Below are 144,179 nucleotides of genomic sequence, written 5' to 3'. Positions count from 1 at the left end.
TGATAATGCAGATGGGGAAGGAAGGGGAAGAGGCGATGGCCCGGCTCGGCGGCTCCAGGGTTAGGAAATTAGGGAAGGGAGTTAGGGTTAGTAAACATGTAGAAAAATATAAAGGGTTGGGGGCGGGGATGGGGCGGGGCGGGGTCGGGACGGGGATGGGCCGGGGGCGGGGCGGGGATGGGCCGGGGCGGGGATGGGCCGGGGCGGGGATGGGGGGGGCGGGGCGGGGGAACGTGCTAGTCCATCCCCGCCTCCACCCCCGGACGGGGATGGATTTTAACCTTCGTCCCCGCCTCCATCCCCGTTTCATGCCCTCCATCCCCGGTCCAAACGGGGCGAGGCGGGGCGGGGGCTCGCTTTCCCCCGGTCCACTGCCATCCCTATCCACCGGCCTTATTTGGTAACTTTTGCGATTATGGACTTCTTTCTTTTTATGATGGAGGAAAACCCTCAACGAGAACAGGTCACTTAATGAGCCTGTCCCCTTTTGAGGTAAAACTCAAGGTTGAGGACACAACTGCTCAACCCTGATGAAGCAATGACAACTCCCATGCGCCAATGGCATTTGATCCTGTGCCTTCAGCTTTGATACAGGACCCTACTAACCACATGAGTAACCACCACTGTGGTACTACAATTGACTTAGCAAAGTTTAAATTTTTTGTTTTAATTTTTATATTTGTTGCTTTTTTGCTACATCTAATATTATAAATGTGATCTACATCTTTTCTTTGGGAATTCAAAAATAGATGGTTATGAATGCATTATTTCTTTTTAACTCAAAAATGCTTTTTTTATATTAAAAAATATGATCCAAGGCTTAACTCTCACTAAATCGACCATGTTGAACACATCCATTAAGCTAAATTAAGCCAAAACTCGAAAAGTCCACCTATGTTGTACATACAATCAATTGTAGCAAATATATTTCTGCAAACACCTTTTGTTGTGAAAATTAAGCCTCTAGCTTACTTGCCCTCTTGCTTTCTGCAAATACCTTTGGTGCGACGTTGCATGTTCAAAACCCAGTGGTAGGTTGAATAATAACTTGGTGGGGTCTGCCTAACCCTAGGCAGAGCCGTACCTGTGTTTTATGGAGCCTGAGGCGGAGGGAAAAATTGAGCCCCCTATTACTAGTAAGAATTGGGGGGCAGCACCGAATTGTTTTTAAAGAATCAAAATAACAAACAAATGCGGAGCTCGGAGTTTTAGATTGAAGAAGACAAAGGAGCGCATGGGTTTTTAATGTTTAATCGGATCTGGGATGAGTAAAGGATCCAGGTCTAATCTTTTACCCGAACCTTTTCTAAACAAACGAGGAGCTCGGGCCTTACAAACAATGGGTCCCCTAAATTTTTTTTGGGCCCAGGGCTCATTGGCCTCTTTACAGGTCCGGTTCTGACCCTAGGCTTGCCTTTCAAAAAAGATGAGTCGCAATCGAGGACTCACTCTTTTTTTTTGTTTTATTTGTCACGTCATTTTCCGAAAACTATTTGTTTTAAATGACACCTTCGATTTTTTTTTTAAAATAGAGGGATAGTTTGGTCTTAACATTAAATGGTGTCAATTGAGGGCAGGCAAAGCCAAACTCTTTTCACAAAATTAGAATTCAAAAATCTGTACGTGTGAGTCGGAGGAGCCACGCGGTTTGGCTTAGATTGCAGTCCACTCGTTGCTTCCACGGTATGACAAAAAAGTCCCTTGACCAATGGAATATTACAGTCATATTCCTAAGTTGATTATTACATTTTTAATTTTTGTTTCTTAAGAGTAATTATTTCCAGTTAATCTCGGCAGTGTTTTCTAATGTTTTGAATTATATTATTTCCCGATTCACTATAAGGTTTGAACGATATACAACGTCTAAATCGGGGTTTCAAGGGTCGGATCTGGTTCGGACCAAGTGGGTTCAAACCCGGATCATGCTAAAAGTGCGAGTACCGGGTCTGGAACTAGGTCCTATCGAGTGTGCCACATGGAAAAGCACACCCAGACCCTATAAGAATTACATAAACCAGACCCGGTTCATACCTTGTAAAATAATATGTTTTTTTTTTTTTACATTGAAAAATGATGGATCTTAATCGATCGGGCCTGAGTCTGGTATGAAATTTCCCAAACTTTTGGCTTAGCAAATGTAACTAAACCTAATTGAATTCTATTGGACATCGGATAAGATCCGATGGATTGACATGCCTAATTGGAGGTTCGAGGTTTTTAGTGAATGGCTAAAGTACCCCTATTTGCCTGCAATGCAATTGTCATGTATTATGAAAAAGCCAAGGGCGTTCTTGTAATTGTATCACTAACTATTACCTAGTGTGTGGAAATAAAAAAAAAGGACTGATTTTAGAACATGACCATAATGGCGTTTGACCTTTTAATGACATAGATAATGCTCTTTGATTTCAAAGGGCAAATTTGTACTTTACGAAATACTATAAGGTACTAGAACTCTAGAAACAAAGCTTTTTTCGTCTCCAATTTTCGATGGTCATGGTCAGCAGGATCCGTGTCATCATAGCATGACACGCTTTATTTATCGATGATACTTATTGAGATAAACACACAAGTGACAACGAACGACCTAAACCAAATCCTATTGGTTATAGTGATAAATAATAAGACTCGGGTTCAGACCCGAAAGTCCAATTAATACATGAACCCAGGTATAGTTTGTGAAATTTTATTTCAGACCTGCACCTGACCCAAGTTCCGATTAAGACCCGCAAATTTTCAATGTAAAATTGATAAAAAAAAATATGGTTTTACCAGGTATGATCCGGGTCTCATTCATGTAGTTCTTATTGGGTCCGGGTCTGATTTTTCTTATAATGGACCAGATTTTTGGGTATGGTATCGGGTCCAGACCTGGGTCTAATCAGGTCTACTATAAGAAAAAACATATCCGGATCTGATAAAAACTACATAAACCAGACCTGGACCATACTCGGTAAAATAATATTTTTTTTCATTTTTACATTGAAAAATTACAAGTCTTAATCGGAACTCGGGTTGGGTCTGTGTCTGGTATAAAAATTCACAAACTATACCCCAGTCCATGTATTAATCCGACATTCGGGTCTGAACCTGGGTCTTAATCCGGTCTTCTTATTTGTCACCATACCCAGACCCTATAGGGTTTGGTCCAGGTAAACCAGACCTGTTGACGACACCCCTAGTTGTGAGTCATTCTCCAAGTTGGTTTAGTCTACATAGTAAAATCGTTGACCCATCTAACAAAGTTGACCAAAAGCACCACTAGGACTCGATGAATAAGGCATCTACATGACTCAGATGGGTCACATTACACATACATTACTATGGGTTCTTAGAAGAGAAGCCACAAGGTTAAACCAAGTGGGTCTGGTCCGAGACGAGAAGGTGACAAATGTGGTTGATGCGACTGGGTTTGGCTAGAGAGCAACACCAGGGTTTGAATGACTTGACTAGTGCCACTGAGTAGACCAGGTGACCCGGTCAGCCCAGTATTCATGTAGCCTGTTGACTTGGTTATGGACTCTGAAGATTAAAATTTGTTGGGAGCCAACCGCGTGAAAAGAAGAGGGACCCAAGACCCAAGTGCTTAACGTAAAGAAAGGGTCCTTCAAATTCAATGTGGTGACTTGTAGCATCAAGCCTTTAGATTTTTCTGCACACGTGTTTGGTATTGTACCCATTCCAGAGAAATTGTGCGTGTATGTGTGTGTGCAAACGGATCGGATACAGGCTGGATCATACCATATCTGAATCCGAAATTAAAATAATAGTAAGACTAAATCAAAGATCTAAAGAATGTCCGATGAGGTAGGGTTGAATCTGGATCCACAATATACAGTAATATTGGAACCGGTGGAAAAGGAGTACACACAAGTAGGGCTGGTAACTGTTCGGGCTTGAATCCTTGTGGGTTCACCCTACACCTCTGCACGGGCTTAGCTCGTGAGCTTGTCATATAGATATAATATAAGACATATAAAACACATAAATTGCATGTTTTTATGTATAATATATGCATAAAATATATAATATATAAATATATAACATGTATAGCAAGCTTATACGAGTCCAGCATGAGCTTACCATGTTGGTCCTCAGTTCACTTACCTAAACGACTGACTCGTAGCTCGGCTCACCGAGCTGAGCTTCTCACAAGCCGATCCGAGCTAAATGGCAAGCTGCTTGTCTCATATACTAGCCCTGGATCCGTGTTATGAGGTGTTACCCAATCTAGATGATCCAAGCCTAGGACCCGACCCAACTCCAGTTACTTGTATAGTTTGAAACTATTAAAGGGACCTTTTTTGCTAGTCATTTGTAAGTACAAATGCATTCTTTTATTTTTTTATTCTTTTTATGAAACTAACTTTACAGGTTATATAGGGAGATTTTTATGTTTGGTTGAAGTATTAGGATGTGGATTCGTAGAGTATTAGATTGGTATTTGTTTGTTGGAAAGCTTAACTATAGGTTGTTTTGGTTGTCCTTTTTTTTCCCTCCCCATTGTTCTGTATCACTAACTAAACTATATGCATCAAGAGATTTTTCAATGAAATACCTTCTCATTGTCTTGGATGCTTGTTTGGAAATATTTGGTCATATCATGTTATGTACTTGAAGAACTGTAAGGTTAGTTTATATACGTGCATAAAATGGTAGTTTTTAAAGCATGAGTCGCTTGTACATGGAAGCATTTAAACTGTCTTATGAAAACTTATATTGGAAAACTTTAGGTCATGACACTGTATTTACATGATGTGAGAACATAATATAAACATCATGAAACACATAAATGAAATATATTAATCCATTTGGGTAAGAAGCAGTGTTATTAAAAACGTGTCTCAAGGCGCAAAAAGCATGCCTCGTCTTAAGACGAGGAGCTTTATGCATTAAGCGCATATATAAAACGCAAAAGCTTATGAAAACTTATAATGTAAAACTTTAGGTCATGACACTGTATTTACATGATGTGAGAACATAATATAAACATCATGAAACATATAAATGAAATATATTAATCCATTTGTTTAAGAAGCAGTGTTATTAAAAACGTGCCTCAAAGCGCAAAAAGTGTGCCTCGCCTCAAGGCGAGGGGCTTTATGCCTTAAGCGCATATATAAAACACAAAAGCCCCGAGGCGTGCACCTCATAGACCTTGAGGTGCATGCCTCGAGGCGAGACACACCTCAAGATGAGACGGATACACTTCGTTGCTTTTGGTCAAATGAGGATCAAAACCGTCATTTGACCAAAATTTAAGGCTTAAACAAAGGGCCCCTGACCCTAATTAGGGTCGGGGCCCTTTTATTTTCTTTCTCTCTATTTTTTTTCCTCACGTAGCCTCTCTCTCTCTCTCGTCTCTCACAACAATGTCTCTCTCGTGGTTGAGCCCGAAAACAGGTACTCTCTCTCTCTTGTCTCATTTTTTTCTCACACGTAGTCTCTTTCTCTCTTGTTTTTTTCTCACACAGTCTCTCTCTCTCTCTCTCATTTTTTTCTCAAAAGTAAAAATAACTTATGAGTACCATTTATGTTTCTACCCTGCATTTTCATAATTTATCTTCTAAAAAATACATTATGTTGATTATCCATTCATGTGAAAAGTTGTATTGCTTTATTTCTTGGATCATATTTTTCAAAATTTTCACTCAATACTATTAGTTGCATATGGAATCTGAACTTAGAGACATCCAAAAACCAATCTTTTGTAGAATTACCTGTGATTATTACTTTTGTGATTATCTCATAATTAGTTGGTCTATGAAATAGCAAAGGCTGAGCAAAATGTGTTTCAAATTTGTTAAATGAATTTTATTTTCATGTACCTCCATTTCTTTTTACATATTTTTGATCAAAGATTAGACTGCCCCTTATGTTTTATTTTTCATTTGATCATTCACAGACAACTAATTATGTGTGTTTTTCGGTTTCATGAATTACTCAGTGTCAAAGGTTTGCCAAAAGCAAAGATGAGTTTAATTTGAACATATTGATAAAAAAATATAACCAGAACCAGATAGACTATTACTTTTATAAAAAATATTACTTTTTTAGCCTATGTATAATTTGTTCTCCAAGTTATATTGTCATGTAGATTTTTGAGTGGCTTAACAATAGATTTTCCAGTGCTTATTAACATTGATTGATCTGCACTCTTGCTATCTTTTATTGATTTGCTACTATCAATTTCTCTGAAGTGGTAATTATTGAAAACTTGATTATCTGTTCTTAAATGGGTAGACTCTCTTAGTCCTCTTGGATATTGCATTATTGTTGGGTCTTAAGAATCATTAACCCGATTAAATCCATAAGTTACCTTTACTTTTTATTGTGAATCTTTTGCTTTTCATTTCTTTAACTTCTTCGTCTTTTTGTCAATCTGAACAAAGTAAAAAGTAAAACTCAAATATTTTTAACTAAGACATTATTTAGATTGATGCACAGAAGACATACAAAAAAACACTCATATGGGCCAATTTATAGAACCTGAAATTTTTCTATGTTATATAAACATGTTTAATCAAGTTATATATGTTAATTTTACATGTTAATCTCATATTTTTTCAGTATTTATTTGAAATTTTTTATTTCTTGTTGGTTGTTGCTTCATCAATCCAGTATTTTTTATTTATTTATAATTTTAAATATTTTTTATATTTTTTTTAATTTTTCAAAAAAAAAATTACGCCCCGCCTCATATTTTGGTGGAGCGTCTGACTGCACCTCAATGCTTTTCACAACACTGGTAAGAAGAAATAGGTATAACATATAATGACCAATATGGGACAAAATCTTTGCAAACACAAAAAATCAAATTGACCTAAATTATGTTTGTATTGTTAGGTTACGTAAATCAATTTGTTCTTTCTGTATCCCTTTAGTAAATATTTTTTGAAATATTTTAAAAAATATATGATGAGGTATTTATGCAGTTAATTTTGTTTCCAGTCCCATGATGTGGGAGGAATGATTAAATTCTCTGTTTCCTATGAAAGATTCTTGCAGTCATGGGCATCTTGGAATTGTGGACTCATCTGAGCAAGATTAAGGTGAGCGTTGATTATGTGGGTACTTTATGATTTGTCCTCTCTTGCTCCTGCCAACTCCTATTCTTGGAATTTGGTGAATGTTAGATGAGGTTGCAGCAAACCATTAAAGCAGCTGTCCAATTTCAGCCTCACGCTGTGGTCACAGTTGATGCCAAGGGTTTCTCTTTCTGCTTCCTGAAGCTGTTAAAGGGTAACGAGGAACCATTTCTGACCACTCATGCTCGTTATCTAGTCGATCTGCTGCAATGGTTGTACTTTAGGTGCATAGGCTATCATCTAAGTGAATCCATGTTGGAGTTGGGTACACTTTGCAGCTAATGTAGTTTGGAGCCATTTCAATCGCCCGTAAATATCCATTATGTTGCTCCATCATTCTGGGCATGGAAAGGAGGTGAATCTAGGCTTAAAGCACTCTCTGCGTATGTTGATCATTTGCTGTGCATTCTTCCATTTGAGGAAGATGTTTTGAGAGAAAATGGGCTGGATGCGACGTTTGTTGGTCATCCAATTCTTGAAGATGCTCTGAACTTCCATCAGGTAAGAATTTGTTGCAGTTGTTCCTTCAGTCATCTCTTTTACATTGTTTACAATGGTACAAAAATCTTTATAAAAAGAGATTTTGTGTATAAACACACACAAAGTAAACAAAGTGTGCACAAATGTACAAAGGAGAACTCTCACAAGTGCACAAAGGCACGGATACAAATGCACAATAGCATAAAAAAATATCAACTTCAATATATTGGGTCCCAAGAGAGGCTTTACAAAAGCATAAAAAGGCTAGAGGGGGATCACCCCATATTACAATATAAAAAAAATTAAAAAGAAATAAATAAATAAAAAGAGAATACAATCATATTCTCAAATGAGAATATGTGTAAAATGGGGGAAAAGACCGAAACACCCTTATCAATTTTGAATATATATTTATATATATACTTAGATAGATACATATACATGTATATATATATATGTATGTATCTTTCTCTCTCTCTCTATATATATATATATATATAAAGAACATTACATTTTAACACCCCCCCTCAAACTTAGGATGACATAATCGAAAATTTGCCAAGAAGGAAGTTAAATCTTGGAGTGCACAACGCCTTGGTGAAGAAGTCTGACAGTTGATATTCTAATGTAACATAAGGAAGGTCAATGGTTCTTCTTAAATATTCTACACGAATATAGTGGCAGTTCATCTTAATATGCTTCGTGCGCTCATGAAATGTGTGATTTTTGGCAATGTAGATTGCACTTTTATTATCACAATATAATTTTGTGGGCCCTAAAATTTGAATATTCATATCTTTCAACAAGATACGAATCCAAACAATATCCATGGTGGTAGATGCCATGGCTCTATACTCAGCTTCGATGAATGAAAGCGATACTTTTTGTTGTTTCTTGCATCTCCAAGAAATTAGCGATTCCTCTAAAAAAATACAAAAACCAGTGGTAGAGTGACGGTTATTTGGGTCACCTCCCCAATTAGAGTCAGTATAAGCAATTAAACTTAATTCAAAAGAATATGATAGAAATACTTCCTTGTTTACTGTACCCTTTATGTATCTGATGATACGAAGAATGATGCTCACATGAACTGTATTAGGTGTATGTTGAAATTGACTAGCAACATGTACTACATGAGAAATATCAGGCCTAGTAATGTTGAGATACGTTAGGGGTCCAACCAATTGCCTGTAAGGTGTGAGATCTTTTAGAAGACTCCCATCATCAAATTTCATCTTCGAACCCACTATTTCATAAGTTTCACATACCTTGTCATCTGTGATTTCTGATCTGTCAAGGATCTCACAAGCAAGTTTAGTTTGAGACTGAAAATAACCTATGTGAGAAAAAGCAACATCTATTCCTAAAAAATATGTCAAAAATCCTAAGTCTGACATTTCAAATTTTGAAGTCAAAATAGATTTAATACTTTTGATTCCTTTAGAATCATCTTCTGTTATCAACATATAACAGTAATATAACAATTCCTGTATCAGATTTCTTAACAAACAATGCAGTGTCAGTATAGCATGAAGAAAAACCATTTTCAATCATTACATTGTTAAACCTATCGTGCCAAGCTTTGGGAGCTTGTTTCAGGCCATAAAGAGCTTTATGAAGATGAAAAACTTTATTTTTAGAAATTTTCATACCAGGTGGGGCATCCATGAAGACTTTTTCATTAAGATCACCATTTAAAAATGCATTTTTGACATCCATTTGGTAAATATTTTATTTTTTAATAGAAAATATGGTGATGAAACATCTGACAGTAATCATACGAGCTACTGGAGCAAATGTCTCTTCATAGTCAATCCTGTATTTTTAACTATACCCTTTAGCTACTAGATGAGCTTTATATCTCTCAAGAGATCCATCACTCTTGGTTTTGACTTTGAACACCCATCGGCATCCTATAGTTTTCTTTTCACTGAGAAGCGTTTGAAATTCTCAAGTATTGGCTTTCCTAAATGCTTTGAATTCACTCTCCATGGCTTCTCTCCATTCAATACACGTTTGGCATTTTTAAAAAAAAAATCAGTTCAAAATATGAGTGAATGACACTTAAGCAAGCCCAATATTTAGGAGAGAAAGAATTAAAGGAAATGAATCTAGAGGGAGTTTTTCTAGTTCTTTCGGTTATTCTAGGATTTGAATCATGTGTGGAGATAGATTTGCTAGGTTCGTTATATCGCTCAATAGCACTTCTAAAGGTGCGTCTATCTCTATGAATATAAGTGATAGAGCCTCTAGATATATTTTCTTCTTGAGAGGCAGTAGGGTTAGAATTATTATTGATTTCAACCACTTCATTGTCACTGTTATATGTTGATTCGTCATCATTAGAGATATCATCATCTTTAGATATAGATAAAAAAAAAGAAATAGTCGACATTTTCTAAATGAGATTCATTCTTTTCAAAACCACTATCATTTTCCAAAAATGTTACATTCCTTGAAACATATAACTTATCATTCTTAGTATCATAACATTGAAACCCTTTTTGGGTTTCGGAATAGCCAAGAAAAGTACAATGAATGGCTTTTGGTGAGAGTTTATCATTTTTATCTGTAAGGTCAAAGCACTTACAACCAAAAACTCTTAATCTATTATAATCGGGTTCTTTTTCATATAGAGCCTTAAAAGGGAAAATTTTATCTAAATTTTTGGATGAAAGATGATTAATAAGATAAACGAAAGCAAGAGCCGCCTCGGCTCAAATTTTTTTTGAAATACTTTGGGAAATAAGAAGGGTTCTAGTGGTTTTAATGATACGCCTATGCTTCCTTTCGGCCAAACCATTTTGTTGTGGGGTCTTAGGATACGATCTTTGATGAACAACACCATAGTCTTCAAGATATTTTTTAAATTCATTAGAAAGATATTCACCTTCGGAATCGGTCTTAAATATCTTTAAATTACTATTAAATTGATTTTTGATCATCATATGATATGATTTAAAATATGAAAAAACTTTATGCTTATGTTTGAGAAAATAAATCCAACAATATCGTGAAAAATCATCCACAAAAACCACATAATAGGCAAAACCTCTCTTGGATACAACGGGTGTCGGTCCCCAAACATCCGAATGAATAATTTTAAAAAGTTAAGTGGTAAACATAGATCTTTATTCAAAAGGCATACTTTTCATTTTTCCAAGAATGCAATCATTACAAGAGAAAGTACTTTTACAAAGATTTTTAGTAAAGTCCAAATAGGACCAGTTGGTGATATTGGGATGACCAAGTCTTTTGTGCCAAACATTTATGTCTTTATGTTGGGCTACATTACAAAAGGGTTTTTTTGGAATTTGAAGAGAGTCCACATAGTATAAGTCTTCCTTCCTAGAGTCTTCTTCAATCAACCTTCTGGACCGGTGATCCTGTATTAAACATTTATTAGATGAGAATTGAATGTCACACCCAAGGTTCGAGAGTTGAGAGACGGAAAGTAAGTTCAAATTCAATTTTGGTATAAATCTAATTTTTGGAATAAAGAAGTTTTGAGTTTTAAAATTTTCAATTCCCTTAATTTCAAGAGAAGTGCCATCCACAGTTGAAACAAAAGATGGTGACGAACTTTCAAAATGTTCGGAAAGAGAGGAAATGTTTGGAGACATATGAAATGAAGCACCGAAGTCTAAAAGCCAAGAAGTTTTACCTGGAGGGGACGGAATAGACACGGCAACACCGAAAATAGTTCATTTAAGAAGATGTTGAAGAGCTTCTACAATTTGATTTAGAGATAGAGCTCCATTTGTATATTCCTCCTTTTGTGGTTGAGATGTGGTGGGCACTGCTAGTAATTTCTTCCACTTAGGACAAACCGGTTTGATATGACCCAGTTCTTTGCAAAAGCGATGCACAATTTTGCTATAGTCCCTTCTTTTGCCTTGACCACCTTGATTTTGGCTTTTAAAATGAGGAGGTTTATATGTCCTTAAGTTGTTCCCGAACCTAGCAACAACATTACCTCCATCACACTCATCTTGATTTTTGGGCATTGCAAGAACACTTGAATTTTGCTTGCTAATGCCCATATGAGTTTCCTCTTCAGTTAATTTAGTAATGACATCTTCAAGAGAGGAAGAAGTGAAGGAGGATAGGAGCGAAGATCTAATTTGCTCAAACTCGGGCCTTAGCTCATTCAAAAAGTTGAAAAAACGATCTTCTTTTAGTTGCTTATGACGAAGCTCTATGACTTCTCCACTCCACTTAGGTTTGAACATAACAAGCTCATCCCAAATGGAAGAGAGTTCGACAAAATATTCACTTATAGTCATCTCTCCTTGAAGAAGGGTTAACGCCCTTTTTTGTAGGTAATACTTCTGGGACAAGTCTCTAGAAGTGTACATCTTCTCAAGGTACTCCCATGCATGAGAAGCATTTTTAAACTTTATGATATTGGCATTGATTCTAGTCTCAACAGGTGAAAAAATCTACGATAAAATCTTGAAGTTTTTCATTTCTCATTCCTCGTGTTTTTTGCTATATTCTTCAAGAGCCTTTGTTCTTTTATCTCCCTCAAGAATTTTGATTTCTTCTCTTTCAACCAAAGTAATTTTAGGCTCCGGTTCCGGAATCTAGCCTTGAACATAACCCCAAAGACCTTTTCCTTTAATATGAGCTTCCATATTTCCGACCCACACGTGATAATTGGAGCCACTGAGCTTAAAGCCAAGAGAGAAATGAGAGTTTTTTTCACACATTAGAGAGATAAGATAAAAGAAAAGAATATGTACCACAAAGAGATTTAAACTCTTACTTGTTGTAGTAATCTTCTAAAATATTTTATGAAGAGAAATCTTCACGCCAATCACAAAAAAGTTGAAGGCATGTTTTTCGAGGCACTCGATATTGTGAAGAATCACGAGATTTTCTTTCCCAAGCAACCTGATACCATGTGAAAATCTCTATAAAAAGAGATTTTGTGTATAAACACAATGCTAGAAACACGAAGTGTGCATAAAGGAACAAATGAGAACTCTCACAAGTGCACAAAGGCACGGATACAAATGCACAATAGCATAAAAAATATCAACTTCAATATATTAGGTCCCAAGAGGGGCTTTACAAAAGCATAAAAAGGCTAGAGGGGGGATCACCCCTATATATACACAAATGAGAAGGGGGGGGGGGGGGGGGGGGGCTCCAACATATACGTTGGAGGGGGGCTCCAACGTATATGTTGTGCCCCCCCCCCCCATATTACAATATGAAAAAACAAAAAATAAAAAGTAAAAAGAAATAAATAAATAAAAAGAGAATACAATCATATTCTCAAATGAGAATATGCGTAAAATGGGGGAAAAGACCGAAACACCCTTATCGGTTTTGAATATATATATATATATATATATATATATATATATATATATATATATATATCTTTCTATATATATGAATATATATAAAAAGAACATTACATTTTAACATATGGTTCTTCAGAATCCCGATAGCTTGTTTTTAAGACTCACCATCCAATAAATACATTTAGGTTTAAAATTGACTCAAGCATACTGGAAACGATTGTATGCTATTTTTGATGTACTTATTTCCCTGTGATTTTATAAAAGAATTTTTACTCTTTTTCCACATATTCTTTTGTGGAAGTATGACTAGTATCTTTGATAGTGCTTGGCATGGTTATTCATTAGTGTATATGGTCCACAGAGGTCTTGATGTTCAAGGTCTCATTTGATAGGACTCTCAATTAAACTCAGAAGCATTTTCCAATGTATCATACAATTTCTAAATGTGAAATGCAATTGCCATATGATTTTAGAATTGAAGAAGCTTGAGCCTTGAACTAAGGTGAAGATTTTATCCTATATGCTAGAATTAAGGGAACACACTGTTGCTTGTACTGAATGCTGGATGATCAGCTTAAGGAGTTAGCTGCAATAAATGATGTGTTTCTGCATGATATGAGAACTACTAATTACGTGGTTGAATTTTTTATTGTATTTGATCTCCCAAATTTCACTTCTAGTGAGTGCCACCGGCTGATATTCATTATGTGGTCATTTTAACCTGAGATCAAGTGTAAGGCCATGCTTGTGCCTGTTCAGATGTTTATTGAAGCATGTGGTGATGTGTTGTACTTTGTGTGTGGTTGTACATATGCATGTGTATCCACATAGTTCCAGCTTTCACATGTATGTGCTGATGATCTGCATGAGCAGTTATTAACCGCTTAGGAACCTTGATCGAATAAGTGTCATAGTTATCTTCTTTGCAACTTAAGGATTATATCTTTTACAACAAGAGGTCATCTCTGTTCAACAAAGAAGACATCTGTGATCTACTCTTCTTGGTCATTATTATTGGATACAAAATCACAAAAATGAACAAAGAAATATTATGTCTGCTAGCCATACCCAGAATAACAAACCGTAGATTAAAATGTTGGGTGGTTAAATGCTTTTGTGCAAATGGGTACTTGATTGAAAGCATGAATATAGTACTGAAGTAGATGATGACCATAAAAGGCCAGGCAATCACATGTTCATGATAGATGATATTTAGAAGTACAGGAGGTGTGGGGAGGTACTCGTGCTCAATACTATTGCGTTGATTTTATATCTGCTTGTTCTTTGAAATTCTGCTTCAGTAGGTTGCATTGTAAAATATGGAAGAATTTGTTTGAACTTTGAACTTCTGTAGTAGAAAATGCATAGCTAAGAAGAATATCTTGACAAATTTTTAGTGCACAAAGAATATTTGTTTATCGTTTGTAATGAAATATATATATATATATATATATATATATATATATATATATATATATATATATATATTGTTTCTCCATGCGATATCTGCTGTTTTTGATATTCAAACATGCTTGTTCTGGCTTCTCTAATCTATATTCTATCACCTGACTATCCTGTGAAGTGTTTCCATTGCTTAGGTTTTATCTGTTCCAAATGTTCCAATGTAAACTATATCCCTGTAATTGATGAAGCTAACGTACTTTGTAACTGATCCATATGCACAGGATATACAGATAGAAGCATAATCAAGTCAACTGAAAGTATCTGGGAATGGTGCATACTTCTGACAAAAACATGGAATATCTCCAGGTACTGCTACTAAAATTTCAGAATATTGTTCTCAACTTTCTTGCACTCAATACACTCAATATATAAGTCTTTAGAAGATAATTGTCTTTTGGGATGTCAACGTCAAGGTCTGCTCATATCCTTATTATGCAATTCTCTTTGTTAATGTCTGATGGGGGCAACAGTTATTACTGTTCTTCCTGGAAGCAGAGTACAAGAGGTCACCAGCATGCTGCCTATTTATTTGAATACTCTGGAGCTATTAAAGGACTCTCTTCCTGCATTGACAGTGGTTATGCCTGTAGCTCCTAATCAGCATGTTCAAGATTACGTCTATAGAACTGTGCCATCATGCACCCTGTCCACCATTTTGATACCTGGGGAGTCCTGTGAAAAATATGATGCTTTCCATGTATGCAGAAATACTTGGATATTGATTTCTGATGGATGCTTACTAATTCTTTTGGGACTACTATACTGGAATCTTTCTTCAATATAATTGAATATCTGGCTAATCCTAATTCACTAAAGATCATACCTCTCCGTAAATCTCAATGTTAACTCGATGCTAATCACTTATATGCAGGCAAGTTCTACTGCTTTATGCACTTCAGGAACTGCAGCTTTCCAGACTACCATGTATTGTTGAATATTTAGCACATTTCTTGACTGAATGGATAATCAAAGGATGAAGCAGTGTTTTATTTCCCTACCAAACATACTCATGGATTCACCAGTTATTCCAGAAGCTCTTTTCTCTGTTTGTAAACCCATGGAACTATCTATGTTGTTAAGGTATGATCAGTCACATGACTCATATCTGCCTGCGGTTTATTTGGCATTTTCATTTTCTTCCGGACATTGGTTATGATAAATCCATTAGGTCTGGCTTGGACTTCCATTAATGTGATGTTCACTTATAGCCATATAATGCAATAGCCTCTTCTTGCATGTGGTCATTTCACTTTTGGTGGTACTTCGTCAAAATCCAAATGAGGGAAACGGGCCCTTTTCCCGTATGTTGTCATTTCTTCCTCTTCCTCCAAGATCACACAACCCCTGTTTCTCTCTTGTATATAGAACTTTTATTTGCATTATGTTGCAGTGATCAGTTCATGACAGTTTGGTAACTTATTTTGCTAAACAGAAAGATATGATATTCAATATGTTGTAATCTTTGCTAGTGAATAGCTTTAGTTTTCTATATCTTGTATCTCTGCTAGTGAATAACTTTAGTTTTCTATATCTTGTAATCTCTGCTAGTGAATAGCTTTATTATTTCTCTTTTTTTGAGAACTTTTGTATTTTTTGTTATAACTTAAACAGACAATTAAATAATACCATGCTTCAAGGTTACAGTTCATCTGTTTCCTGCAGCATTCTGCTATTGTGAGACTGCAAAATAAAATTTTATCAGAACACGTAGGTCTAGCGATTGATCACTGTTTAGATGGAACATACTGATTAAGAAGTTGAGGAAGTGGTGAAGGTTGAGGTTGATGGAAGTTACACCAGCTACCAAATGAGTTGTTCGGAGAGCATCTAATTTGAACTTGATCAATTACACAGACAATATTGGGCCTGGTTTTAGGGTATAATGAAGAGCATCTGGTTTACATTGATATTCACTTGGCTAAGCGAGAAAGAGTCAACTTTAGTGACACACTTGTGTACTTGTGCAGGTGTAATTTTGCTTCATGTGATGTAAAGATTTTAGACAAGCTCGTCTTCGCTAAGATCTGCTTTCTGTTGTCATAATAGAAGCAAGTCTTTTATCTAGAAAATTCAAAGTGGTTAGTCGATCAAAATAATAAGAGTCAACTATTGGTCAAACGTAGTATGATGATTATGATCAGCACATGCCACAAATGCGATATCTCCATGATAGCCCTGACTTGCTGAAAATGATACCAATAATCCGCTCAACTTCTCGCTACATTTATAAATGATCATGTCTAGCTTTTGGTGCTTGTTTGAGGCTGTAAATTTTGTTAACCTGCAGATGTTCTTCAAAGGAAGTCAAAGTGATAGCTTGGCAATCTTCCGTATAAACTTCTCTTTGGCTGTAAATTTTGTTAACCTGCAGATGTTCTTCAAAGGAAAATTTGATAACTAGGCAATCTTCCATATAAGCTTCTCTCAGTTAACTGTTGTAACACAAGGCAGGTTGGTCGTGGGGCCCCGCCCGGAGTTTTCCTCGCTTCGGTGAGGGTTCCTCATCATAAAAAAAAAACTGTTGTAACACATTTTAATCATCAATTGATAAAGCCAGTTGCGTATAAAAGAGAAGGATAAAAGTTTTCTTATGGGTTATTTTATGTTCTTGGTTGTATTCACTAACTAGTATCTTGTACTGCTTAATGATGCTATCTGCTTTATCCTTTGATTTAGTGGATCTACTTGTGCATTTTTTGCTTATTGCATATTCAATATTTTCTAGTGAATGATACATTGGACCTTTTTCGATAAATTTACCAAACGCAAAATTTTACAGGGAAAGTTCCTGCTTTCTTTGAACTCCAAGATTCAATTTGTAATATTTAACATGTTAGCCAAATTGTCTTCTGCTTGTTACAGTCATGGTAGCCTGCCTCACTGTTAAAACTTTTCACTTCCAGCCAAGCCATTCATGATGATGTCCTTCGCCAGCGACAGATTGTCTCTGCTGACAAAGTCTTGAAACTTCTCTGTCCTTCCAAAGTAAATCCAAACTTATCGCATTATAATCACTTCTTGACGGCATGTTCTGATTTTTGTCCAAGTACCATTGTGGCTTCTTATGTATTATGCTCTTAAGGAAGCTGATTAGATAGCAAGGCTAGTAAAGCATGAACTTGATCAGGTGGTAACTGGCCTAACCAGTCTTAAAAGTGTGATTCTTTTCATTTGCAAACATGTAAATCCAGTTGAATTGAAAAAAAAAAGAATGAATGAAAAGGAACTAGAATGCAGATCCACAGAGAAAAGGTGAGTTCTAGAATTTATTTATTTGTTCATTTTTTACTTTTTGAATAATTGGATGAAATCCAGTTTGCAAAATAGTCCATTAATGTAGCAATTTGAATGGAGGGCGGCCGCTGGGGTCAGGGGGCAGTTGCCAAGGTCTTGGAACTGCTGTACTCGCTAGAGAGAGAGAGAGAGACCCAATAAAAAGTTTGGATTTTGAGGGGTCCAACTGGCATCCCGGACATGGGTGTCTGAGGTTGCAAACTCTGCATTTGAATCGAGGATGCCCTTAGACAGGACAGTGAATCCTGTCCTGAACTGTCTGCTGACCGGACAGGATGCGCTGTCCTGCCCTGCCCAGCACCCTAAAAAAAATCATGTGTCCGGGTGTGTATGTCCTCTGCTGTTCCGTGGGGGCATGGAACAGTGTCGGACCCTGTTTTCGCGTCTGCAGGATTCACCAAGCCGGCGTCCGTGTGTCCCATGTTTGCGTGGGCCTGCTGTGGCACATCAAACGCCCCCTGAATTTACATGTGTGTGGATGGAATTGGGCCCAATGATGAGTCCAAAGCGTGCTGGTTTAGGGGCATACCTTGTCTGCTAATCAAGTACTGGTTAACCAAAACCCTAGAAAAATAGCATGGTGTGCAAGTCGAATGTGCCATGGTGGAAGTGCCAAAATTAGTCCTTCAAAGTTAAAACTCTATCTTGGTGTGAGACTGACTGAGTGTTTAATTTTATAAGAAGATTTGGTTGAGCTAATGGTACACAAATATTGCCCACAAGGGTTCTGCTCATCTGGTAAGGGCGACTTGTAAATGTCACTAAGTTGACCGAACGTTACAAGTTTGAAAACATGGGTGGCGTCCCATGCTCTCCCTGGCGGGCAGGGGAGGCCTCAAGGGTTTTACCAACTGGAGACCAGCATAAACACAGTTTTTTGGTACTTATATTTTTATTCATATATTCATATGTGTATATATGTTATACTTTTATATATACCAACATTTCCCCCAAAAAAAACCGACACTCTTAACATGATGTTTTCAAAGGTCAATATGATACCAAAGAGAGTATAATATTTTCAAAATATCACCTACTTGAAATAGCTCATTTTTTCAATATTTACACGATAAACATAGTTTTATGGTAATTTATATTGCTTTATATTTTTATTCATATATTTTATATTTTTATATATACCAACATTTTCCCCAAAAAATAATTATAATTTCATGAGATTTTCTCGAGAACGAGATATGTGACTATAGTTGAAATGATGTAAGCAATCAAAAGTGGTTACAGTTCATTTCCACCAATTTTATTCAGTTTGGTTGTTTTGATTCCAGGGTAATCCAGCTTCGGACCACCTACATTTGACTCCCTTACATCCTAAGACTTCAAGGTTTGATCTAGTCTGATTTACGTCCAATCAGTTTAACAATGAAACCATTATCAACATGATAAAATTATATATAAACTGATGTACGCATTGAGCCAAGGATGCATACAGCTGTAACACAAGTCTTAGAACTTGATCTGAATATGCTTTTTCTTTTCATAATTAAAAAAATGCCTCTGAAATTGCTTAACATTTAAGACAGTATGCAGGCTCTTATTGAAAAGCAAATACAGATGAAGACAAATTACACAAACATTGGGTAACCAAAAATACAAGTAAAACTAAGAAAAGTGACACTGAAGATTCTCTCTCCTTTTGTCATTTACGAATCAATTTCTTGTCTTCAGGTATCCCATGTGTCCAAATGTGGAACTCTTTTCATGTAAAATCCTTAGTCCTCAAATTAACAAGAAAGCAATCGTGGTAATGAGAAGCAAAAAAAAAAAAAAAAGGAAAAAGAAAAACACAGGATCGCAAAATCACATACTCAAATATGAAAAAGCCAAAAGAGAACTTCCATGGAAAACCACTTTGAAATGCTCAGCGGATCACTGCTGTGCAACACATGCAGCTGCTGAAGATAGATCTTGTCTTCTGCTTTTCTTTCTCTCTAGGTGCTGGCAAAATGGCTTTCTTTGCATTAGAACTACATGATTCACCAGTCTTGCTAGTCCCCAAGCTTTCTTCTTTGATGGGGGGAGACACCATGCATGTTTCAGTCTTGAAGAAACTCCCAAGTGGAGATCTGAGCTTACCTGAGTCACTTCCCTCAGATGCTGAAACTTTTGCAGACTCATTGCCCTGTGTCTCATCCATGCTTAAGATTGTAGTTTCGGCGGCAACTGGATCTTTGTCAGGTCTGAAGCTTGTGTCACCAACATCCTTGGTGCGATTCACTTGTTCAGTTACTGAATTATTTTCGTAACAGATTTTCTCAGTTTCGGAGTCGTTAGGCTTGTTGAATGAATCAGCTTCTGATTTCACTGATTTTTGTTCTTGTGCTTCTGAAACTTTTATTTCCAAAGCTGACTCTTTTAGTCCACTGCTGGTAATTACGTCAGCAACAACCATGGCGCAATCACCAGGTTGGGCAGTGGATTGCAGCAAGATTTCCTGAGTTTGAGAGACTGTAAACTGCGGAGGCATAACATCATCTTTGTCGATCAGTTCCGAAGCTTTGTTTTCTGACCATGATGACTCCAGGGATGCAGTTTCAGATGTGATATCACCACCAGCCTTTGTGAGGCTTTCTTGCTCAAGTGAGATGTTGGATCCAGAACAGTTTTTCTGGGTTTCAGACTCCTTGGACTGGTCAAGCATTATCGTATCCAATTGTACCAAATCTTCCTCTAGAATTGTTACTGATTCAGTTGAAGCAGTAGCATCCTTTTGTTGAATGGCCTCCGTTGCCTCAGCTTGCCCAATAGCAGCTTCATTCATTGTTTCACTGCAATAATTTACTATAACTGTTTCTTCAGCACTTGGAGTGCTTATTTCCACCCTCTCTGTCTCTTCTTCTGGTTCATTATCTTTTCTCTTCAAGAAAATCTCTGCATCGTGCTTCATTTTGGACTCATTCTCTGATTGGTCATATTCTTTCTTAGAACATGTTTCTTCATTACCATCCTTCATTTGAGGCGTCTTCTCTGAATGATCTGTTTGCTGCTCTGAAAAGAAATTTGTATTTCCCTTGTTTTCTTCTAGTAGTACATTTTCATTTTGCTTCTCAGAAATGATGGGAGTTGGTGGAACAATCTCTTGTATGTGAGGCACTTTCCCTGAATGATCTGTTTGTTTCTCTGAAGAGTAATCTGCATTTTCCTTGTTTTCTTCTAGTAGCCCATTTTCATTTTGCTTCTTAGAAATGATGGGAGTTGGAGCAATCTCTTCTGTGTGAGGCACTTTCTCTGAATGATCTGTTTGTTTCACTGAAGAGGAATCTGTATTTTCCTTGTTTTCTTCTAACTCCACTTTCTTCAGCGATGTATCTGCATTGGGCTTCATGGTGGGCTCTTGCTCTGGTTGATCATCTTGGTTCCTAGAAAATGTTTTTGTCTCATCAAACTTCATTTGAGGCACTACCTCCGATTGATCAGTTTGTTTCTCTGAAATGGCATCTATGGTTGCAATATTTCCTTCTAAGTTATCTGCTGGTCCATTTTCATTTAACATCTCATAAATAATAGGAGTTGGTGGAACTATATCTAGAGTGGGTGAACCCATTTCAACCAACTCCACTTTTGCTTCATCTACATCCATCTCAGACAAAAATTCTGGAGCCGGTGAATGGTTTATATGTGTAAATTCAGTTGTATTGCCATCTTGTGATTTTTCAGACTGGTCATTTGGTTCATCCATTTCATTTTGTATCACTGGTTCAATCATGGGTTCAACAGTTTCCTGTTTATCATCATGGACAGTAGTACTAATGACTGGAATTTCAGTTTCTAGCACATCGCCTTCTTTTATGAGTGTTTTCTGCTCCATCTCTTCCACATGTTCCTCATGAGCTAGACTTGATTTATGACTGTATTCTTTCAATTCATCTTCATGTCTATCCTCCATTAATTTTAACACCATATTTTGAATATCTTTTTCGATTTGTGTGTCATCATACTGTTGGTCAGAAGAATCACAGAACTCAACAAAATTATATTGTGCCTCACTTTCGTTATCTTTCAACTGGACTAGTGCATCATGTGAAACAATTTCATATGCATCAGATTCACCTGTAGTAGACTGAAATCTACTGTGGTCGTCGTGATTGCTACTTTTGTCGGTTTCATGGTCAGTTTTTTCTTCAGTCTGATTACTAGTACCAGTTTTTGCTCCTATCAGATTCAAGCAAATGACATCCTTAACTTCAAAATCCCCATATGGATCCGATACCATCTCTTCTTCATGACTTTCCTGCATATCGTTTCTGGTTTCACTTGTGTCAATTGTTTCCTTTTCATGGTCAGTGTTTTCTTCTATGTGCTCCTTGGTCTCACTGTTGTCTTCTGTTAAATTCAAACAGATAACATCTTTATCTTCCAAAACCATAGATGAATCCGATATCATATATGTTCCATTACTTTCTTGCATATCATTGCTGGTTTCATTTATCACAATTGGTTCAACAGGAACCATGTTAGCTTCCTGCTCAGCCTTTTGGCTTGCTGGTTCTGTTAGCACTGATCCAACAACCTCTCTTGCTTCTTTCTCTTCTGCAAGAAGGTGATGAATTACATAACAGTGTCACAGGGTTCAGTGATAGTTGTTAATGATTTATTTTATTTGTTTACATAGCTATCTCTATTTATCTTGGGCAAAATTAAAACATCAGAAATGCTCAAACTAATTAGAATCATGATCCTATATTATTTCAGATAGAACTCCTTACCTCTTACATGAGCCAATTGATTTTCAAGCTGATCACCTGTGTTTGGCTGATCCGCAGAAGTCAAAATCACCCTCTTCTCTTCGAACGTCTCTCCTTCTGAAGGTAGGATACATTCTTCAATTACTGATTGATTGTTGACTACGTCAGTGAGTGCATGATCAGAAAATTGATCCTGAGAATGTGTCTCAGGATGATCTTCCTCCACTTCATAGAAAAGAAAGAAGAAAACACAAAACTCAAGTAAGAATAATAGGACTAACCATCATGTTTCTGTTAAAGGATCTATTAATGCGTACCTTGAATACCTTGAACGCCTGATACATTTGTATTACCCATCTCATTGACCATGTCTGCTATTTGAATCCTGCAATTTTAACACAGTTACAGAACAAACTATGTGCAGGTTGAAGATAAGAATGAAGAATTGAAGGATCCTCATAGAGATGGACTAATACCCATATGTTTAATAGCAGTAAAGTTGGCTCTCTCCATCAGCAGTTTCATGAGGGTCATGTGCACCTTCAATTTGCTTAGAAACTTGAGCTGAAAGCAGAAATCCTTGAAATTGCCAGGGTGTTAAGTTTTGAAAAAATATGGACATTTCTTTAAGACAAAGCATAGCTGGTCACCCACCTGACTAATATTCAAAAAAAAAAAAGTAGATTCATTGAAAACAGAATGTTACTGGATGAGCATGTAATCTTCCTTTTATGAATTGCAAATTCAAGAAGTAACAAATTGTGTGACTATTGCTTCTGCTGCTTATTAGTGGCATCTTCACATATGCATTACCAATATGGCTAGAAGTCTATTTCACATGGATCAATATGGATTCCTGACACATAAAGGTAGGACACGAGGACATGAACCTTCTTATTGTTCGATATATGAGAATATATTTATTAATAACAAAATAAAAAGAACTATTAAAACATAAAATATACTAAATTTATCTCATAGTGTGTCATGCTGCTAGTCCATGGACCGTGTCGTGCCTCCTCAACTTGGAACACTAAACAGTGTGTCCCTGTGACATAGCTAGAAATTTTCTTACTTTTGGAGTTTTTAGTCATGAAAGTGTTCCTGAATTTTTAGATCTTTGACAGTAAGAGACCTCTGTTTTAAATGTATAGCAAAACAACTTCTAAAATTTACTTGACTAACTTTGTGGGTTTCTTAGCTCAAGTGTTGCGTGTGTGTGTGTGTGTGTGTGTGTGCATGCATGTTTGCATTGGTAATTACTGTGTCTGTACATAAAACTACGTTTTAAGTCTAGACTCTTCATGTTAATGTTATCAATTGATGGGTGCTCCAAAGAGAATCCTTTTCTGGGATTTTGTTGGAGTTAATTATTTGTTAATGGCCCTCTATTTAGGGGGGCCTTAGTAGAAAAGCTTTTACAGGTTGGAAGCCCCCTCCTGCTTGACAGAATTCTAAGTCCCCATGCTCATAATGAACATGGGTCATGGGTGCCTGCTTGCTTCTGATTGAAGTATTCATTTTAATAGTAACAATCAGCTTTCTCTTTTTAGATACTTGTTTTCTATATAAACTTTGTCATAAATATAGTTTTAGCCATCATTAGGTCCCATAATTAACAATGCCCCTCTACGCCCCTAGGACTATGAATCTAAAGCATTCCATGATTCTCTTGACGCAGTCAAGCAGTTAAACATTTAGCAATTAATGAACTCATTTTTTTTTTGGATAATCCAAGGCAAAAAATCCGATCACTGACTGCACATTGGCATCCGGTTGCTAAAACCTAGGGGTGTCAATGAGTCGGGTTTGATTCGGATCCGACCCATACCAAATCCTATAGGATCACGGTTTGGTGATAAATAAGAAGGCCCAATTAGAATCGTGGTCGAACCCGAAGGGTGTGATTAATATATGGAGCCGGGTATGGTTTGCAAAATTTCATACCAGACCCAGGCCCGATCCAAGTTCCAATTAAGAGTCGCAATTTTTCAATGTAAAAATGATAAAAAAATATTTTATTTTACCGGGTATGGTTTTTTCTTATGGTGGTTCCCATTAAACCCAGGTCTGGACCTGGTACCATCATCTCAAATAAGGTTTGGGTTTGGTTCCACCTGGGTTGGAACCAAACCTCACACATTGACAGCCTAAAACCCTTGAGGTCCCCTCACACATTGACAGCTTTTTGATCCTTCGATGTCGGCTCTTCCTATCATTGTGAAGCAGAATTCACCAAGTGTTGGATTGTTCACCCACCAATAGGGAACGTGAGCTGGGTTTAGACCGTCGTGAGACAGGTTAGTTTTACCCTACTGATGATCGCGCCGTGATAGTAATCCAACTTAGTACGAGAGGAACCGTTGGTTCACACAATTGGCAATCGCGCTTGGTTGAAAAGCCAGTGGCGCGAAGCTACCGTGTGCCGGATTATGACTGAACGCCTCTAAGTCAGAATCCAAGCTAAGAAGCGGCGCTTGTCCCTGCCGTCCGTGTGCCGACCCGCAGTAGGGGCCTCGTGCTCCCAAGGGCCCGTGTCATTGGTGATCTCCTGTGCGGCAGACGAGCCGCGCAGGCAGCCTTGAAATGTAATTCCTCTCGGTCGGCGGGCTGAATCCTTTGCAGACGACTTAAATACGCGACGGGGTATTGTAAGTGGCAGAGTGGCCTTGCTGCCACGATCCACTGAGATTCAGCCTCTTGTCGCATCGATTCGTCCCTCCCATCCTTTCTGTTCACCGCACCAAACGAACTTTTCTATGGTGCTAAGGGAGGTTTTCGAGCACCTAACGACTGCCTTCAGTTTGGGAACTCACGGCTACCTCAATGCGAAGGGAGGTTCTCGGGTAGTATGGTCCGGCCCACTTGGTGCTAGCCGGAACACTTTGCATTTCCCCGTAGCGGCGGGACAACCCATGTGCACAAGTTGCAGTGCGAAGTGATGTCCACGGTTGCGGCACATGTTGCAAGGTTGAGACACTTGCTCGGGCCTTGTGTCGGTAGGCAAGGTCATGGTTTGCGCACTAAGTATGGCACATGTTGCACGGTCGCAACACTTGCTCGTCCCTTGTGTTCTTAGGCAAGGTCATGGTTTGCGCGTCCGCGACACTTGTGATGCGGCCCTACCTAGCTCGTTCGGTGCACGCAGGCACTCGGCTGGCCTTCTGCCTTCAGCGCACGCAGCCGCGGGTTGATCGACGCACGCAGGCGCGGATCGTTGAGCGCACGCAGGCGCGCGATGTATAGCGGACGCGGGCGCAGGGATGTCTCGTCCCACGCAGGCGCAAATAATACTCAAGCGCGCGCAGGCAAGGGAGTGAGCGCACGCTGGCGCGTGCGTTAGGGAGCGCGCGCAGGCAAGGGAGTGAGCGCACGCGGGCGTTAGGGAGCGCGCGCAGGCGCTTGCTGCTCTGACGCGCACGGCTTAAGCGATCAGGCGCAGACTCGTGCCTTGTGCCGGTAGGCAAGGTCACGGTCTGCGCACCTGCGGCACTTTGTGTGCACCAAGTATGGCACATGTTGCACGGCCGCAACACTTGCTCGTCCCTTTGTGTTCGTAGGCAAGGTCATGGTTTTGCGCGTCTGCGTCTGCGACACTTGTGATGCGGCCCTGCTATGGATCGGCATGATTATGACTGAACGCCTCTAAGTGTTGCATGGTTGCAACACTTGCTCGTGCCTTGTGTCGGTAGGCAAGTTCACGGTTTGCGCACTAAGTACGGCACACGTTGCACGGTCGCAACACTTGCTCGTCCCTTGTGTTCGTAGGCAAGGTCATGGTTTTGCGCGTCTGCGTCTGCCACACTTGTGATGCGGCCCTGCTATGGATCGGCATGATTATGACTGAACGCCTCTAAGTGTTGCATGGTTGCAACACTTGCTCGTGCCTTGTGTCGGTAGGCAAGTTCACGGTTTGCGCACTAAGTACGGCACACGTTGCACGGTCGCAACACTTGCTCGTCCCTTGTGTTCGTAGGCAAGGTCATGGTTTTGCGCGTCTGCGTCTGCCACACTTGTGATGCGACCCTGCTATGGATCGGCATGATTATGACTGAACGCCTCTAAGTGTTGCATGGTTGCAACACTTGCTCGTGCCTTGTGTCGGTAGGCAAGTTCACGGTTTGCGCACTAAGTACGGCACACGTTGCACGGTCGCAACACTTGCTCGTCCCTTGTGTTCGTAGGCAAGGTCACGGTTTTGCGCTCGGCTGGAATTGGTGATTCGACCCTGCTATGGATCGGCATGATTATGACTGAACGCCTCTAAGTGTTGCATGGTTGCACCACTTGCTCGTGCCTTGTGTCGGTAGGCAAGTTCACGGTTTGCGCACTAAGTACGGCACACGTTGCACGGTCGCAACACTTGCTCGTCCCTTTGTGTTCGTAGGCAAGGTGACGGTTTGCGCTCGGCTGGAATTGGTGATTGCGCTCGGCTGGAATTGGTGATTCGACGATCTAGAGCTCGATTGAGACTCGTAGACCCGTCGGATGCTCTCCTTCAATCGGTTGAATGAGTGTCGATATTTGCAATCTTGGGGGTCAAAATTTTTTTTATGGTTGCCCGGGTGTTTTTCGTATTCGTTCCTGTCAGCGGGGGGTCAGCGCCCAAAAGGGGGAAAATTTTTTTATTGATCCTCATGGCACGCGGCACCTCATGTGCGCCACACGGTTCGCGCGGCTGCGGTACTTGTGTGTGCGGTTGCGTGCACTTGTTGCGCACAGCTGCGGCACAGTTAAGCAGTTGCTGGTGCGGCCGTTGCACATGTTGCGCACTGCGACAGCGAGATTGGGTGTTCAAAATTTTTTATGGTTGGCCAGGTGTTTTTCGGGTTCCTCCTGTCAGCGGGGGGTCAGCGCCCAAAACACCTATATAGGGGACCAAATTTTTTGATCCTCGTGGCACGCGGTGCGGTGCTGCTGCGGCACCTCATGTGCGTCACTCGGTTCGCCCGGCTTTGGTACTTGTGGGTGCGGTTGCGTGCACCTGATGCGCGCAGCTGCGGCACAGTGCGGCATTGGCTGGTGCGGCCGTTGCACATGTTGCCCACTGCGACAGCGATTGGGTGTTCAAAAATTTTTATGGTTGGCCAGGTGTTTTTCGGGTCGGCTCTTCCTATACTTGTTTTCTATATAAACTTTGTCATAAATATAGTTTTAGCCATCATTAGGTCCCATAATTAACAATGCCCCTCTACGCCCCTAGGACTATGAATCTAAAGCATTCCATGATTCTCTTGACGCAGTCAAGCAGTTAAACATTTAGCAATTAATGAACTCATTTTTTTTTGGATAATCCAAGGCAAAAAATCCGATCACTGACTGCACATTGGCATCCGGTTGCTAAAACCTAGGGGTGTCAATGAGTCGGGTTTGATTCGGATCCGACCCATACCAAATCCTATAGGATCACGGTTTGGTGATAAATAAGAAGGCCCAATTAGAATCGTGGTCGAACCCGAAGGGTGTGATTAATATATGGAGCCGGGTATGGTTTGCAAAATTTCATACCAGACCCAGGCCCGATCCAAGTTCCAATTAAGAGTCGCAATTTTTCAATGTAAAAATGATAAAAAAATATTTTATTTTACCGGGTATGGTTTTTTCTTATGGTGGTTCCCATTAAACCCAGGTCTGGACCTGGTACCATCATCTCAAATAAGGTTTGGGTTTGGTTCCACCTGGGTTGGAACCAAACCTCACACATTGACAGCCTAAAACCCTTGAGGTCCCCTCTACCTACCTGGGAGTACACTCAGCTCCGACCTTGTGGCAAGGGATGTCACCTGTGGGTTTCGAACTTGTGATGTCCCCTCAACTTGGTGACATTCACAAGTTGACCCTACCAGATGAGCATGTGCATAGATATTCATGTTAGAATGATAAATCAAGAATGGTATTGCAGGTTAATATTTCTCCATTTAGGACTATTAGCTAATCCCATTCGCTCTCTTAGCTCTCGCCTCATTGTCATTTTGGTATAATTACAACTTAGTTAATCTTGTGGAATATTATCAATTTATTAGGATATGCAAATCTACCTTTTCTCCATTTCTTTTCTTTTTTATTTTCTTAAGAGTTGCTTGTGGGTAGCTCTGTAACAAATATCATGAGATTTATGAAAATCTCACAATAATATCGTGAGAAATTGCCTGAAAGTTTAAAACGGCAATTTATCACAAAAATTTCAAAATATTGCGAAATTTATGAAAAAACATAAATACCATGATTTAAACACGATATTTATGTTTTAAACAGCTATTTATCATGAAAAAAACCATGTATTTTTATTTTTAAATAAATTTTATTAATATTTTCTTATGAAAAATATTTTTTATATTTTTAAATTAAAATTTTTTATTGCTGAGTTTTTGCCAAAAAAACATGAGATTTATGAAAAAAATTCAATTTCTCCCGAGTTTTTGACAAACGAGATTTTGCCGAAAAAAACGTTTGTCACTATGGTGGGTATCCACCCAAATACAGATTGAAAAACCAGCTGAAATAATGATGCCTAATGATGGACATTGGACTGGGCTTTGGCTGCTTTTTCATCTCGAGTCCGAAAAAAGTTGGGCCCGGCCCAGCCCGATAGGTAAATGGACCCCATCCATGTTACAGGGCGCAACAGATCCCGGCCCGTTAATTGACCAGGCTAAAGAGTCCATCTCATGTATGCTATAACCAGGCTGGGCTCTTGTCAGCCTGAGTTGTGGTCAGACCTGTTTGACCCTTGTAGGCCCATAATCGATCTGTCTGGGCCCGGCCCGATGTTCACCCCTACTTATGATGTCATTCTTACCATTTTTTCTTTTCTTGGTCAGCTTTTCTAGATGCCCTGGCTTGTAAAATAGCCAGCCTTTATGCTGAAGAGGAATGATAACATGAGCACAGGGCTCTTTTTTTTTTATATATTTATTATACAAAGAAACCATACCCAGCATGAAGACCTGGCCGCGCTGGCTCAGCCTGCCATACCAATAGTCATCCTGCCAGTAAAGTAAAACTTCGAGGCTGGGACCCTATCTGCTGGGTGTGGGCTTACGCAGAGAGGAGAAACTCATGGGAATCGACCTTGACCACCCGTCTAGTGGCCAGGGCCCCACCTCACTACGCCATCGGGCTCTTTTAGGACTCGGTAAGTTTCAATCTGTACCATTCATTCCGCTAAGCGATGTTCCAGATCTAGGTTTAGTGTGAACTTCAGAGTGATATTTATAGATAGCGATTTAAATGCGATATTTATGTTTTAAACGGCTATTTATCATGAAAAATCCTATATGTTTATTTTTAAATAATTTTTATTAATATTTTCTTGTAAAAAATAAATTTTATATTTTTTAATTAATTTTTTATTGTCGAGATTTTGCCAAAAATGCGAGATTTATGGAATTTTTTCAATTTCTCGCAAGTTTTTTAAAAAAGGAGAAATTGAAGATAAAAACTTTTGTCACTATGCTTCAGACTATCTTGTGCATTAGCTTTAGTTAGGGGTGGCAAAATCTGACATGACCCGCCAACCCACCTCTTAGCCGGGTTCTAGTTTGGCTTAGCCGGGTTCGAGTTTGGCTTAAACGGGTCGACCGGCCTAACCCGTTTATTAAACGGGTCAGGTTCGTGTTAGGGGTATGCCAACCCGCCTGACCCATTTAATAAACGGGTTAGGCGACCCGCCAACCCGTTTACCCGACCCGACCCACCAACCCATTTACCCGACCCCGACCCGCCTGCCAACCCGTTTACCTGAACCCGACCCGCCAACCCGTTTACCCGACTAGACCCTTTTATTAAACGGGTTAACCGTGTTGTGTCGGGTTACCCGTTTAATAAATGGGTCGGGTTCATGTTTGCCACAGCCGACCTGTTTAATAAACAGGTCAGGTTCGTGTTGAGGTATGCTGACCTGCCAACCCGCCGGCACGACCCGCCAACCAGACCCGATTGCCACCCCTAGCTTTAGTTGCCTTAGCCGTCAATGGGGTCAGACAATGACTAGGAGTGCAAGTGGGTGGGGAACCGAATTGAATAGACCTGACCCGATCCAACTTTAGCAGACCCATGCTTCAGGTCGGGTCTGAACGCATCTAAGAAGGCGGGTCGGTTCTTAGGTATAAAAAAATTTAAAATCCAAATACGTTTGTAGCTCACCGGTTCCTCACCAAATTCAATTACTTACTTACAATATTTACCCAAACGGATCCGAACCTGAACCCAATTCATACTCAAAACCATTTCTACTTGAACGAGTTTATATCTGTACCCACAACGGCCCTATTTCACAAGGATCCAAACAATTTATACCCAATGTGTAAAAACCCTATTAAGTCTATAATCAAACCGATTTAAAAATACATAGATAACTTATGAAGTTACCTAGTCAAAATCATCTGAATATCTTTGTTTACCAAACTTCTTAGCCCGGTTTGAACCAACCCAATTAGCAAACTACCCAGTCTGGACCCAAATTAAAGCCAGACCCAAATATTTATGGGACCAAACCAATTCTGGCCTAAGCTTTTATAGACTGACCCAATTTGCATATAAATCAAGCCTAACCTGAACTGTTAAAGTAGGAATGGCAATGGACCGGGCCGGGGGTGGGGGACAAGGTCTCCACCTCGGCCCCGTCTCAAAATTTCAATCCATGTCTCCATCCTCGCATGAGTTTTGATTTTAACCTCCATCCTCGGTTCATTCTCTGTTTCATGCTCTCTATCCCTGGTCCAAATGGGGCGAGGTGGGGAAGGACCCCGTTTCCCCAGTCCTTCTGCTATTGCCGCCTTCCACCTTCTGCAGGAGATGAGAGAAATGAAAGCTTGTGTAGCTTGTTAGTGAAATGAGAGATTTGAGAAATGATTTTGTATTAGGATTAGGAATATATATATATATATATATATATATATATATATATATATATATATATATATATATATATATATATATATGTATGTATATATATAGGATTTTATAATATGTATAAGGGTATAATAGTAATTTTCTTAACAAAGATTGTAGACGGGGCAAGGCAGAGCGGGGGCAAGAGTAAGTTCATCTCCGCCTCCATCCCCACATGGATTTTGATTTTAACCTCCATCTCGGGTCCATTCCCTATTTAATATCCTCCATCCCCAGTCCAAACGGCCCAGGTGAGGCAGGGTAGGGCCCTGTTTCCCCCGGTCCATTGCCATCCCTATGTTAAAGGATTTACCTAACATTTTCTCGACTCGTTTATACCAATTGCCATATATATGAAAACTAGAGGAATCCATATGGGTCTAGATGTATGCCCAAACTGGATGCAAACCGGATTTGTATCAGTTCAAGTTTGAGCTTAATGGTGTGTTTAAATCCCAAAAAATGACTATAATGTATGAATAATTTGACTTGATTACCTAAAAATTGCACAATTTTCGATTTTCACCTAATGTACAAAATCACAAATATCTGACATTGTTAGGACCTTTTTACCCTTCAAAACTACGATTTGAGACCTTATTAAGATAAAATTGTATCGCCCGTCGGCTAGATCCAACTCTCATTTAAATCCAGAATTGCATATTTTTTTATACGAACCTCACAAACTCACATAAATTTATTTGCAAATTTTTTATGAAACTAAAACCACCAAAATCGCAAATATCCTACACTTTCACATATCTTTCAAGAAATTACATAAATTTATGTGTGAAACTTCACTTACTACTAGATTCACAAATATCCTATTGTTTTGCATATACTTCCCGACATCGCATAAATTTATCTCTGAAACTCAACTTAAAATATCTTACTTTCGCGCATATACTTCAAAAAATCTCATAAATTTATCTAGAAACTCCACTTACCACTAAATTCATAAATATCTTACTTATTCGCATGTACGACAAGATATCACATAAAGTAATTTGTGAATCGCCTTATATTATAAATATCATACTTAAATAATTGCACAATTATGAAAAATATGTGATATTTCTTGTTTTTTGCAAAACATTTTCTTGAATCATATATAAACTTGTTGTGGTTCTCAACTTAATTATTTTCGCATAATCTAAGGAATTTTTTGTCTTTTGTCCCCAACCAATGGTCATTTCAGTATCTATTTTTTATAACTATTCATAGGAGGCACTTAATCACTATTAAACCATTGATAGCATATTTTTTTGGTAAACATAGTTTTCCTTTTGTTTAACGGTTGAATCAAACATTGTCCCTTTTTCTTTAATGGTTGAATCAAATAATGTTCTCTTTTATTTTATTTTTGAAATGAAATACTTTTTTAATATTTCCAATAAACACAATGTTCTCTTTTTTTTAAACGCAAACAGTTTGTTTATTTTTTGCAATGCTTGTTCAATATTACCTATCTTATTATTGTAAAAAATTGTGAATATATTTATTAATACAATATGTCCAATAAGAAGAAGACAATGAAAGGATACACACCCATGTCATCTTCTATTGTTGAACAACAAAAGCCAACGAAGAACTATGAATTGGGTCATCTTGGTAATTTGGAAGCATGGCTTAATGTGTAGAAGTGGGTAAAGAGAGAGTCACATTCAATGCCAAAAATGTGAGTGTCCGACATTTTTCACAAAAAATACACCCTCGATAATCAAATACAACTGCATTCAAGCAGTAAGCTGCAAAAAAAAGACCTAAATTGCCATACGAAGAACAACTACAAATTTAAGAATGGCATGTATCTAAGGCAGAATGTACAGAAAAAATTGAGCAGTTTGTAGCATGGTTTTAAAATATAGTGACTCATCACTCAGCTCATCCTTGAGTGACTCTTGACTCGATCGGGTCAACTTGGTGACTCGGTTGGATTATGTTAAGTTTGTATTTTATATAATATATATACCTAGGGATGGCAGTGGACCGGGGTGGGGGACAAGGTCTCCACCCCCGCCCCGTTTCAAAATCTGAACCTCCACCCCCGCCTCCATCCCCGTTTCATGTCCTCCATCCCCGGTCCAAACGAGGGCGAGGTAGGCCCCCGTTTCCCCTTAGTCTATAGTCATTCCTTAAAGGATTGGGGATGGGACAGGGCAGGGCGAGGCGAGACGGGGCTAGGCGGGGATTGGGATGGGTACGGGGCGAGGCAGGGAAAAGCGTAAGTCCGTCCCCGCACGGGGATAGATTTTAACCTTCATCCCCACCTCCATCCTCGTTTCATGCTCTTCATCCCCGGTCCAAATGGGGCAAGGCGGGGCGGAGCCCCATTGTCCCCTGATCCACTGCCATCCCTATATATATCATGTATATTTTATAGTATGTTACCATTATATTATATATAATATGCATTATATGATATTTTTCATAATATTTTAATTTATAATATTATTAATGCATGTATAACTATTTTTATATGTAATATACATAATATTTATATTATATTTTATATAATATATGTAGTTATATAATATATATATGCATGACTCTACTAAGTCATGGGAAAACTCAGTCAAGTCATGCTAAAACTTGGCTAACTCGGCCATAACTCGACCGAGTCAACCCTTGACTTAGTCAAGTTTTGTACTGGTTTTTGAGTTAGTACTTGAACGATTTGGGCTGAGCCGAGTCACCTGGTTGACCTGACAAGTTTTCAAACTATGGTTTGTAGGCACAATCTTGTCTTCATCTCAGAAGCATCTAAGGAGGGGGAGGGTGAGCCATTGGTTGGCAATAAGATTATTGCTAACCTCAATGCTCGAATAAATTAAGCTGAAGATGCGGCCACCTATAGTTGCAACAGTGAGAGGGTGGAGAAAGTACCTAACCAAGGGGCTGAGGTTAATGTGGACCTTCCTCAAAAAGTAAATGTAAGCTTGTAGAAAAATGATCATATCCTATGACATATGATGTTGTGCATCATATGTTGATCTTAGCCATCCAACCAAATGCATCCTAATCATCAATGTTTTCTTGTATTCCTACATTTGATCTTAGGCATTCAAATGCATTCGGTTTGGATGGCCAGAATCTACATATGATGCACATAGGGTACAATCCTTTTTCCTCGCACATGTGATGCTAAAATCTTTTTGGACCTTACTTGGCTTATGTACTTGTAATATTGACCTAACCCATGGAACTACAAGTACCATTTCTAGTATTTTCAATCTTGTAATAGTAATTTAAAAATTCATTATTAAAGGTATCTAGTTGGCATAAGTCATATATTTTAGTTGGTTTATTATATATTGATTATATATTTGTTGATGATAAGATAAAGTTTCTTCTCCATAAAATTTATTTTTTAGATAGGTATATATGGTTTGTGTTAGATCCACAATTGTAGCATTTGTTTTAAATTGTACGAAGTCGAGGGTTTTGTCTAATGCTTAAAAATATCTTTCAGCTATTCCTATTTCAGTATAGGTCATGTAATTCCATAGGTTGTTGTCATTCCAATTTGTATGTATATTTATTATGTAGTTTATACCTATTTTTTGTTGGTCTATAACTTTACTTCTATCTTTATATATATCTATGTCTAACATATATCCAATATTACTTATGGGTTTTAGACTAGCTTTTTGAGATTCAAAATTTTTATTTTATTTTTATAATTTTTTATATATTATACTATTTGTCATCTTTTTCTACAAATCTAATATTGTCATAATTATCTTTTATAGGTTATTTTTGACTTCTAGTGTTACTTCTTTGTTCTTCATTTTCTCAATTTCTTTCAACTTTTATAGAGGTTGATGATCCTCTAGGTTCTTCCATGTTTAAATTTATTATAAGTTTATGGATTTCATCATACTCTTCTTGATCCATATAGCTAAAGGATTCATTTTCTTTTATTACTAATAAGTTGCTTTTATATAGTTTGCGTTCTAAGTTTTTGGTTGTATTGTAAGTGATTCTAGATAGTCATTCTATTTCTTCAATTTTAGTTTCATTATTATTTTGTAGATTTTCAATTTTTGCTTTTACTTCTTTGATTTTGTTGTAGAAATCATTTTCTTTACTATTGAGTTGTTATACTTTGTTTTATAGGTCTTTAGTTATGTTATAATTATCTTTTTCTTTAATTTTTAGATCTTTTATAGTATCTTTCATGTTTTTATATGGTATTTTCTAGTTCATACATATCTCGTGGTTGTTTTTCATTAAGGTTTCAATTCCTCATTTTATAATATCAATGTCATCTTTTATTTGATGGAGGTTTTGTTGGATTTTGTTTAAATATGGATTTTTTTATCCTATATAGTATGTAGCTAAATTTTTACTAAGGATTTTTGTCTAAGATATAAGTTCAATTTTTGTCTTTTTTATATTTTTTATTTTACATATACTGCATTGACAACACACTTGTTGAGTTTTTTTAGTTCCATGGTTATGATCATAGTGACACATATGATAACAGGTTAGGCATACGGTCTCGTTACAAGTATAACATATAACTATGGTTTATTCTTTGGGTTGAATTGATTTCAGTTTTGTTTGATCAACAAGGTATTTTAAAATTTGTTTTGTCCATGTTTGTAGAGATAGTGGGATAGTATAGGGGATATATTTTTAATTGTTATACATATTAGTAGTTGACTTACTATTGTTTGCTATAAGCACTTCTAATACTACAACTATTTTACTAGTAATTTATTGAAAATAGTTTTTTATTTGATTTTGTAAATCTTTTAGTTTTTTAAAGATATGCTTGTCTCGTTGTTTGTTGGCTTCAACAATTTGTAAAGAGAATTCTTTTTCCTTTTCAAACGGTTCTGAGATAGCATTGGTAAAGGCTAAAATAAACTCTAACTTTCGAAATATTTTTGGATTTTCTAAATAAGGATTTTCTAACTCGGACATAAAATGTAATTAACAGGAATAAAAGAGATATGTACCTTTACAACAATTAGTGACCTTCAGCAATGTGCAGAACTATAACGCCTTAATTTCTCGAACGTTAGTTGTGTTTGTTTCATTATATACTTCCTTCAATAAAGGTAATGTATCTCAGGTTTTAACAATAGAACTATGGCAACATGCTTTGATAACAATAAATGGTTTAGGATTTAGGGTTTAGGCCTTAAAGGTTTTAATAATATAATGGTAAGAAAAATGTACAAATATAGGCACAAAGTAGGTAATACCAAGAAATCTTGAAAGAGAGCAAGAGAAAGTTTCAACACTTAAAAAGAACTTAAGAACTCATGTGAAGACTCCAAAGAACTCACCCTAAACAATTTCCATCATTTTCTGACTTTTCTCTTGAATTTCTAAAATTATGGAAAAAGTAGGCTTGTACCATTGTAATTCAATTTGCCATTTATAGAGGTAGTAATTATAATTGAGACTTTGTTGGGTCTGAGCTATGTCACAATGACACGAGTGGATACATATACATGATTTGTGTGGACGAGATACAAATTTGATTTTTTTTAGAAAATTAGGACACACACACACACACACACACACACACATATATATATATATATATATAAACCAAAAAAACATTTGTTATGTATAATCTCATAGTAATTTATGCATTTGTTAATTTTTTTTGTCTTTGTCACGTTAAAGTACAGTGAAGGAGGAGGGGTAGTTGCCTACTCCCATCCATGCCTACGGCATCCTACCAGGCTCTTGGAGGGTTTTTCTTCATGTTTTTTCTCACATGCATCTGACAATATAGATGCATTCTAGGTGCTTGATTTTGTATGAATCAACTGTCGGATCGTCCAATTTTGATGTGCATGTAGGTTTTTATACAATTTGAAAATCGATGGTCTAAATTTTTTATAAATATCCAATGCTTAAAATTTATTTTTTTTTATAAAAAAAACATGATTCAATTTTAGTTTACTAGCAAATCAACTATGTTGAATGCATCTACAAGGTTAGATTTGTGAAAAACGACCCCAAAACCCCTCATTAGCTTATAGTAGACTGCGGCAGACATAAATCGGAGTAGGCAGCTGCCCCCTACTCCACTAAATGATAATTATTTTTCCTGGCTAGTCTTGTGTGTGTGGATGTTTCAAAGCAACAAAGAATTGCAATCAATTTCAACTCTATAAGTCTATCTGAGTTCATGAACTTTTGTCGAGAGCCAAACATGCCAATGTGCTTCAGGCTATAGAACCTTTGCTGAGTTGAACCGAATTGGCTTAAACTCTAACAGGTATGTTGCATTGAACTCTTATGATAAGTCACTAAAAAGGCTAGATCATGTCTTATTGCATATAACTGATTGCCAATTATATACAATCCCCACCACACATCTCACTTGGCACGCATCTACATCAAGTGAGATGTGCCGTGGGGATTGAATATAAGCAGGGAACTGGCGTGTTGTTCACGAATCTCGAAAATCCTGTTGTTTCTTTCGCGCCAAACGGCAATATCCAGCACTGCCATACAAAGTACCTGATCCGCCCTCTATGCAAAAACATAGTTTCCAAGGACTTATTAATTTTGAAAATTACTCCTTACTATGTGAGTTCAAGTTATGCTATTGAGTTGAGTCTGCTTATAATGATCTAATCTAATATTAGCAATATTATTCTTTTTTAACATATTCCAAAAACTTCCACCAATTGCAAGCATATCTCCAGTCCAATTGCAAGTGTGAAATGGAAATTTGACTTGTTTGGCAATTTTCACTTTTTTTTTTTGGTTTTTTCATTCACTACTTATTGGTGTTTCTTAACTGCCCTTTTTTTGCATTATCAGCATATTTAAAGCAAGAGCTTCATTTTAACCATAGTTACCAGGAAATGAAATGGATACCATAATAGATGCATGAAGCAGACATGGGGAAGAGAGTGAAAAGATTCTGCAAGCATATGAAAAATGAAAAGGAACCACGTAAAAAGCAATATGAAGCACCCACACAAGCAAATAAAGAATGACGTAAACACAAATATAAATAGATGTAAATCTAATACACAAGATTTTTATAAAAAAAATACAATTTTCTAATATAAAAAACATAAGAATTGAGGAGAAAGCAAGTGGGAAGTGTCTAAGAAGCTAAAGAAAAACATTAAGAAAGCAAAAGGGAATTGATTGAGGAAATGAGGTGAAAGCGGGTTTCCCACTAAAGGAACCGAGTTTTCCATATTTCAGAAGCAGGTTTCCTAAAGCTTCCCTTCCTTTTGAGGAAGTGAAGACTCTCCCTTCCAAATAAGGATGGCAGTGGACCGGGGGACAACGGGGCTCCACCCCACCTCGCCCCGTTTGGACCGGGGATGAAGGGCATGAAACGGGGATGGACTTATGCTTTTCCACGCCCCTCCCCACCTCATCCCCGTCCCAATCTCCGCCTAGCCCTGCCCCGTCCCCAATCCTTTAAGGGATGACTATAGGCTAAGGGGAAACGGCCTCCGCCTCGCCCCTGTTTGTACCGGTGATGGAGGACATGAAACTAGGATGGAGGTGGGGGTAGAGGTTAAAATCCATCCCCGTGCGGGGATGAAGGTTCGAATTTTGAAACGGGGCAGGGGTGGAGACCTTGTCCCTCGCCCCCGCCCCGGTCCACTGCCATCCCTACTTCCAAAGTGAGCTTCAGGAGAAGGGAGTTTTCCCCAGTAACAAGAAGCTTCCGGTAACTATAATTTTAACTATGCTATTGACAATACCTGGTGGCTGTGTGAGACTCATTATTGTGTATGTGCCAATTGATGCTTCATTGCTTGCATGATCGCTAGTCTAAGAGAAATTTCAAGGCAAATAGCAAATAGTTTTTATATGTAACATCTCAGTCATTTCAAATCACAATTCAAGTTTTTATATGTTTATTTCCATGTGAAGAAAGGGAACATGAGAATCATTTTCTCACAACCATGAGAGACCAATTCTCACCTGGGGCCAACCAAACATGTGCGTGCTTTTAAAATGTTATTCTAGTATATATTTGCAATGGTGTATTTTAGGGTATTTTTTTTTAGGGGGGGGGGGGGGGGGGCAGATAGGCAGGCTTAGGGAAGTCCCTATTGGAATGGAACCCAAGACTTCCCAGTTATGATAGTGCAACCTAACCATCCACCTATCTCATTCAACCATAATTTTTTGCTTAATTATGATCTAATATTGAAATAAGCCTTGTTGAACTTGATAAAAGCTTGTGAACAAAATCTAACCAAGCTCAAACATGAATGAGTAGACAAACTAGAACTCAATCTTGGGCCTGGTATTTTTTTAACAAACCAAGCTTCAACAACTCAAAGCTCGACTCCTTGCACTATGGTTCGTCCTCATTGCAAAATGAATGCAATAATCCACAAACCCATGCATCATGTGATCTAGGGCTGGAAACGGGTCAGATTTTTATCTTGGGTCTTACCCAAATTGTTGGATTCAGATAGGATGTATCTGAATATGGGTCAGATATAGAAGAAACGCGGTCTGGGCTATTTGGATCTAGGTCAAACCTGAATAAACAATTATGGATGGATCTAGGTCAGAACCAGATTTGATCCTATCGGTTTTATCTTCTTTTTTAACATAAAAACCAACAAACTTTACCAGTTTTCAGCAATTTATATAGGACCACAAGGGTTCATATCCCAACTGGATCCAAAACTTCATTGTTAAACTGAAATGGACATGAATGCAAAATCATACCTATTATTCAAAAAATTGATCCGCCTGACAAGCCTGACTTGACCAATATCCGACCCGTTTGCAACCCTCATGCAACCTATCATTGACAATGTTGGGTGTCTAAAAGCGTCGAGGGCCCTCAGTGGCAAACTTTCTTTTAGACAACCAAAGAAAAACTGCTTTGCTCACCGAGTTCATTGGCATAAAACCTCAAGTCCTCTTAACCAACCAGAGAGTATAGCCCAATGTTGTCAGTATCGGTATCGACCCTGAATCGTTGTGTTGCCAATTCAGCTGTATCGGGCCCCGATACCGATACTCAATATAATAATTTTGTATAGGCCCAAAATAATAATAAATTATTATGTGTCAATCATAACGTGACATGTGTTAAAACCATTAAAATAATACTAAAAAAGTATTTTTGGTATTTTTAAAAATTTATTAAAAAATAGCCGATTCATGCAGATACGCACCGATACCAATAACATTGGTATAGCCTGCTTTAACCTCATGGCAATCGTATGTGCCCTCATGGGTTTTGAACTCGTGACACCCTGTCAACTTTGTGACGTTTTCGAGTGGCAAACTTAAATTTGAAACAATTAAGCAAGTGGATAAACTGGCAAAGACATGTATTCAGCCACTTGAACTTGGGCTGTGTTTGGATTCACGGAATTGAGATGAACTGAAATCCAATTCCTCCCAATTCTCTTTTTCTTTTGTTTGTTTTCACCGTTATGCATGTAGAATGGGATTTCCGTTCCACAGTATTCCTCAGAATCTAATTCTCAGTTTATACAGGGGAATTCGATTAGGGGTGTAACAGAATGGGTTTGGGTCCGGTACCCGACCGAACTGAACCCGTTTACTCGGGTTTGGTAGGAAACTTAGTAACCGATTAATAATCAGATGCAGGTTTGGTTTCCAGTTTTGCATTCAAACCCAGACCCGAATCTGACAAGACCCGAAACCTGATTAAAACAGGACATTTAAACTTAATTGGGTCGGGTTTTAAGCTAGTCGGTTCCAGGTTTGGTTTTATCTGAGAAGATTATACGAGCAGTTTTTTTTTCTTTTGGCACTCGCTCTGTTTCTGCTTTGTTATGATGTTGCTTTTTTTCAGTTTCATTCAAGCTATAAACTGGTATAGAAGGTGACTCCTGGTTGCTTTTTCTCTATTCTCACTGGTTATATTTTTTGCTGATTTTCTAAAGAAAAACATATTCTTGACAATGTTATCCTCCATTTCTCGAGTTTTTTGGTCGAATATGGTATTTGTTTTCTTTGTTTTAAGGCAATCGATTGGTCAGAGTTGGGCTGGATACAAATATCACATACCAGAACTGAATTTGGAATTCCACTTTCATAATTTCACACAAACAGAGGAAAGAGAATCATATTCCAATTTCATGAAGTAATCCAAGCAAAAGAATTGGAAACCTTGAGATTTCAATTCCAGGAGTTCGATTCCTGAAATTGGATTTCCCGAAATTCTCCGAATCCAACATCACCAAGTCTTTGATCAATTTCTCTCTCAAGCCAAGTCAAGTCCATTGAAATCAAATAGCTTACAGTGCCTACCAAATATAAATATCAATAGCTCTTATATGCAGAACTCAGCCATTGTCTAACTGATACCAGCCCAGTTTTCCCTAGGCTTGCTTGAAGTTGATCTAGACCCAGTAGGTCTAACATGAGGGCTGTCAACTGAACAGATTTGGGTCAGATATCCAATTAATAGTTGGATTCAAATTCTATAGGCAGATTTGCATTTAATCTGAATCAGATTTGGTATGAAGTATGATATGGATTTGGTATCGACTTTCTCAATCTGACTCTGAGTTTGAGTCCAAAACCGATTAAGCAAGACTCAATTAGGTCGGATTCAGTAATACAAAGTCTGACCCGTTTACATCCCTATCCAACATATATCCATCTAGTACTGAATGAAGTTCATTTTCATCCAATCCAAACTCACTAGAGTTAGGGCTGTGAACGGGTCAGGTATCTGACCATCAACACCCCCAAATAACAAGAACTTGGGTTTGGGTCATGCCAGGTCAAGAAAATAGAAAGCCAAACCGTTCCACATAATTTACAGGGTATTTAGAGTGCATTTTGTTTAAAGCACTTGGGTCAGTCCAGTCGGATTTGATATCCAACAAAAATCAATTGCCCAAACCCGACCCACATGTTACTCTGGTCGGGTTTGGGTTAGCATTTTTATGTCCACACCCAGATATCTAGGTTCGGGTCAGGTCAGGTAATTGAGATAAACCCGACCCCTTGAGTCCTTTTCCTAGTATGTGCAAGTCTCTATAACGACTAGGGGCGTAACTGGGTCAACTATACCTGACCTGACCTAATTTTAGTAGATCCATGAGTTTGGACAGAATCCAAAACATACCCATAACTAAAATGGGTCGGGTCTTGGGTATTATAAATGAAGACCCAAACCTGCTTAGTCCCGGCCCTTGTTTTATACCCGACCCAAATGGTTCTGCATAATGTAAAACCAAACTGACCCAAACCCAAACCTGTTTTATAATAGAACCGAACCCAAACCCGCTTCATATTCAAATCGACCTGAACCCGAACAGATTATGTACCCAAGCACCCGAACCAAACCCATTGAAACCCAATCCGCTATTGTTTAGAATATTTAATAAGCTTCTCATTTGTTGACATATAATATTTTTAACAAATATCTGATTCCATTAATTAATATATGTTTTGATTGGTGAGTAATTAGGTATAGACTACCCAATCATATCAAGACCCGAGTTGAAATCTGAACCCATTAAGACTCAAACCCATTAACTCATACGGATCTACATTTTTAAGCCATATATCGACACAAACCCAGACTGGAATCAAGATAGGTTAGGTTTGAGTCTAATTCTTATGCCCGATTGAAAAAGGGTCTATTGAAGACCCAACCAGATTCATACCCGAACCCATTAACCCATATGGGTTTACATTTCTAACCATGCCTAAACCTGAATTAGATTAGGTCAGGTTTGTGTCTAAGATTTAAACCCGTTTAGGAATCGGGTCTATAAGGGTCTAACAAGATCCAACATGAACCTGACCCGAACCTACCCAGTTACACCCTTATTAACGGTGTGATCACAAACGAGAAACCATTGCGTCACAAGGTAAAAGATACCGGGTAATCTCAGGGTCGGCTCCGAAGATTCCTGTACGTGGCAAAGCATCATTGGTGGAGTTGATTCTTGGGTATCTTCATTTTCAGTCTGAAATTACTCGATAACAAAGTAGGGCACCCGCACCAGCTCCTATGGTACATGCTCATGCACCACATTAATCTGCTCATTTTCGACGGGGAAGTATAAATACCTTCCTACGTATTTCGCAGTCTAATTTTTTTTTTGGTTCCTTTTTTTCGGGTTCGAGATGAGAGCGTTCGAGTGTTGGGGTTTTTGTTAGGTTTTGCTCCTTTCCAGAGAGAGAGAGAGAGAGAGACGTCGTTTTCGAAACCCTAATTTCTCGATCTGTTTCTTCCTTCATCCACACCATCTAACCCTAGTAAGTATGATCGGAGAAAACCCGACCGTTTTTCTTTGCTTATTTTGTTTTTGCTTTCTGCAAGAAAGTTGAGTTTTCGTCTCTCCCAGTCTTTTTAGAATTCCGTCTCCAAGTTCCTTCCTTTCTGATTCGGTTTTCGTCGTTCTGTTTCTTCAATTTCGGCTTTATCATGCGTTTTTTTTTTGTTATCGATGAAAGATTTGCTCCTTTTTCTTTGTGGATTTTGTGCGTGTGAGAATTAGGTTTCGGTTTTCTTGCCTTTTAAGGGTTTAGTGATCTGCATTTTGTTTCATTGTTGTTTGCGAATGAGTTTATGTGGATTAGGCTATTGCTTGGTTGTTTGGAATATCTTTTGTTGTGCGAATGAGAATTTGAAGATTGAATGGAGTTGTTCGTTGTTGGGGAGGGTTATGTATGGATGAACTATATGTTTTGGTGCTGGTGAGTTGTCTGTTTTTTTTATTTCGTTAGATGCATTTTTCTTGGTTATGAATAGTAGCATAGATGTTAAGTTTGAGCGGGAATATGGTTGGATTGCATCCGTAAAAAATTAAAGGAGAAAACTTGTTGTTTAGTTTTGTATTTTGCAGTTCCCTTTTGTCTTTGCTATGTTATGCATGATTGGAAGACTATGCCAAGCACAGGAAGAGTTGGGATTGGTAAAGAAATGGTTTTCCAGTAGCTGATTTTGTGATAACTGAGAAAATATGTTCAAGTGCACAGTGTATTTATGGTGGTTGTGTGGTGTGCTTGCGAATACGCTCTAGCTGGTCATTCAATCTCCTTTTATTCTTCATCTTTTTGTGTTATTTGCATCATGCAGCATGCTACTTTTATCTTGCATAATCTCTAACCTCTTGAAACACAGTGCTTTTCAACTGAAGTATATGGGAGAAAAAAGCTCTAGGAGTTTCAAAGAAGTGGTTTCAATCCATATAGTCAAAAGCTCTGACTAGGCACCAACTCTTCCACCTAGTCGGTGTAGGTGCAAGTAAAATGCCTAGGCTTTGCAATTCCTAGGTAGGTACCTTAAAAGGTACAAATTTTGCTGACTAGGCACACCCTAGTCGGCAACTAAGCTGACCTTGCCTAGGCACGAGGGCAGTTAAGCCATTTTTTATTATTATTACATGTATTGTGTTATTTTTTGTATATATAATTATATATATGTGCATGTGTTTTTGTGATTTGTTCTGTGAAATGATGGAAACATGCTTCATTAGATATATATATCTGTGTGTGTTTGTGTTACTTTGTTTTTGGGATTTTTTTTCTGTGAAACGATAAAACCATGCACAGTCAATTTTAATTAATTATGTTTTTTTATGTGTATGTTACTTTATTTTTGATGATTTTTTCTATTAAAGGCTCAAAGTGATATATATATATATATATGCGTGTGAGTTTCTGTGTATTTTTCTGTAAGCCTAAAAGCATGTTTAGTATTAGTGTATTACTGATTATGTAATATGTTATTTATATATGTATGTGTTACTGTGATTTTTTATGTGAAAGGCTAAATGTATGATCATTTTGTGTATATATATCTGTTTATGCTATGAATATAACATATATGTATATGTAAAAGGCTGAAAGCACATTTTTTTTATTATACTGAATATGTTATGAATAGTTGAGTGTATATATATGTGTGTGTGTGTACAGTTATATATATGTATATTCTGGTTGTATATATTTTGTGAAATCATGTGTAATTTTGTACTTGCAAGATGAAAATATCTTATTACAAATAAACATATTTTTATGTATATTTTGTATACTTTTTTATTCTTTAATTGGGGTACCGAGTCTACCGACCAGTCTTTTTAGGGGTCTACTGACTTGGCACCACCTAGCGCTTTTGACTACATAGGTTTCATTGGTAGTTGGCAGAACTGAATGCCTTCATTTTATTATTTAGAAGAAGGTTGTCTTTTATCTGCTTTGTTGAAACCATTAATTGGCAGTACCCTCCTGTTTGAGGTTTAAAAAAAAATTGTTTGACAATAAGTGGAGTGGAAAATGGCTGTTTTTAAATGCATGAGGCGTAAGAGGCATTTTTCACCAATATGAATGAGGTGTCAAGCCTCAATATTTTTTTAAGATACTAAATTAAAGCTTATAAAAAAGGTACAACCACTAAAACAGACAAATTTTTTAATTATAAAGTGTAAATAAATAACAATTGAAATTTCTTCACCACATTACATGTTGATCTTTCCTATTTTTATCACTAAAATTCTCTTTGCTTCTTTTTGTTTTTACCATGATTTCTTGAGAGGCCCATGCCTCATATAGGGGCTTAGGCCTCTTTAGGGTAGAGGTGTAAAACTCACTCCCTAGTAAGAGGCATGAGCAGTGTTGTGAAAAGCGTTGAGGCGTAGCGAGGCGCTCCACCAAAATCTTAGGCAACGCATAAAGTTTTTTTTTTAAAAAAACTTAAAAAAACTATAAAAAATATCTAAAATTATAAAAAAATAAAAAAATCTTTATTGATGAAGCAACAACCAACAGGAAATAAAAAATCTCAAATAAATACTGAAAAAATATGAGATTAACATGTAAAAGTAACATTAATGCAACAACTTGATCTATGTAATTATCTAAAAAATAAAACATGGGCATTCATTAAATTAAAAATTAACATTAACAACGAAATGCATCTTAGCATTAACAATACAATGTCATAATTAGAAAATGCATGTTAGCATTAACAACCACATGTTAATATATTTGTCCAAAACTCTTCAGAAGATGGATTCTTTACAATGAATTGTACAAAAACCACCTTAACCCATTGAACTTGAGCAACTGTTATATACACAAGCAACTCTAACCTCTGTCTTTCAAGTGTAAACTCTCTACAAAGCACGATCAAGGATATGAGGAAAACAAAAACTTTGAAAATATCACAAGAAATTAGCAGTTGAATGATCACTGCTCTAAACTTTCGTCACTAAGATAACTGTGATCAGCGAACACCATCTCCAAAGCAGAATTCTTGTCAATTTTTAAATAGAATGTAGATGGGGCAAGCTCATTTAAGGACTGTACGGTCCAAATTCAGAAATCACCAAGGATGAGTTCGGCGGCTATGATCCAACTTACCCCTGGGTCGTGTCTCCTTTTAAGCTATTAATGGAAAATTACACAAGGATGGCCGTGTCTACATGCTTTTTATTGTGTCCATGTAACATAGTTTGTGAGGCTGTGGTCTGGAAGGCCTAAATACTACTTAGGATGGTTCTAGGTTCAATGGCTTCCAATTTTGTAGAGTCAATCTCGGCTAGAGCACCAAGGGAACTTGATGGTCTGTCTGGGTAGCTTGAGCAGGGTTATAGGTGGTCTTACAAGGCTACAAGCTTAGCCGTGTTAATCGGTTGGCTGTTCAACCTGTTGTGGCTTCATTCTGCAAGGGGCCAGAGTCCAGACCTACCCACGGTCTGGCTGTCCCTTCCTTATTTTTGTATAATCCTTTCTTTATTAGCTGTTTGCAGACAAGTGCAAGAATGCAAAAATAAAATCTGGTCTGATATTTCTGTAATTTGTTATAAGTGCTTACTGATGGACTAGGTATGAGTTGATTATGTGTATATTAGTATAATAAAACAACAAATAAACCAATATCCATTTATTTTTCAAATTCTAGGCTGTGTTTTTGTGGCACTCACACAAGCAATCAACTTAATTGTCAAAAGTGCTAGGCTGAGCCTAGGTGAAAGACCTCTAAAAGGCCTAGTCGGGGACTAGGCAGTACCAAAAGAAAAAAACATTGAAAATAAGTAAAAATATTATAATAAATTGTTAAATTTAATTTGGAAATATATGATAATGAAGTACACGTGTGAACTTCAATGAAATATATTGCAAACTTCCTATAATTGCATAACATTGAACATAAACAGTACAATTATGAATAAAACAAATGTTATGAAGCAAATGTAACACAAAAAACAATTATGAATGATGCAAATATAATGTTAAAACAAACAACTAGTGATGAAGCAAATCTAACATAAAACCATTCAATTATGAATGAAGCAAATATAACATATAACCGAACAATTATGAATGAAATAAATATAATATAAATAAGATAGTTAGGAATGACACAAATATACCATAAAACCAGGCAATTGTAATGAAGCAAATATAACATAAAAACAATCAATTAAGAATAAAGTAAATATAATATAAAAAACAGACATTTAGGAATGAAGCAACTATAATATAAAAATTGACAGTTACGAATGAAGCAAAGATACTACTGCAGTGCATGTGTGTGTGTCTGTATGTGAAAAAACTGACTCATCCTTTATAGATTTATATAATTAATCTATATATATATATATAAGTAAGTATAAACTAGTGTGTGTGAAAAAAGATACAGAGAACAGATATATAATTATATATGTGTGAAAAAAGATAAAAAAGCACACACACACAAACACACACACACACACACACACATATATATATATATATATAGCTGTGAAACAAAAGAGAAGAAGAGATGGTGGAGAAAATGAAGAGGAAGAGATAAAAATGAAGAAAAGGAAAAATGTTGCGTACCTCGGGGTGACGGGGTCCATATTCTTCTCGCTCACAATGAACTGAGAGAGAGGGAGAGGCGTGTAGCCTTCCCCCTTTATATTTGCCCTAAAGGGACACAACTTTATTATGTTGACCAGGTTTGGACAGTTCAGATCTGGTCAACACAGTCAAAGAATTAAACAAAAGGGATGCAAATGTCCCTGGTGCCTAGGCGAGCAAAAAGGGCCCCACTGCCTAAATCCATAAGCCCAGGTGGTGGGGCTGCGCCTAGGTGCCACGTAGGACAACTAAGGCAAGCAATGTGGGAATAAGTGGATCAATGTAAGTGGAGCAGGCAGCTGTTTGATGGTGTTTACTGTAATAAAATGAAAATTTATATGAAATATGGATGCTCTTATAGGAGATGGGATCCTTTACACCTATGTCACATATGTAGGGTGTGGGTGCGAGGTTAGGGCACATGGGCCTCTCAGCACAATGAGGAATGACCTAACCTTGCCTGTTTTTTCCCTTTAAAATAGATGGGTGGCCCATGGCATCACCTGCCCTTTCCTTTTAACAGGATGGGTTTGTCCAACATGCTGCCTGTTGATGGTTGTTTGTCCCATCTCAAAAACAATCCAGCTGGGCTGGTCCAGCCTGTTGTACTCCATCAATTGAATCGATGGCTATTTGTATTTAATTCATTATTGAATCAATCCTTTACCAATACTTTTTTCTATTTAGTAAAAAACGATCAATTATTTACTTGTTACTAACAAAGTCTAGACTTGATTCTTCCTTAATCCCTTGTTTCTCCCTAATAGTATCATAGATTGGGGTCAGTCGAGGGGGAATTGAATGCATTCCCTATTACAAGTAAGCTAAATAAATGGAAGTGGAATTTAAAGAATGTAATATTGATATAAGTGATTGTTGTATCTGTCAAGCTATGTCAAATAGGTGCGGGTGCAGATACGGGTGCGGATGCGGCAATGCGGCACTTTAAAAAAACTTGGGTGCGGGGGTGCAGGGAGGGTATATGTATAATTTTTAACAGTTTTAACACTACGTGTGTGCATTTATGTATTTATATCTAATATAGATAAAACTGGACTTGGTTAGGGTTAACTGAATCTACTTTTGGACAGAAATGGACTTCAGTGTGGTTGACTTCACCTGACACAAAAGAATCCGTGTGTGGGTGCGGTGCCCTGTTAGAAGAGTCCGTGTTTAATAATGCTAAAATATGCAATATAGTTGAAATGCTTGACCCTTCTCTTTGTTGCATGTCATTTTGATTATTGTTGCCATTGATGTGTGTTGGTTACTAACTATTCCTTCAATTTTTTGTTTGGTTCCTGTTGTGGATCAAGTTTCATAACCCAGAAATCTATAAAACATGGCTAAGAAAAAGAATCCTCTTGTATTTCTTGATATATCTATCGGTGGAGACCCTGCTGAAAAGATGGTATTTGAGGTATGTCTACAGATGAATATGAATGTTTGGCATGTTCAACTTTTATCCTTAAATTTTCTTTTAAACTCTTTAACATTTTTGTCAATACCAATTGCAATGATTTTATTCTGCTACGTGCAGCTCTTTTCAGATGTTGTTCCAAAGACTGCAGAAAACTTTCGAGCACTTTGTACTGGTATATATCAGCATGTTAAAATTATTTTTTCGTTTGGTTTGGTTTCTTTTGTGGTCTGCTTTCTGCTTATTTCATAGCTATGGAGCTGGCACTTTTTGCTAGTACTATTTTGTTGCTATTTGCTCTTCTACAACAATAGTCCATTTCACGAGGTGGTTGAATATTCATGCTTTAACAGGTGAAAAGGGTATTGGAGCTTCCACTGGAAAAGCCTTAAATTATAAAGGATCTATTTTTCATCGCATCATTAAAGGGTTTATGGCTCAGGTGAGTCCTTGATCTTATGTGTCCTTGGATTTTGTGTAAGTTATCTATGCAATTATTATAGTTTGCATTGGTCACTCCATATTTTTGTTTTTGATTTTTTTTTGACATGTAAACTGTCATCTTTATGCAGGGTGGTGATTTCTCGAAGCGTGATGGTACGCCTTTTTTGCTGAAACAATATTATTTTATGAATTCACATGCTCTTTGTTGTTCTGCAAGTTGCCCTCTGATGTATCAGCTTTCAATTCAGACTTATCTCCGTTAGATCCTTCTATAAGCTTGTTAATTTTATCTTCTCTTACAACAAATTTTAGTAAAGGAATATTATTTTGAATGTGCCAGTTGTGGTCCCTAAGATCATGTAGTAAAGTTATAAATAATGCAGTGAGAGTATCCACAAACACAAGGTTGTTATGCCTTATGCTCGAGCATCTTTATAGGTTGCTTGAAATTATATCTTCTTAGAACTTGATCTCTAAGAGAATGACAATATTACAGTTACATTTCATCCATTGTTGGAATCTCGTTTGATCAGTGTGGAATTGGTAATTTCCTGGTGCCGTCTGTTGCAATATGTTGTCCTTGATACTTTTGTGAAGGCATATCTACATAGTTGTTTTTGTATATTTCTATCAATATTGATCCTTTTTACTTGTATGTAGAATCCTTCTTTTTATTTCATTGGTTGACTGGTTTGCTGTTATAAATCTTTAATTGTTGACTTGTTATATTTTTTATTTTTTTGTATGTGTAAATTTTACACATTGAGATAGTATGATATATCAGAATATGCTTGTTTCCTTTTCTTGTTTAATATTTTTCACTCAGTATCATGTACTGTGTAAGATAGAGGGACGTGGGTATGGGACATGATGTGCACATGCTTGGTACATAAGGATTGTGTAAAATTAGGGTATTGGACATTCTCATGTATTATTGTTATATACATACATTACATATAAACATAAATGCTATATATATAGACATGCATGTATATGTGCATGTTGTTGCAAACTCTTAATATATTAGTAATAAGGTGTGAATGCTAAGTTGAAGCTCTTGAACTACATTTAGAAGACATTATTAAGTCAAAAGGCAAACCCTGTAGTATACAACAAAGAGGATCTACCATTGAGGTGCAATCAGTTTGTCATTTTTTAAGTCAAATTTCTGTGTGTTTGCAATCAAGTCATAGCTTTAATTGGAAGAGAAAAAGATAGAGCGTGCAACTTGTGAAGTCCCATGAAGTCCCATGTAGTTGGGATAAAGCTTGGTGATGATGATGCCACTTGTGAAGTATTCATCCTGTAAACTAACGGATAACTTACCATAGAAACAAAGAAGGCTATGAAGGATAGAACAGTTTATGATGTTACGAAGGCAAAAAATCACAAACCCAATGTATAACTACTCAGCTTGAGAAGAAGAAAGGGGGAAAGAAGAAAGATTACTTCCATAAATACAGTGTTCATCACAGTTATCTCACAATTGATGGCTGCATGTAATTCATGTGAATTGGTTATGCAAATGTCTTGCTGTCCATAAGGCTAGTGTAGCTAAATATTTAATTTTAAAGCTTCTGCTGAAGGTTGTATTTGCATTCATGCGAGTTGTGCATCATCTGTCTAGGTTGATGGTTTCCTGCTATTTTATTTTATTGTTTTTCCCATTGGATAGACATTGCACTACATAATTATGACTTTTGTTGCATTCCTTGGAATGTGGCTGAAATTATTTGTTTGTGCTCATCCCTTTCTCTTTTTTCTTACTGTCAGTCTCTGATGTATTTAACTCATTGATTCATTCAGTATTTTTTACTGTATCTCTAGAATAATTGTATTAAGTTACGGGCAAAGTTAAGTTTATTTATATGTGCTGCAGGAACTGGTGGGGAGAGTATCTTTGGTGGAAAATTTGCTGGTATGTGCATCTTTTGCTTTTAATTTTTGAACACTTAATCCAGGTATTTGCATTGATCCAGTCTTTTCTGCAGATGAGAACTTCAAGCTGCATCATGATGGACCTGGTGTCTTGGCTATGGCAAATGCTGGTCGAGACACAAACGGATCTCAATTTTTTATCACCTTCAAGGCTGCACATCATCTTGATGGGTACTGTTTCTTCTCCAACCTATCTATTGGTTTATCATTCAACTTGTTTCATATGTTTTGGTAAGAATTTTTCATATTTAGCTGCTGTCTGACATGTCTTTTTCTACATCTTAGTAGAGTAATATCAAGCCTGGATGATCTCTTCCATTGATTATTATTATCTTGTTTCTAGGATTGACTTAATTTTCTGATTTCATCTGGTGTTGATTTCTTGCAGTAAACATGTTGTGTTTGGAAAGCTTTTACAAGGAATGGATGTTTTGAAGAAAATTGAACATGTAGCTACAGATCAAGGGAGGCCAACTATGCCTGTAAAGATCGTTAATTGTGGTGAATACTTGGAAAATAAGACACAAGGTGCTGCTTTAAAAGAGAAAGGTATTAATTTAACATCCTCCTCGAGCCTATGTTGCATTATCATGGTCCTGATGTGTTTATGTTTCCCGCAGATAAGAAAAAATCCAAAAAATCAAAAGCTACAAAGGATTCCTCTTCTGAAGATGATAGTAATGAAGAAAGAGGAAGGGGAAAACGTAGGAGGTCTTACAGGGACAAACGAAAGAAGAGGAGGAGGAGACACTACTCTTCTGATTCAGATAGTTCTGATGATAGTGATTCTGACTCATATTCTTCAGATACTGAATCTGATTCATACACATCTTCATCAGATATTAGCTCTTCCAGTGATGACAGGCGTAGGAGGAGAAAGAGATCTTCAAAAAAAGACAAACATAGGCGAGGGAAAAGAAAGAGGGACAGGCGCCGTGAGAAACGCCGAAGGCGGCGTGATAGAAGGTCCAAGCGCAAGTCCAAATGGTCTGTTCTATTTTGTATAGTACATGTCTTTTTTCTTTGCAACTATTTTTTCTGATACGCTTCTTGCCTGCTATGCTTCTTGATTAATGGAGATTTGTTCATCTGTAATGCTGCTTTCAGGAGTTCAGAAAGTCATAGCGACTCCGACAGTGAGAGTGCTAGTGGAAGCAGCACTGACAATGAAGCAGATGCTCGAGGTCCTGCTAGAAAAGCCAAGGCTTTATCACAGGCAGCAGATTCACCTCGTGTTGATGGTATGTTCATGTCCTATAATTTATAATTCGAACTCTTTCTATATTTGTCTGTATAGGTAGTCAACATGCTGGATTGGACAATTATCTGCTATTCTTGGTGGATGCAAGAAGCATTTAGTGTGCCTGTTTGAGTTGCAATTTTATGACCATTATCTGGAGAATCATTGCCTGGGAATTCTTTGATTCTTCAGGGTCATCTGCTTGGTGATCCTGGGCACTCAATTCTGAAGAATCTGTAAGATTTTGGGGATCACATTTTTGCATGTGGGAAGGGAAATCTTAAGGTACCTCAATTTCAAGAATCACAAACGGAGTTTCATGTCAATAAACTTTTGCATGACTTATGATGCTAATCTTTTGATAAATGCTTAGGACCCATTTGGTTTTAGGATTTTGAAGCAGGTTGTAGTTATTCTAGATTCTTTGATGGATTCTGTATTCTTGTAATCCTCTTGGAGAATTACCTTGCTCTCAGTTGACTGAGTTTTGCAACTTGCAACCATGTGCGAAATTCTAGTATAATTAATCTCAGGGTTAACCTGATGGTTTGGATCTTTCTGTTTGCCTGCCCAAATATTTGGTGGTGACACTCTAGTGCCTTCTTCCCTCGCATTTCGGATATGTCACCTGGGTATGGGTATGGAGGGTACGACACAGTAATTCCAAAAATCGTGTGTACGGGGACACAGCTATATATATATATATTAAATATTGCATAAATACAAAATAAATTCAAAATTAACTAAATATAATCTAAATATACATGTTATATCTAAAATATATATTATATACTGAAAATATAATTATAAATTAAATACAAACTTGTATTTACGGAGGGTAAAATGGCGTGTCCGGAGAGCAAAATGGAGTGTCCAGGTAACATAGGTTTTATAACTCAACTAATTGGGTTGGGTATTCAAATCGGCTAATTCTAAATATCCTTTCCACGCATGAGAAAAAAACATTCTAGTTCCAATGATTTGATTCCTAGAATTATAATTTGGTAGTTTGGATTGGTTACACATATCACTCCATATGCTTGCAATAGCCCAAACATCTATGACTGGTCCAAATTGTTATTATATCTGAATTTCATATGGCTAGCAACTAATTACTTGCGATAGAAACCCTTGATAGGTCATGACATTCTATCGTGAATAACTCAGATCGACATGACTTCTTCTTTCTGGTAGGAAAGGAGTCTCAATCACCTGTACGCAATAGAGAAACGGAGGTTGACCATCAAAAGAAAGAGGAAGCAAAGGTTACACACGAGAATGTTTCACAAGAGGAAGGAGAATTTTCCCGAGAGAATGGTGAACTACCAGATAATGGGTATGCTGCGGAAGACAAACTGGAAGTTAAATCTGACAAAGTTGTTGACAGGCGGTCTAATTCAGATGATAACTCAAGCAAATCAAGGTTTTCATCCTTCATTGGATGGTGAAATTTTTAAAAGTAGTTATTGTGCGTCTGTTTTAGACCATGACCGTGCTTGTGCATGTTTATGTGCACACATATACATGCTGTAGAATGTTGATCACCATGTTCCCTCAATACAGGAGCCTAACACCAAGTGCAAAAAGGAGCAGAAGCATGAGCCCAAAACGCATAAGCAAGAGCCCTAGTCGCAGCTTGAGTCCCCAAATAAGTCCCAGGAAGAGTCCACAGTCACGAAGTGCAAGTAGGAGTCCCGTGAAACCTGCTAGCCGGGGGAATCACAGGGGTTATTCAAGAAGTCCAGTGAGGAGCAGGAGCCCTGTGAGAAAAGCCCCTACACCTGCTTCAAACCATGGCCGGAGCTTGTCAAGAAGCGCTTCCCCAGATGGCTCTCCAAAACGCATTAGGAGAGGCCGTGGCTTTAGTGAGCGCTACTCTTATGCACGTAGGTACCGGACTCCTTCACCAGATCGTTCTCCTGTACGGTACCGTTACAGAGCTCAAGAGAGGGCGAGGGACAGGTATGCAAGCAATCAACCTCTCTGTTAGATATTTATGTCATGACATGGACAATTGATGTGGAGTTGTATGTTTACAGGTACTCTAGCTACAGGAATTATTCTGAGCGTTCACCTCCAAGACGGTACCGAAGCCCACCAAGAGGCAGAACACCTCCCAGGTCCTGTGTGTGTGTGTGTGTGTGTGGTTCTGTCGCCGACACTTTCTTCCCCAAGTATTGTTGAAATAGTAATGATAGGGTTCTCTCGGAGCACCTACTCCCACCTAATCGAAGCTTTGGATTTTCAAATTTCTTTAACTTTTTTTGTTGATCAGACCCTATAGATATATGATCTATAAGCAATATTTAGTAGAAAACAAACTTTGGATCATGTGATTATAGCATACATGTAGGTTTTTAAGACCTTTAAAAATCAATGGCTTACAATGTAGCAAAATTTCATGACTTAAAAATTTCTATTTTTATGTCAAAAAAACATGATCCTAAGCATGATTCCTATCAAATAAACTATGTTGAATACATCTATAGGGTCTGATTGAACAGATGCAACCTACAATTATGATTTCTAGTATGTGGGAATAGGTGCTCCCGGAGCACGAAGCATTACTCTTGTTGAAATTGTATGGAGTGCACTGAGGGTTCTTTCAATAGTTTTATGAATGTCATCATCCTTTAAGAATTAGGGGCAAAGAACTTGGTGAATTTACTAACATATCCCCCAAAACCCATTGACATTAATATTAGACACATGATCATGTGTGGGGTTGTGTGATGCTGGAAATTGGTGGGGTGTTGGTGTTGGTATCTACCATACAGGTTTCCAGCCTCACCATTGCTGAAAATTGTTTGATGCCTTCCCTATTATGTCTAGAGTTTTTATCTTTAATCCTCTCTGGCAGCGTTTGCATACAGAGTAGGCTAAATGTGCCTGCTACTCTTTGCAAACTAAAAATTTCAGTTATGAACACCTAAGATTAAACAGAGAATGCACACCACAGGCCTGCTCCACTTGGGGCAGATACGGCTTGCATCAACGTGACCTTTCTATGAAAGGAGGAGCACTTTGGTAGTTTCCTTTCATTGTGAGGTTGGAAGCTGTAAAAGCCGGTGCTGGCTGTCACCAATCAACCTTATTTCTGCCATCGCTGATGGGATGTCATGGTCCAATCATCTAATTGTTTTACATGAGCAACATACAACAATTTACTGCTTGCTTGCACTGATCTTTTTTAAACCACTTTTTTTTGCCATGTACTGCACTACTTGTAGCAGTATATAAGATTGTGTGCAGTGTTATCAAAAACGCGCCTTGAGGCGCAAAAGGCGCGCCGCGGCCCTCTGTGCCTCAAGGTGCAAGCTTGAGGCGCAAAAAAAAAACATTTTTTACAACAAGATTTCTGAGACATAATCAACAAAGTTTTTTAGGTTAATCTCATATATTTTCCAGTTTTTTCAGTTATGTAATAAGTTTCTTAGTATATTACTATAGTTTAACTTTTGTTTGTTAATCTCATATATTTTTCAGTTATTTTAGTCATGTAATTAGTTTCTTAATATATTTTAACTTTTGTTGGTTAATCTCATATATTTTTCAGTTATGTAATCAGTTTTTAGTTACTTTTATATGTTAATCTCACATGTTTTAGAATAATCTCATATATTTTAACTTTTGTAGGTTATTCTGATATATTTTTCAGTTATTTTAGTTATGTAATCAGTTTCTTAGTACATTTTAACTTTTTTTGGTTAATCTCATATATTTTCCAGTTATATAATCAGTTTTTTAGTTACTTTTATATGTTAATCTCTTATTTTTTAGAATAATCTCATATATTTTAACTTTTGTTGGTTAATCTCATATATTTTCCAGTTATGTAATTGGTTTCTTAGTATATTTTATCTTTTGTTGGTTAATATCATATATTTTCCAGTTATGTAATTATTTTTAGTTACTTTTATATGTTAATCTCATATTTTTTAGAATAATCGCATATATTTTAACTTTTGTTGGTTAATCTCATATATCATATATTTTTCAGTTATTTCAGTTATGTAATCAGTTTCTTAGTATATTTTAACTTTTTTTGGTTAATCTCATATATTTTTCAATTATATAATCAGTTTTTAGTTACTTTTATATGTTAATCTCATATTTTATAGTATTTATTTGAGATTTTCTATTTCTTATTGGTTGTTATTTCATCAATAAAGCTTTTCTTTATTTATTTGTATTTTTAGATATTTTTTAATAATTTTTTTAAAGTTTTCAAAAAAAAAATGAGGCTTACGCCTCGCCTCGTTTTTTGGTGGAGCGCCTCGCTACTCCTCAACGCTTTTCACAACACTGATCGTGTGGCTATTGGTTCTGATGTTTTATCTCCTGCATGTTTATTTTCCTCATGCAGATACAGGAGCAGGAGGAGCCGGAGTAGGAGCCGTAGCATTGCACGCAGTCCGGTGGGTTATCGGGGCCGTGCTAAGGACCACAGCCGAAGTCCTGTTCAGTGCCGCAGTCCAATAGATGAACGGCCTGCCATTAGTGATAAGCTGCGATCCCGTCTTGGTGCTAGAGGTGGGAGCCATCCTTCAGACAGGGTGAGATCTGTTTCAAGGAGCAGGAGCATGTCTGCATCAGGATCTTCTCCGGATGCAGGGCCACGCAGCCGTGATAGCAAAGGGAAGTCTAGGTCTCCACCATCCAGAAATAATCGATCTCCCAGCCGATCTAGATCAATCTCTCCAGCCGGAAACAAGGGCTTGGTTTCTTATGGCGATGGAAGCCCAGATAATGGGGCCAGGTAGTTTTAGTGGGTTTGAGAAGCTATTTGGTGATGATTTCAGATACCATTAGCTTTTTTTCCGGCTTTATTTTGTGAGTAGTTGGGTAGAGTAGGTACTTATATTGCCTTCCCCATTTTCTCCTCTCCTCTTCTTTCTGAACTCACTCCTTATTAGAATGTAGATAGACCTGTATGAAAATAACTTTTTGTTGTGGGTTTTCCTTTTCCAGTGATTGCTTTGGTCTTCCTCTTTTAGGGGGTGCTGTTTGACAAGTTAATGCTCCATTGTCTGTTGTCCTGACTCCTTCCCTGCAAAGGGAGACAGAAAAGTTCGCGGTGTTTGCTTAGCTTTATTATCATTATCAGTTCATTATATGTGGGTTATCATGTTTGTAATATTGTTAGCGCCAGGTATTGCCATGCGTGCACGAGCGTAAGGGCACCTCAGAAACAAGAGAAGTTTTTGGAGAGCTTTATATTTTTAGACCCATGGGATTTAATCTTTCTTTTTTCCGTTTTCATTTCAAATTTCGAATCATGTTCTGTTCTACAAGAGTTTGGATTGTTGGGGCTAGGACATCCAACATAACGACTTCAATTGAAAAGAGGTCTGTCTTAAACGTGAATGGTTGAATCATATGTTTGGCTTGTGAAAGGTAATAATTCAGAAGCAATGGTCATACGAGAATAGAAACAAAAATGATGCATGGATGTGACGAGGGTGAAATGAAACCCTCTCGAGGGATAAGATATTTCGCGAAAATATGACAAAACCTTTAGGCTCTGCCTTGGTACCTTGAATCTGAAATGTATGTGGTTTACCCCCAGCGCTCTCATGCTCAGGTTTTTTTAGTGTAGTGATGTTGCCAAAACACTGCATTTGCAATGAAGTTGGCGGCCTTGACACCATTCACATGAGAATGCTTTTGGCAACTCTGTCCATCCCTACATTTTATATTACAACTATCGGCGCCACATGTTTGGTACCAACAGTTAGTGCAAGTCACCTTGTGTTGGTTGAGACGTTTCAAGTTCAAAACCCAATGGTACGAGTTGTATAACTGGTGGGGGATCTGCCTAACCCCAGCTTGCCTTTCAAAAAAACACACACACATGGAAATGGAGTTTTCATCTCAATTCAAGGCTCCCAAACGGAGCTGGAAACCTTCTTTTGAGGGATACAAATAAACAAGTTACTAGTATAATGTATTGCATTCGTTGGAATAATGTCCTTTGATTGTCCCATCCCTCCTATCTGTCTGTGTGACATCCAATACGTTTTTACTTGATAAGCTAGGCTTGTCCTTTAGGATAGATGCTTCAACATGCGCACGCTTGTGAGTTTGTGCATTAGCGGCACATAATGCCCCAAATTTTGTAATTGGAGGAAAAACTTTTTAAGTTAAACCACTTGTGTACAATTGTTAATAAATCAACCACGCTGAACACAATCGTGGGATGAAATTGTTCAGATAAAAACAGCATGCGTGCTGACTCTGTGAAAGAGTATGGGATAGTCTTGTGTGTGTCCATATATATATATATATAGAAATAAAAAACTTTGTAGCTGCGCAATCCTTAAGTGCCTAGCTACAGTGGAATCACACTGGTCGTCTATCACAACTGTGATGGACGGCCAGCAAGGGAAAATAGCAAAAAAAACTCACAAAAAAGTTTTTTGTGAGTTTATGAATTAGCCGGTGCTTTTGAAGTGACGCTATTACCACCCAGGGGACACACATCTTTTTGAAGGCTTTTAGAGGTGGTTTTGAGTGCCGCTAAAGGTCTCAGCGAAACTGGGACCTTTAGCAGGTTTTAGAACCGCACTAAAGCCTTTTTTGCATAATTTTTTATGCTTTTCAGCAATTTTTTTTACAGAAAAAATGCTGAGCATCCATCACACTCCTGATGAACACTCAGCAAAACTCCACTGGTAGCTGCACTTCTATGGATTACGCAGCTACTGGTCACTATATATATATATATATATATATATATATATATATGAGAACGAAGATCCTGCCCGCTTTTTTGTTAGGTCACGATTAGGATCCTCCAAAAATCATAGTTTTAGGTAGAGGATCTTCGTTCTCGTGTATATATATATATATATATATATATATATATATATATATATATATATATATATATATATATATATATATATATATATATATATATATAATACAGAGAGAGAGAGAGAGGAGGGGTGGGGGTAATTGACAGGAATTATCAACTAGGTCAATAACCACCATCCTATTAAATCTAACACTGTGGATGTGTTCAGCATGGTGCAGGGATTACATCTTGCAGCATGTTCTTTTGAAATAAAATCATAAATTTTTTTGTTAATAATGATCGGTTAAATTTTATTACCTTTAACAATCCTTCGTATACGTCTTAATGGCGTAACTTAAAAATTACTAAATAAACTATGTAGATCATATCTATTCAGTTTTCTTTTATCATCCAATCATTTGATTCGTGGTGACTCCTGGGGGCAAGGGATAAGCCCACGCTACCAGGACAGCGACAGTAAATATGGTAGGCAGAGCCGCGGCTATGTCTCTGATCCTGTGGACGGTTTCTCCGTTTAAATATTAAAAAAAAAAACAATCATTTGTTAGATGGTCCAAGATAGATGCAAATGGAGGGAAGTCATTCGACAAATTATTCTTGTTGACTGCCAATATTCTAAAAAAATCTTTAGATTTGATATTCCACTAAAAAACCAAATGGTGCAACCCTAGGTTAGTTGTGTTTGGCTTGTTTACACCATTACGTTTTGCACATTTATCAGTGTCAACATATCACTGCGGAATTAGCCCACATAACTTATGCATACACCAACATCAAACAGGCAAGCTTGGTTCCAAGACCAACTTGTTAGGTTTTTGACACAAATGATAGTTCTTATCACATGCCTGATCATTAATTTTGAGTGGCGGCATCTAAGCAGGCAGTCTTCTAAGATCAAGCCAGTATCAACACCATCGAATGCTTACTACAATGCTGCAGAGCTAGATGGAAATGAGTGCGGATCAGGTCAGGGGTTAGGGTCCCTTGGTGCCAAACGGTACCAATCACCTTGCTCTAGATACTGTTCATCTAGAGCATCGACAGTTCTGAATAATTTTATGGGGTCCCATTTGAGGCATTAGGAATCTAGCAATGGTGGTTTGACACCATTCATCGCCATGGATGAAACAGTCAGGGACTCGGGTAGATCCGACGTGATCGGAACTCGATGGAAATAGCCCAGTTGATACAGATATATCTATGTAGAATGGCAATCCTATCGGCAGTAGAGCACAATCTGGGTTATATATGCCATGTCTGTTAACAAACAGGCTAATAGTTTGCCATGACAGATTTAGACTAAACAGGCTGGTTCTGTAAGGCCCATGGAGATGAATCAAACAGGAGAAGGCCTTAAGCCTGACAATCTAGGCCTCCACAGGCCAGCTAGTAGTAAATGAGGCTAGCCACTGGGTCCGCGATAGAGCAGCATTTTTGGCCTAAATCTTAGGGCCAAATTGGCCAAAAACAAACACAGCCTGCTAGGCCATGGGACCAACATGTCCATTTTGAACCCTTAACCAGCATAAAACTGAACTGGTGATTTGAAGAAAAAAAAAAACAATTGAGATACAAAATTTGACAGTGTATACATGCTTGCCAATATAGTGCCCTTTGTGTTCAACTTACAATACCACACTGTATCATTGTCAAGTTGTAAGAAAAAGTATTGCTAGATTCAATGACCAACGCCATTACAAGTATATTTGACAAGGCTATTCCTGGATTCATCATAGACATATTCAATTTGGCATATTGATATTCTTTTGAATCTTGGCAAATGTTTGCCACTAGGCATATTTGAAAATCACAGTATTGTAGGCCTATTTGATGGTCTTGTATGCATGTTATAATACCAAATAATCTTTGCATGCCACACATCTCTACAAAAATCTAAAATGATCAGAACATATCAGAAACAAAAACCAACATGTGGGGAAATTGAATAGAGGCATATTTTTCTGCAGCTTAGAGCTCAGTCCTCTTTGGCTTTTGCACTTCCCTCAACTGCTGAGAATTCTCATAGCAATGGTGAAACCCATAATGGGGGTGCCTCTCATACCAGGTGTCTTGCTGCACATGAGTGTCCCAGTGCTCGCCGCTGCTGCTCTTTCCATATTTGTGCACCCAACCAGAGCCATTGTGCTTTTCACCCCATGTGCGGTTCCAGCGTTCTCCATATGCTCCCTGCCACCATGTCTCTCCTTGCTTCACCCCATGCCAGTTCTCATCAAATGACTCATCCCACTTGTCACCCCATTTTGTCCATGCATCATCCTCTGATCTTTCAGCCCATTTGTCTGTGTATTTCATGCTGCTGCCCTTACCATCATATTTCTCTCCCCACCTGCTCAAGGATAAACAATAAGGGGAAGGAAAAAACATGCATGTCTTCAAACATCTGTAGGAAAGTATTTGTTCTTTAATCATTATAATAAATAAAGCAATTTTATACATGAACATTGGCCTATAATCATTATAACACTAAAGTGATCTTCTAAAATGACACCAGCATGCAGACACTCTTAAGCATTTTAGAATTATAACTGTTAAGAACCTTTCAGGCATTTTGCTGCCATCACAGGAGTAGGAGTTCCTTCACGTACCTACAGAGCTCAGCAATTTTGTTTCTAAATTCATGTACTCGTAAATCACAAATATCTCTTAACCCATAGTTCATCCTCTTTCACTCAGTTGACCAAATCACCCATTTTTCTTATATAACATTCTGCAAGTGTTGTAGACTGGCAAGTTACTTTTTCTTTCCTAATCTGAATGACATGAACGAGGGGCATTGAGATAGGCATCCATCTATCTTGTTTAGATGAACTAAGCAGCTTCAAAGATGGTGCAGCCCACTACTGGATGTGAGAGCGTCATTACACCCTTCTTCAGAAAACTAAGCAATAAGACAACGTTGAAATCTTTTTTTTAATTCTCTGTGTGCTTGAACATTGAGAGATTAATCATGAGGAAACATGAAAGAAATAGGGGGAAAATATAGGGAAACAAGAAATGCATGCAGAAAGGAATTGTCCCTTGAGACAGACCCACTGATCACAAATATCATACCTCTCATGCCAAACATGAGCATGACCAGCCTCCAAGGGTGTAGTTGGGTCTATGCAGCACCACTTATGAGCCCACTTCTCAGCATAACCTGAAGCATCATAGTGCTCCCACCATTTCTCTTGCCACTCTTCATTTTTGCCATTCTTACCCCATTTATCTGCACTCTTCTCAATATTCAGAAGCCCAGTTTTGAGATCCTGCCAATGTTTATGCTCACCAACATTAGAATGTAAACTTGGGATGCATCACTTATTTTCCATGGTGCTATTGTTTATTCCCATTAAAGTCTTGAGCATAGCACCAAAATAGTATTTAAGAAGACAATACCAGCATTTTGGATATGAACTGAAACTAATGGAAACCAACAGATGGGATACGAGGGTTTTGACCTCGGTGGAAGCTGCATACGACACATAGACAGGTGCATGGCGTAACATGGAGGAGGCAAGGCAACTCACTGCTTACAAACTTAGGAAAGATCAGAAGTCATCAACTTCTAATATAGTGAAACTTTGACATTGAAAAAAATGCTCATAAGCAGGCTAGATTGCAATAGTATCCAAGTTGCTTGAGGTTTTTTATGTTTTCAAAGAACAATAGACTGATACAAAATCGCTTATGTGATATGTGAACGCAACAAGAAATACACAAGAATCTCAAACATAACAAAAATTTCACAAGAATCCCACGTGTATATGTTAAAATACATGTAATTCATATATATATATATATATTTATATATATATATATGTCTAAAATACCCGATAGGGGTATTTTAGTCATTTCACAAGTACCCAATAGGGGTACTTGTTTTCCTTCTTTTATTTTCCTTTTTGTTTTTTGTATTTTATATTTTTTATTTTATGTTTTTTTTGCTCACACAAAGGGGCCTCACCATGGAGTCGATGGGCCCCCAACGGTCACATTTGTGACCGTTGGGGGCTCCCAACGACTACATGGGGAGCCCCTAGGTGGCTCTCCTTTTAAGGCCTTTTGGCCATCCCCCCTCTCCTTCTTTTGTGTATAAATAGGGGTGAACCCCTCTTGTATTTTTCACTTAAGAGAGCTCTCTCTCTCTTTTCAATAAGAGACTTTTATATTTTTATGTTGTGTTGTCTCTTGTGGGTTTGGGTGTTAGCCCTTTTGTTTGTTCATTAGTGGATGTTGTAAGTGCTTAATACACTCTTTGCTTTTCCGCATATTTCATTACATGGTATCAGAGCCTTGTTTATGCTCTTCTTCTTAATATAGCTAGTCGTGTAGCTATATTTTGTTCTTGTTGTATCTCTCTTCATTTACCCTCTTGTGAGTGTTTGAAATGGAAGGAGAACAAAAGATTGATCTCTCCTTCAAGCTCAATGGCTCCAACTACATGATTTGGGCCGTCGCCATGGAGAACAACCTCAAAGGTAAAAAACTTTGGGGATACGTTATGGGCACCATTCCGGAACCACAACTCCAACTAACTAAGATGGATGGTGATCAAGAAAAAGCTCTTGAAGGAATTGCCCGCACGAAGTCCATTGAAGATCACCAATCTAAAGTGGAAGATTGGGAAAGCAAGCATGCCAAGATTCTTGCTTGGTTCATGAACAATGTGGAGCTCAAGATTTGCGCCAACATTGCCAAGTTTCGGATGGCGAATGAAGCATGGTTCTTTATGAAAGGTATTGTTAAAATGTACCCATCAATTGTTGTAATTAGACATATTTTATATATATAAAAGATGATACATATACATATATGGTATATATGTATATGTATCCTCCTATTTATATATATAAAATATATATTTTCCTTTTGTTTAGCCGTAGGGGTATTTTAGTCTTTTCTTCTGTTTTACGCACATTCACTTTATGAATGTGATTGTAATTTATTTTCTTTTTCTTTTTCTTTTATTTTTTATTTCTTTTTTCTCAAGTACCAAAAGGTACCTTGGGGGGCCCACTCAAATAGACGTTGGCCCCCTTCCAACGGTCACATTTGTGACCGTTGGAGGGGCTCCAACGTCTATGAGTGGAGCCCCTCCAAGGCTCCTTTTTGTTGTTATAAATAGGGGCTCTCCCCTTTGTATTTCTTAATTCTTGAGGGAGCTTATGCTCCATTGTAATGGGGTTTTTACCCCTTCTCCATTATTCTTCAATGATATGCAACTTATGACTTTATGTCATATTTTTCCCTTTTTATGGGTTTTATGTGTTAGCACATTATGTGCTTATGTTGTTTCCCTTTAATGGGTATATTTGCACTCCACGTGCATAAGTATGGGTTCATTATTGAACCCAATGTATTCCAAGTCACTTTCTAACAGGTATGTTTACTCAAAAAGACCTTGCTCGTCAATTCTTTCTTCAAGAAAAAATCCGGACTATCAAGCAAGGAGAAATGAGTGTAAGGGATTACTTTAGCACTCTTGGTCCCCTATGGGATGAACTATCTTTACTAGAACCAAAATGGGTTTCTAGTGTAGATGTGGAATTAAGGAGAGAACAAATGGAAAAAGAGCACTTTTTCCAATTTTTAGATGGGCTTAGGCCCGAATATGAACAAGTTAGATCTTCCCTCCTACATAGATATAAGCCTCTTCCCTTGGAAGATGCCATAGCCGAAATATGCCAAGAAGAAACTCGTCTTGGCATAATTAAAGGAGGAGATGATGTCTTGGCCGTATCAAAACCCGACAACCATGTGAAAGCTTACAAACCTCCTTATTTTGGAAGGCAAAATAATTTTAATGGCAACTATAGAAAAGTCATTTGACATCATTGTCAAGAGCCGGGTCATATAAGACCTAATTGCCCTAAGTTGAATGAAGCACCTAAAAATAAGGTTGATTCCGTTGAAGAAGCTACTCAAAAGAAAGAGGAAACCACAAAAGGGAAGGAATATTTTTCTCTTGCTCAACTATCGGAAGCACTACAAACTCTACTCAAGATACCATCAACCTCGGGTGCCGCCATAGCTTCTTCCTCTCCTCCAGGTATGTCTTCTTGGATCCTTGACTCTGGAGCTTCCTTTCATATGACCCCACTTGAAAATGAGCTTTCCGATTTATGTAATAATTATAAAAACTCCTATGTTTCAACTGCCGATGGTACATCTTTACAAGTAAAAAGTTTTGGAACTTTAAACTTTTCAAAAGATTTCTTTGTGTCAAACGTGAGAGTTGTACCTCAACTTAATTTAAATATTCTCTCTGTTGCTCAAATATGTGATCATGGATGTGAAATCTCCTTCTCAACTAAGGATTGCTCTATACAGGATCTCTGGTCCGGGAAGCAGATTGGGCAAGGCCATAGGAGGGGAGATCTCTATTACATGAGCAACTTGAAACTACCCACTAACTCTTTTTGTAACCATGTCCAAGATAAAAATATTTAAATTTGGCATCAAAGACTTGGACATCCAAGTTTCTCAAAAATGTACTCATTTCCATTTGGAAAGAAATTTTGTAATGAGAAATATTTTGTTTGCAAGAATTGTATTTTTGGCAAAATGAAATCTACTCTTTTTCCAAACCGAACTTTTGTGTCCAAAAGACCTTTTGAGTTAGTCCATTCGGACGTTTGGGGTCCTTCCCCGGTCATGTCCAAGGGAGGGTACTCCTATTACGTTACTTTCATTGATGACTACACTAGGTATGTATGGATTTACTTTCTCAATTTAAAATCCGAAGTCTTTGACTTCTTCAAAAAATTTCATATGATAGTTAAAAATCAATTTTCAAGTAATATCTCTACTCTTAGATCCGATTCGGGTGGAGAATATTTATCAAATGAATTTCAAAACTATTTAGAAGTAAATGGAATTTGTCATCAAAGATCGTGTCCTAGGACTCCCCAACAAAACGGCTTGGCCGAAAGAAAGCATAGACACATCATGGAAACCACTAGGACACTCCTTATTTCCAAAGAAATTCCAAAGAGTTTTTGGGCCGAAGCGGCCTTAACCTCAACTTACTTTATAAATAGAATGATATCTTCATCTTTACAAAATACATCTCCATATGAAAAACTATTTGAAAGAACACCCGATTTCAATAGATTAAGAATTTTTGGATGCAAATGTTTTGTCCTTACACATAAACGGGATAAATTATCTCCTAAAGCTATTGAATGTGTTTTCTTGGGATATGGAGAAAATCAAAAGGGTTTTAGATGTTTTGACTTGAAAAATAACAAACTCTATGTATCCAAAGATGTAACCTTTTTGGAAAATGAAAATGGTTTTGTGAAAACTAAAGATATTGACGAAAGTGAATATGCTTTTTTATTTGATCTTCTATCTCAAGAAGATGAGACTCCTCAAGAAGAGGAAATCTCTAATGAGTCTTTGAATAACCTAGAGGATATTCCTCTTGACAATGTTATAGATGAAAGTGATAGACCAATCCAAACCTATGTTAGGCGTGGTCAACAAACTCAAATGAGCGCCTTAGAAAAATACTCTCAAGGATCCAACATAGAAGAAACCTCTTTAAGGAGATCCAGTCGGATTTCCAATCCTCCTAATAGGTTTGTTTCCTATGAGTCCCTAACTCCAAGATATAGAGTGTGTCTAATTGCATTGCACTCATTTCATGAACCTTCACACTATAATGAGGCCAAAAACATTCCCCAATGGGTTGAAGCCATGAACTTAGAGCTTAGTGCCCTTGAAAAGGCAAAAACTTAGGAAATAACTTCGTTACCCACTGGAAAGAAATCAATTGGATGTAGATGGGTCTTCAAAATTAAAACTAAGAGTGATGGTTCATTAGAACGTTATAAAGCACGATTAGTAGCTAAAGGATATGCTCAAGAATATGGTATAGATTATGAAGAAACCTTCGCACCTGTTGCTAGAATGACTAGTGTTAGGACTCTTATCGCCATAGCATCTGTTAAAAAATGGCCTATCTATCAACTAGATGTCAAAAATGTTTTCTTAAATGGCGAATTAACTGAAGAAGTTTATATGGATCCTCCACCAGGAGTGTGTATTGGTAAAGATAAAATTCTCAAACTTAAGAAGGCATTATATGGTTTAAAACAAGCCCCAAAGGCTTGGCATGATAGATTTAGTAATGTAATGTTAAGTTTGAATTTTCGTTCGTGTTATACTGACACTGCTTTGTTTGTGAAAAGTGCAGGGTCTTCCGTAGTTATTTTACTACTTTATGTTGATGATATGATCATCACAGGAAGTGATAAGCAAGGCATTAATGATATTAAGAAAGTTTTGAAAGAAAATTTTGACATGTCTGACCTTGGTTTCTTAAGATATTTTTTAGGAATTGAAGTGGCGTACTCTCCTCGAGGGTACATTCTCTCTCAGATGAAATTTGCTGCCGACATCTGTTCCAAATCTGGTATCTCCGATGATAAGAAGATAGAAACCCCAAAAGTCATCAATGCAAAATTAAGGTTGGAAGATAGAACACCTCTCGAGGATCCTACTCCCTACCGGCAACTTGTTGGGTCTCTAACCTACTTATCCATCACTCGGCCAGACATAGCTCATGCCGTCCACTCTGTCAGTCAGCTTCAACATGCACCTACAACCGTGCACATGAGTGCAGTCTTAAGGATCGTCAGATATATCAAAAACACCATAACTAAGGGAGTTTTTCTTTCCTCTGCCTCGTCACTTGATTTGATTGCTTATACTGATGCAGATTGGGGAGAAAATCCCAATGACCGAGTCTCAACTACGGGATTTTGTGTTTTCTTAGGTGACTATGATTTCTTGGAGATGCAAGAAGAAACACAAGGTATCCTTGTCCTCAACGGAAGCGGAATATCGTGCTATGGCTTCTACAACCATGGAACTTGTGTGGCTAAGAAGTCTCCTCAGTGATATGAGCATTGTCATCTCTACTCCTTCGAAGATGTGTTGTGACAACAAAAGCGCAATCTATATTGCAAGCAATCACACCTTCCATGAGTGTACTAAGCATATTGAGATGGACTGCCATTATGTACGTGATGAATACCTAAGAGGAACCATAGCACTACCTTACGTCACATCTGAGTACCAGTTGGCGGACTTCTTCACTAAGGCCCTTGTTGTTCCTCGTTTTTTGTTTCTCCTTAACAAGCTTTCGGTTGTATCCCCGTAAAGCTTGAGGGAGGGTGTTAAAATACATGTAATTCATATATATATATTTATATATATATATATATGTCTAAAATACCCGATAGGGGTATTTTAGTCATTTCACAAGTACCCGATAGGGGTACTTGTTTTCCTTCTTTTATTTTCCTTTTTGTTTTTTGTATTTTATATTTTGTATTTTATGTTTTTTTTGCTCACACAAAGGGGCCCCACCATGGAGTCGATGGGGCCCCCAACGGTCACATTTGTGACCGTTGGGGGCTTCCAACGACTACATGGGGAGCCCCTAGGTGGCTCTCCTTTTAAGGCCTTTTGGCCATCCCCCCTCTCCTTTTGTGTATAAATAGGGGTGAACCCCTCTTGTATTTTTCACTTAAGAGAGCTCTCTTTCTTTTCAATAAGAGACTTTTATATTTTTATGTTGTGTTGTCTCTTGTGGGTTTGGGTGTTAGCCCTTTTGTTTGTTCATTAGTGGATGTTGTAAGTGCTTAATGCACTCTTTGCTTTTCCGCATATTTCATTACAGTATATTGTTAGGAAAGTTTTAAAATTGGTGATTTCTTTCCACCAAATGTGTTTTCAAAGGTTTAGTCCCATATCTAAGAGAAAACAAATTTTCTAGTGGTTTAAATACAGACTTTGTTTTCTATTCTTTACTTTGGAAAGCCTTCAGTCTTTGGGTGGCTTGTGGACGTTGTTGTGCATCATGCAACAACGGACGCGCCATTCGCGCGCACGCGCGCGCGTGTGCGCGCAAGGGCGCTTGAGGCACAATGTGGTGTTTTGATGGCGCACTTTGCACTTCGCAAGCTCGCAGCAGTGCGAGGTGCATATGTCCATTTTGATTTTTTCAGTTTTGAGTTATCTGGCCGTTTGAAAGGCTTTAAAGTTGCATGAATATCGAGTTAATGTTGCATTGTGATTGTTGGACGGTTTTGAAGGCCTTTGATTGACAGTCAGAGGTGAGTGACCGTTCAGGTATCTTTTCGTTCTATTTTCAAACCGTCAAATTTATGGCCATTAATGTCATTTATCGCAAAACGTTTTGGCCTCTCTAAAAGTCTATAAATATCTTTTATTTCGTCTTTTGAAGAACGAGAATTTTCTTACTCTCCAATCTTCTTCTTCCTTCTTCTCGATTTGGCTAGCAGAGTACAAGTGTGGTAGAAATCATCTGTCCTTGCGAAGCAGTGACTCTCTTGAGGTTCAAACCTAGTTGTATCCTGGGAACTCAGTCGCAACAAACCCCTTTTCGCTTCTTCGGACTTCCCGGAGTGGGGCGATTGAAGTTCTAAAGATAGCGATCTTAAGAACGTGCCTCTAGGCTTGAGATCTCCTTAAATTCTTTTGTCACAAGGTTGTATAACAATTTTAGAACTTCAATATGGCCTCTGGTTCGACATCCAGCTCCATCAATCTGCTTAGCCGTGACCTTGAAAAACTTGATCGATTTGATGGATCAAACTTCAAGCGGTGGCAATCAAAGGTCGCTTTCTTGTTGTCCGAGCTGCATATCGACTATGTTCTCAAAAAGCCCAGTCCCACTGTCGCTGCTAGAGGAGTTGAGACAGAAGAACAGAAGAAAGAGCGAGAGAAGTGGCATACTGACAACTACCGATGCAAAGGGCATATCCTGAACACTTTAGCCGATTCTCTCTTTGACTCGTATTCACCATTGAAGTCGGCTAGAGAGTTGTAGAATGCTCTCGAGATCAAGTACAATGCATAAGATGCTGGTAAGAAAAGGTTTATCGTAAATCAGTATGTTAATTTTTCTATTGTTGATGATAAGCCTATACTTGCTTAAATTCCTGAGATGCAAATACTGGCCTATAAGATCAAAAGAGAAGGTATGTATCTTGATGATGACTTCCAAGTTGCAGTCATCATTGGAAAACTACCGGATTCCTGGAAAGAATATAGGAATCACCTAAAACATAAAAATGAGAAAATCACTTTAGATGGTCTTCTTAAGGACATCCGAATTGAGAAGGAGACTCGTCTTCGTGATAAAAAGAATTCGAGTCCTAAAGAAAGTTATCCTTAAGTGAATTTTGTCAGTAACAAGGGTGGCAAAATCATGAAAACCCAGAAAATCAAAAAGAATTTTGTGAAAGGGAAAAAGCCAACTGATAAAAAGAAAATTAATTCTTATGTTTGTAGCAAGTTTGGCCATTTTGCTAGAGAATGCAGAGAACAGAAGATGATTGATCCTAAGCCAAATTAGTCAGAAGAGAGGCTTGTTATTGTAATCTTTGAAACCTTTATGGTGGCTGCAAATAAGGACTGGTACCTAGATACTGGAAGCACTGTTCATGTGGCAAACAACAGAAACTTGTTCAAGTCGTATGAAGTAGTGGGGGAGGGATGCAATCTCTTTATGGGAAACTCTTCCTCAACTAAAGTGCTGAGAAAATGGAGTGTGCAAATTAAGTTCACCTTTGGGAAAGTCATAACACTTGAGAATGTCCACTATGCTCCAGAAGTTCGAAAAAATTTAATCTTTGCAGATATCCTGTCACGAAATGGATTTAAGATTGTTATTGAGTTTGGGATTGTAACTATGACCAAAGGAAAAATCTTTGTAGGAAAAGGGTTTGCCAATGGTGGTATGTTCAAAATGAGCATTAATGAAGCTACTACTTCTGTTTATATGGTTGACTCCTATTTTCTTTGGCATTCACGATTAGGACATATAAATTCTCGTTGCATTCATAATATAAATAACTTTGGTCTTCTTCCTTGTCATGTTAGAATAAAACATAAACATAAGTGTGAGACATGCATTCAAACTAAACTAACTAGACTCTCGTTTCCTAGTGTAAAAAAGAATTATAAATTGCTTGAATTAGTGGATTCTGATGTATGTACGATAGATAATGTTTTGAGTTGTGGTGGCAATAGGTAATTTATTACCTTTATAGATGATTACTCGAAATTCTGTTATGTTTATTTGTTGAAACATAAATCTAAAGCATTTTCCAAATTTCTTCTTTATCAAGGCTGAAGTACAAAATAGGTTTAAAACAAAGATTGTATATTTAAGAACAGATAGAGGAGGTGAATACTTAGGTGGAGAATTTGATAAATTCTGTGAAGATAATGGTATTATCCATCAAACGTCAGCTCCTAGAACTCCTAAACAGAAAAAAACAGAACACTTGTAGAAATGATGAATGCTATGCTTCTTAATACAGGTTTACTCCAACTTATGGGGAGAGACTATACTTTCTGCTTGTTATATTCTTAACCGAGTTCCTTATTCCAAATCTAAAAAATCACCTTATGAATTGTGTTTTGGTAAGAAACCTAATCTTAGTTATTTTCGTGTTTGGGGTTGTTTAGCATATGTTAAAATTCTAGAAAATAAAAGGAAAAAGGTTGGACCTAAAGCATTTAAATGTGCTTTTGTTGGGTATGCTGAACATAGTAAAGCATATAGATTTCTGGACATTGTTAATGATATTATTATAGAATCTAGAGATGCATCTTTCATAGAACATAAAAATGCATTTGATTCTCTTCTTGATGGCAATCGCATTACAGTAGATGAATATTCTAATGATTGTGCTGATGAACCAGAAACTGAAGTTAGACACAGTAAACGCATTAGAAAACCAACTAATTTTGGTTCTGACTTTTATACATTTCTAATTGAGAATGATCCTTTATCTTTTCAAGAGGCAATGTCTTCTCAAGATGCGGCCCTTTGGAGAGAATCTTTTAATGATGAAATAGAATCAATTATATCTAACAATGTTTTAAAATTAGTGGATTTACCTGTTGGTTGCAAAATTATTGGCAGCAAATGGATTTTTAAAAAGAAATTAAAAACTGATGGTACAATTGATAAATTCAAAGCTCGTTTGGTTGCAAAAGGTTTTAAACAAAAAGAAGGTATTGATTATTTTGATACTTTTGCCCCTATAACCAGAATATCTACTATTAGAATTCTGATTGTCATAGTTGTCATATATAAGCTTCAAATCCATCAAATGGACGTGAAAACGACCTTTTTGAATAGAGAATTAGATAAAGAAATATATATGGAGCAACCCGAAGGTTTTGTAGTGCTAAGGCAAGAGCGCAAAGTTTGCAAACTTGAGAAATCCTTATATGGGTTAAAGCAGGCCCCTAAGCAATGGCATGAAAATTTCTGGTACATAATGGTTTTAAAATTCATGATTCTGACAAATGTGTTTACATTAAAGTAGATTGTAACTCAATTATCATTATTTGTTTATATGTTGATGATATGCTAATTTTGGGTTCCAATAGTGAATACATAAATCAAACAAAAAGTTTTTTACCATCAGTGTTTTGTATGAAAGATTTGGGTGTGGCAGATGTTATTTTAGGAATCAAAATTGTAAGAAATAATAATAGCATTGCACTATGTCAAATACATTATATTGAGAAAATTCTTACAAAGTATGGCTATATGAATAGTTCACCGGCATGTACACCATATGATCCAAATATGAAATTGACTCCAAATGTTGGTGCAAGTGTTCAACAATTAAAATATGTCAGTGTTGTAGGTAGTCTTATGTATGCAATGAACTGCACAAGGCCTGATATTGCATATGCAATGAGTAAAGTGTATAGATACACTAATAATCCTGGTCATCAACATTGGAATACAGTGAACAGGATTCTTAGATATCTTAAGCATACTTTAGACTATGAAATTCAGTATACAGAGTTTCCTGCTATTATTGAAGGGTATAGTGATGCAAGTTGGAATACCGACTTTGAAAATTCCAAGTCTACCAATGGTTGGGTTTTTACCTTTGGTGGAGGAGCAGTTGCATGGGGGTCTAAGAAACAGACCTGTATAACTCATTCTACAATGGAATCTTAGTTTATTGTTTTGGCATCTGCTTGTAGAGAAGTTGAATGGTTTAAAAATATGCTAGTGGATATTCCACTAGGTGAGAAGCCTATACATGCTATATCAATGTTTTGTGATAGCAAATCAGCATTATGTAAAGCAGGTAATATGAAATACAATGGGAAGTCTAGACATATTAGTCTAAGACACAATTTTATAAGACAAATGATTGATGACAATATTATATCATTGAAATATGTGAAGTCATGTCAAAATTTGGTAGACCCATTTACGAAAAGCCTTTCCAGAGATATCATCAATAAAACATCGAGGGGAATGGGAATTAAGCCAAGTAAGTCATCACCTAAGGGTACCCAAGCTAGAGCACTGGAGATCCCACGTGCATAGGTTCAATGGGAAACGAATTGGTGAATGACAGATATTGAGCATATTTATGTAAGCCCGTTACTGATGTGTGCTAATGAGTTGTAACTAATATGAGGGTTGAGCTAATAGCTCTTAGTGAGTTTGTAGGCCTTAAGGCTAGGGTGTGTGTTACAGTACACCTAGACAAACTCACTTATATGAGTGTAGAAATGTGAGTCATTTCTTATGAGAATTGGCAATTATATAGAGCACTCATGAATCCAGGAAAGCACAAGGCTCTAAATGTGCCAACCTGAAATCCACACAATCGAACTTTTGGAAACCTATGTATGATTGAAAACCCTGTTAACAATATAAGGAGCTAAGTTCAAGGTAAGGCCACTTAGCACCTTGGTTAATTTAAGTTTTCTTTCAAATAGTGGGGGTTCAAGTCATGCAGACACTCTCACTGATGCATAAGTTTCTATGCAAGCCAAATATATTTTAAAACTAGTGTGGGATTGTTAGGAAAGTTTTAAAATTAGTGATTTCTTTCCACCAAATGTTCTTTAAAAGGTTTAGTCCTATATCTAAGAGAAAAGAAATTATCTAGTGGTTTAAATATAGACTTTGTTTCCAATTCTTTACTTTGGTAAGACTTGTGTCTTTGGGTGGCTTGTGGACGTTGCTGCGCATCGTGCAGCAACAGACTCGCCGTTCGCGCGCACGCGCGCTTGTGTGCGCAAGGGCGCTTGAGGCGCAATGTGGCATTTTGATGGCGCACTTTGCACTTCGCACACTCGCAGCGGTGCGAGGTGTATATGTCCGTTTTGATTTTTTCAGTTTTGAGTTATCTGGCCGTTTGAAAGGCTTTAAAGTTGCATGAATATCAAGTTAATGTTGCAATGTGACTGTTGGACGGTTTTGAAGGCCTTTGATTGACAGCCAAAGGTGAGTGACTGTTCAAGTATCTTTTCATCCTATTTTCGAACCGTCAGATTTATGGCCATTAATCTCATTTATCGGAAAACGTTTTGCTTCTCTAAAAGTCTATGAATATCTTCTATTTCGTCTTTTGAAGAACAAGAATTTTCTGACTCTCCAATCTTCTTCTTCCTTCTCGATTTGGCTAGCAGAGTACAAGTATGGTAGAGATCATCTGTCATTGCGAAGCAGTGACTCTCTTGAGGTTCAAGCCTAATTGTACCCTGAGAACTCAGTCGCAACAAACCCCTTTTCGCTTTTTCGGACTTCCCGGAGTGGGGCGATTGAAGTTCTAAAGATAGCGATCTTAAGAACGTGCCTCTTGGCTTGAGATCTCCTTTCTTAAATTCTTTTGTCACAAGGTTGTATAACAATTTTAGAACTTCAATATGGCCTTTCGTTCGACATCCAGCTCCATCAATCTGCTTAGCCGTGACCTTGAAAAACTTGATCGATTTGATGGATCAAACTTCAAGCGGTAGCAATCAAAGGTCTGTTTCTTGTTGTCCGAGCTGCATATCGACTATGTTCTCAAAAAGCCCTGTCTCACTATCGTTGTTGGAGGAGTTGAGACAGAAGAACCGAAGAAAGACCGAGAGAAGTGGCATACTGACAACTACCGATGCAAAGGGCATATCCTGAACACTTAAGTCGATTCTCTCTTTGACTCGTATTCACCATTGGAGTCGGCTGGAGAGTTGTAGAATGCTCTCGAAATCAAGTACAATGCAGAACATGCTGGTAAGAAAAGGTTTATCGTAGATCAGTATGTTAATTTTTCTATTGTTGATAAATTCTGTTAAGATAATGGTATTATCCATCAAACGTCAGCTCCTAGAACTCCTGAACAGAATAGAGTAGCAGAAAGAAAAAACAGAACACTTGTAGAAATGATGAATGCTATGCTTCTCAATACAGGTTTGCATTTCAACTTATGGGGAGAGGCTATACTTTCTGCTTGTTATATTCTTAACCGAGTTCCTTATTCCAAATATGAAAAATCACCTTATGAATTGTGTTTTGGTAAGAAACTTAATCTTAGTTATTTTCGTGTTTGTGGTTGTTTAGCATATGTTAAAATTCCAAAAAATAAAAGGAAAAAGGTTGGACATAAAGGATTTAAATGTGCTTTTGTTGGGTATGCTGAACATAGTAAAGCATATAGATTTCTGGACATTGTTAATGATTTATTATAGAATCTAGAGATGTATCTTTCATAAAACATAAAAAATGCATTTGATTTTCTTCTTGATGACAATCGCATTACAGTAGATGAATATTCTAATGATGGTGCTGATGAACCAGAAACTGAAGTTAGACACAGTAAACGCATTAGAAAACCAACTAATTTTGGTTCTAACTGTTATATATTTCTAATTGAGAATGATCTTGTGTCTTTTCAAGAGGCAATGTCTTCTCAAGATGATGTCTTTTGGAGATAAGCTATTAATGATGAAATAAAATCAATTATGTCTAACAATGTTTGGAAATTAGTGGATTTACCTGCTGGTTGCAAAACTATTGGCTGCAAATGGATTTTCAAAAAGAAATTAAAAGCTGATGGTACAATTAATAAATTTAAAGCTCGTTTGGTTGCAAAAGGTTTTAAACAAAAAGAAGGTATTGATTATTTTGATACTTTTGCCCTTGTAACCAGAATATCTACTATTAGAACTCTGATTGTCATGACTGCCATATATAAGCTTCAAATTCATCAAATAGACATGAAAACGGCTTTTTTGAATGGAGAATTAGATGAAGAGATATATATGGAGCAACCTGAAGGTTTTGTAGTGCTAGGGCAAGAGCGCAAAGTTTGCAAACTTGAGAAATCCTTATATGGATTAAAACAAGCCCCTAAGCAATGGCATGAAAAATTTGATAGTGCTCTGGTACATAATGGTTTTAAAATTCATGATGCTGACAAATGTGTTTACATTAAAGTAGATTGTAACTCAATTATCATTATTTGTTTATATGTTGATGATATGCTTATTTTGGGTTCCAATAGTGAATACATAAATCAAACAAAAAGTTTTTTATCTTCAATGTTTTATATGAAAGATTTGGGTGTAGCAGATGTTATTTTAGGAATCAAAATTGTAAAAAATAATAATAGCATTACACTATGTCAATCACATTATATTGAGAAAATTCTTACAAAGTATGGATATATGAATAGTTCACCGGCATGCACACCATATGATCCAAATATGAAATTGACTCCAAATGTTGGTGCAAGCGTTCAACAATTAAAATATGTCAGTATTGTAGGTAGTCTAATGTATGCAATGAACTGCACAAGGCCTGATATTGCCTATGCAATGAGTAAAGTGTATAAATACACTAATAATCCTGATCATCAACATTGGAATACAGTGAACAAGATTCTTAGATATCTTAAGCATAATTTAGACTATGGAATTCACTATACAGAGTTTTCTGCTATTATTGAAGGGTATAGTGATGCAAGTTGGAATATCGACTTTGAAAATTCCAAGTCTACGAGTGATTGGGTTTTTACCCTTGGTGGAAGAGCAGTTGCATGGGGGTCTAAGAAACAGACCTGTATAACTCATTCTACAATGGAATCTGAGTTTATTGCTTTGGCATCTGCTTGTAGAGAACCTGAATCGCTTAAGAATATGCTAGTGGATATTCCACTAGGTAAGAAGTCTATACCTGCTATATCAATGTTTTGTGATAGCAAATCAGCTATATGTAAAGCAGGTAATATGAAATACAATGGGAAGTCTAGACATATTAGTCTAAGATACAGCTTTATAAGACAAATGATTGATGACAATATTATATCATTGAAATATGTAAAGTTATGTCAAAATTTGGCAATCATTTACGAAAGGCCTTTCGAGAGATGTCACCAATAAAACATCGAGGGGAATGAGAATTAAGCCAATTAAGTCATCACCTAAGAATACCCAACCTAGAGCGTTGGAGATCCCACATTCATAGGTTCAATGGGAAACGAATTGGTGAATGACAGATATTGAGCATATTTATGTAAGCCCGCTACTGATGTATGCTCATGAGTTGTAACTAATATGAGGGTTGAGCTAATAGCTCTTAATGAGGTTACAGGCCTTAAGGCTAGGGTGTGTGTTACAGTACACCTAGACAAACTCACCTATATGAGTGTAGAAATGTGAGTTGTTTCTTATGAGAATTGGCAATTCTCTAGGGCACTCATGAATCCAAGAAAGCACAAGGTTCTAAATGTGCCAAAATGAAATCCACACAATCGAACTTTTGGAAACCTATGTATGATTGAAAACTCCGTTAACAATATAAGTAGCTAAGTTCAAGGTAAGTCCACTTAGCACTTTGGTTAATTTAAGTTTTCTTTCAAATAGTGGGGGTTCAAGTCGTGCAGACACTCTCACTGATACATAAGTTTCTATGCAAGCCAAATATATTTTAAAACTAGTGGGGGATTGTCAGGAAAGTTTTAAAATTGATGATTTCTTTCCACGAAAAGTGCTTTAAAAGGTTTAGTCTCATATCTAAGAGAAAACAAATTTTCTAGTGGTTTAAATACAGACTTTGTTTTCTATTCTTTACTTTGGTAGGCCTTGTGTCTTTGGGTGGCTTGCGGACGTTGTTGCGCATCATGTCGCAACGGACGCGCCATTCGCGCGCACGCACGCGCGTGTGTGCGCAAGGGTGCTTGAGGCACAATGTGTTGTTTTGATGGCGCACTTCGCACGCTCGCAGCGGTGCGAGGTGCATATGTCCGTTTTGATTTTTTCAGTTTTGAGTATATGGCCGTTTGAAAGGCTTTAAAGTTGCATGAATATCGAGTTAATGTTGCATTGTGACTGTTGGACGGTTTTGAAGGCCTTTGATTGACAGTCAAAGGTGAGTGACCGTTCAGGTATCTTTTCATCCTATTTTCTAACCGTCAGATTTATGGCCATTAATCTCATTTATCGCAAAACGTTTTGACCTCTCTAAAAGTCTATAAATATCTTCTATTTCGTCTTTTGAAGAACAAGAATTTTCTAACTCTCCAATCTTCTTCTTCCTTCTCGATTTGAATAGCAGAGTACAAGTGTGGTAGATATCATTTGTCATTGACTCTCTTGAGGTTCAAGCCTAGTTGTATCCTGAGAACTCAGTCGCAACAAACCCCTTTTCGCTTCTTCGGACTTCCCGGAGTGGGGCGATTGAAGTTCTAAAGATAGCGATCTTAAGAACGTGCCTCTAGGCTTTAGATCTCCTTAAATTCTTTTGTCACAAGGTTGTATAACAATTTTAGAACTTCAATATGGCCTCTGGTTCGACATCCAGCTTCATCAATCTGCTTAGCCGTGACCTTGAAAAACTTGATCGATTTGATGGATCAAACTTCAAGCGGTAGCAATCAAAGGTCTGTTTCTTGTTGTCTGAGCTGCATATCGACTATATTCTCAAAAAGCCCTGTCCCACTGTCGCTGTTGGAGGAATTGAGACAGAAGAACCAAAGAAAGAGTGAGAGAAGTGGTATACTGACAATTACCGATGCAAAGGGCATATCCTGAACACTTTAGCCGATTCTCTCTTTGACTCGTATTCACCATTGGAGTCGGCTGGAGAGTTGTAGAATGCTCTCGAGATCAAGTACAATGCAAAAGATGATGGTAAGAAAAGGTTTATTGTAGATCAGTATGTTAATTTTTCTATTGTTGGCTTGCACGACCTCATCGAATTCAAATGCTCCCATCTCCCTTTTAGTTCTGGTCAACTGTAGCACAATCGTGTGGAAAATAGGCTACGTGGGCCATACCAAGCATGAATAGAGGCCCTAACTCCGGATCATCCAACATTGAGTCTTTCTCACAAAAGTATAGGTTCAGATAAGCCCCTGCAGCATGTATAGGTCTATGGAACATGCCGGTCCACCTCCTATCAATGATTTCCGATATTTTCTGGCCTAACATAACTAAATGTTATGTTAGCTTCGGCCACACAAATCTCGGATGCGTTCCTTAGGATTGGTATGGCCATTGCCTCAAAATCAAAGAGGGCATTAGACTAGATAGACTGATTAGAGGAGTTACGACCACCGGCCGGTCGGTCGCAAGAGAGATCAGCCTCTACAGACAGTTGCCGGATAGGAAGGCCTTTTTCAGGAGATTGGCCAATAGCTCCCTCCAAACAGCAAATGAATCCATAAACGAAATGGATCTTAACGAAGAGGCATCAACGTCATTAAGGAAGCTCTTCCTTTTTCCAATCAAAAAAATAGAGGAGACATTGATTAGCTGAGGAGTGGGGTCGTCTACCAGTCCATTGGGAAGTGAGAAAAAGGTTGAATTGAGCCCTACCTATTAAGTCGTCACGTAAAGAGAGTGATCCATTCTCTGAGGAGGAGCGAATCGACGATTTGAGTTATTCATTCGGTGAGGCCGGCATTCCACTAGCAACTATAAAGAAAGCAGCCTTAGACATACGGTTACTAGGCAACTTCTTCTTTCCCCGTCTCTCGCTCACTCCCATATGACTTCACTAAGCGCATTCTAACTCCCTTTGGCACAAGCTATCAAATCCAAATTGTCTTCTGTGTGGGATGCCAGGTTGTGAACTGTAAATTCTCCGTTCCTTCTTGACTCGCCTTCAGTCTTGATGGCTGCAAGCGAAATGGCAGCTGGCTATGTGACTAGAAAGTTAGAGAGGCAGAGGATCAAAGAGCATTTTTATCCCCCTCAGGTCCCTCGCTTCCTCGAGAGCTGGATCTTCAGCCACATCTCCTGAGCTTTTTATGTCAGCAAGTTCCTTCTCCGAAATCGATGATTCTTGGCCATTCCTCTATTCAGTTAAGGTTTCGCATCGAGAAGGTAAATGTAATCCGACCCTTTTCTTATTCTTTTCTTATTAAAGGGAACCAAGCCCAGATGGCACATCATCGGATGATGAAACTTTCCTAGAGTCAGGAGCGATCGTCCCTTCTACCCTTATGACAAGAGAATAAATGTTACAGAAGTCGTGAGCAAGAACTGATTCTTTCACATCTTATGAAACCTCTCCTCAGCTTACTGAACGAGAAGTTAAATAACTCTCTTGAAAGTCCTACTTGCTCAAATTCATGAGATGCAAATACTGGCGTGTAAGATCAAAGGAGAAGGTATGTATCTTGATGATGACTTCCAAGTTGCTGTCATCATTGGAAAACTACCGGATTCCTGGAAAGAATATAGGAATCACCTAAAACATAAAAATGAGAAAATCACTTTAGATGGTCTTCTTAAGAACATCCGAATTGAGGAGGAGACTCGTCTTCGTGACAAAAAGAATTCGAGTCCTAAAGAAAGTTATCCTAAAGTGAATTTTGTCAATAAAAAGGGTGGAAAAATCATGAAAACCCAGAAAATCAAAAAGAATTTTGTGAAAGGGAAAAAGCCAACTGAAAAAAAGAAAATTAGTTGTTATGTTTGTATCAAGTTTAGTCATTTTGCTAGAGAATGCAGAGAATAGAAGATGATTGGTCCTAAGCCAAATGAGTCAGAAGAGAGGCTTGTTGTTGTAATCTCTGAAACCTTTATGGTGGCTGCAAATAAGGACTGGTACCTAGATACTGAAAGCAGTGTTCATGTTGCAAACGACAGAAACTTGTATAAGTCGTATGAAGTAGTGGGGGAGGGATGCAATCTCTTTATGGGAAACTCTTTCTCAACTAAAGTGATAGGAAAAGGGAGTAGGAAAATCAAGTTCACCTCCGGGAAAGTCCTAACACTTGAGAATGTCCACTATGCTCCAGAAGTTCGAAAAAATTTAATCTTTGCAGATATCCTGTCACGAAATAGATTTAAGATTGTTATTGAGTTTGGGATTGTAACTATGACCAAAGGAAAAAATTTTGTAGAAAAAGGGTTTGCCACTGGTGATATGTTAAAAATGAGCATAAATGAAGCTACTACTTCTGTTTATATGGTTGACTCTTATTTTCTTTGGCATTCACGATTAGGACATATAAATTCTCGTTGCATTCATAATATGAATAACTTTGGTCTTCTTCCTTGTCATGTTAGAATAGAACATAAACATAAGTGTGAGACATGCATTCAAACTAAACTAACTAGACTCTCGTTTCCTAGTGTAGAAAAGAATGGCAATCAAAGGTCTATTTCTTGTTGTCCGAGCTGTATATCGAATATGTTCTCAAAAAGCCTTGTCCCACTGTCACTGCTGGAGGAGTTGAGACAGAAGAACAGAAGAAAGAGCGAGAGAAGTGGCATACTGACAACTACTGATGCAAAGGGCATATCCTGAACACTTAAGCCGATTCTCTCTTTGACTCGTATTCACCATTGGAGTCGGCTGGAGAGTTGTAGAATGCTTTCGAGATCAAGTACAATGCAAAAGATGCTGGTAAGAAAAGGTTTATCGTAAATCAGTATGTTAATTTTTCTATTGTTGATGATAAGCCTATACTTGCTCAAATTCATGAGATGCAAATACTGGCCTATAAGATCAAAGGAGAAGGTATGTATCTTGATCATGACTTCCAAGTTGCTGTCATCATTGGAAAACTACTGGATTCCTGTAAAGAATATAGGAATCACCTAAAACATAAAAATGATAAAATCACTTTAGATGGTCTTCTTAAGGACATCCCAATTGAGGAGGAGACTCGTCTTCGTGACAAAAAGAATTCGAGTCTTCTATGTTGGAACTTTGAGAATATTTTTCTAATGCACTAATGGGAGTTTCTTGACCACGCCTAGCATAGGTTTGAATTAACCTATTTTCAACATCATTACTTCTATTTTCAACATTACTAAGAGGAGTATCCTCTAAATCATTAGAAACATCCTCAACATGGGGAGTCACATCTTCTTGAGAGAGAAGATCAAATAAGAAAGCATATTCGCTTTCATCAATATCTTTATTTTTCTCAAAACCGTTCTCATTTTCTAAAAAGGTAACATCTTTGGATACATATAGTTTGTTGCTTTTGGGATCGAAGCACCTAAAACCCTTTTGATTTTCTCCGTATCCTAAGAACACACATTCGATAGCTTTGGGAGATAACTTATCTCTTTTATGTGTAAGGACAAAACACTTACACCCAAAAATTCTTAATCTATTAAAATCGGGTGTTCTTTCAAAAAGTTTTTCATATGGAGATATATTTTGTAGAGATGAGGATATCATCCTATTTATCAAATAAGTAGAGGTTAAGGCGGCTTCGGCCCAATAGCATTTTGGAATTTCTTTGGAAATGAGAAGAGTCCTAGAGGTTTCCAAGATATGTCTATGCTTTCTTTCGGCTAGACCGTTTTGTTGGGGAGTCCTAGGACATGACCTTTGATGACAAATTCCATTGGTTTCCAAATATTCTTGAAATTCATTTGATAGATATTCTCCACCGGAATCGGATCGAAGAATGGAGATATTAGTTGAGAATTGATTTTTGACAATCATATGAAACTTTTTAAAAAAGTTAAAGACTTCGGATTTTAGATTGAGAAAATATATCCATACATATCGAGTGAAATCACCAATGAAAGTAACATAATACGAGTATCCTCCTTTTGATATGACCGGAGAAGGACCCCAAACATCCGAATGAACTAGTTCAAAGGGTCTTTTTGACACAAATGTTCTCTTTGGAAAGGGGGTGGATTTCATTTTTCCAAAAATACAACTCTTACAAACAAAATGTTTCTCATTACAAAATTTCTTTCCAAAAGGAAAGGAGTACATTTTTTAGAAGCTTGGATGTCCAAGTCTTTGATGCCAAGTTTCTATATTTTTATCTTGGACATGATTACAAAATGAGTTAGTAGGAAGTTTCAAATTGGTCATGTAGTAGAGATCTCCCCTCCTATGGCCTTGCCCAATCCGCTTCCCGGACTGGAGATCCTGTATAGAGCAATCTTGGGTTGAGAAGGAGATTTCACATCCATGATCACATATTTGAGAGACAGATAAAAGATTTAAATTAAGTTGAGGTACTACTCTTACATTTGGCACAAAAAAATCTTTTGAAAAATCTAAGGTTCCAAAACTTTTAACTTGTAAAGAGGTACCATCGGCGGTGGAAACATAGGAATTTTTGGAGTTGCTACATACATTGGATAGTCCATTTTCAATAGGGGTCATATGAAAAGATGCTCCAGAGTCAAGAATCCACGAAGGCGTACCTGGAGGAGAAGAAGAGGCAATGGCGGCTCCCGAAGTTGATGGTGACTTGAGTAGGATTTGAAGTGTTTCGGATAGTTGAGCAAGGGAGAAAGACTCTTTCCCTTTCATTGGCTCCTCCTTTTGCGGGATTTCTTCAATAATAGCAACTTTACCTTTTGGAGGTTCATTTATCTTAAGACAATTAGGTCTTATATGACCCGGTTCTTGGCAATGATGGCAAATGGCTTTCCTATAATTGCCATTATAGTTATTTTGCCTCCCAAAGTATGGAGGCTTGTAGGTTTTCATATGATTGCCGGGTTTAGTCACGGCAAGAACTTCATCTCCTCCTTTAATCATACCAAGACGTGTTTCCTCTTGGCATATTTCGGCTATTGCATCTTCCAAAGGAAGAGGTTTGGATCTATGAAGGAGGGAGGACCTCACTTGTTCATATTCGGGCCTAAGCCCATGTAAAAATTAGAAAAAGTGTTCTTTCTCCATTTGTTCTCTTCGCATTTCCACATCTTCACTTGATACCCATTTAGGTTCAAGAAGAGATAACTCATCCCACAAAGGGCCAAGAGTGCTATAGTAATCTCTTACACTCATTTCACCTTGCTTAATGGTACGATTTTTTTCTTGGATAAAGAATTGACGAGCAAGGTCTTTTTGGGTATACATACCTTTCATAAAGAACCATGCTTCATTTGCTAGGCGGAATTTAGCAATGTTGGCGCAAATCTTTAGCTCCACGTTGTTCATGAACCATGCAAGAATTTTTGCATGCTTACTTTCCCAATCTTCAACCTTGGATTGGTGATCTTCAATAGCCTTCATGCGAGCATTTCCTTCTAGGGCTTTTTCTTGATCACCATCTATTTTTGTAAGTTGAAGTTGAGGTTCCCTAATGGTGCCCATAACGTATCCCCAAAGCTTTTTACCTTTGAGGTTGTTCTCCATGACGGCGGCCCACATCATGTAGTTAGTACCATTGAGCTTGAAGGAGAGATCAATCTTTTGTTCTCCTTCCATTATATAATCAACAATGGAGGACAAGCAAAGAGAGATAGAACAAGACAACTAGCAATATGAATCAAGAGCACAACCAAGGCTCTGATACCATGTAATGAAATATGCGGAAAAGAAATGTATGTCCTACAATGGACATTCACACATAGAAATCAAAGAACAAGTCCAAAAGAGGACATACACAAAAGCCAATAATGGCTAGAAAGCATAAAATCTTATAAATGCACTAAAGGGCTTGAAGAAGCCACGCATTACAAAGGGGGAGACCCCACTTATTTATAGGCAAGAGAGGAGTGAGAGAGGGTTTAGAGAAAGGAGAGAAAAGGCACCATTGGGAGACCCAACAAGGTGTCGTTGGGCTCCCAACGACTCCTTGTTGGGGCCCCCAATGAAGGTGCATTTAATGCACAAAAAAGAAAAAGAAAAAATAAAGAAAAAGGAAAAAGAAAAGAAAAAGGAAAAAGACTATACTGCCCCTATTGGGCGATTTTACAGAAATACCCCTTATCGGGTATGGGTGAATATATTTATATATATATATATATATTTATATATATATATATATAAATATATTGATTACATGTATATTTTAACACCCCCCCTCAAGCTTTACGGGGATACAACCGAAAGCTTGTTGAGAAGAAACATGAAACGAGGAGTAGCAAGAGCTTTAGTGAAGAAGTCCGCCAACTGGTACTCGGATGTGACGTAGGGCAGTGCTATGGTTCCTTTTAAGTATTCATCTCGAACATAGTGGCAGTCCATCTCTATGTGTTTAGTCCGCTCATGGAAGGTGTGATTGCTTGCAATGTAAATGGCACTTTTGTTATCACAACACATCTTCGAAGGAGTGGAGATGATTACGCCCATATCATTGAGGAGACTTCTAAGCCATACAAGCTCCATGGTTGTAGTGGCCATTGCACGATATTCCGCTTCAGTTGAGGATAATGACACCTTTTGCTGCTTCTTGCATCTCCAAGAGATCATAGAGTCACCTAGGAAAACACAAAAACCGGTAGTTGAGACTCTATCATTAGGGTTGCCTCCCCAATCAGCATCAGTATAAGCAATTAAATCAAGAGATGATGAAGAGGAAAGAAAAACTCCCTTAGTTATGGTGTTTTTAATGTATCTGACTATTCTTAAGACTGCACTCATGTGTACAGATGTAGGTGCATGTTGAAACTGACTGACTGAGTGAACTGCATGAGCTATGTCTGGCCGAGAGATGGATAAGTAAGTCAGGGCCCCAACAAGTTGCCGGTAGGGAGTAGGATTCTCGAGAAGTGTTCCATCTTCCAACCTTAACTTTGCATTGATGACCTCAGGGGTGTCTGCCTTCTTATCATCGGAAATGCCAGATTTGGAACAAATGTCAGCAGCAAGTTTCATCTGAGAGAGAATATACCCTCGGGGAGAGTAGGCAACTTCAATACCTAAAAAATATCTTAAGAAACTAAGGTCAGACATATCAAAATTTTCTTTTAAAACTTTCTTAATATCATGGATTCCTTGTTCATCACTTCCAGTGATGATCATATCATCAACATATAGTAGTAGAATCACTACTGAAGATCCTGCACTTTTCACAAACAACGCAGTGTCAGTATAACATGAACGAAAATTCAAACTAGTCATTACACTGCTAAATTTGTCATGCCAAGCTTTCGGAGCTTGTTTTAACCCATATAGTGTCTTTTTTAGTTTAAGAATTTTGTTTTCACCAATAGATACTCCCGGTGGAGGATCCATATAGACCTCTTCACTTAATTCGCCATTAAGAAATGCGTTCTTAACATCCAATTGATAGATAGGCCATTTTTTAACGGATGCAACTGCAATAAGAGTCCTAACACTAGTCATTCTAGCTACGGGAGCGAAGGTTTCCTCATAATCTATTCCGTACTCTTGAGCATACCCTTTGGCTACCAACCTAGCTTTATAACGTTCTAATGACCCATCACTTTTAGTTTTAATTTTGAAGACCCATCTACATCCAATAGACTTCTTTCCAGTGGGTAATGAAGATATTTCCCAAGTTTTAGCCTTTTCAAGGGCACTAAGTTCTAGTTTCATGGCTTCAACCCATTGAGGAATATTTTTGGCTTCATTATAGTGTGATGGTTCATGATAAGAGTGTAATGCAATTAGGCATGCCCTATATTTAGGTGTTAGGGACTCATAGGAAACAAACCTATTTGGTGGATTGGAGATCCGGCTAGATCTCCTTAAAGAGGTTTCTTCTATGTTGGAACTTTGAGAATATTTTTCTAATGCACTAATGGGAGTTTCTTGACCACGCCTAGCATAGGTTTGAATTAACCTATTTTCAACATCATTACTTCTATTTTCAACATTACTAAGAGGAGTATCCTCTAAATCATTAGAAACATCCTCAACATGGGGAGTCACATCTTCTTGAGAGAGAAGATCAAATAAGAAAGCATATTCGCTTTCATCAATATCTTTATTTTTCTCAAAACCGTTCTCATTTTCTAAAAAGGTAACATCTTTGGATACATATAGTTTGTTGCTTTTGGGATCGAAGCACCTAAAACCCTTTTGATTTTCTCCGTATCCTAAGAACACACATTCGATAGCTTTGGGAGATAACTTATCTCTTTTATGTGTAAGGACAAAACACTTACACCCAAAAATTCTTAATCTATTAAAATCGGGTGTTCTTTCAAAAAGTTTTTCATATGGAGATATATTTTGTAGAGATGAGGATATCATCCTATTTATCAAATAAGTAGAGGTTAAGGCGGCTTCGGCCCAATAGCATTTTGGAATTTCTTTGGAAATGAGAAGAGTCCTAGAGGTTTCCAAGATATGTCTATGCTTTCTTTCGGCTAGACCGTTTTGTTGGGGAGTCCTAGGACATGACCTTTGATGACAAATTCCATTGGTTTCCAAATATTCTTGAAATTCATTTGATAGATATTCTCCACCGGAATCGGATCGAAGAATGGAGATATTAGTTGAGAATTGATTTTTGACAATCATATGAAACTTTTTAAAAAAGTTAAAGACTTCGGATTTTAGATTGAGAAAATATATCCATACATATCGAGTGAAATCACCAATGAAAGTAACATAATACGAGTATCCTCCTTTTGATATGACCGGAGAAGGACCCCAAACATCCGAATGAACTAGTTCAAAGGGTCTTTTTGACACAAATGTTCTCTTTGGAAAGGGGGTGGATTTCATTTTTCCAAAAATACAACTCTTACAAACAAAATGTTTCTCATTACAAAATTTCTTTCCAAAAGGAAAGGAGTACATTTTTTAGAAGCTTGGATGTCCAAGTCTTTGATGCCAAGTTTCTATATTTTTATCTTGGACATGATTACAAAATGAGTTAGTAGGAAGTTTCAAATTGGTCATGTAGTAGAGATCTCCCCTCCTATGGCCTTGCCCAATCCGCTTCCCGGACTGGAGATCCTGTATAGAGCAATCTTGGGTTGAGAAGGAGATTTCACATCCATGATCACATATTTGAGAGACAGATAAAAGATTTAAATTAAGTTGAGGTACTACTCTTACATTTGGCACAAAAAAATCTTTTGAAAAATCTAAGGTTCCAAAACTTTTAACTTGTAAAGAGGTACCATCGGCGGTGGAAACATAGGAATTTTTGGAGTTGCTACATACATTGGATAGTCCATTTTCAATAGGGGTCATATGAAAAGATGCTCCAGAGTCAAGAATCCACGAAGGCGTACCTGGAGGAGAAGAAGAGGCAATGGCGGCTCCCGAAGTTGATGGTGACTTGAGTAGGATTTGAAGTGTTTCGGATAGTTGAGCAAGGGAGAAAGACTCTTTCCCTTTCATTGGCTCCTCCTTTTGCGGGATTTCTTCAATAATAGCAACTTTACCTTTTGGAGGTTCATTTATCTTAAGACAATTAGGTCTTATATGACCCGGTTCTTGGCAATGATGGCAAATGGCTTTCCTATAATTGCCATTATAGTTATTTTGCCTCCCAAAGTGTGGAGGCTTGTAGGTTTTCATATGATTGCCGGGTTTAGTCACGACAAGAACTTCATCTCCTCCTTTAATCATACCAAGACGTGTTTCCTCTTGGCATATTTCGGCTATTGCATCTTCCAAAGGAAGAGGTTTGGATCTATGAAGGAGGGAGGACCTCACTTGTTCATATTCGGGCCTAAGCCCATGTAAAAATTAGAAAAAGTGTTCTTTCTCCATTTGTTCTCTTCGCATTTCCACATCTTCACTTGATACCCATTTAGGTTCAAGAAGAGATAACTCATCCCACAAAGGGCCAAGAGTGCTATAGTAATCTCTTACACTCATTTCACCTTGCTTAATGGTACGATTTTTTTCTTGGATAAAGAATTGACGAGCAAGGTCTTTTTGGGTATACATACCTTTCATAAAGAACCATGCTTCATTTGCTAGGCGGAATTTAGCAATGTTGGCGCAAATCTTTAGCTCCACGTTGTTCATGAACCATGCAAGAATTTTTGCATGCTTACTTTCCCAATCTTCAACCTTGGATTGGTGATCTTCAATAGCCTTCATGCGAGCATTTCCTTCTAGGGCTTTTTCTTGATCACCATCTATTTTTGTAAGTTGAAGTTGAGGTTCCCTAATGGTGCCCATAACGTATCCCCAAAGCTTTTTACCTTTGAGGTTGTTCTCCATGACGGCGGCCCACATCATGTAGTTAGTACCATTGAGCTTGAAGGAGAGATCAATCTTTTGTTCTCCTTCCATTATATAATCAACAATGGAGGACAAGCAAAGAGAGATAGAACAAGACAACTAGCAATATGAATCAAGAGCACAACCAAGGCTCTGATACCATGTAATGAAATATGCGGAAAAGAAATGTATGTCCTACAATGGACATTCACACATAGAAATCAAAGAACAAGTCCAAAAGAGGACATACACAAAAGCCAATAATGGCTAGAAAGCATAAAATCTTATAAATGCACTAAAGGGCTTGAAGAAGCCACGCATTACAAAGGGGGAGACCCCACTTATTTATAGGCAAGAGAGGAGTGAGAGAGGGTTTAGAGAAAGGAGAGAAAAGGCACCATTGGGAGACCCAACAAGGTGTCGTTGGGCTCCCAACGACTCCTTGTTGGGGCCCCCAATGAAGGTGCATTTAATGCACAAAAAAGAAAAAGAAAAAATAAAGAAAAAGGAAAAAGACTATACTGCCCCTATTGGGCGATTTTACAGAAATACCCCTTATCGGGTATGGGTGAATATATTTATATATATATATATATATTTATATATATATATAAATATATTGATTACATGTATATTTTAACACCCCCCCTCAAGCTTTACGGGGATACAACCGAAAGCTTGTTGAGAAGAAACATGAAACGAGGAGTAGCAAGAGCTTTAGTGAAGAAGTCCGCCAACTGGTACTCGGATGTGACGTAGGGCAGTGCTATGGTTCCTTTTAAGTATTCATCTCGAACATAGTGGCAGTCCATCTCTATGTGTTTAGTCCGCTCATGGAAGGTGTGATTGCTTGCAATGTAAATGGCACTTTTGTTATCACAACACATCTTCGAAGGAGTGGAGATGATTACGCCCATATCATTGAGGAGACTTCTAAGCCATACAAGCTCCATGGTTGTAGTGGCCATTGCACGATATTCCGCTTCAGTTGAGGATAATGACACCTTTTGCTGCTTCTTGCATCTCCAAGAGATCATAGAGTCACCTAGGAAAACACAAAAACCGGTAGTTGAGACTCTATCATTAGGGTTGCCTCCCCAATCAGCATCAGTATAAGCAATTAAATCAAGAGATGATGAAGAGGAAAGAAAAACTCCCTTAGTTATGGTGTTTTTAATGTATCTGACTATTCTTAAGACTGCACTCATGTGTACAGATGTAGGTGCATGTTGAAACTGACTGACTGAGTGAACTGCATGAGCTATGTCTGGCCGAGAGATGGATAAGTAAGTCAGGGCCCCAACAAGTTGCCGGTAGGGAGTAGGATTCTCGAGAAGTGTTCCATCTTCCAACCTTAACTTTGCATTGATGACCTCAGGGGTGTCTGCCTTCTTATCATCGGAAATGCCAGATTTGGAACAAATGTCAGCAGCAAGTTTCATCTGAGAGAGAATATACCCTCGGGGAGAGTAGGCAACTTCAATACCTAAAAAATATCTTAAGAAACTAAGGTCAGACATATCAAAATTTTCTTTTAAAACTTTCTTAATATCATGGATTCCTTGTTCATCACTTCCAGTGATGATCATATCATCAACATATAGTAGTAGAATCACTACTGAAGATCCTGCACTTTTCACAAACAACGCAGTGTCAGTATAACATGAACGAAAATTCAAACTAGTCATTACACTGCTAAATTTGTCATGCCAAGCTTTCGGAGCTTGTTTTAACCCATATAGTGTCTTTTTTAGTTTAAGAATTTTGTTTTCACCAATAGATACTCCCGGTGGAGGATCCATATAGACCTCTTCACTTAATTCGCCATTAAGAAATGCGTTCTTAACATCCAATTGATAGATAGGCCATTTTTTAACGGATGCAACTGCAATAAGAGTCCTAACACTAGTCATTCTAGCTACGGGAGCGAAGGTTTCCTCATAATCTATTCCGTACTCTTGAGCATACCCTTTGGCTACCAACCTAGCTTTATAACGTTCTAATGACCCATCACTTTTAGTTTTAATTTTGAAGACCCATCTACATCCAATAGACTTCTTTCCAGTGGGTAATGAAGATATTTCCCAAGTTTTAGCCTTTTCAAGGGCACTAAGTTCTAGTTTCATGGCTTCAACCCATTGAGGAATATTTTTGGCTTCATTATAGTGTGATGGTTCATGATAAGAGTGTAATGCAATTAGGCATGCCCTATATTTAGGTGTTAGGGACTCATAGGAAACAAACCTATTTGGTGGATTGGAGATCCGGCTAGATCTCCTTAAAGAGGTTTCTTCTATGTTGGAACTTTGAGAATATTTTTCTAATGCACTAATGGGAGTTTCTTGACCACGCCTAGCATAGGTTTGAATTAACCTATTTTCAACATCATTACTTCTATTTTCAACATTACTAAGAGGAGTATCCTCTAAATCATTAGAAACATCCTCAACATGGGGAGTCACATCTTCTTGAGAGAGAAGATCAAATAAGAAAGCATATTCGCTTTCATCAATATCTTTATTTTTCTCAAAACCGTTCTCATTTTCTAAAAAGGTAACATCTTTGGATACATATAGTTTGTTGCTTTTGGGATCGAAGCACCTAAAACCCTTTTGATTTTCTCCGTATCCTAAGAACACACATTCGATAGCTTTGGGAGATAACTTATCTCTTTTATGTGTAAGGACAAAACACTTACACCCAAAAATTCTTAATCTATTAAAATCGGGTGTTCTTTCAAAAAGTTTTTCATATGGAGATATATTTTGTAGAGATGAGGATATCATCCTATTTATCAAATAAGTAGAGGTTAAGGCGGCTTCGGCCCAATAGCATTTTGGAATTTCTTTGGAAATGAGAAGAGTCCTAGAGGTTTCCAAGATATGTCTATGCTTTCTTTCGGCTAGACCGTTTTGTTGGGGAGTCCTAGGACATGACCTTTGATGACAAATTCCATTGGTTTCCAAATATTCTTGAAATTCATTTGATAGATATTCTCCACCGGAATCGGATCGAAGAATGGAGATATTAGTTGAGAATTGATTTTTGACAATCATATGAAACTTTTTAAAAAAGTTAAAGACTTCGGATTTTAGATTGAGAAAATATATCCATACATATCGAGTGAAATCATCAATGAAAGTAACATAATACGAGTATCCTCCTTTTGATATGACCGGAGAAGGACCCCAAACATCCGAATGAACTAGTTCAAAGGGTCTTTTTGACACAAATGTTCTCTTTGGAAAGGGGGTGGATTTCATTTTTCCAAAAATACAACTCTTACAAACAAAATGTTTCTCATTACAAAATTTCTTTCCAAAAGGAAAGGAGTACATTTTTTAGAAGCTTGGATGTCCAAGTCTTTGATGCCAAGTTTCTATATTTTTATCTTGGACATGATTACAAAATGAGTTAGTAGGAAGTTTCAAATTGGTCATGTAGTAGAGATCTCCCCTCCTATGGCCTTGCCCAATCCGCTTCCCGGACTGGAGATCCTGTATAGAGCAATCTTGGGTTGAGAAGGAGATTTCACATCCATGATCACATATTTGAGAGACAGATAAAAGATTTAAATTAAGTTGAGGTACTACTCTTACATTTGGCACAAAAAAATCTTTTGAAAAATCTAAGGTTCCAAAACTTTTAACTTGTAAAGAGGTACCATCGGCGGTGGAAACATAGGAATTTTTGGAGTTGCTACATACATTGGATAGTCCATTTTCAATAGGGGTCATATGAAAAGATGCTCCAGAGTCAAGAATCCACGAAGGCGTACCTGGAGGAGAAGAAGAGGCAATGGCGGCTCCCGAAGTTGATGGTGACTTGAGTAGGATTTGAAGTGTTTCGGATAGTTGAGCAAGGGAGAAAGACTCTTTCCCTTTCATTGGCTCCTCCTTTTGCGGGATTTCTTCAATAATAGCAACTTTACCTTTTGGAGGTTCATTTATCTTAAGACAATTAGGTCTTATATGACCCGGTTCTTGGCAATGATGGCAAATGGCTTTCCTATAATTGCCATTATAGTTATTTTGCCTCCCAAAGTGTGGAGGCTTGTAGGTTTTCATATGATTGCCGGGTTTAGTCACGGCAAGAACTTCATCTCCTCCTTTAATCATACCAAGACGTGTTTCCTCTTGGCATATTTCGGCTATTGCATCTTCCAAAGGAAGAGGTTTGGATCTATGAAGGAGGGAGGACCTCACTTGTTCATATTCGGGCCTAAGCCCATGTAAAAATTAGAAAAAGTGTTCTTTCTCCATTTGTTCTCTTCGCATTTCCACATCTTCACTTGATACCCATTTAGGTTCAAGAAGAGATAACTCATCCCACAAAGGGCCAAGAGTGCTATAGTAATCTCTTACACTCATTTCACCTTGCTTAATGGTACGATTTTTTTCTTGGATAAAGAATTGACGAGCAAGGTCTTTTTGGGTATACATACCTTTCATAAAGAACCATGCTTCATTTGCTAGGCGGAATTTAGCAATGTTGGCGCAAATCTTTAGCTCCACGTTGTTCATGAACCATGCAAGAATTTTTGCATGCTTACTTTCCCAATCTTCAACCTTGGATTGGTGATCTTCAATAGCCTTCATGCGAGCATTTCCTTCTAGGGCTTTTTCTTGATCACCATCTATTTTTGTAAGTTGAAGTTGAGGTTCCCTAATGGTGCCCATAACGTATCCCCAAAGCTTTTTACCTTTGAGGTTGTTCTCCATGACGGCGGCCCACATCATGTAGTTAGTACCATTGAGCTTGAAGGAGAGATCAATCTTTTGTTCTCCTTCCATTATATAATCAACAATGGAGGACAAGCAAAGAGAGATAGAACAAGACAACTAGCAATATGAATCAAGAGCACAACCAAGGCTCTGATACCATGTAATGAAATATGCGGAAAAGAAATGTATGTCCTACAATGGACATTCACACATAGAAATCAAAGAACAAGTCCAAAAGAGGACATACACAAAAGCCAATAATGGCTAGAAAGCATAAAATCTTATAAATGCACTAAAGGGCTTGAAGAAGCCACGCATTACAAAGGGGGAGACCCCACTTATTTATAGGCAAGAGAGGAGTGAGAGAGGGTTTAGAGAAAGGAGAGAAAAGGCACCATTGGGAGACCCAACAAGGTGTCGTTGGGCTCCCAACGACTCCTTGTTGGGGCCCCCAATGAAGGTGCATTTAATGCACAAAAAAGAAAAAGAAAAAATAAAGAAAAAGGAAAAAGACTATACTGCCCCTATTGGGCGATTTTACAGAAATACCCCTTATCGGGTATGGGTGAATATATTTATATATATATATATATTTATATATATATATATATATAAATATATTGATTACATGTATATTTTAACATATGCTAGTAGATATTCCACTAGGTAAGAAGCCTATACCTGCTATATCAATGTTTTGTGATAGCAAATCAGCTATATGTAAAGCAGGTAATATGAAATACAATTAGAAGTCTAGACATATTAGTCTAAGACACAATTTTATAAGACAAATGATTGATGACAATATTATATCATTGAAATATGTGAAGTCATGTCAAAATTTGGCAGACTCATTTACGAAAGGCCTTTCGAGAGATGTCATCAATAAAACATCGAGGGGAATGGGAATTAAGCCAATTAAGTCATCACCTAAGGATACCCAACCTAGAGCGCTGGAGATCCCACGTGCATAGGTTTAATGGGAAACGAATTGATGAATGATAGATATTGAGCATATTTATGTAAGCCCGTTACGGATGTGTGCTCATGAGTTGTAACTAATATAAGGGTTGAGCTAATAGCTCTTAATGAGTTTGTAGGCCTTAAGGCTAGAGTGTGTGTTACAGTACACCTAGACAAACTCACATATATGAGTGTAGAAATGTGAGTTGTTTCTTATGAGAATTGGCAATTCTCTAGAGCACTCATGAATCCAAGAAAGCACAAGGCTCTAAATGTGCCAAAATGAAATCCACACAATCGAACTTTTGGAAACCTATGTATGATTGAAAACTCCGTTAACAATATAAGTAGCTAAGTTCAAGGTAAGTCCACTTAGCACTTTGGTTAATTTAAGTTTTCTTTCAAATAGTGGGGGTTCAAGTCATGCAGACACTCTCACTGATACATAAGTTTCTATGCAAGCCAAATATATTTTAAAACTAGTGGGGGATTGTCAGGAAAGTTTTAAAATTGATGATTTCTTTCCACGAAAAGTGCTTTAAAAGGTTTAGTCTCATATCTAAGAGAAAACAAATTTTCTAGTGGTTTAAATACAGACTTTGTTTTCTGTTCTTTACTTTGGTAGGCCTTGTGTCTTTGGGTGGCTTGCGGACGTTGTTGCGCATCATGTCGCAACGGACGCGCCATTCGCGCGCACGCACGCGCGTGTGTGCGCAAGGGTGCTTGAGGCACAATGTGTTGTTTTGATGGCGCACTTCGCACGCTCGCAGCGGTGCGAGGTGCATATGTCTGTTTTGATTTTTTCAGTTTTGAGTATATGGCCGTTTGAAAGGCTTTAAAGTTGCATGAATATCGAGTTAATGTTGCATTGTGACTGTTGGACGGTTTTGAAGGCCTTTGATTGACAGTCAAAGGTGAGTGACCGTTCAGGTATCTTTTCATCCTATTTTCTAACCGTCAGATTTATGGCCATTAATCTCATTTATCGCAAAACGTTTTGACCTCTCTAAAAGTCTATAAATATCTTCTATTTCGTCTTTTAAAGAACAAGAATTTTCTAACTCTCCAATCTTCTTCTTCCTTCTCGATTTGAATAGCAGAGTACAAGTGTGGTAGATATCATTTGTCATTGACTCTCTTGAGGTTCAAGCCTAGTTGTATCCTGAGAACTCAGTCGCAACAAACCCCTTTTCGCTTCTTCGGACTTCCCGGAGTGGGGCGATTGAAGTTCTAAAGATAGTGATCTTAAGAACGTGCCTCTAGGCTTTAGATCTCCTTAAATTCTTTTGTCACAAGGTTGTATAACAATTTTAGAACTTCAATATGGCCTCTGGTTCGACATCCAGCTTCATCAATCAACTTAGCCGTGACCTTGAAAAACTTGATCGATTTGATGGATCAAACTTCAAGCGGTAGCAATCAAAGGTTTGTTTCTTGTTGTCCGAGCTGCATATCGACTATATTCTGAAAAAGCCCTGTCCCACTGTCGCTGTTGGAGGAATTGAGACAGAAGAACCAAAGAAAGAGCGAGAGAAGTGGCATACTGACAACTACCGATGCAAAGGGCATATCCTGAACACTTTAGCCGATTCTCTCTTTGACTCGTATTCACCATTGGAGTCGGCTGGAGAGTTGTAGAATGCTCTCGAGATCAAGTACAATGCAAAAGATGCTGGTAAGAAAAGGTTTATTGTAGATCAGTATGTTAATTTTTCTATTGTTGGCTTGCACGACCTCATCGAATTCAAATGCTCCCGTCTCCCTTTTAGTTCTAGTCAACTGTAGCACAATCGTGTGGAAAATAGGCTACGTGGGCCATACCAAGCATGAATAGAGGCCCTGACTCCAGATCATCCAACATTGAGTCTTTCTCACAAAAGTATAGGTTCAGATAAGCCCCTGCAGCATGTATAGGTCTATGGAGCATGCCGGTCCACCTCCTATCAATGATTTCCGATATTTTCTGGCCTAACATAACTAAATGTTATGTTAGCTTCGGCCACACAAATCTCGGATGCGTTCCTTAGGATTGGTTTGGCCATTGCCTCAAAATCAAAGAGGGCATTAGACTAGATAGACTGATTAGAGGAGTTACGACCACCGGCCGGTCGGTCGCAAGAGAGATCAGCCTCTACAGACAGTTGCCGGATAGGAAGGCCTTTTTCAGGAGATTGGCCAATAGCTCCCTCCAAAAAGCAAATGAATCCATAAACAAAATGGATCTTAACGAAGAGGCATCAACGTCATTAAGGAAGCTCTTCCTTTTTCCAATCAAAAAAATAGAGGAGACATTGATTAGCTGAGTAGTGGGGGCCGTCTACCGGTCCATTGGGAAGTGAGAAAAAGGTTGAATTGAGCCCTACCTATTAAGTCGTCACGTAAAGAGAGTGATCCATTCTCTGAGGAGGAGCGAATCGACGATTTGAGTTATTCATTCGGTGAGGTCGGCATTCCACTAGCAACTATAAAGAAAGCAGCCTTAGACATACGGTTACTAGGCAACTTCTTCTTTCCCCGTCTCTCGCTCACTCCCATATGACTTCACTAAGCGCATTCTAACTCCCTTTGGCACAAGCTATCAAATCCAAATTGTCTTCTGTGTGGGATGCCAGGTTGTGAACTGTAAATTCTCTGTTCCTTCTTGACTCGCCTTCAGTCTTGATGGCTGCAAGCGAAATGGCAGCTGGCTATGTGACTAGAAAGTCAGAGAGGCAGAGGATCAAAGAGCATTTTTATCCCCCTCAGGTCCCTCGCTTCCTCGAGAGCTGGATCTTCAGCCACATCTCCTGAGCTTTTTATGTCAGCAAGTTCCCGCTCCGAAATCGATGATTCTTGGCCATTCCTCTATTCAATTAAGGTTTCGCATCGAGAAGGTAAATGTAATCCGACCCTTTTCTTATTCTTTTCTTATTAAAGGGAACCAAGCCCAGATGGCACATCATCGGATGATGAAACTTTCCTAGAGTCAGGAGCGATCGTCCCTTCTACCCTTATGACAAGAGAATAAATGGTACCCGGAGTCGTGAGCAAGAACTGATTCTTTCACATCTTATGAAACCTCTCCTCAGCTTACTGAACGAGAAGTTAAATAACTCTCTTGAAAGTCCTACTTGCTCAAATTCATGAGATGCAAATACTGGCGTGTAAGATCAAAGGAGAAGGTATGTATCTTGATGATGACTTCCAAGTTGCTGTCATCATTGGAAAACTACCGGATTCCTGGAAAGAATATAGGAATCACCTAAAACATAAAAATGAGAAAATCACTTTAGATGGTCTTCTTAAGAACATCTGAATTGAGGAGGAGACTCGTCTTCGTGACAAAAAGAATTCGAGTCCTAAAGAAAGTTATCCTAAAGTGAATTTTGTCAGTAAAAAGGGTGAAAAAATCATGAAAACCCAGAAAATCAAAAAGAATTTTGTGAAAGGGAAAAAGCCAACTGAAAAAAAGAAAATTAGTTGTTATGTTTATAACAAGTTTTGTCATTTTGCTAGAGAATGCAGAGAACAAAAGATGATTGGTCCTAAGCCAAATGAGTCAGAAGAGAGGCTTGTTGTTGTAATCTCTGAAACCTTTATGGTGGCTGCAAATAAGGACTGGTACCTAGATACTGGAAGCACTGTTCATGTTGCAAACGACAGAAACTTGTATAAGTCGTATGAAGTAGTGGGGGAGGGATGCAATCTCTTTATGGGAAACTCTTTCTCAACTAAAGTGATGGGAAAAGGGAGTAGGAAAATCAAGTTCACCTCCGGGAAAGTCCTAACACTTGAGAATGTCCACTATGCTCCAGAAGTTCGAAAAAATTTAATCTTTGCAGATATCCTGTCACGAAATGGATTTAAGATTGTTATTGAGTTTGGGATTGTAACTATGACCAAAGGAAAAATCTTTGTAGAAAAAGGGTTTGCCACTGGTGATATGTTCAAAATGAGCATAAATGAAGCTACTACTTCTGTTTATATGGTTGACTCCTATTTTCTTTGGCATTCACGATTAGGACATATAAACTCTCGTTGCATTCATAATATGAATAACTTTGGTCTTCTTCCTTGTCATGTTAGAATAGAACATAAACATAAGTGTGAGACATGCATTCAAACTAAACTAACTACACTCTCGTTTCCTAGTGTAGAAAAGAATTACAAATTGCTTGAATTTGTGCATTCTGATGTGTGTACGATGGATAATGTTTTGAGTCGTGATGGCAATAGGTACTTTATTATCTTTATAGATGATTACTCAAAATTCTGTTATGTTTATTTGTTGAAACATAAATCTGAAGCATTTTCCAAATTTCTTTTTTATCTAGATGAAGTACAAAATAAGTTTAAAACAAAGATTGTACATTTAAGAACAGATAGAGAAGGTGAATACTTAGGTGGAGAATTTGATAAATTCTGTGAAGATAATGGTATTATACATCAAACGTCAGCTCCTAGAACTCCTGAACAGAATGGAGTAGCAGAAAGAAAAAACAGAACAATTGTAGAAATGATGAATGTTATACTTCTTAATACAGGTTTGCATTCCAACTTATGGGGAGAGACTATACTTTCTGCTTGTTATATTCTTAACCGAGTTCCTTATTCCAAATATGAAAAATCACCTTATGAATTGTGTTTTGGTAAGAAACCTAATCTTAGTTATTTTCGTGTTTGGGGTTGTTTAGCATATGCTAAAATTCCAGAAAATAAAATGAAAAAGGTTGGACCTAAAGCATTTAAATGTGCTTTTGTTGGGTATGCTGAACATAGTAAAGCATATAGATTTCTGGACATTGTTAATGATATTATTATAGAATCTAGAGATGCATCTTTCATAGAACATAAAAATGCATTTGATTCTCTTCTTGATGGCAATCGCATTACAGTAGATGAACATCCTGTTGAATATTCTAATGATTGTGCTGATGAACCAGAAACTGAATTTAGACACAGTAAACGCATTAGAAAACCAACTAATTTTGGTTCTGACTTTTATACATTTCTAATTGAGAATGATCCTGTGTCTTTTCAAGATGGAATGTCTTCTCAAGACGCTGTCTTTTGGAGAGAAGCCATTAATGATGAAATAGAATCAATTATGTCTAACAGTGTTTGGAAATTAGTCGATTTACCTGTTGGTTGCAAAACTATTGGCTACAAATGGATTTTCAAAAAGAAATTAAAAGTTGATAGTACAATTGATAAATTTAAAGCTCATTTGGTTGCAAAAGGTTTTAAACAAAAAGAAGGAATTGATTATTTTAATACTTTTGCCCCTGTAACCAGAATATCTACTATTAGAATTATGATTATCATGGTTGTCATATATAAGCTTCAAATCCATCAAATGGACGTAAAAACGGTCTTTTTGAACGGAGAATTAGATGAAGAGATATATATGGAGCAACCTGAAGGTTTTGTAATGCTAGGGCAAGAGCGCAAAGTTTGCAAACTTAAGAAATCCTTATATGGGTTAAAGCAAGCCCCTAAGCAATGGCATGAAAAAATTGATAGTACTCTGGTACATAATGGTTTGAAAATTTATGATACTGACAAATGTGTTTACACTAAAGTAGATTGTAACTCAATTATTATTATTTGTTTATATGTTGATGATATGCTTACTTTGGGTTACAATAGTGAATGCATAAATCAAACAAAAAGTTTTTTATCTTCAGTGTTTTATATGAAAGATTTGAGTGTGGCAGATGTTATTTTAGGAATCAAAATTGTAAGAAATAATAATAGCATTGCACTGTATCAATCACATTATATTGAGAAAATTCTTACAAAGTATAGATATATGAATAGTTCACTGGCATGCACACCATATGATCTAAATATGAAATTGACTTCAAATGTTGGTGCAAGTGTTCAACAATTAAAATATGTCAGTGTTGTAAGTAGTCTTATGTATGCAATGAACTGCACAAGGCCTGATATTGCCTATGTAATGAGTAAAGTGTGTAGATACACTAATAATCCTGGTCATCAACATTGGAATACAGTGAACAGGATTCTTAGATATCTTAAGCATACTTTAAACTATGGAATTCACTATACCGAGTTTCCTGCTATTATTAAAGGGTATAGTGATGCAAGTTGGAATACCGACTTTGAAAATTCCAAGTCTATCAGTGGTTGGGTTTTTACCCTTGGTGGAGGAGCAGTTGCATGGGGGTCTAAGAAACAGACATGTATAACTCATTCTACAATGGAATCTGAGTTTATTGCTTTGGCATCTGCTTGTAGAGAACCTGAATGGCTTAAGAATATGCTAGTGGATATTCCACTAGGTAAGAAGCCTATACCTGCTATATCAATGTTTTGTGATAGCAAATCAGCTATATGTAAAGCAGGTAATATGAAATACAATTAGAAGTCTAGACATATTAGTCTAAGACACAATTTTATAAGACAAATGATTGATGACAATATTATATCATTGAAATATGTGAAGTCATGTCAAAATTTGGCAGACTCATTTACGAAAGGCCTTTCGAGAGATGTCATCAATAAAACATCGAGGGGAATGGGAATTAAGCCAATTAAGTCATCACCTAAGGATACCCAACCTAGAGCGCTGGAGATCCCACGTGCATAGGTTTAATGGGAAACGAATTGATGAATGATAGATATTGAGCATATTTATGTAAGCCCGTTACGGATGTGTGCTCATGAGTTGTAACTAATATAAGGGTTGAGCTAATAGCTCTTAATGAGTTTGTAGGCCTTAAGGCTAGAGTGTGTGTTACAGTACACCTAGACAAACTCACATATATGAGTGTAGAAATGTGAGTTGTTTCTTATGAGAATTGGCAATTCTCTAGAGCACTCATGAATCCAGGAAAGCACAAGGCTCTAAATGTGCCAAAATGAAATCCACACAATCGAACTTTTGGAAACCTATGTATGATTGAAAACTCCGTTAACAATATAAGTAGCTAAGTTCAAGGTAAGTGCACTTAGCACTTTGGTTAATTTAAGTTTTCTTTCAAATAGTGGGGGTTCAAGTCATGCAGACACTCTCACTGATGCATAAGTTTCTATGCAAGCCAAATATATTTTAAAACTAGTAGGGGATTGTTAGGAAAGTTTTAAAATTGGTGATTTCTTTCCACCAAATGTGCTTTAAAAGGTTTAGTCCCATATCTAAGAGATAACAAATTTTCTAGTGGTTTAAATAAAGATCTTGGAGACTTCTCCATTCCTTTTCATGAGATAAATCGTGACTTCATGCGCAAGATTCAAAGAAAGAAATTGCAGAGGCTTTGAAGAAAATGAAATCAAGAAGGGCAGTTGGCCCAGATGGTATACCTATCGAGGCTTGGAAATGCTTGGGAGAGAAAGGTTTAGAATGGTTGACAAATCTTTTTAACTTGATTTGGCGAACAAATAAGATGCCTAATGAGTGGAGGAAGAGTACTTTGGTGCCTTTATATAAGAATAAGGGTGATATACAAGATTGCACAAACTATCGTGGTATAAAACTCATGAGTCATACTATGAAACTTTGGGAGAGGGTGATTGAGTCTAGGTTGAGGAAGGTTGTCATGATATCGGAGAATCAATTTGGTTTTATGCCTGGAAGATCAACTATGGAAGCTATACATCTTCTTAGACAACTTATTGAAAGATATAGAGAGAGGAACAAAGATTTGCATATGGTTTTTATTGATTTAGAGAAGGCATACGATAGAGTACCTAGGGACGTTCTCTGGTGGACAATGATGAAGAAAGGTGTTTCTCTCAAGTACATTAGTATAATTAAAGATATGTATGAAGGAGTAGTAACCAATGTCCGCACTTGTGGAGGGGTGACAACCAATTTTCCGATAACGGTTGGGTTACATCAAGGATCTGCTTTAAGCCCTTTCCTATTTGCGATAGTGATGGATGAGATTACGAGATCAATTCAAGAAAATGTACCGTGGTGTATGTTGTTTGCTGATGATATTGTTTTGATTGATGAGTCTAGAGCTGGGGTTAATGCTAAGTTAGAATTATGGAGACAGACATTGGAAGCTAGAGGTTTTAAGTTGAGTAAGAGTAAGACTGAATATATGGAATGTCGGTTTAGTAAGCAACGAAGTAGTGATGGGAGTGTAGTGAAGCTTGGTGAGCAAGATATACCGGTGAATGATTATTTCAAATATTTGGGATCCATCATTCAAAAGTATGGAGAAATTGATGGAGATGTAAATCATAGGATAAAGGTTGGGTGGATGAAATGGAAAAGTGCTACTGGAGTGCTGTGCGATCGTAGAATGCCATTGCGGTTGAAGGGAAAGTTTTATAGGACGACTATTAGACCCGCTTTACTATATGGTACGGAATGTTGGGCTGCCAAGAGACATCATATTCAAAAAATGAGTGTAGCTGAGATGCAGATGCTTAGATGGATGTGTGGAAATACAATAAAAGATAAGATTCGGAACGAAGAGATACGTAAGAAGGTAGGTATTGCACCCATTGAAAATAAGATGCGAGAGAATCGTTTACGGTGGTTTGGACATATTCGGCGAAGGCCTAATGATGCTCCAGTTAGAAGGTTGGAGAAATGGGAAAATATATTAGTTAAAAGAGGTCGGGGTAGGCCTAGGAAGACTTGGATGGAGATGATAGGAAAGGATATGAATGCTTTGAACCTCACCGAGGACATGGCGTTGGATAGAAATGATTGGAGGAAAAGGATTCATGTGGAAGACCCAAAATGAATTTCTTTTTTGGTTCATATCGCTGACCCCAATTGTTTTGGGATGAAGGCGTAGTTGTTGTTGTTGTTGTTGTTGTTGTTGTTAAATACAGACTTTGTTTTCTATTCTTTTACTTTGGTAAGCCTTGTGTCTTTGGGTGGCTTGCGGACATTGCTGCACATCGTGCAGCAACGGACGGGCCGTTCGCACGCGCGCGCGTGTGTGCGCAAGGGCGCTTGGGGCGCAATGTGGCATTTTGATGACGCACTTTGCACTTCGCACGCTCGCAGTGGTGCGAGGTGCATATGTCTGTTTTGATTTTTTCAGTTTTGAGTTATCTGGCCGTTTGAAAGGCTTTAAAGTTGCATGAATATCGAGTTAATGTTGCATTGTGACTGTTTGACGGTTTTGAAGGCCTTTGATTGACAGTCAAAGGTGATTGACCGTTCAGGTATCTTTTCGTCCTATTTTCAAACCGTCAGATTTATAGCTATTAATCTCATTTATCGCAAAACGTTTTGGCCTCTCTAAATGTCTATAAATATCTTCTATTTCGTCTTTTGAAGAACAAGAATTTTCTGACTCTCTAATCTTCTTCTTCCTTCTTCTCGATTTGGCTAGCAGAGTACAAGTGTGGTAGAGATCATTTGTCCTTACGAAGCAGTGACTCTCTTGAGGTCCAAGCCTAGTTGTATCCTGGGAACTCAGTCGCAACAAACCCCTTTTTGCTTCTTCGGACTTCCCGGAGTGGGGCGATTGAAGTTGTAAAGATAGTGATCCTAAAAACGTGCCTCTAAGCTTGAGATCTCCTTTCTTAAATTCTTTTGTCACAAGGTTGTATAACATATATTTCTAGCACTTTAAATTAACTGGTCATATTTTGCTCCAAGATCGATAAAAGAGTGCAGGCTGGATCTCATTTTAGGCTCAAAATCTGGCTTGTTTTATAATAGGTATTGAACTTTCATCGTGAATTCCAGATATCTAACCCCTTTTGGCAGCTCTGCTCTTTACAAAATCTTGGACACTGCTGGATAAAATTTCTCATGTCTCGCATTGGGTCTTTGAGTCCAGACGCTCCCCATAACACTAAATTGTTTTAGCATATATCAAAACAACACCTCTAAAAGCTATTAAAAAGAACTCACCTGCCACATTGATTCCCTCCAGTATTCACGCCAAACATTTCCTGCAGAATCACGACCTGACTTCTCAGAACCAAGCTCTTTATAATCAAATTGATCTGAAGCCTCCCAGTACTTCTCTTCCCACTCTACATCTTCACCAGCACTGGTTCCCCTTAGTAGAGTCCACCTGCAAACCACTCCATCAGCTCTCTGTTCAATTCCAGTCTCTCTCCACCACCACGAGCCATCCTCGTTCACTCCATAGGTTGCTGCTTCTCCATGATCACCAAGGACAGAAGCTGCTACAGCAGAATTTGTCGCAAATACTGCATCGACATTATCTTTTTTATGAGAAGGCAACTCAAAGCTTGATTCTGAGGCATTAACTCTATCAACTTCCACTATTGATTGAAGGGGTGGAAGAGGTGGATCATGCTTGCTCTGGAATGGCTCCATTGATTTGGTTTCAAAAGGAATGGATAATGAGTCCATTGATCTCTCCTTCTCCACCAAAGATGTTACAGGATTTACAGCAGAACGCTGCTCTTTTGCTGTTTGTGAGCGAGGTGAGTCCTTATAAACTGCCTCAATATCAATAGGAGGAGACCAAGACCAAAAATCTGGACCAGGAGCTCTATTGTTTGAGGCTTCTGATGGAGGTACAGCATTAGAGACAAAACCAGATGAATTCCCACCAAGTACTCCTATCAAATCAAAGTAGTAGACTTAGCTTCTGTGAGCAAACCAGACCAATACTGAGTCCAAGAACTAACAATGATGAAGATTGTGGGTGGGGAAAGAGTGAACATTCATTAGCAAAGGGTAATTAGCAATATGTCTACTGGCATTCTTTGATAAAGAATGACAATGTTCACTCTCTAAAAATAAAAAAATGAAGAGAAAAGAAATGCAACAATTTACAATTACAATAAAACCAAGCCAGTAGTCACTTGAAAAAAAAAAAACAATCAGAAAATGGAAAAAGAATGCTGATTAACATACATGAGTAAGATAAAACCAGTAAATCAATCAGTAAATATCGAAATGACGTACGAAATCAAAAGTAGTATTTGGGAAGAAACTGCACAAACGCTCAACTAATACCTTCCCATTATTTTGTCAACCAAATATTCAATTCAAATTCCCATAATAAACATAAAGGCCTATGAGCACCATTTCTAACCAATAAGAGGAGCTACCAAACTCAAAAATTGAAGAAAAAACATAAAGAAATTGATAACTTGTAATTTTCATTATCACTCATAGGCAGCCCAACATCAAGAACCAAGTCGAAATTATTATTCAAAAAACAAGAAGTAGCAATTATGAACAAAGAGAACCATATTTCACCAACAAAAACAGAAGGAAAATAACCATGTAGCATTATATGAGCAAAATAACCTGCATCTAGTTCAAAACTTGAACAAACAAAAACACCCAAGAAAGAAATGTACCTTCTTCCCCACTGGAGCCTGTCACAGAATTCGATCCTGGCTGCCTCAAACCCGAACCCGACCCCGGCAGCCTCGAGCCCGAATTCGAGAAACCATCGGACGCCGGATTCTCCGAGAGAAGCGCCCTCGCCGCCGCAATGGCTGCGGCCGCCCGGTCGATCACCTGGAGCCTCTGAATCTTATCCCTCTCCTCAGTCGGAACTTCCAGAATCTTCCTGAATTGCTCGTTCTTCTTCTCGAGACTGTCCCCGGGTTCTTCGGCGCCTAAGCTACGAGGATTCTCCTCGCCCCTCTCCATCTCCGACCTTGAGACGGCCCTCTTCCACATGTGAAGGTAAGAGCCCCCATCGTCTCTTTCTTGCAAAGCCCTGAGCTCAAATTCTTGGAATCTCTTGGGCCTTAGCACGGAAAAGCCGACGAGGGTCTTTGAGAGGAAGGCCTGAGACGAGTTTCTGATGGGTTTGGAGGGTGAATGAGAAGGTGGGACGGAGAGATGGAGGTGAATGGAAAGTTGGGTGCTCTTGGCCATGGTGGGGAATGTAGGTTGAGAGAGAAAGATGGGCGGTTGGTCCTTTAAAGGGCGATGAATGATGGGTTTTCTTGCATTTGCAGGAAGGAATCGGAAGTCCTTCGTTGGATCGCGTTTATATCTTTTGGAAACGAGAAATCGTGTGATTTGCCGCCACTTTTGCCGAGAGCAGGCAAGTTCCTTAACTTTACCTAAGCAAGTTGATTTCATGAGCCATCCAGGACTCCTTTGAAACGGTGCATATCAAATGCGGTAAAAAAATTAAGTCCAGTAAGCGTTAGCTTGATCAGTGACGTGTCGATAAATATGTTAGAGGCAATGGTATTGTTGTTGGTGTAACGATTGTGTATTGTTTGGTTAAGCCGTAATCATACTAGAGGTTGAAAAACCTTGTGATTTATGTGACGAGATTATAATTGAGCGTATTTATAAAATTGGGATATGCTTCATAACATACTAGGCTAAAACATGTGTGCTTGCTAATCGATATGAGATAACTATGCACATAAGTGACATGGATTAAATAAAATAAGCATTTAGAGATACGTTTGATCAACTTTTACTAGGCAGGGCCAATAAAATGATTCAGCATATGAAAAAATATTGATGCATAGCCTTTGACTGTTAGGCTGGCCAGACTGAGCACTCTGACACATAGTGGGTTTGCGAAAAATCTATGCCCATAGCAATAACATTGCTTTGAAATAAAAAGTGATAACAAGAACTTTTGTTTTCCATTGCAAATGAATGAATCTATTCATATTCATATTTGGATTTGGATAAATGAATTTTTAAGTGCATAATTGAGTATGTTCTTTGTTATATTTAAGACATGATTGGAAGTGAAATAGCACGCATCAATAAAAATGGAGAATTTTTATGATCAACTTATGACGTGTTTTCTTTGGGGTAAGAAGAGCGGAGCTGCAAGGATTGTAAACTAGGTTGAGCACAAATACAAAACACAAAAACAAATCGCTAACAATATGTTTCAAAAAATCAAATTAAAACTCGTAAATTTTTTTTTTATGCTAGTTGATAAAAAAACCCTAAAATATTCTAAGCGAAATCAAATCACATAATATTTATGAATTCATGTCTAATGATAATTGAAATAAAAAAACACAAAAACCTTAAAACTATAAACTAAACATTTATATCATTTTAAAAAAACACAAATATTCTAATAGGATTCCATAAAAATTAACAAAAAACCAAAAACCAAAAGGTAAAAAGTGAACTCTCCCTCAACTTACATATACTTATAGGTCCAAAAAGAAGATGCAACATATTCAAACAAAAATTGAAAACAATTAAAATTTCACTAATTGCATTGCCAAAACAATCTTGAAAATAAAAAAAAACAGTATAATCAAGTAGAATTCTAGAAAATATAAAATTTTTCCAAATTGAATGATAAATGAACCACATAAATATAGAAGCTCATAACCACAGTATAATCAAGTAAAAAAAACAAAAAGAAAACATAAAATTATACAAATTGCATGTAAAATAAACTATAGAAACAAAGAAGCAAGTGCAACATAATCAAGTAGAAAACATAAAAATATATAAAGTTTTACCAATCTAAATTGAAGAAACAGAGAATCGACAAGTAAATGCAACATAATCGAATAGAAAACTCAAAAACGTAAACTTTCACCAATTTCATCGTGAAATGAACCACGAAATCTGAGAATCAACAAGTAAATGCAACATAATCAAGTAGAAAACAAGAGAACCTTAAAATTTCACCAATGACATCATAAAATGAACTACAAAAATAGCTAATCAACAAGTAAATGCAGCATTAATCAAGTAGAAAACCAAAAAAAGAACTAAAATGTCACCAATTATCCCTTTGGGTCGAGCAAGAGTGGTGCCCACCCTGACCCGGGGCACTACCCACCTGCACATTGGGTCATTGTGGGCACTGCCCACCTTAACCCATTAACCCTTAGAGGATTTTTCTGTTTGAGAGTAAGCACGTGCCCACCCTACCCACAAGGTGGTTCCGACCCTGTCCCACATTTACATGTAAAATTGCAAGTATTATTCAGGTGCTCCAACCCAATGTTGTCAATATCGAAATCAAACCTGTATCGTTTGGCCAACGATTCAGGTGAATAGGCCCATACAGATTCTCAAGTGAATCATTCAGAATCAGCCAAAAAACAATAAAAAAATATTAAGTGTCAATCAGAACATGACACATGTTAAAACTATTAAAATAATATTAAAATTAGTTTTAAGTTATTTTTATATTTGTTAAAAAATAACAGATTCAGGTCAGTATCCTAACGATCTTCTAGCTATATGATACTGACAACATTGCTCCAGCCAACCTTTAAAAAAGAAAAAGAAAAAGAGAGCAATTGACAGGGAATTCTAAAAGCTAGCATGCACACATTTCTGTGGAAAAGAATTGAGTGTGAGAAGTTCAAAACAAGCAAGGAAGCCCAGCCATCCACGAAAGGAACCAATCTCAACAACCAGAGAGAGAGAGAGGAAACTGGCTTCCTTATGGCAGTGCATTCTCTTTCTGAGAAGAGCAAGTTTTTCTGAAGATCACCTGGTGGACAATGTGATCTGGAATTGCACAACGAGAGAGGATCATGTCAGGGGCATGATAGCCTTCATCTTGAAAATGGATGGCACCCAAAAGAAGCAGTTCTGGTTGAACCATTTTTTTTTCTCTCTCCCAGAGCCATGTCGCTTAATGGGTCTGCCCCTGCGAGGTAAACCTTGGGGTGAATTCACTGACACCCAAGTTCTCAGAGAGCTCACCAGTTAAAGGCATCCCATACAGCAGGTGGGAGCCCAACTTGGGACAAAGGTGTCAACACCTTCTCTTCTCTTCTCTATGGGCCCGCGACTGCTTGGGCAACCTCCCTGGGTGTGTGTTTGTGAGGCATCTGTTTTAAACCCTCCAATCCATTCATCCCAAGCTTGACAACATTGGAACAAATGGCAGGGTCCATCCAAGATATGGACATCCCACCATGATGATTTGGATGACATGGTAATTCCCCTGAATTGATTCTCTATCGGGGGTAAGACAACCATATATATGACTTGGAGTTCCAATGCCCCTTTCATGTTTGCTTGCACATGACAAATGGGGCAAATTCTTTGCCTTTCAAGAAACAAAAAAAGAGAAGGGGGGCAAATTCCTGTGAGAGAATGATTTTTTATTTGGAGCAAAACAACTGTACCTTAGTTTTATGAGATACAACAAAGAGAGAGAGAGAGAGAGAGAGAGGTCTTCTTGCATTTGAGGAAGAAATGTGGTTTCCTTTTTGCAGTGCATCTACTTTAGGAAAAGCAGACAATAATATTGTGATTTTGCAGACATTTGCTTGCATGTCTGATTCAAAATCACTTGATTTCATCTCATGTTATTAGAGATCATATGATTATGAAATGTGGTCAATGTAATTGGGAATCACATGAGAATGAATCAAATAACCTCAAATGTGTTTTGAAATCTCACCACGCCATTTTCTTACATTTGCTAGCACTTGAGAAATGGGGCCAACTAAAACCATTCTCACTAGTGTGAGAATGAATTCTCACTAGTGTGAGAATGATTGCCATTTTGGGCTAAGCAAATGTCCCAAGTTTTCACATGCCAATACACCCCACACATACACATGCACACAGGGCTGGACAACGGATCAGTTGGCCCTGGCCGGCCTGAATGGGTTGGGCTTGGGACTAGTTTTCAAAAGAAGACCGGACCTGAACTGAGTTTAAACCCAACTTGACAACATCTTGGATTGAGTTAGCCCAGCCCACAGGCTTACAGGCTGGCTCATGGGCATGATATATATATATATATATATATATATATATATATATATATATTGGGAAGGGGGGCAGACCAACCAAAAGAAGATCCCAAATCATGATGGAACAGCTGCCATTCTCTAATGCTTGAGTATCTCTTGACAGACCTCATATATTTGATTTTTATGATACCATGTGGTAAGCCTCATGGGGCTTAAGAGTTTTTGGTAGGGGTTCTGCCTAACCCCAGCTTGTCTTTCAAAATAAAATATACCCTTAACGACATATAAAAATGATGGCTCACAATGTATTTAAAATTTTATAATACAAAGTATTGTGAGCCATTGATTTTTAGCGCTTTAAAAAATACATCTGAAAATAAAAAATTCATAATTCATAATCCAAAACATGTCACTCATTAAATGAATAATAAAAATCCAATATATAAAGTCTGATATATGCTTTACATGGAGACTTTACGACCAAGGGCATAGCTAAGGGGGGCAGGACTGGGCTGTAGCCCAGCCCTGCCTCCCGAAACAGTTAATTTTTTTTGTTTTTTTTTTTAAAAGCCCAGTCCTAGCCCAGCCCTGATTTCATATGAAATAGATTTGTATCCATTTTTGTAGCCAGTCCAGTCCTAGCCCAACCCTGACTGCAGCAAATAGTTTGATTTGTCCATATGAAATAGATTTTTATTAATAATTGTAGCCATTTTTTATTTTATCTAAAAAAATAAAATTTTGGGGGCGCTGCCCCCGACTATCACACAAATAAAATTTTTTTTGGTACACCCCTCTTTGCCCCCCCCTCACATGAATCCTAGCTACATCCCTGTTTACGACATATAGAAATGTTATTCAAAAGGTAAAAAAATGATGGCTCACAATGCATTTAAAATTTTATAATACAAAGTATTGTGGTTCATTTATTTTTAACGCTTTAAAAACACATCTAAAATTTAAAAATTCATAATCCAAAACATGTCACTCATTAAATGAATGTTAAAAATCCAATATATGCTTTACACTGAGACTTTACAACATATAAAAATGTTTTTTGAAAAGTAAAAAATTGTCGGCTCACAATGCATTTAAAATTTTATAATACAAAGTATTGTGGGCCATTGATTTTTAGCGCTTTAAAAAACACATCTAAAAATAAAAAATTCATAATCCAAAACATGTCACTCTAATGATAAGAATCCAATATATAATGTCTGATCATTAAAGAAGGAACACTATCAATTGTCATCGGTGGTAGATTTTGGACCTTTCTTTGATTGGACGGTTTCCCTTATATATATAATCACTAAAATATGAGAACTATACATATGGGCATTTACAGCCATTTTTTTGCAAATCCAACTATATGAATGTGCTTGGCATAGTGAATTTGCTAGGAATCAACCATTCGATCATGTATTTTTTATGAAAAAATGTGATTTTTGAATGCTTAAATATTTATGAAGATTGTGAGCCACTAATTTTAAAGCCTTAAGAAAATCTCAGTTGTACATCAAAATTGGATTATTCAAGAGAGGGGTCTTATAAAATCAAGCATGTAGATCACATCCATACAATTAGATTCTAGAGAAAAGAACCAAAAAATCATGAAAATCGTAGTTCACACATTAGTTCTTATATTTGAGTGACTCTCTATATATAGTATGTGATTCAAAAAATGAATCTATATTGGATCCCGTTTATTTATTTATTTTGTATTTTTCAAATTTTTATTAAAAAGCTTATGCATTAAAGAAAACAAACAAATAATATTGTGAATATAGGATGACTTGTAACCCAACATGGCCCAACCCGAGCTAGGACCATGGGAAAGCTGTGGGCTTTGTTCTAGAATCGGGACCAACCTGAACCAGGCATAGGTTGACCCAGTAGGTTAACAGGTCGGGCTTGACCAGGCCCGACCCACCATCAGCTTGGTCAAGCACCTCCACTAACCAGCCAGCCTACCCGTATACACACACTAGGACACACTTAGGGCTGCATCTAAACCTACCCGTATAACAAGGACTTCGTTTTATGTTATTTTTGGCGTTAAATTTTTGTCTGCTCTAACTTGTTTCCATCTTAAATTGTCTAATCAAATGATAGAATATCAAAAAAAAAAAACTCAATAGATGTAACCTACATAGAATATTTTAAATAATATTTTTGCAATATACAATAAGAATTTTTAATGGTATAAAAACTGAGTGGCTCACATACACAAATATTTCACAACTTAAAACTCATGGTTTTATTTAAAAAAAAAACATGATATAAAGTATGATTCCCAGCCATTAAACTATGTTCAACACATCCTTATGGATAAATTAAGTAAGAGAGATGTTCTAAAGGATAGGACCTACTAAGGTACACCAAAATGCTTTGATACTATGACTTATTTTTTCCTTAAAAAATATTATAACTATTATTTTATTATTTTTATAGTTTCTAACAATTTTAATGATATTTTAACAGAAATATACATTTATATATTAAAATATAAAATAATGTAAAAAAAACTATGTTTTCGTCGGCTACTTTTTTGGAAAAAAAAATACTAGCACGTGTCATGTACTAGGTCATTCATTTTTTTAAAGGCAAGCTGGGGTTAGGCAGACCCCTACCAGTGACTTTTGAAACTGAAACGTCCCAACACAAGGTGGCATGCACTAGCTGTTCCTACCAGACAAGCGGAGCTTACCAACGGAGCCCTTGTTGGTAAGTCATTCCTCTATGTTAGGTAGGTTAAACTCAACTTTGAAAATCAGAGCTCCAATCTTTTTCATGACTAAACCAAGCTTTTGGGGGTTTCTTTAATGCTAGTAAGAAAGCCCAATGAACTAAATAGAGGTTGTTTAAGCTTAGCTCATTCTTGTTGTTAACTCACAAGAAAATCTCATGAGTGGAGCTCATAGTGGCAAATATCGTGAGATTTATGAAAATCTCACAAGAAATTGCCTGAAAGTTTAAAATGACAATTTCTCACGAGATTTTCAAATTATCGTGAGATTTATGAAAAAAAATAAATACCATGATTTAAATGTGATATTTATGTTTTAAACGGATATTTATCGTGAAAAACTATGTATTTTTCTTAATATTTTTTTATAAAAAAACAATTTTAATATTTCAAAATTATTTTTTATTGCCAAGATTTTGTCAAAAAACGCAAGATTTATGAAAAAATTTCAAATTCTCGCAAGTTTTTGAAAAACAAGATTTTGCCATTTTTAACGTTTGTCATTGTGGTGGATCTCAAGTTGATTTGTTTACAAAGAAACCTTTTTATAAAACTGAAAATCATAAATTTTGGACTTCAAACCTAACGAGCCAATCTCAAACTGACTTATTTACAAAATAAGTACATAGTTTCAAGACTATAAGCAATAGGATTTCAACTCTATTCATTTTTTTTTGAAAGGCAAGTTATACAACTATACCGTTGGGTTTTGAACATGCAAAGTCCCAACACAAGTTGACGTACACTAGCTCTCCTACTAGACAAGCTAAGCCCCATTGGTTTCAACTCTATTGATTGCTTGCAAGCCAAACACTTCGACCATCTTCATTCTATCTAGTTAAAGAGCTTAAGCAAGCTGAGCCAAGCCAAACCAAACACTCACCGTTGAGTGTTAGTGTTTGACTTGTCACAACTCATCTACTTTTCCAGTCCTATGTAATTCTCACTTAGGGCTGTCAAGGGTCAGACCTGAGTAGGTCCCAATATAAATTTGACTTTAAGGGTATGTTTGATGACTTGTCCAGGGTTGGACGAAATGAACAAAAAAGATGAAACAAAACATTAGTTATGTTTGTTTTGTAATAACTGTTACAAGTTCAATGTTTGTTTGGACCGTACTCAAATGCTATATTTCAAATGTTAGTTGTTTGATGTCGATGTGAGAACAACTTGAACAATCTTGGATAATGGGTTGAATTACTTTGTTTGGATCGTATGACTCGATTTGTCCACCATTGTTCACCATTTTACATGTTTTAACAAGTTCATTATGGGTTTTTGCCTGGATATGGATCTAATTACGAAATTATGTTTAAATTCATGAATTTTTGCCTTGAATATGGCTTTTGAATTGGATTTTTGCCTAAAATATGGATTTTTGCCCCCAAATATAGATCTCTAATTGAATTTTTGCCGAGAATGCTTAGACAAAACTAATCTTCAGCAGTTAGCATCCAAACAAAAGAAAAATGAAATATTCCAAGATAAAATACTACCAATTAAAAAAAAACTATGATCACAAATAGTTTTTTTTTTTTTAATAATCCAAGGAGAAAACCCCACATCACGGACAACACATTCGCTGGCCTTCGGTTGGTAAAACCCTTGAGGTCCTCCATGTCCACGGGGGAGTACAACTAGCTGTGACCTTTTTGAATATAACTGATTACCATATATATTTCAAAAAAAGAAACAATTATCCTAAGGATAAGATACCTCTCTTTACCATAAAATTTGTTCTCAACGCTTATCCAAGGATAAAAGACATCTATTATCATAAAAATCCAAACACAAACCCCGTGGATTAGCCCAAAATGAGAATAAGATGACCTTAATTTTACAAATTAATCACAAAATCCCTCAAAAATTCAACACGAGAGGATGATCACCGAATTTCGAACCAATAACAAATAAATTCTTAATGATCAGAATTCTAACACTAAAACCGTCCACAATTTAAAATGAACTACGACAAATTCCACCCAGGAAACGAGAGAAAATAGAAAAAGAAACATAGAATTTTTGAAAAAATGGAGGAGGAAGTCACTCTCACGGCGAGATCGTGAGGGAGAGTCCAGACGACCGAGTTGTGTACGGACGGCTGCTTCCTCACCGACTGTCTCGCGGCCTCCTGAATCCTCATCCCGAGGGACAACACCCTCTCTTTACCTTGTCCAGATCTCTGTAACTTTTTTGTAGCAATCATCAACCCATCCTTTTTATTGAAAAGCTTTATCTTCATGTTCAGAAATCTCATCGTCAATACAACAAACAACAATGGTGGTGGCAATGATGACGTTAATGGTGTTCACAAAAAAATAATTATGAAGATACACAACTATGAATGAAGGCAATTGGTTGCTCTAATAAAAAACGATTAAGGAGAATGAATCCACAAATGAAACCCTCAAAAAACCAATCGGTTTTAGAAGCGAAGAAGGGAAGGTCTAATAGCGCATACATTCTCATCGAGGGTGACACAAAGACCAGCTTTTGTTTTCGAGTCTTTGTCCTGGAGCTCATAAATCGGTCTGACTTCTCAGAGATCTTCTGCTTCATCCTCCCCATCTCCGATTCAAGCTTCAAATTAAAGATTAGGTCAAAAAATTAAAGAGCAAAATCCCAATTTTCATGAAAAAAAGAGTCGGGTAAGAGTGGGGTACGCCCGTCGCTGCATAGGGCAAAAGAGGGTCTAATATGAAATTTTATAAACCATACCCGGCTCCATATACTAATTGGACCCTTTCAGTTCCACCTGGATTTTAATCGGACCTCCTTTATCACCAAACTTTGGTATGGGACCAAATTCGATCCATTGATACTTCACTTTTCCCACACGCCCGACCACCGCGCGGCCCCTTCTCCCACTCGCCCTCTTCTCTCAAACCCTGGACGAGCCTTCCTTCGGCAACCGCACTCTCCGGCGACTACTCTTCGGCAACCAGCGGTACTCTCTCTCTCTCTATCTCTCTCCCCCTTGCCTTAAGATTGTGCAGAAAATCCATTCTTTTCGTACTATTCGATTTTCAAAGAAACCCCTTTTTCTATTCGATTTCTGGAAATTCTGGGTTTTGATGCCTCATTTTGCTTCTTCTAGGCTTTTCTTGGTTTTTTTTTTTTCAATTCTTCGTAGATCGGTTCTAGTGATAGCGGCAGAATTACCAATGAGATTTGTTGGCTGTATTTGTTACTTGTGCGTCCATGATGAGATTCGGTTATGCCTGCCAAATGTTTCAGTAAATGCCTAAAAGCATAATTTTAGTTTATCTTCTTTCGTCCTCTTTCTATGTTGTTTGGATCCTTGGTTATTAGTGGACTTGGACTTTGTTGCTTTGGCTTTCTGGAAAAAGGAAAAACTCTGGTTTTGTTTTTTCTTGGACACGGAGACTCATCGTTGCATTTGGTTTCAGTGAAATTGTTTGTGAATTTGGGTTCCTGGTGGTGGAGGAAAATCAGTAGTCAGAGATAGTTTGATCAGAAATTTTGGGTACTGACTGATTTTTTGGGGGTTTTCGGGGAGGTTGTATATCCGGTTGATTGTGACCTATATTCATGAGATATGGTCTCTCTCTCTCTTGGGGGTTTGATTTTTTTCCTCTTGTTTTTTTGGGGTTTGAATTTTTTGCCCCTTTGGTCTGAATCTTTGCTCCTTGTTAATGCAGGGCTCTCACCGGGAGAGGAAGAGAAGGCCCTGTTCCTCCACTAGTCCACCCCCTGTGCAAATCCTAGATCCTCCGTTGCATAGACACGCCCATTGGGGGAGAAGGTACAGGCGGAGGGGATGTCATGACGATGGTGATGCTGTCTTCCTCTTATTCAGCAACTAAGGTAAAAGTTGGTGGATTGGGCAATGATCGATGGCCAGACATCTACCTCCACAAACTGCCACAACTACCCTCTTCAATGTATTTTGGCGGAAAGTACACAGACCTCCAAACCTCTCAGGCCCTTTCGACCAATTCCGAGCTCTCTCTGTATCAGTAGCAGGGGGAGGAAGTGGCGAAGGCGAAGAACCCATCAACCGGCAGCCTGATGATGTAAACCTCGCCATTGGCAACTCAGCCATCACGAAGCAATCCCATCACATCTTCATGGATAGCGCAGACAAGGTATCCCGATCTTTACAAACTGTACCCAGTTGTGTAAAGTTCCTCCTTTCTGCGTTCTTCCCTGACCTTCTATTGAGCTCCCAATTGGTGCACGAGATCTTGTAAAGCAAGTGCAATGCCCTTCTCCCCTTTTGATTCTTTCATTGCGCTTGTCTGCAGGATGGCTTCAAGCATGATGAGAGAATGCTCAGCGATACTTTTAATGCTTTGGTGAAGGCCAAGAAATGGACGGAAGTCCGCGAGCTTCTTTCCAATTTCAAAGATGGCTGCAGGCCAGAGCCTTCTGTTTTTGAACGCTTCGTCGCTGAACTTTGCAGGCGTGGTAGGGCTTCTGAAGCCCTCGATTTTTTTCATGAGATGAAAACGCTTGGTCTCCAACCCACTTTGCGAATTTGGAATTACATTTTGATGGGTTCTCTTAGAATGGGGAGGACTGATCAAGTGTGGCAGGTATACGGGGAGATGATGGAATCCGGTGTTGCAGGCGATGTGAACACTTTTGACTTTCTTATTCAGGCCTTCTGCAAGGAGAACAGATTGTATGAAGCTTATGATCTGCTTCATGAAGTCCTGAGTACTGGTGGGGACGTTCCTGATGTTGTTACTTTCACCAAATTGATTGCTGGGTTTTGCAGGGAGGGTGATTATGGTAAAGTGTCCCAACTTCTTCACCTCATGATTGGGAAGAACTGTATGCCTGACCTAGTCACCTATCAGGAGATCATATATTGGCTCTGTAGGAAGCAAAAGGCTGCTGAAGGACTTCGTATATTTCATGAACTGATTGAAAGGGGCTACAGTCCTGGTGTCTTTACTTACACAACTGCAATAGATGGGCTTTGCAGGATACAGAGAGTGAGTGAGGCTACAAGGCTTTGGAACCAAATGCTGAGGCAGAAACTAGTTCCCGATGTGTACGCATACAACGTGCTTATGGATGGATACTGTAAATTGGGAAGAATGTTAAAGGCCAGGAAGTTGTATATGGAGATGTGCAAAAAAGGATGTAAACCAAATACCAAGACATTCAGTATGTTAATTGGTGGGTACTGTTTACAAGGAAAGATATTCCAGGCTACCAAGCTGTTCAAAGAGATGCTAGTAAAGGGTGTAAAACGTGATGTTATCACGTACAATATCCTAATACAGGCTTTCTGCAAAGAAGGGGATGTGAGTAAGGCTATTAAGCTTTATCATGAGTTGCTTGAGTCAGGTTTGCAGCCAATTGCTTGCTCTTATACCCATCTAGTTCAAACATTATCTAGTGAAGGGAAAATGTCTGAAGCTGTAGAGATTTTTAGCAATATGCTAGCGAGGGGTTTGTGTCCTTTGAAATGTGCTTATGATTATATGATTGATGGCTATTGCAGAGTGGGGAACTTGATTGAGGCAGTGGGGACGTTTGTGAAAATGATAGAAAGTGAACTGAAACCTCAAAAATATACCTTCAATAGACTGATCCTATCCCTTTGTGCAGAAGGCCGGCCAAATGATGCTTTGTTGGTCTTGGATGCTATGTTACAGATGGGCTACAAACCCCGTCGATCTGTTACTTGCAGTCTTGTCTACAGTTTCTGCAAAGACAACATTGAAAATTCTATGAAGTGTTTGAATGAGATCATTTGAGCATGTTTATCAGAGGCACCTGGTGTGAGCTGAAAACCACTGGTTGAAAGGCTTACATTGGAAGAAGTTGACCAAAAGCTTTCCGAAAGTTGGGAAAACTTTGGCGAAGCATGTTTCCTGTTCATAGGATTTGCAATTCCAATTGGTGGGAAGTACGAATCTAGTGTGAGGGAAATGTGTCTTAGTTTGAATCATGTTTCTAGTTTCTGGGCACACAATTCTCGAGCTGAAGGATTTCAAGAGTTTGACACTTGGGGTGTGCATCTTTTGCCACAAGGCCGAAGCAGCAGGTTTCCCGGTGGTGAGGAGGGCAGTCAAGGGGCTTTAACCGCTTGGGTGTGGGCCGTATAGCAGGGCATCATACTCTCGCGAGCTCCACCACCAGAACCAGGTTTTCCCCTCGTTATATAAATTTTTTTTTTCAAAGTTCCTTGTTCTTTGATTTTGTTGGATTTTTTTTTGAATGAAATGAATTCAAGGGTTTACTAACATAATTGGTCCCTCATAGTCCTTTATCATTTTGCACTTCTTGAATCATCTTGGGTAGGGTTATTGCTTGTGCTTCTTTGCTACGTCATTTCTTATGAGGTACTTTTGGTCGTTGATGGTTTGGTGTCTTTTACTGCTGATAGTTTCCCTTTTGGTTTTACAGTAGTTATTATCTTCTTGAAAGAGGTGGTGCGCCACATTTTTTAATGTTACTAAGCTTCATTCTGGTGTTATGGTTGGCTTTTATTGAGATTATAAGTCCATTTTGGTTTCATAGTTCTTGAAGTTTCAACTTTCAACATTAAAACATTTAGGGTGCGTTTGATTGCCGTGGATCTTCTTAGCAAGGTTTTAAAACCCAGTGACTCGGGACTCAACTCGTTCTTTATTGACTCGTGACTCGGCGGGTCAACTCGGTGACTCGGCGGGTCAACTCGGTGACTCGGACCGGGTTTTGTTAACTTTTGATTTTAAAAGAAAGACAATATATAAATTGTCATTTAAACATATAAAAGTTTGTAGAATGACTTAATTACTAGTTTAATTGATTACTAAGTAAAATAACATCAAGTAAAACTGCTCTTAATTCAAATCTCACATTTACTAAAGAAACTACACAAGCATGAACAAGTCTTTCAAATTTTCTTACAAATAATCTTTAGCCGTTGGTGGCAATATCTGCAAATTGAAGACTTATTCCCAGATAAATGAAAAGCCAAAATGAATATTTATTTATGACAATTAAGAATCATAATCACATTACTTAGCAAAAAACTTGTCAATAAAATCTGCAAAGTGGATTGTTTGTATTATAAGTGGTACCATCGTGAGATCGACGACTTAGAGAAGAAAACTATGACAGGAAACATAGAGTGAGGGAACTTAGATAGTTTTGGCATTTGTTACAGATGATTTGAAAATCAGAGATAGTGACAAAAGATGAATGCTTCCAAAACGTCACTTGCATTGTGACTGAATTTGTCAGCAACTTACTGTTAAAGATCAATCAGAAGCCAATTTGTTGAGGACTACCTCATTTTTGAGAAATCATTTTTTGGTGTGGAATCACATATAAAACACATTTTCACTGCAATCAGGTGTTCTATCTTTTATGGTGAATGTAACCGAACGTGACCTTTTTTTACATGCTTTATTAGAACAAAGGTATTGCACACTAATCATTGTGTAGCAGCATGGCAGTTGGAAAAAATTGCCCATAGACTGTTACTAATTTTGTGATTTTATATTAAGTTGGTAAGCCTATTGTTATTATGCTATTTGTTCTTTGAAAAATGAACACTTACAGGTTGTTAAATGTTATCAATGTACAGTAAGGTAGCTGACATTTACTAAAGAAACTACACAAGCAGGAACAAGTCTTTCAAATTTTCTTAAAGACGAAAGTGCCCAGAACTCGCCCGAGTCAGGCAGAGTCAGCAGCCGAGTCTTCGCAAACCGAGTTTGCCTTGCCGGGTTGACTCGCTGGAGGGCCGAGCCGAGCCAAGTCAGCCGAGTTGACTCAGCGAGTTTTAAAACCTTGCTTCTTAGAGATCCACTGACACGTGCATCAAGGCGTGAGGCCTTCATTTAAACAGAGGATGAGATCCTCATTTTAGGCCAAATCCTTTTCATATCCACGGATTTAAAGTCCGAATGGAACGTTGGACTAGAAACACACAAAAGCATGAGGGGGGTTGTTGAAAGAATTATTAGTCATAATCAGAGGGCTATCCAAAAAGGTAAACATATTCAGGATAGTATCCTCCTCGCCCATGAGATAGTGGATCGATGGCAACGAGCAAGAAGCAGAGCGCCATGTTTAAGACGAAACTCATCACAGCCTACGGTCGAGTAGAGTGGTTGTTCCTCTTGGAGTCTCTTGAGTGCTTTGGTTTTCCCAAACCAGTGGCAGAGCCAAAAATCTAAACTAGGGTGGTTACAGACACGAAAAAAGGACACTATACTAATTGCTATAAAAACAAACGAAACTTCTAATATTCTAAGCAAAACAAAAAAATCATTATTCATGGATTCATGCCTAATGATAATTGAAAAAAATATAGACAAACCAAAAAACACAACTAAACATTTATGCCATTAAAAAAACACAAATTACAAATCCTAACAAACATCATTCGCATATATTAATTAAAAAAATAAAACCCCTAAATTCTTACCAAAATCAAGTGTGCATTCAAGGAATCATGCTTAATGTTGATTAAAAAAACACAAAAAATACCTAAAAATCTTAATTAAATATTCATGTCCGTTGAAAAAATCCAAATCAATACCCTAAATCTTAAAAAAATCATTGATTTATCTTAATTAAAAAAATCTTTAGTATTCTAAAAAACCAAGCATTCATTATTCATGGAGTCATGCCTATTGCTAATTGAAAAAAAAACCACAAAAACCCTACTTAAACATTAAATAAAAACCCTAAATCCTAACAATCATCATATATTATGCTAACTGGAAAAAAAATCATATTACACATTCATTCATGAAAATTATTAATTTTCATTGACAGACAAATCTACAAGAGTTTTAAGCGTCTACGTTTTTTTTTTCAACTTCACAAGATACTGAAATGAAATGGGGATCTTCGAAACACGTGCTTTGATTAACAAGAGCAAGTGTCAAGAATGACACTAAAGCATAACCCTTAAAAAGGGTATAACTGGAAACAAAATAAAAATAAAAATGTATTCTTTATTGATATGAAAAACCAATTGCTTAAGAAGCATTGGGGTAAAATACAAGAGGGGCTGCACCCCTTTATATACACAGCTGAAAGAGGACTCAATAGAGCTGTTGGGCACAGTCCAACAGCTCTATTTAGAGCTGTTGGAATGTGTCAGTCCAACAGCTCTATTAAGAGCTGTTGGACTGTGTCAGTCCAACAACTCTATTGCTAGTCAAGTCTGGACAGGACTTGACTAGCAACAGTCATTCTAGTTCAAACTGAACTAGATGACATAAAGACAAAAAAATAAAAATAAAGGAAAAAAATACAGAAAAGAAAGAAATTAAAAATGTATTTATATATATATATAATAATATAATATTATTATATATACATATATGTACAGTTTTACATTTTAACACTCCCCCTCAAACTTACGGTACAATGAGCGAAAGTTTGTCTAAGAGAAAGTGAAATCGGGGAGCAGCGAGAGGCTTTGTAAAGAAGTCTGCTAACTGATATTCTGAAGTGACATATGGCAGATCAATTATCCCGTGTAGATATTCCTCTCTGACGTAGTGACAATCCATTTCGATGTGTTTGGTGCGTTCGTGGAATGTTCTGTTACTGGCAATGTAGATCGCACTTTTGTTGTCACAACACATTTGTGAAGCCTTTGTTGCTTCAACTCCCATGTCAGCAAGCAGTCGTCGGAGCCAAACTACTTCCATGGTCGTGGTTGCCATGGCTCTGTATTCAGCTTCGGTGGATGAGAGAGATACCTTCTGCTGCTTTTTACACCTCCACGAGATTAATGATTCCCCTAAAAAGACACAAAAGCCAGTGGTTGAGTGTTTGTTATTGGGATCACCTCCCCAATCAGCATCAGTATATGCAATTAAATCAAGAGAAGAGGAGGAAGATAAGAAAAGTCCTCGTGAAAGAGAGGACTTGATGTATCTGATAATACGCATGACTGCTCCCATATGAACAGAAGTAGGAGCATGTTGAAATTGACTTGCTGTATGAACAACATGTGCTATATCTGGTCTGGTAATGGATAGATAGGAAAGTGCCCCGACAAGCTGTCTGTAAGGAGTAGGGTCTGTAAGAAGTTCTCCATCATCAATCTTCATTTTAACATTAACAACTTCTGGAGTGTCAACTTTCTTATCATCAGTAATACCAGACCTGAAAACAATATCAAAAGCAAATTTAGTCTGAGATAATAAATATCCTCTAGGAGAATAAGCAACTTCAATGCCTAAAAAATATCTCAACAAGCCCAAATCAGTCATTTCAAAATGAGATTTAAGAAGTGTTTTGATTGTTTTAACTCCATGTTTATCGCTTCCGGTGATGATCATATCATCCACATAGAGAAGAAGCACAATGATCCCTGCATCAGAATTCTTAATAAATAAAGCAGTGTCAGTTAAACAGAATTGAAAACCAATATCAATCATAACACGACTAAACCTATCATACCATGCTTTTGGTGCTTGTTTAAGTCCATAAAGAGCTTTTTCTAAGCGAAGGACTTTACCCTTAGGAATACTTAGACCAGGAGGGGGTTCCATATATACTTCTTCAACTAGCTTTCCATTTAAAAAAGCATTTTTGACATCCATTTGAAAAATAGACCATTTTTTGATAGAAGCTAAGGCAATTAAGGTTCGGACAGTAGTCATACGAGCCACCGGAGCAAAGGTTTCTTCATAATCAATCCCATATTCTTGGGCATAACCTTTGGCTACTAAACGGGCTTTATATCTTTCAAGAGTACCATCACTCTTGGTTTTAATTTTATAAACCCATCGACATCCTATAGTTTTCTTCCCTGGAGGAAGATCTTGAATATTCCATGTAGAAGCCTTTTCAAGTGCATCTAATTCAGCTTTCATGGCTTCTATCCATTTGATATCATTTTTTGCTTGAAAATATGTGGATGGTTCTTCATATGAGTGAATTAATGCAATAACTGCCCTATATGTGGGTGAGAAAGACTCGTATGATACAAACTTTTCTGGAGGCCTCGAGATTCGGGATGATTGTCTAGTTGGAATGTTAGAATATTTCTCAAGTGCACATGGAGTATTAGACTCTTGTCGCCTGGAATATTGAATACTAGTATCTCTATGAACTTCTTCATTTTCAACATTAAGATCAATAATTCTTTGATCATCATCAAAGTTACAATCAAGGTCATATTCATCAGATGTTGATGTTAGATCTAGCAAAAAGGAGTACTCAGTGACGTCTTTTAATTTTCTAAAATCAAAGAAGCTCTCCTTTTCAAGAAAGGAAACATTTCTAGACACATATAGTTTATTATTTTTGAAGTCAAAACATCTATAACCTTTCTGGTTTTCAGCATATCCTAAAAAGGCACAGGGAATCGCACGAGGGGAAAGTTTATCATTTTTGTCAGTAAATATGAAACATTTGCACCCAAATATTCTTAATCTAGAGTAGTCTGGAGAAATGTTCATTAGTTTTTCAATGGGAGTGATATTTTGTAACGAAGAAGATGACATCCTATTAATGAGATAGGTGGCAGTTAAGGCAACTTCTGCCCAAAAGTCTTTAGGGACTTGATTTGCTATTAATAAAGTTCTAGTGGTTTCTATAATATGACGATGTTTTCGTTCTGCCAGTCCATTTTGTTGAGGTGTATAAGGACAAGATCTTTGATGTGTGATGCCATGCAATTTAAGATAATTTTGAAAATCTGTGGATAAAAACTCTCCCCCTGAATCTGTGCGAAAAATAGTAATATCATTTTGAAATTTGTTTTTAACCATATTATGAAAAGTTTGAAAGTATGAAAATACTTCAGACTTATGTTTGAGAAAGTACATCCACGTATGTCGGGAGAAATCATCGACAAAAATAACATAGTAAACAAATCCTCCTTTAGAAATTACTGGTGCAGGACCCCAAACATCCGAGTGTATTAATTCAAGTGGTCTTGAAGAGAAAAAGGTTCTGTTCTGAAATGGTAATCTTTTCATTTTGCCGAGAATACAATCTTTACAATCAAATGATTCAGAGTTACAAAATTTTCCTAGATTTGAAAAATGTTGGATTTTGGCTATATGTGGGTGACCAAGTCTCTTATGCCACAGTTCCAACTCTATTTTTTGAATATTATAACAAAAAGCTTTCTTCGGCATTTCAAAAAAATCCATGTAATAGAGTCCTCCTTCTCTATGGCCTTCCCCAATCAGCTTGCCTGACTGGCGATCCTGTACCCAACAACCATGAGAAGAAAAAGAAATATTACACCCATAATCAGAAATTTGAGATACAGATAAAAGATTTAAATTTAATTTGGGAACATGTCTAATTTCTGGAATAAAAAATTTTTTTGTTTTATAAATTTTTTCAAAATTTCCTATTCCTTCTATTTCAAGAGAAGTCCCATCAGCAGTAAAGACCTTTGACACACTTGTTTTATTTTTAACACATTTGGATAGACTTTGATTATTTGGGGTCATATTAAAAGATGCACCAGAGTCAAGAAGCCAAGAAATTTTACCTAAATCAGAAAAAGATGAGGCTGCTGCGCCGGTTGAAGCTTCAGATGAGGAAGATGCACCTTTGATGAGAGGCTGAAGAATCTCCATTAGTTGGGCCAGGGAAACTGGTGCATCCTGATCTTTAGGCTCCGATCCAGCAATTGCAGCTCTTTTTTCTCTCAGCTCCTTAAGTTTGGGACATTGTGGCCTGTAGTGTCCCGGTTCATGACAGTGATGACAAATAACTTTCTTCTTATCATAGTCACCATTTTGTCGGTTAAAGTGAGGAGGCCTATATGATCGAACATGATTCCCTGGTCTAGACACGGCTAAAACGGAATCATCTTCAATTTTTAAAGAACCTTTCCGGAGACGATTTTCTTCCATTGTTAACTCTTCAATAGTTTCAACAATAGAAGGAATTTTTCCCCGGTGAAGTAGGGCCGATTTAGTGGTTTCAAATTCCGGCCTTAATCCAGTGATAAACTGGTAAAAATGTTCAGCATCGAGTTGTTTCTGACGAAGCTCGATGTCTTCGGCACAATGCCACTTTGGTTCTAAAAGGGAAAGTTCTTCCCAAAGTTCGGACAACCCATTGTAATATTCACGAATAGTTTTGTCTCCTTGTGTCATCATTCAAACTTTTTCTTGGAGGTTGCACACGTGTGCAATATCTTTAAGGGAATACATATTCTTAAGGTATTCCCATGCCTTATCGGCATGATCAAATTTGGCAAGACTTGAGCATTTTTTAATGTCAACGCTATTGATAAGCCATGACATTATCTTCGCATGAGATATTCTCCATTCTTTCCATTTCTTCTCGTATGAGGCAATAGCCTTGATTTTTTCTTCTTCCGATAGAGGGACCTCTTTATCTCCCTCCTTTTTAGTAATAGATAGCTTAGGTTCCGAATCAGAACCATCCACAATCCCCCATAAGCCTTTTCCCCATATATGGTGCTTCATGATTGAAGCCCATGTTACATAGTTCGTATCGCTTAGTTTCATAGGCATGATGGTGACTTTATCATTGTCATCCATCGATTACAAGGAGAGAAAGAATAGGGATAGAAGAGAAACAAGAAGGAAAATGAGAAAGAAAGAAAAAAAAAACAATACAACAAGATGTGAAATCTTCTCCAATGAAGTGATAAAACACTTCTCTTCAAGTGGCGAACACTTTTGCAAACGGGCACGGAAACCGAGGCAGCTTTTCCTCAAGATTTAGTACTTCCGCGGCTCTGATACCATGAAATGAAATGGGGATCTTCGAAACACGTGCTTTGATTAACAAGAGCAAGTGTCAAGAATGACACTAAAGCATAACCCTTAAAAAGGGTATAACTGGAAACAAAATAAAAATAAAAATGTATTCTTTATTGATATGAAAAACCAATTGCTTAAGAAGCATTGGGGTAAAATACAAGAGGGGCTGCACCCCTTTATATACACAGCTGAAAGAGGACTCAATAGAGCTGTTGGGCACAGTCCAACAGCTCTATTTAGAGCTGTTGGAATGTGTCAGTCCAACAGCTCTATTAAGAGCTGTTGGACTGTGTCAGTCCAACAGCTCTATTGCTAGTCAAGTCTGGACAGGACTTGACTAGCAACAGTCATTCTAGTTCAAACTGAACTAGATGACATAAAGACAAAAAAATAAAAATAAAGGAAAAAAAATACAGAAAAGAAAGAAATTAAAAATGTATTTATATATATAATAATATAATATTATTATATATACATATATGTACAGTTTTACATTTTAACAGATACTAGTGTTTTCTATCTCAAGTATGAGTTCATAAACTTACAAAAAAGGAAAAAAAATCTTCATTACATTGATGGCGTCATCCACAAGTATGAATTCTTATACACTTTCAATCTTGCAGAGAAATAAGTAGAAGTGATAAAGGGCTGGGATGAACATCCAAGTGGGTTGCCCATGGGAATGGCTAGAGACATGGTGATTGGTGGAAATGCATCAATGGAAGGTAGAAGACAGCCACGGATGGATGGACCACACTTCCAAGTGGGCCAAAGCCTAAATAAGGAATCTGTTCACACTTAAAGAAAAAAAGAATCGCAAGAATGAAACATAAAACGTGAGTTAGTTCAAGAACTTGCCGACGAAAGATAGACAATCTCCTCCAACCCCGATCCACAGAGCCTTGATGAGCCAACAAACCAACATTGTAATTTTTGGTTGTCAGCCAGAAACTTGTGCCAGAAAAGTTGCTTGAGGAAGAAAAAGAGAAAGAGAACTGGAAAAAAATGGAAACTAAAAGTAAATGTAACAAATCTGCTTCGAGTGATAAAAGGTTGAACAGAATTTGAGAATTTTTGATCATGCTCGGTTTCCCAACTGGATCCCCTAAAAGATTGAGAATTTCTTCAATCAATATCATTTGGATTTTGGAATACTCAGATGTGGCAAGAAAAGAAAAAAATGGAAAGTAATGTAGTTTTTTTCCCGAGTGTATCGTGATTTATCATGATACCTTGTTTTTGCGTAGTTTTTAGGAAATAGGTTGCCAACTGAGCAGCGATATACCAACGGGTCTCCACTTGTCTGTTAGGAGCAGCTGGTGCACGTCACCTTGTGTTGGGACGTTGCAGGTTCAAAACCCAATGGTATAATTGTGTAACTGGTAGGGGTCTGCCTGAAACCCCAGCTTGCCTTTCAAAAAGAAAAACTGAGCAGCGATATATTTGTTTTTTTTTTGTGTGTGTGTGTGTGTGTGTGTGTGTGAGAGAGAGAGAGAGAGAGAGAGAGAGAGAGAGAGTTCATGGGGAAGAGGAAGTCGGGGGGGGGGGGAGTTTATACGCATGGGTCGGCTCCCAGGGTGCGCACTGCCCACCCCCTCAGTTGGGATTGTTGGGTCAGGGTGGGCACATGCCCACCCTGGCCCCTATGTGGCTCCGCCACTGGCTGAGTCTGAGCTGTACAATTTTTTTTTGAAAGGCAAGCTGGGGTTAGGCAGACCCCCCACCAGTTACACAACATACCATTGGGTTTTGAACTTCCAACCTCCCAACACATGGCGACGTGCTCTAACAGCTTTTACCAAACAAGTGGAGCCCCTATGGTAGCTGTACAAATTGCTTGGCGAGCGGAGTTTGAACATGCCATGTTTGGTTTGTTTGGCTCGTTTACCAGCCCTAGCAGGCGGAGGGGACATTATGACGATAGTGATGCCGTCGTCCCCTTGTTCAGCAACTAAGCAAAGAGTTTGTGGGTTGCTCAATGATCCATGGCTAGCGCTCTACCTCCACAAGCTTCCACCACCCCCTCTTCAATATACTGTGGCAGAAGGTACACATACCTCTCAAACCCTTTTAACCAATTTGGAGATCTCTCACCCATCAGTAGGAGAGGGAGTTGGAGGATTCGACATAGACGAAGAACCTGTCAATCAGAAACCCGATGATGGAAACCCCACCATTGGCAACATAGCTGTTGCCAAGCAATCCCATCACACCTTCAACGCATGATTCACATTGTTCAATATACCTGAACAACCACTTGTTGCCTTTTTGAAAACCAACTTCTGTCAGAATTTACCACGGGTTTCATTTATGATAGGAAAAATAGGTCACTACAAGCAGAAAAAAATACCTTTTTTGTGATAAGTTCGATATTTGAATATATATATATATATATGCGTGTGTGATATTTGATGATCGTGATGATGACCTTGATACAGTGATGGGTACCGCACACAATGTATCCCGACCTTTATGAACTGTACCCAGTTGGGAGAATCCCTTCCTTTCTGGGTTCTCCCCTGTACTTCTATTGATCTCCCAATTGGTAAACGAGACCTTGAAAAGCAAGAGCAATGCTCTTCTCTCCTTTTTACTCTTTCGTTGTGCTTGCTTTCAGGATGATTTCAACAACGATGCTAGTAAATGATTTTGATGTTCACATGAGAATGGAAAATCCATAACCACACAAGGCGATAAGAGCAAAATATTGGCAATCACGCTAGGTGACATTTACATGAGAAGAGAAAATCGATATTCATGCAAGGCGATAGGAGTAAAGTATCGACAACCACACAGGGTGATAAGAACAGAAAATCGATAACCACACAAGAAGATTTACATGGTTCGGTCGTTAAGACCTACTTCCACCCACAGATTTACTCTCACTCTCTCTATGATTTCTTGAGAAAGGAGACGAGGGTTCATCATATTTTGATTTAAGTATCCCCATTATATGGCTGAAGTATCCCACGTTTTGTGAGTTTGGTATGATTTTCTTCACCAACAAGACTTTCTCCTAACAATTTCTTTCTACAGTTGCGAGATGTATCTTGACATACATAAGACTCATTGCCAATTACTATAGTTCTTTCACTATGTAAACATTGATTTCCATTGCTCTTAAGGAAACTGTTCACCTTATCGTTTTTTGTATAAGATGTTTCCTTCTTCTCCTTGGCTTCTTCTTTGGGTGGGATTGTACTGGGATCCACACAATTTGCACTAGAACCCACCATAGCAACCACACATCCTGGTTCTCTAACAGCCTCCCTCGAATTCAATGTTCTTGACTAAACATTGAACTTACTGCACATGATTTTGAACATGTCTGTATACAAAGCTTTGGTGAGGCCTTCAACTAGTTGATTCTTAGATGATATATATTTGACTTGGACACCTTGTCTCAAATCTCAAATAGAGTGAATTCAATATGTTTGCTTCTATTATGGTGTACAATATTAGCAAAGAGATAAGAGGCCCCTAAATTGTCACACTCAGTGTTGCGAAAAGTGTTGAGGCGTAGCGAGGCGCTCCACCAAAAACCGAGGCGAGGCGTAAAGCGTAAGCCTCAATTTTTTTTGAAAACTTTTAAAAAATAAAAAAATCTAAAATTACAAATAAATAAAGAAATGCTTTATTGATGAAATAACAACCAATAAGAAATAGAAAATCTCAAATAAGTACTAAAAAAGATGAGATTAACATATAAAAGTAACTAAAAACTGATTATATAATTGAAAAATATATGAGATTAACAAAAAAAAGTTAAAATATACTAACATACTTATTACATAACTGGAAAATATATGAGATTAACCTACAAAAGTTAAAATATATGAGATTATTCTACAAAATATGAGATTAACATATAAAAGTAACTAGAAAAATGATTACATAACTGGAACCAATAAAAGAAAAAATATACTAAGAAACCATTTACATAACTGGAAAATATATGATATTAACCAACAAAAGTTAAAATATATGAGATTATTCTAAAAAATATGAGATTAACATATAAAAGTAACTAAAAACCTGATTACATAACTGGAAAATATATGAGATTAACCAACAAAAGTTAAAATATACTAAGAAACTGATTACACAATTGAAATAACTGGAAAATATATGAGATTAACGTACAAAAGTTAAAATATATGAGATTATTCTAAAAAATATGAGATTAACATATAAAAGTAACTAAAAACTGATTACATAACTGGAAAATATATGAGATTAAGCAACAAAAGTTAAAATATACTAAGAAACTGATTACATAACTGAAATAACTGAAAAATATATGAGATTAACCTACAAAAGTTAAAATATATGAGATTATTCTAAAAAATATGAGATTAACATATAAAAGTAACTAAAAAACTGATTACATAACTGAAAAATATATGAGATTAACCAACAAAAGTTAAAATATATTAAGAAACTAATTACATGATTGAAATAACTGAAAAATATACGAGATTAACCAACAAAAGTTAAAATATAGTAATATTACTAAGAAACCTATGTCACATGAGTGCGGGTGCGGGGGATTTGTCACTTCCAAAAAACCCGGGTGCGGGGGTGCGGTAGGGGCAAAAATGTTATATATATATGCTTTCCTTCATTACCTAGTTTTGAAGACCTACGGGCTATGTCGCAGGGATTCGGTTAGCAGGGTGCCGCACCCGCGTCGACGCGACTCGACGCGGGTGCGGGTACGGCCAACCCGGTCCTGGGTGTGTTGACCGCACCTAGGGTCATTTCGGTCCATTTTTGTTTGGATTTTTTTTTTTAAAAAAATTGCCCTAGGAAATGGGTTGCGGAATTTAAAAAAAAAAATTCTGCTGACTGCTGCTTGCTGCTGCTCTCTTGTTTTATAAAGGGGCACTTGTGTCCACAACATCTGACGAGCTTTGTTGGCATCCCATGCTATTCCTGCCTCCAAACAATTAATTCACAGCGTTGGAAAACATACTGTTAACTTGGAAATGATGATCCATCTTCCTCAAAAATTAAAACCAAAAATTCAAGAGCCTTTTGAAGTCTTTATGCTTCAACCATCCAGATCCTTTTTCGTCAAGGATTTTCTCTCTCCACAATAAATGATAATGGTGGTGGTAGAGCCTTGGTGGCTATTAGTATTCACTTTTCTCCTGACGAGATGGGTGCTCTAGCCGTAGCCTTGTGAAGACCTCTCTTTTCCACATGTCAAATCCAATAAATTTCTTTTAGCTGTCATATGTGTGTAACTGTATATAAAATGAAATTTGAAGAACCCTAGGCAGTGGCGTCGTAGGCCTCGTGAAGACTCTCTCTCCAACAAACCACGTCAAACCTTTCACTTATATTTTTTTTCATGAAGACCAGGGAGTTTCAGACGTGATTGAATCATGACAGTCGGCAGAACACAGCAGGCTGGGTCGATCAGATTGCCAATCCTTTCGGTTCATCAATTTTGTCCCGTTGAGCTAAAGTACACAACAAGCAGAACGTGGGTAACAAGTCTTCAAACAAACACACCAGCAAAAAAAATTGAACCCCGACCTGCGCCCGGGGAACCCCCGACCCCCTTCTCTCTCTCTCTCTCTCTCTCTATATATATATATATATATATATATATATATATATATATATATATATATTTACATTTTTGCCCCTGCCGCACCCGGGTTTTTTGGAAGTGCCGAATCCCCGCACCCGCACCCATGTGACATAGTCTACGGGCTAAGCTACTGCAATATGAAGTTACCATTAGAGGTGAGGAGATGGCCCTGAATTCCAACAATCATGAGATACTTGTCACAGGAATAGCGTCAGGGCGAGGACGCATGAGTTTTCGAGGCGGACGTGGTCACGAAAGAGGTAACCAAGGAGGCCGTGGGTTACTTTCCACACCCAACATGTCACCTAACTCGTATCCAGGGAACCAATATTCTAGAAATATACCAACATGTTTTCAGTGTAATAAAAAATGGTACATTAAAGCAAATTGCTGGCATAATCCGCAAAACAAAGGCAAATTTAGTGGTGCTGGGCCTTTTACTAGAGGACAAGCAAGGGGCGGCCCTAAAGGTGATGAAAAGGAAAATGTGAAGAATCTCCTGATTTATGCTCTTTCAGAGTTGAGCTTCAAACAAATTGAGCAGGGGATTTGGTATATTGACTCCGGGGTTGCTGCACATGTGACAGGTGATGTTGATAAGATTTCGAAACCCATACCTTATCGTGGTAAATTTAGTATTAAAACTAGAGATGGTGCTCTTCACCCTATCTCTCATGTTGAAAATATTTCCCTTCCACTCCTCGACTTTTCATTACCTTTATCTGATGTTTATCATTCTCCTAGCATTGTTAAAAACATTGTTTCTGTTTCTTAACTTGTTGATGATACTAATTCTTCTGTCGAATTTACTTCTTCTTCTGTATGTGTCAAGGATCTTCTCACGAAGAAGACGCTCGTTGAAGGAGAACGACAGAGAAACATGTATGTCTTCAAGGAGTCTTTTTCAGATCGTGATGCATCACTCAATCCACAGCCAATTCGTCCAGTGTCATTCAAAAATTGTTTTAGTCTATCTCAACGTAATAAGCCAGAGATTTGGCATCGCCGTCTTGGTCATTGCAATAATTCATTTATTAAGAAGCTTGTGCCCAGAGGTCTTGTTCTGAAGTCCAGTTTGAATGTTGAGGCTGATTTTCATCTTTGTTCCAGTTGTCAATTATGTAAGAGTCATGTTCTTTCATTTCATTCAATAAATCAAAGAGCTTCTGTGTTTTTTGAAATTGTTTATTCTGATGTCTGGGGACCTGCCCCGCAACCTTCTTTATCGGGCAGTCGTTATTATGTTACCTTTATTGACAGTTACTCCAGGTACACCTAGATTTATTTTATGAAACATAAATATGAAGTTTTCAAACTTTTCTGCTCGTTCTGTGCTTTAGTTGATAATCAATTTTCAACTAAAATTCAATATTTTCATTGTGACGGTGGAGGAGAGTAGTTATCGAAGGAATTTACTGAATTCCTCCAAGATAATGGAATAGGTCGTCGAATATCTTGTCCACACACACCACAACAAAATGGTGTGACAGAAAGAAAACACCGGCACATTGTAGAAAGCGCACTGAGTATGTTACATGACACTCGTATTCCTTTAATTTTGTGGACGGAAGCTTTTCATTCAACTGTCTATGTCATAAATCGACTGCCAATGAAATTGCTAGCAGATCAATCTCCTTATTTTACACTCTTTGGGATTCATCTTGACTATAATGAGTTGCGTGTGTTTGGCTGTATATGCTATGCTCACATTGACAGTTCTCAACGTCATAAGTTTGAGAACAAGGCATGCTGGTGCAAGTTTGTTGGATATGCTGAACAATATAGAGGATATCGGTGCTATGACCCCACTACCAATTGCATTAGCGTTTCACGGAATGTCGTGTTTGACGAGACTCATACTACTGATTCAGGATGTACAGAGGGGCACAGTAAGGATGCTGAAAGTTATCAGTCATGGCTTGTTGCTGAGGTGTTTGATCAAATGGTGATGCATGACATACCCTCATGTCACACTCTATCTGCAGAACATCATAGTACAAATGTATACCCAGAAAAGGAAAGGTCGGCTAACACACAAGATATTACTATGCCAGTCGTTTCAGATGTTACAAAGTTTCAAGGGATTACTTATGTGCGGCACAACTAAGACAATGTTTAGCGACCGATTGTGCAACCCAGGAGGCCAGAGAGGATTCACCATCCTATTGAAAGATGGGTAAGTTATAACAACTTCTCTACATACTTACAACTGTTTATTTCTCAGATTGAAAAGCATGATGAACCTATCAGTTTTTCATAAGCATCCATGTCAATCAAAGGGGTTGAGGCCATGAATGAGGAAATGAAAGCTTTACATGAGTGTGGAACTTGGGAGATTGTTCCTAGACCATCAAACAAGAATGTTGTAGGATCTAAATGGATCTATAAAATCAAGTATAAACCCGATGTATCCATTGAATGCTATAAGGCGATGCTAGTAGCAAAAGGGTTCACTCAAGAATACGGGCAAGATTATGATGAAACTTTCAATCATGTGATTAAGATGGGAACCATTCAATTAGTTTTGTCCTTATTAAGACAGTATGGATGTACTTTAAGCCAACTTGATGTCAAAAATGCATTTTTGCATGGCAGTCTCAAAGAAGCGATTTATATGGAGCAACCCTCTGGTTATACAAAACATAGCCCAAACACACATGTTTGCAAGCTACGAAGAACTATTTATGGGCTAAAACAATCCTCTCACTCATGGTTTGATAGTTTTTCTGTTGAAGTCCAGAGACATGGGTTCGGTCGATCTCATCTTGATCATTCGCTCTTTATTTTTCGAGATCGTCAGGTACACACCTTGATTCTTATATATGTGGACGATATTATTCTTATTGGGAACTCTGATGAACACATCAAAGCTACCAAGATCTTTTTTGCTAAGTCGCCAGTTTAAGATGAAAGATTTGGAGGTTTTGCATTATTTCTTGGGGGTTGAGGTGAATAGACAAGGTTCATCCCTGTCACTAACCCAACACAAATATACTTTAGACCTATTGGACAAGGCAGGCATGAAAGATTGTAAACCACTATCCACTCCTAGTGTCCTCAATCATAAACGCGGTTCTCAGGATGGGGAAGTATATGAAGATTCCAAGCAATATCAGAGTCTTGTGGGTATGCTTCAATATCTCACATTTACTAGACCCGATATTGTATATGCAGTGAATCAAGCGTCTCAATTCATGCATGACCCACGAACAGAGCATATGAATGCTGTCAAGAGAATCCTTCGATATTTAAAAGGAACTCTTGGAGATGGTCTAGTTTATCATCAGTCCAAGTCCAAAGAGGAACAACATCGAATGTATGTATACACAGATGCAGATTGGGCTGGAGATCCAAATGACAGGTGGTCGATTTCTGGATATTGTGCCTTTCTTGATGGAAACTTGATAGCATGGAGTAGCAAGAAACGTGTTGTTGCACGATCTAGTACTGAAGCTGAGTATCGATCTATGGCGGCTGCTACAGCAGAGGCCACATGGCTGAGACATCTTTTGACTGAAGTCGGAGAATCTATTTTACCCACCAATCTCTTGTGTGATAATCAGAGTGCCATACAAATTGCCTTTAATCCTATTCACCATAGCCGCACAAAGCATATAAAGATTGATCAACATTTCATTCGACAAAAGATAGAAGATAAAAAAGTTGATCATGCTTATGTTCCTACGGCTGATCAAGTGGCAGATTTGTTCACTAAGGGTCTTACTAGTATGCGTTTTTGGTTCTTGAAGAACAAGTTGTCCATTGTACAAAACCATGCACAACTTGAGGGAGAGTATTGAGAATGAAGTCTAACGGGTTTGGTTCTAGACCCAAATGTTTTCTTTATGTGATATTTACAGGTTGATGTTATCGGATCTGGGTCGACAGACCCGATCCAGTTTGTACCTTATATAACTCTAAATATAGGGCATGATATCTCATAAGAGAATCGTGCCAGCCATTGAGGTCTCTCCTTCCCCTCTGCAGCTTATGAAAGACTCGTGCAGATATGTGACGAAACAAAGGTGCGTGACTTCTAATATATTCAACGCTAATGCCACTGATCTATAGTCACCTTCTCCCCAACATGAGCCTCTTTAGAACCTCCAAAAACCAACCTGTAAAGCCCACTTTCACTTGTTCCTTGGAGTAATACTTTGCCCTTGATGTGATCCTTCACAAAACAACACTGATGATGGAACTAAAAAATAACATTATTATCCTTAGTAAACCTCTGAACATAAAGCAAATTTCTAGTAATATCTGGAACATGCAAAATATCCTTTAACAAGTACTTTTAATTAATTAAGAACAGATGAACTAATATGTGAGATAAACAAACTTGAACTGAAAGATTGTTCATGTTATTGGTAATGTGATGTGTGGCACCCGTATCAGGGTACCAATTATCATCACCAAGGCTTATCGCAGCAGCAGACCCTTGTGTAGCTTGATATGTCTGAGGAGCCACAGGTTTATTTTAAGCAAAACTGGATAGTTGATTTCCCTATGGTCGAGTTTTCTACACAGCTGCCACATCACACGTGGCCGCCCCCTTTGATAGTTGCCATTGAACATGCCTCCTCCATTATTTCTTTCACCAAAGCCACAGTTTTTATTCTCATTTGGCTGTCTAGTGGCTACATTTGCCGAGGGACTAATTTGATAATTGCGTGAATCCAGATCATTCATATGAGCTTCTTGGATGAGGACTAGCCCGCAAAGCTCATTAAGAGAAATTGATTCTGAACGGGTCTCCATAGTGGTTCTAAATGTGCATTATACTAGTTGGGAAGACTTCTGAGAAGTTGCATTACTAAATCATCTTTATCGACTGGTTTGGAGGCCACAGCTAATTGGTGGGTTATAGATTTAGCTCTCTGCACATATTCATCTATAGATTTATTGCCTTTCTTATGGTCCTGCAATTGAGATTTTAATTGCAATATTCGGGACCTTGAATGGGCTGCATATGACAATTTGAGTGTAGATCAAACATCATGCGAGGTAGTCATACCTGACTATGAACCGATTCTGTCAACAATGACAGAATCCAACTGAGCAATAGTTGATCATATTTTTGCAATTCAATGTAATGCAGAATTGAGCTCAGTAGAACTATCAAGTAACATAGGAGGAGCAGACTTGCTCCCATCAACGTATCCCATCATATCATAGGCGAGAAACACGAGTTTGAACTGTGACTCTCACAATCTGTAATTTTCACCTGTGAGCTTAATAGCAAGTGGTGAAGGTTGCTTGGTACCTGAGGAGTATACAGACCCACAGACATGGTTTGATTTTGATTCACACCAGATGTTGAAGATGAAGAGGAACTGCTAGAAGCCATAATCACGATCCACTAGTTTATGGCTCTGATACCATAAACGCTTTTGATGTTCACATGATAATAGAAAATCAATAACCACACAAGGCAATAAAAGCAGAATATCGGCAACCAAGCTAGGCGATGTTCACACGAAAATAGAAAATCGATAACCACAAAGTGATAAGAGTAGAGTATTGGTGACCACACAAGACGATAAGAACATAAAATTGGTAGCCATACAAGAAGATTTGCATGGTTCAATTGTTAAGACTTACATCCACAGATGAACTCTCTCTCTATGGTTTCTTGCGAGAGAAGAGGAGGTCCATATATTTTATTTAACCCCATTACATGGTTGAAGTATCCTGTTTTATGAGATTGCTATGATTTTCTTCACCAACAGTCATTATGTAAACATTGATTTTCAACAGAGAGAATGATCAACAATGTATTTGATGTTTTAGTGAAGGCCAAGAAATGGATGGAAGCCCGTCAGGTTCTTTGAAGTTTCTAAGATGGCTGCAGACCGAAGCCTTTTATTTTTTAATGCTTTGTTCCAGGACTTGGCAGTCTTGGTAGGGTTTCTGAAGTCCTCCATTTGTTTCATGAGACATCCTCCGTCTTCATACACCTTTTAAATCTTATGATTCAGTTGTTTTGATCAAATCTGACCCTATAAATAGATTGAGCATGGTCCATTTAACAAGAAACAATTACACTAGGATCATATTTTTTCATCAAAGAAAAATATGATTTTTTAAAACCCAAAATTTCAAGTTGTCAATCGTTGATCTTTTTGGATTTTGGTGATTTAAATGGTTGATCTTCACTAAATTAAATGATGTAGATCACAAGTGCGGAGTCCGATTGATGAAAACAACTTGCATTACTGAAATCCCCTCAGGAAGGGGTATGAAGATATGGATGGCATAAGGGATGAGTGGAACCGAATTGGGTTTACGGGAACATGAAATCCGGTGTTGCAGGCGATGTGAACACTTTTTGCAAAATGATCTATTAAAAGCATTTTGCAGAATGATCTTCTAAAAGCATCAGCCCTTCATTTGCGTTTGCTTAAACTAAGAAAATGTGTGGAAGACTGCCAATGTTTGTGGTTTTCAGAGGTTCAGTGATAAAATGGCTTATTGTTACATAACCTATTTCGGTTTTAGTCATCTCCTATGTCATCCCCATCTTTGTGCTCCTCCTAAATCTTATGGTCCCAGTTGTTTTGATCAAATCTGGCCCTATGATGGATTTAAGAATATACCCTTAGATCGTATTTTTTCAATGAAAATTTGTGATTTTTTTAAATCACCAAATTTTGTGTTTTGTCAACCATTGTTGATCTTTGAATCGCCAAAAGATCCTACATACAAGTTGGATTTCGGCAATTTACATACAAGTCCTATTTCGGCAATTTTCACTAAATGAAAATTTTAGATCACCTTTTGAGTCCCATTTGCATCAATCAAATCCCAGGAGGGTATGAAGATGAGAGAAATTGGTAGCTGCTCACACGTTAGGTGCTAAATGATAATGCTAAATGGGTTTTTCTTCGATGTTTTTTTTTGCAGTTTTAACCCCATAAATATGTTGGGCATGATTGATTTAAGAGAAATCATCACTGGGATCAAGTGTTTTCGATAAAAAAAAATGATATTTGGAGCCTCAAAATTTTACAAAGTTTTTGGACTGTTGATTTTTCAAACCTTATAAAAATCGGAATGGAACGCTTATGGAGTTATCAATTTATAAATAAAAAAAAACTGAAAAACCCATTTATCACCTAACGTGTGAGCAGTCACTTTGATGATAGGGATGAGTGGAACCGATTTGGCTTGGACTCGCACTCACGACAAAATCTAACCGATTTTGACGGTTCGTCTACCAAACTAATTGTGATATCTTGGCTCTCATTTTTTTTGTCAGAGAAAGTTGAGTTAGGACCCCAACCATTTGGGGTTCGAACTTGCGACGTCCTTACACAAGGTGACGTGCATTAACTGCTCCTACTTGTTATCATCGCAAAATTTTAACTCTTTTTTTGCGAGTCAAACTGACCTTTGAAAAGTTTTTGGAAATAACTCGCCTCCGTTTTAAAATGCGGGAAAATTCCGTAGAATGGGACTCGCCTGTCGGTACGAGGTTCAACCGTTTCTGCCACCTTTAACAGGGGTAATTGAACCAAGGATCAATCTTATGCTCTACTCTATTCAACTTGTCTAAACCATATTCTAATTTCTAAATGCACATAGAATCAGGCATGTGCTATGAATTTTCAGAAAATGCACATTTCAAAAACATGATGTTTGCTTTGAATGATTGAAATATTTAGAATAGGTATCACATGGAAAATCGTGAATTGGGATTTGAAATATACTTCTGAGGGAAATAAAAATCAATTTTGAGGAATCCTTGACATTTGGTGAAAATCGATTCTGAGATACTTGGTTTCTCTGAATTCAAACTTTGAAATTGAAATTCTAACTTAGAAAATTTGAATTTGGAAACTTGGGAAATACTTGAAATATTCTTTGAAATTCAATGTTTTTGGGAAAATCGATTTTGCTATAAGACTTAGGAGATTTTGAGGAATTCAATTTCCTTGACTTAGAATTTGAATTGGAATTGGCAAATGCATGAAATGAATGAATATGGATTTGAGGAATTGAGAAATACTTTTTGTATTTTTGAGAAATGCAGTGCATTTTGAAGTTAGCCTAAGAGTGTAGGCTGAATGTGGCTAATGTGAAGATCATAAATCTAGGTATCATTCATATTCTGACTATGGCCATAAATACAAATTCCACCAAGTTTATAAACTTCATAGAAGCTAGTGCATGTGTCATTCGTGTAGACCATAGTGAGTTTGAATATCATGAATCATCATCCATCACACATTAACATTATTAAAAAAAATATATAAGCTATATGCAATGCAACCTAAGCTAAGAAGGAAATGTAAATTCTTATTCCAAAGTTTAATTACAAGTTACATCACTATTGAAATTTAAATACATGAAAAATAAAGTCTTCAATGTACCTGCAAAACTAGAAAACTTTGTTAATGAAAATATGTTGGCTTTTCTAGATTTATCCAACAATATCAGGAAATTGTTGGATTTTGCTAGATATAAGCCTTTTCCATGATTCCCTTAAATCAAAATTGATAAAATATGAAATAAAATTGAATAAATAAGGAAGATAAGATATGAAATTTCGAAATTGGGGTCAAAATGACCAAAATACCCCTAATAACAAGACTATGACATTGAAATTAGGGTTTTTAGAAAGATATTTGGTAAAATGCAAGTTTTGAAATTCAAATGCAAATAAACTAGGCTAAAATATGATATGACATACTTAAACACATGAAAATTAAGGTTAGGGATTTCGAAATTTAGGTCAAATAACCAAATTGCCCCTGATAGCAAGACTATGGCCTTGAAATCAGGGTTTTTAGAAATAGATTTTGGTAAAAACTTAGGTTTTATGCACTAAATGAAATCAAATGAGCACAAAATTAAACCTAAAGCATCCTAATATGATTATGAACATGATTAAACCCTAAAAATCTATGCTTATGCACGAAAATCCAACAATATCACAAAAACTGTGATTTTAGCAGTGTTTTTGGATCTTTCAGGAACCCGGTTTTGCAATTTGCTTAATTCAGCCATCAAATGGATTCCAAAATCCATAAAAATTGGTACCTGCACTTGTTATAACCCTAATGTCGAATTGGAATTATAAAAATAATTTTTTTTACATTAAATTAATCCGAAAATTGCATTAAACCCTAAAATATGCTATTTTTGACCTAATTCACCAACCAGTCTCAATCCAAGACCTGAACCAGGGGTCAAATCCCCATGGAAATTTATGAAATTTTACAGAGACTAACTAAGAAGAAAAACAGAGATTTCCCAAATTACAGATCGGAAAAATCATCTCCGGTTAGGGAGAAACCCTTCCGGCAATCTGAGTTAAAATATATCACTCTTAACAGGGATTAAAATAGCTATTCCAGATTGAAAATACAGACATAAATAGCAATCCTAAACAAAAATCTCTGAAATTTTAGTGGTGAACAGTAGACAGAAAAATAACAATACTCACTTTTTACAGATCTAGAATCAGATCTGTGGTTTGAGATTTATGACTAACACAAGTCTGATTAGGGTTTTGGTAAACCCTAACGAGTTTTAAATTTAAAAAAAGTTTCTCTAAAAGTGGAAAAATACTAAACAGTGATCAAAAAATCCGAAAATTTCACAGCAGACAGATCTACTCAATGTGAATCCATAGCACTTTACGGATCTAAAATCGGATATAAGATGAGAGAAATATCATAACAGCAAGTTACCTTCTTGATTTTAACCATGATTTTAAAGCTTTAAAAACCCGATTTGATGTCTGATTTTTTTGACAGGGTTCCCGAGATCCAAAACCTCTGATTTTTCTACAGTAACTCAATAACTCATGCATGCATCACATATAAAAAAATAAAAAATAAACAATGAGAACTTCAACCCAAAATAACATTATCTTTACTGTTCTAAACCTAAAACACACAAACATTTAAGAAACTTGAAAAACCATGCATTAACTAATGTAAATAAATAAAATAAACCATAAAACAATAAATAAAACTTATTTCTATGCTATAGAATGTAAAACAAACATGAATAAACCATGAAAATAAAATAAAAACAGGGAATCAATGGCTGGAATTCGATATCACCTTTAAAACATAGATTTAACCCATTAAAAAGGGTAAATCATATATTTTATTGGTTAATAATGTAAAGAATCATATTAAAATTAATTCTAATGGATTAAAATCTCTGTAAATCATCCAAAACAGGGTTAGATCACATTCTTGGATCGTTCTTGCTGATTCTTGATGGTTCTTGAAGTGAAACCATGGTTGGAACTTCATAAGGAGGGGTGTCCAAGCCTAGATCTAGGTTTAAATCATGAAAAACACTAAATAAAATATTAAAAATTGAAGAAATTATTTACCTTGGAGTTGCAGCAATGGAGGAAGGCTGGAGAAGAGAGAGAAGCTCCAAGAATCCAATAGGAGAGAGATGGGAAAATCGACCCCCTATGGGTCTCTATTTATAGAATTTTTTTAGGTTTTAAAAATTGACAATTTTAAATTTTTTTGACTCTCCTAAGGGGGGCGATTTTGGGGTGGAGTTACCTATCTACCCCTAGTCTAAATTATCCTAAATAATTCCTAATTAACCCCTAGCCTATCCTAGAAAATCCTCAAATGTGATGCCACTTGGCATTTTCTCACATTGGGTTTTTAAAACATCTTTAAAAACCTTTAAAAACACTAGTTTTAAAAACTAACTTTCAAAAATGAGTTTTTCAAAATGGTTTTGACTCTTCTAAACCTCTAACACTAACCAAGACATCAAC

The 144,179-nt window shown here is 37.5% G+C and overlaps 3 protein-coding genes across 6 annotated transcripts; 2 read left to right on the top strand and 1 right to left on the bottom strand.

Moving 5' to 3' along the window:
• Positions 1-43,293: 43,293 nt before the first annotated feature.
• On the top strand, positions 43,294-58,204 carry LOC149829237 (uncharacterized). Its single transcript, XM_090017993.1, has 14 exons — positions 43,294-43,458; positions 49,368-49,471; positions 49,592-49,646; positions 49,825-49,913; positions 50,044-50,068; positions 51,795-51,833; positions 51,907-52,024; positions 52,242-52,402; positions 52,474-52,840; positions 52,961-53,094; positions 54,288-54,516; positions 54,657-55,055; positions 55,133-55,213; positions 57,460-58,204. Exons 2-14 carry the CDS (start codon positions 49,394-49,396, stop codon positions 57,854-57,856), a joined length of 2,172 nt encoding a protein of 723 aa, XP_089874119.1. The 5' UTR covers positions 43,294-43,458; positions 49,368-49,393; the 3' UTR covers positions 57,857-58,204.
• Positions 58,205-61,763: 3,559 nt separating this feature from the next.
• LOC149829236 (protein LIKE EARLY STARVATION, chloroplastic-like) lies at positions 61,764-107,743 on the bottom strand. The gene is made up of 4 exons (XM_090017313.1): positions 107,047-107,743; positions 105,614-106,296; positions 62,986-63,182; positions 61,764-62,260 (listed from the first exon to the last, which is right to left on the bottom strand). The coding sequence occupies exons 1-4, from the start codon at positions 107,573-107,575 to the stop codon at positions 61,882-61,884; spliced, it is 1,788 nt and encodes a 595-aa protein (XP_089873439.1). The 5' UTR covers positions 107,576-107,743; the 3' UTR covers positions 61,764-61,881.
• Positions 107,744-116,756: 9,013 nt separating this feature from the next.
• On the top strand, positions 116,757-128,890 carry LOC149829235 (uncharacterized). 4 transcript variants are annotated; one of them, XR_016434418.1, is made up of 4 exons: positions 116,922-117,059; positions 117,775-118,221; positions 118,381-120,238; positions 128,436-128,890. XR_016434418.1 is itself a non-coding variant. In XM_090017992.1 (3 exons), the coding sequence occupies exons 2-3, from the start codon at positions 117,970-117,972 to the stop codon at positions 119,845-119,847; spliced, it is 1,719 nt and encodes a 572-aa protein (XP_089874118.1). In that variant the 5' UTR covers positions 116,922-117,059; positions 117,775-117,969; the 3' UTR covers positions 119,848-120,338. The 4 variants fall into 4 exon arrangements, 2 of the variants coding, with proteins under 2 accessions (XP_089874117.1, XP_089874118.1); XR_016434417.1 differs by having other exon boundaries at positions 116,757-118,221; XM_090017992.1 differs by lacking the exon at positions 128,436-128,890 and having other exon boundaries at positions 118,381-120,338.
• Positions 128,891-144,179: the final 15,289 nt, after the last annotated feature.

Source organism: Nuphar pumila, chromosome 9 (assembly GCF_984573655.1).
Source record: "Nuphar pumila chromosome 9, dmNupPumi1.hap1.1, whole genome shotgun sequence".
In the NCBI taxonomy this organism is placed as follows: Eukaryota; Viridiplantae; Streptophyta; class Magnoliopsida; order Nymphaeales; family Nymphaeaceae; genus Nuphar; species Nuphar pumila.
Note: the sequence above shows the minus strand (reverse complement) of the source record. Positions and strands in the feature narration are given on the sequence as shown.

Coding starts and splice junctions, on each gene's coding strand:
- LOC149829235 (XM_090017991.1), top strand. CDS start 117,970: ATGGCCAGACATCTACCTCCACAAACTGCCACAACTACCCTCTTCAAT. Junction 118,222..118,380: donor TCATGGATAGCGCAGACAAG/GTATCCCGATCT, acceptor GCTTGTCTGCAG/GATGGCTTCAAGCATGATGA.
- LOC149829236 (XM_090017313.1), bottom strand. CDS start 107,575: ATGGCCAAGAGCACCCAACTTTCCATTCACCTCCATCTCTCCGTCCCA. Junction 106,297..107,046: donor AGGCTCCAGTGGGGAAGAAG/GTACATTTCTTT, acceptor TTGATTTGATAG/GAGTACTTGGTGGGAATTCA. Junction 62,261..62,985: donor GCTCATGTTTGGCATGAGAG/GTATGATATTTG, acceptor ATCCTTGAGCAG/GTGGGGAGAGAAATATGATG.
- LOC149829237 (XM_090017993.1), top strand. CDS start 49,394: ATGGCTAAGAAAAAGAATCCTCTTGTATTTCTTGATATATCTATCGGT. Junction 52,025..52,241: donor GCTGCACATCATCTTGATGG/GTACTGTTTCTT, acceptor GATTTCTTGCAG/TAAACATGTTGTGTTTGGAA. Junction 52,403..52,473: donor TGCTGCTTTAAAAGAGAAAG/GTATTAATTTAA, acceptor TGTTTCCCGCAG/ATAAGAAAAAATCCAAAAAA.